Source organism: Peromyscus maniculatus, chromosome 13, assembly GCF_049852395.1.
Source record: "Peromyscus maniculatus bairdii isolate BWxNUB_F1_BW_parent chromosome 13, HU_Pman_BW_mat_3.1, whole genome shotgun sequence".
In the NCBI taxonomy this organism is placed as follows: Eukaryota; Metazoa; Chordata; class Mammalia; order Rodentia; family Cricetidae; genus Peromyscus; species Peromyscus maniculatus.
The window spans coordinates 65591889-65736067 of record NC_134864.1 but is presented as its reverse complement, the minus strand read 5'-3'; the positions used below and the strand labels follow the sequence as shown (position 1 = coordinate 65736067).

The window sequence follows — 144179 nt, the reverse complement described above, 5'->3', positions numbered from 1 at the left end:
GAGTTTCTTAATTCCTTATTTTTTTCCAGGTTAGCAATACTGCAAATAACAAGAATAATGCTTTCATTTCTACCAGGGAGGTATGTTCTGATGACCCAGGGAAGGCTGAGGCTGAGTTAGCATTCTGGAGATGGAACTTAATGCAACCTTTTTCTTTTTGAAGGAGATTTTTCCTGTTTAAAGTACCCTTCTACAGTGTTGTTTTATATTATTCACATTTGTTTGTTTGTTTGTTTGTTTGTTTTGAGACAGGGTTTCTCTGTGTAGTTTTGGTGCCTGTCCTGGATATGGCTCTGTAGACCAGGCTGGCCTCAAACTCACAAAGATCTGCCTGGCTCTGCCTCCTGAGTGCTGGGATAAAGGCGTGCACCACCACCACCACCACCACCGCCTGGCCTCATTCATGTTTTTTTAAAGAAATGTTTATAAGGAATTAGCATACCCCCTCCAAATTTCAAGATCTTTATTTTTGATATTTACATAATTTATTGATTCACATATAAACTACCACTGAAAGCCAAAGTTACAATTTTGTTTTTTTGTTTTTTTTTTTCCGAGACAGGGTTTCTCTGTGTAGCTTTGCACCTTTCCTGGAACTCACTTGGTAGCCCAGGCTGGCCTCGAACTCACAGAGATCCGCCTGCCTCTGCCTCCCGAGTGCTGGGATCAAAGGCGTGCGCCACCACCGCCTGGCCAAAGTTACAATTTTAATGAGGGATAGTAACTCAAGACTCTCTAGAGCTCTTGAGAATTTCTTTTAAACCAGGGCGGAGCAAACCATTTCTGATGAAGATCACAGTTGACACTTAAGGCATTGTGGGTCATACAATATATGTCACGGTGTCCTAGTGTTTCTGTTGCTATGAAGAGACACCATGACCATGGCCACTCTTATAAAAGAAAACATTTTACTGGGGCTGGTTTAGAGTTCAGAGTTTTTAGTCCATTATCATCATGGCAGGACAAGGCAGACATGGTGCTGGAGAAGGAGCTGAGAATTCTACTTCTTGATCCACAGGCGGCAGAAACAAATGTGTCACTGGGTGTATCTTGGGCATAGGAGACCTCAAAGTCCAACCCCACAGTGACACACTTCCTCCAACAAGGCCACACCTCCTAATAATGCCACTGCCTATGTGGGCCATCTTTTTTCAAACCACCACACATGGCCAGTTCCAGCAGTCATAGATAACAAGTACAGCTATCTGCAGCACGGTTCTATAAACACTGGTGTCTGAACTTCAGCTAACTGTTGTATCATGAAACATCATAAACACTGGTGTTTAAACTTCAGGTAACCACTGTATAAAATGTTATGTCTTTTAATTTCTTTTCCAACAATTTAAAAGTGAGGAAAGCATTTCCAGCTTGCAGGCTGGATGAAAATGGGCAAGATGCCAGACCTAGCTCTGTGCTGTTTGCTGGCCCTCGCTCCAAAATAAACCTGAGGGGTCTGGTCACCTCAGAATTTCAAATCCCTGCTTCCCAGAGATTTAAAATAGCTATTCAGATCTTCATCAGTAACTTCCTGTAACTTGGCTGGTTTCCACTTTGGACTCTGGTCTTTGTCAATGAGAACTGTCAAAAGAAGGTAGAGACGTTAGCAGCACATCCTTTTCTGCTATGATCAGATTTAACTACTGAACTGATAACTGTGTCTTACCAGGCATATATTTTTATAACACATTTTTCTGCAAGGTTTATGCTTTTAATAAAACCCAGTGAACTAATCTGGCAGCTTAAACATTCCTCTTACATCCTCAGAATTACAAATGAAATTTCCATGTCACAGAGAGCTAAACCCAGCACTGGTGCAGATGGGAGGGGAGGGCCCAGGCTTCTAACCTGGCTCTGAGAGGAAGAATTAATTACTTGAGGTAAAGGAAAGGAGACTGTATACATGATTAAATGTAGATGTTGCCATTTTACCAAATCCTATATAGATAGCTTTGAATTAAAAAAAAAATCAGACCACCATCAGGTAATCACAAAATCTTCTACTTGTACTTCATTACAGACACCACTCAGGGTAGCCACATTATATTGCCATTGGCTTCTAAGTGTAAATGCTGAAGAAAATAAAAAGAGAATACCTATTTCCTGGGGTTAGTGCACTCAGTGACACACATGTCATTCAGGAGCCTGGATGGAGCGTACACAGGAGCTCCATATTGTTCCTCACAAATACATGTGAATTTACAATTGTAAACAGTTAAAAAAGCATGGTTATGGTAGCAAGTATCAGCCATGCCTAATGCATAAAATTTTAACAAAGAATGAAAATGTGTGTGTGTGTGTGTGTGTGTGTGTGTGTGTGTGTGTGAGAATGAGAGAGAGAGAGAGGAGATGGAGAAGAGAGAGAAGAAGGAGGAGGAGGAGAGGGGAGGGGAGGAGAGGGGAAGGAAGGGGAGGGGAGGAGAGGAGAGGGAAGGGGAGGAGAGGAGAGGGGAGGGAAGGGGAGGAGAGGAGAGAGAGAGGGGGGTTGTTTGTGAGAGAGAGAGTTTCCATGTTTGCTCTGCTGTTGTTGTTTGGTGCTGATAGTCCAGGAACTGAATCCCGGGCAAGCACTCGGTCATTAGCTTATATCTCCAGACTTAAATCTATAAGACACTCAGAAAAACCCAAATTAAGTACAGTTGAAGCAGCAATCTGGGAACCAAGGAAGAAGGATACCTTGTTGCATAATTAAAGCTTTATGCACAATTAAATGTAGATACTGGAGAAGTATCTGTGCTTAGTTTTGTTCTGAGATGGAAGTCTCAGGTAGCTGGGGCTATAGTTATGTGGCCAGCGTATACTGGAGGCATAAGTCTGTCTGCTGTGGGAGGCACATCAGAAATGGCTGTGATCCCTCCCAGTGAAAGCTTGTATCTCCTAGCCAGTGTCAACAAAAGCCTAGTCCGGGACATCCTTCCCACCGGTCTCTTTCCCTTTCAGTGTCTGGTGGGTACTCATCTACCTCCTCGGGATTCTACTGAAGGACACAGGAGTGAGCACTAATCAAATCTGTGCTGTGTCCTGCAAGACAGAAAGAGCTGCCTGCACAGGAAGCTGGGCCTGTAGGAGGGAGAGCGTCTAGTCCTTACTCTGCTGGCAGGGTTCGCTTTTATCTGCTGTGACCAGAAAGGACTTCATCCTAGATGTTAAGATTAAGGACGTTTAACAATCATCTCCCTAATTTGCTGACATATCGTTATAGTTGTAAATTGCAGCAAGAATACTGAACAGTATTTTTTTTATACTAGACACTAAACAGTGTTAGCCCAGCCGATGTTACTTTCTGAGTAAGTCCATGCTTAAACAGGAGGCAGTAAGGTTATCTCACTGTGAGTCAGGCCTGCTGGTGAGGTCGGTCGCTTCAGCACTCAGGAAGCTGAGGCAGCAAAATGACAGGATTCAGACCAGCCTGGCCTACACAGTAAAGCCCTGCCTCCTAATAAACGGCCTTTTTCAACTTTAGAAATGAAAGCATCGTGATAAGCAACTGCTTTGGGTATTTTGGTTATTATTGTTGGTGGTTTTTGTTTCTGTATTAGAGACAGGGTCTCTCTATTATGTGGCTCTGGCTGGCCTGGAACTCACTCTGTAGACCAGGCTGGCCTGGCACTCACAGAGATCCGCCTGCCTCTGCCTCTGTGCTGGGATTACAGGTGGGCTCACTACATCTGCCAAGCACTTCCTTTGTGATTCAACCCCCTAATGTTGACAAACTTCAACTCCTTTTCCATAAAGCAACTGAAAATATTTGCCTAAAATATCTAAAACTGTCTTGTATTTGCAAAAGGACCATTATACTATTTAACAAATAGTTTGGTGATAACCCCTGAGCAGTATAGGTCCCCGAGAGCAGAGACCATGATTGCGATCTGCTTGAGGAGATAACCCACAGGGAATTAATAGGAAAGATGCACACTTTGTTTTAACCATTCAGCCACCTGTGCAGACTCAACCTCATGTCTCTCTCAAAATGACCTGTGCCCTGTGCTTATTTATGATATGTCATACTACACATTAGGAGAATTCTACAACAGAAATTTACCAAATCTCAGGGTGTAGAAAATATAGCTTTTTACTCAGAGAAATATTTCTGGGGTTGGAGAATATAGGTCAGTGGTAGAGCAGTAGCCTACACACACACACACACACACACACACACACACACACACACACACACACACACACACACACAGTGTCTGTGGTCTACTAAAATGATAAATAAAAACAAAATTGGCCAGGTTTGGTATGTAGGAGGCAGAGGCAGGAAGAGACATGCAAAATTTATGCAGAAAAAACAACTCATTTTATATATGGAACAACAGCTCTTTATAAACGTAGAACTATACATACAAGGAACGGTTATAAGTCTGCTAGAGAAAACCACCTCAGCTTTTTCTGAATGTGCCGCCCTGAGATGAGCAGAAACGTAAACTAGAGTGCCTCTGTTCTCCCAGTGATGCTAACCGCCTAAACCTGAGGAGGAGGCAGTGGTGGTGCAGACACTACCCGGTCATGAGAGAACAGTACAAAGGAAGGGCGGGGTGGGGGGAACAGCTGAGGGCTTCTAGTCAAGAGCTGACGCACCTTACGAAAGCAGCAAGGCATGTCTACAAGTTCACAGGGCAGGTCCTGAGAGCAGAGGGGGCAGGTCTGACACACTCATCTGAGGGGGCAGGTCTGACACACTCATCAGAGGGGGCAGGTCTGACACACTCATCAGAGGGGGCAGGTCCTGAGAACAGAGGGGGCAGGTCTGACACACTCATCAGAGGGGGCAGGTCTGACACACTCATCTGAGGGGGCAGGTCTGACACACTCATCTGAGGGGGCAGGTCTGACACACTCATTTGAGGGGGCAGGTCCAACACTCAACAGAGAACGGTGCCAAGATGGGAATGTGAAGCATGTTAGTTTTGGAGACACCTCTCCACATGGTACACACACACACACACACACACACACACACACACACACACACACACACACACACAGCAGCCACTCTAAAAGTTGGATTCTCACTACAACAGCCACTGAGGTTAACTGAGAACGCTCAGATCCTCTTCCGGGCACTCAAGAAGGAAGGACAGATATCTGTCACTTACCGGCTCTAACGCCTTCGTGAAAGTCATGGCCTTCCTGAAAGAAAGCCAGGAGTGAATGGAGGAACTCTGGCACCTTATTCCTGTGCTCTCCCCCTGCCCCCACCCCCCTCAGCCCTTCACTCCTGTGACTACAGCCTTGACCATGGCACCCAGAGCCTGGACCCCTCCAGGTAGCTCCCTTCAGACCGCCTCCCAACGTCACCGGCTCAGGCCAGCCCACTGAGGCACATCTTTGCTGCTGCTCAGGTGGTGCAGCCTACAACAACTCCTGTGGATCCTGCACATCCTTCTTTCCCCAGACAGGCTCCTGAAGCCACTGATGCGGCTACTTGCTCTGGAAAGTAACCTCCGCCTGCAAACCTCTATACCGTTCCAACAAAACCCTACACTAGCTGCATCCCCACTGAAAAAAAAAAAAAATCACAGGAATGTGAGTAATTTCAGTTAAAATTCATGACTTATAAGTCTCAAACAGGCACAGAAAACTGCCCATGAACCATGACGTCTCCTCGTTCTCAAGGTAATGTTTTAAAGGCTTTTGTCTCCTTTTCAAGACTAGAGGGAGGGGCAGGGTCTCCCTTTCGGGGGCCAGTCATACATGTATTCCAGTTCACACTCCACATCTCCTCCACCCCCAGGGGTTTTTCTTGAGAAGGGGTTCCACAGCTCTCTCCTGGCATCACTGCTGGAGGCCACAGGACCATGCAGCTCAAATGCCTGTCAGTACCACACAGTGACTGGGTTGCCTTGGAATGTAGTTTCCTTCATGAAGTGGCTACATCGGTTCATCATGGGACTGTTTTAACCCATGTCCTAGCACGGGGCACCTAAGGGTTCAGTCCACGCAATGCCCTGCAGTCCCGTTTCTCTTTAGATAATTCCGTCCTTCATGACTGTGTTCTAGAATCTTCCACCTTACAAATAAACCTCGTGTCCTAGATTCTGTTTCAAGAAGAAAAGGCCGTATAGCTGTATTATTTTCCTTTCTTCACAGCCCATCTGTTGCATTTCACCTCCAGTTTACGGTGCTCTAACTTCTTCCTCTGCCACTCTGAAACGGCTCACCAAAACTCACTCATTGACTATATAAACTTCCCTCTTACTCTTGCCTCGTTCCTCATAGATTTGGTTGTGTTGTGTCTTCATTCTCACTCAATTTTAGTAATTTATTTCCTTGGCGATCCGTTTTTTATTCAGTGGTGTGCAGTTTAACCCTTAAGACCTTGTATATTTTCTATCACTATTGATATTTAGCTTTATTCCATTGTAGTCAGAAAAAATGTGAGGAGTTACTTCCATTTTCTTGTATTTGTTGAGGCTTGCTTTGTATCATAATACGTGGCCTATTTTTGAGAAAATCCCATAGGCTATGGAGCAGACTGTACTCTCTAGTGTGTGGTTCAATACTCTGGTAACAGTCCCATTTCATGTTGCGTCCCACTGTTTTCCAGTTTGTTTTTAGATGATGTGTCCTTTGGTGAGAGTGGGGGCACTCAAGTCACTCACTGTTAATGTACTGGGGTAATCACTGGCTTTTTGTCTAGTAGCATTTGCTTTAGGAAGTTAGATGTGCCCAGTTTGCTGCATATGTGTTCAGGCTACAACGCCCTCTCAAAGGATTGCCCCGGATCAGTGTGATGTGACTGTAGCTTATTAGTGTTAATTCAAGGTCTCTTTTGTCAGTTATTAGGACAGCAATTGCTGTCTCCTCACTCTCTCCTTGGAATGGGCACCTGTGGCCATTCTCTCACCCTGACCTTGTCTCTCTCTTTGGTGGTGACGTGTTTCCTGGAAGAAGCAAAATGCTGAGTCCTGTTTTAAGTCCAACCTGTTAACCTGTGTCCTTGACTAGGGAGCTGAAGTCACTGAGACTCGGCTACTATGATAGGTGTCTTCTGGCTGTCAGATGTGTCAGACTGTTGGTTCTGCGGTGTTTGTTTTCCTAGTCCCCCTGTGTAACCACTGAGCTGACATGAATTTTCCTCCCTGTCACCTCTTGCTAAGCTTATCTTTCTCTTCAGTCTGAGGTAGTCTTTCCACTCTCCACCCCAGTGGCTTGGTGGTCACAAACTACTTTCTTCTGCTTTTACTGCGAAACCTTTTCTTAAGTCTTCAGTTAGGCAAGACAGACTTGCGGGTCAGACGGTCTGGGTTGGCATCTGTGGTCTCTCACTGTCGGGGCGGCCTCTCTTACTTCTAAGGTCTACACTGCAAAGCCAGCTGTTACTCTGATAACCCACCTTTCTGTGAGACTTGGCCCTTCTCTCTTGCAGTGTTTATGGTCCTTTCTGTGCTCTGAGCCTTTAGCGTTTTGATGGCATATGATGTGGGGATCTGCTTTGGCCATATTTGTGCTCTGTATGCCTAATTCACCTGGATGGGAGATTTGGAAATTTTTCTCCCATGATTTTATTGAAAATATTTTCTATGCCTTTGATCTGCTTTCTTCTTCGATACCTATAATTCATAAATTTGGCCCATAGATCCACATACTCCCCATGATTTTTGTAAAAGACTGATCATTTTCTTGGACTATGACCCAATTTCTCTACCTTTCCTTCAAGCCTTGATAATCTGTCTGCCACTTGCTTATTCTGTTCTGAATTTCACATGTTCTACAATGAATTTCCAAACCGGGAACTAACAATACTCAGTATAAAATTCTTACCATACATGCTTGAGTTAGCCGATATTCCATGGTGAGTACCTCTTGCAAGGTCTTTGAAGAGCCCTCCATGAGCTGCCTCAGTGTGATCTTTAGGGATGTCGGAGACATTTTATTAATTACCTTTGGGGGAAAAAACATTCCTTGTTACCCGACTGCTCGTCTGCTGAATGTAATAAGCTAGCTAAATTTCTACGTAAGCCAGATTAACACCTGTGCCTCGGAACTTCTTATGCCGTAGCTGAGCCCTGCCAGAGCAGGAAATAGAAACATTCTAGCCCACCACAACAGTAACAGGTCACTCCACAAATGGAGTAACTTAAAGCCTAATCAAATGAACCTTGTTTGAGTTTGCCTGGCATAAGCTAAGTAGATTTAAGCACACAGAAGCAGAATGCACATCATCTCAGGAATATCCCTTGACATATCAAGGCAGGAGAGGAGAGCTGAGCAACCGAGAAGGGAAGGAAGGAGTTACTGACTGCTCTGTCCCCAGCTCTCAGGAAAATGCTTAAAGAAAATAAGAAAAGGAAGGGTAGAGAGGTAGCAGCTGTGATCTGGACACGTCTTAACTGAAATGGGCTCTTCACCACTGAAGAAAACCTCGTACTGTGGGATAATGCTTTTGTACACTGGTTTAATGAAACACTGATTGGTCCATAGCCAGGCAGGAAGTATAGGCAGGGTAAGCAAATGAGGAGAAGTCTGGGAAGAGGAAAGCTGAGTCAGGAGACGCCATGCCCGCTATCCAGGGGGCAGCATGTAATGGGCTGCAGGTAAAGCCATGGCAAAACATAGATTAATAGAAATGGGTTAATTTAAGATATAAGAGCTAGCTAGCAAGAAGCCTGCCATGGCCATAGGTTAAAAATAATATAAGCCTCTGTGTGTGTATTTGGGTCTGAGCAGCCATGGGACTGGGCAGGATGCAGGGAAACTTCCAACTACAACCTCGACTTAACCTGGACACAGAAAACAGCTCACGACTAAGTCTTCTTTAATATTAATTAAAAAATAAGAATGCCATATCTGATCCTTCAGCTACAATGCCACGCGCCTTGTTCTGACTTTAAGATCCTATTACTAGTGTTCCAAGTCCACATATGACTGCGACCACCTGGCTGATACAAGAGGCCATCCATCACATACATGCAATCTCCTTTATAATTGCACACACAGTTTTCAGGCTGATTCTTGATTGAATGGCTCAAAGGTTTAAACTGGGTTCAAAGAATTCTCATTTCAAATTCCGTATTTTTTATTTTTAAATTTTCTTTTTTAGTTTTGCATATGTGTATTACCTGATTACCTGAATACTGGGTATCTTCTTGTGCCCCTCCCCCACTGAACACTCTTCTTTCCACCAAGCAACAACCCCTTGCCCCACTCACGTCTTTTTTATGTATGTGGCCGACTGCATTTAGTTAGGGCTGCCTGCATGCAGAGCATGGCAAGGGGTGGGGTGTACTTGAACAAGGTAATTTGCCAGTGGTTACAGCACTGAGGAATACAACTGCCCTTCCTCAGCAACTATGGACTACCAATTGCCCTTCAAGGGGTGGTGAGGCAGCAGGGGCTCCTCCCCAACTCATGACAGAACGGTGATGGGCCCAGCCTGGTACTTTGTTCAGTGTTCTTTTTAACATCCTCAAGCCTTTCCCCACACACTCAAGGAACAGAGGGACAGAGGACAGAGGATGGTATCTCACTTGGCACCTGCTGAAGCTTAGCGCTTGACCACCACACAGGAGAAGTTCAGGAGAGTCAGCAGCCTACCCACAAACCGAGGGCTGGTGAAGAGAGAACAATGATAGAGGGCCTTTACGAGCTGCACCCTTGAGGGGGCTCGTTCTTCTGGGCTTGTGCCTTCAGGATACCATCCCATGTTCTGGTCCTAACAGCGGTTCTGCTCCAGGGACACTTGGAGATGCAATACTGCCACTAAAGTCCTTCTCTGTCACACTCAAAGGACATAAAACCAGCTCCCCTTGGTCCCCAAAAGCTGGCAGGTAGGCGTGACGTGTTGGGTACAGTCACGTTTAGGAGGAATGTCTCAGAGGCTTAGGAGGACACCATCATGGAACACTGACAGCCCTCAGACAGGCTTCCCTGTCCCAAGATGACCATACTCAGTTGGGATACAAAGGACTCATGCATTACCTTCAATTGTTCTAGAGCAAAAGGTGAACCATCCTGCCGTAAGTTTTCAATAATCTGTTCCACAGTATTGGCTGAAAAACAACTATAAAAAAAGAAACACAATTTCACCAGTGCACAAGTAATTCCCTATTTTCAAGACACCAGTGAGCCTGAGCACTGGCTTCCCCCAAGTCCCATTTCAATATGAAGACTTTTCAATGTGCTTTTCAAGGGAGGGAATGCACAGCACTACCTGGGTAAGGGCACTAGGCATCTACCGCTGCTAGTGGGAAACAAAGTCTACTCTTGGCTTCTCGTTTGCTTTCCTGCATGACTGGTACTCGTATTTAAATACACGTCTAAACTACAAGAAGAGAGGTGACAGCCTCCCAGTCCTCTTCCTCCTGTTCTTTTCTTGGGCCAGTCATCTAGGTTCTCAGATCACAGCGCGAGGGACCTGGCTTAATATCTTCTGGGAAGATGACATTGTGAGAATAAAAGGTAAGGTAATTCGATTATGCTCTAGCTTTTCTTCCCAGCTTTAGAAAGAGGTATTTTAAATTAAAACAGCATGGGAGAGGATGGCAATGGCTGTTTCCTCTTGGAAGAGTAGGTGAGATGTTCCCCTCAAAGGTAAATGAAAATGAAAATGGGATCCTACCCATCTCAAACTGTGGAGCACCATAACGACAATGGGAGCAGACCTGACTTAATTTGCCTTCCAAAGGACTGCATGATCGGTATCTTGTGCTAAGTACCTGTTTATTTTGTCCATGTGTTCCTCAAATAGGATAGATTTGTCTTGATCCATCTTGGACTGTTCAAAAAGAAGCAATTTGAAGTGACTCAAATCTTTTTTAAAATCTTTTAAAAGTTCATCACGTTTAATGATACACTTTGTGACAGATTATCACTTTCATTCAAATTACATTTAACACTCTCATAAATAACTGCCACCATATGTTCAAAATTCAGACAATCTGCAGAACTCCAGATAAGCTCTTGAAAGTGCCAAAGGCAAAAAAAAAAAAAAGTCTTTTATTTATATTTTTATCATCTAAATGTTTCTGTGACTCTAAGGATAAGAGTCTAGGACCCAAGACTTGAGAACACGTGTCAAATCTCCATCAGGGCTATAAATTCCCACTGCATGGCTGGCATCCCTGCAGCTCTACCTTCAGGGGGCGGGGCGGAGAAAACCACCTCAGGAAGTCAACCACGAGGGCCAGCCAACTACTGAACTCAGTATTCAGCCTTTACCGCTGGCCTACCTCTCAACCCGAGCTCTCTCCTGTTTACATTTCTAGTTAATCTCTCTTACTAACCCATGTCTCACATGACACAATCCAGGCATCATCTTATAAAGAAATGCCAGCTTATCCAGGCCATTCTCACAGTGCAGGACACCCACTTTACTGGAAGGGGAGACTGGACTGCAGCAATGGGAACTGGGCCTGAGTCTTGGGGGCAGTGTTTTTACAGACAGCTCCGTACAGGCAGTCCTGTCACACAGCTTTTTACACTGAACTCCAGTCAAGCTGTTCCTTTAAAGCCTGCGTGCCATGGGCTTCTCCATTCCGACACTTAAGGATCCAACACTCTGGACGGCCCTGTTTATCTTTAAGAGGACAGCAGACCCTGGTTCTGCAAGCTTGCAGCTCAAAGGGGCCGCAGACCATCCCACTTAGCACGCCCTCTCTTCTGTAAAGCTCCCACCCATCCCCGCCCCTTGGCTAGGCTTTCTAGTGGAGGTGTGACCGCACTGACTAAATCTTGTAAGCCACTTTTGATTGGTTTCCTACTCCACACCAGTATCCTGTCCTGCCTCCGCCCTGTCTCTAGGTCTCTCTAACTGACTATCACCCCTTCCTTTCCTCAGTTCTTCCTCTCTCCTACTCTTTTCCTTTTTTTGCAGTGCTGAAGAAACAGCCTTGCACACGCTGAGCAAACACTCCACCACTGTGCTCTGCCTCTGCCCACTGCGCAGGGCTTCAGAGGCTCACGGTTCCTTAAAGGGCTCTCCCCAGGATTCAGCTTGCTCCAGCTGGCTTCCTACACTGAAGGATGATGTCACAATCTCACTTCTTCTTTGAAGCTGTCATTCTATTGATATCTCACTTCTACCTTGGTTCCTTTAATTTTATTTGACTTCATCAATTTCAGTGAAAGTTTAGAAGATTCATGTATTCAACTGTGATTTTAAGGATTATCAACTTTGTGTGTGTGTGTGTGTGTGCGCACACACACGCGCGAAAATGTATAGTATGGGTGGGTATTTGTGGAGACCAGGCGTCAGCCTTAGACGCCATTCCTCTTTAAATGCTATCTTATTAGCACCTGAGCTCACCATTTAACCTAGGCCGGCCGGCCAACAAGGGGGCTCTGCTTGTCTCCACCTTTCCAGAGCTGGGGTTACCAATGCACCACAGCTAGCTTTATAAAAAGCTCCCACAGGTGGGTGCTGGGGATCAAGTTTAAGTCCCAATATGGTTGTGCAGCAAGCACTTCACTGACTGGGTCACGACCTCCCCAGTTTCTATTTTTGGCCTTTATAAGAAAACTTTGGTAACATAAGTAAGAAATTAAACATTGCAGCATATTTTATTATTAGCATTTCACTTTAGCAGCTCCACAAATAGTCTGAACATTGAACCTCTTGTCACAGAAATGCCAGAGAGAATGGCAAAAGCTTTTTGAAAAGCTCCTTCCGAGGCTAAGCACTTAAGTTCAAAGACAAGCTGTGCAGTTGCGTGGGAGGAGGGTGGGCATCAGACGGCCAGCCCAACACTGAAGCTCTGGCCCTCCCACCAAGCGGAAAGTAAATGATCCTCAGTGCGCTTTCTAGAGCCACAAGCCAAAGCTTACCATCTGCTCACTGTGTGAGCACTGTCCTTTCCTGTGGCTGGAGGCCGACTTACCTCGGCCTGGTAGCTTTCTAAGACACCTGCAACATCTTCTGCTGAAGGCGACTTCAAGGCCAACAGCTCTTCCTCTAACTTGTGTAACTAAAGGAAAGAAAACAAGATGTGAAACTTTGCAGAGGCGCAAAGCTTTCAACCCCCTAGGATCCTTATCTTAAAATCTATGCTCCCTTCTCATCAGCCCTGAAAGAAACGTAGACTGCAGCTACGTGCACATACACAGCAAACGCTACCTCTGAAGGATGGACAGGACCGGAAAGAAGGAGCCCTTGTGATGTGGGACAGCATGGAGGAAGAAAGGGAAGGTGAAGGAAAGGATGGGGTGGGCTGAGGTACACAGCTAAAAGCAATAAATTCCGTATTCACACTCATACCTACCAAAGATCTGTGACCTCAACCACTCTAGCAAACACCCAAACAATTACCTTCTCAGAATCGACAAAGTGTGTGGCGATTCCTGCTCGGTGCACATCTCTTCCTTTCAGTCGGAATCCTGTCAGTGCAAGAAAGTAACCCAGCCTTCCTTCAAGTCTTGGCAAGAAATAACCTCCGCCCACATCAGGAAACAGCCCTGTAATTAAGTACAGCAAAAAGAGTAATTCAAACAGAAGGTGGAGTTAGTCTCTTACATCACGCAATAACTTCTATACAGACTGTGGATCTGTACTACAAATATGTTTTATACAACAAACTCAAATCACAAAAAGTGTTATAAATTGTTAACTTGTTCTGAACAATTTCCAAATTCTTTGTATCTCATTGCTATAGCAGTAAGGAAAGTACTTGACTATACAATATTTTGTATATTAGGAATATGCAGTATTGGGGGATAGATGGTCAGTGAGGACCTGAGTTTGACCCCTAGAACTGAGGTTCAAAAGTCCAAGTGTGTCAGCATCCGATTGCAATCCTAGAGCTGGACAAGCAAAAGCCAGAGAAGCACTAGGGTCACATGACTAGCTTAACCAAGCTCCAGGACAGTGAGGAGACCTTGTCTCAAAGACAAAAGGTGGACGGTACCTAGAGAGTGACAGCCAGTGCAACTAACAAACATCTGCTTTCCAAACAGAAAGCACAGAACTTCTTTCCTGTTAACTTGAGAGAGAGCCTGGAGGAGTAGCCCAGAGTGGCCTTGAACTTGTGATCTTTCCTCAGCCTGCAGCCTCCCCAGCACTGGGAATACAGTATGGGTTACCATGCCCAGAAAGTGTGGTATTTTAAACATAAATTCTGCCCAGAGTCTTACTTCACATTTCTTAAAATTTTCAGTGGCTGTGTTTTCTCTCAGACTCGAACAACCCCCCCCCCCCGACCGAGTCGTAAATGTCCACCCGTGTGTTCAGTTGCACCTCTTATCATCACGCTCTGACCCAGCCACTCCTGCGTCTTCTCATTCGCTCTGCACCCACCTCCTGACGAGAGCCTCAGCGGCCTTCTGAGCACAGGAGACCCTTAAGTCCTGAAACATGCCCTTGTCCCACCAGATGTGGCCTGGCCTCTGACACACCAGTGTGTCTTTTCATCTCACCGTCTCTACACCTTGATCTCTGATTGCTGCAGAGGCTACGCTTGCTGTTAGGACGCCCACCTGTGGTTAGTCCCCTTGACTCCTGTGGCTTTTAGTAACACCCAAATGCTCGGATTATTCTCGGTTAGTAACAAAATTGTGCCCCAAATCTGTAGGTTGAAGCCTCAGCCCACAATGTAACTGTATTATTTATCGACAGAACTTCGGGTGTTGTGGATTAATCCTTTTGTACACTGTAAAGACGTATGTTTGCCAAGGCACCCTCTTACTGCTTTAATAAAAAGCTAAAGGGTCTTTAGCTAGGCAGGAAGTATAGGTGGGACAGCCAGACGCAGAGGACTCTGGGAAGAAGAAAGGTGGGGTCACCAGGAGATGCAGAGGAAAAAAGACATGCTGGAGGACAGGTAAAGCCACAAGCCACATGGCAATACATAGATTAATAGAAATGGGCTAATTTAAGTTGTAAGAGCTAGTTAGTAGCAAGCCTAAGCTATGGCTGAGCTTTTGTAATTAGTAATAAGTCTCCATGTTATTACTGGGGAGCCTGAAGTCCTGACGAAAAGGTCCGACTACATTTAGGTATGACAGATTGCAAGGAGGAATGCCGTAATCCATCAGAACTATCCTCATGAAAGAGACACACACAGAGGAAAGGCCACAGGAAGACATGGCAAAGAGGCGGCCATCTGAGAGCCGAAGGAGGTGGCTCAGAAGGAACCAAGCTTACTGATACCTGACCTTGGCTCTCAGCCCTCAGAGATGTGAGAACCAATATGTTGTTTTAAGCCCATCAGTCCACGGGTTTATTGAATAGGCTGGAGTTGATGAACACTCTCAAATCTAGATCTTGCCTCTGCAGTGGGAAATAATCAACGGCAGCTAACAGCGTCATTCCCATCCTACACAAAAACAAAGCACCAAACCCTAAATGCCTAACGAGAGCGAAGTGTTTCCAAGAAACTTTCATTCATCCTAGAAGAAAGTGCAAGAACACTTGGAAGAACTCAAATGTCAAAAGAAGTACAGGCTGGCAGATCTGTGTCAATTCAAGGCCAGTCAGGACCAGTCAGGGCTACATACTGTCACAGAGAGAGGGGCAGGGAGTAGGGAGAGGGGAGTAGAGAAGGGGGAAGGGAGGAAAAACAGAACAAAATAACCTTCAAACGTATCCAGCACCCAACAAAAGAAAAGTTGCACTTAGAATCTAATAAAAAATGACTAGCTGTCTTAGTCAGGGTTATTATTACTGCAAACAAGCTGGGGAGGAAAGGGTTTATTTGGCTTACACTTCCACATCATCTCCCACCACTGAAGAAAATTAGGACAGGAACTCAAAACAGGGCAGGATCCTGGAGGCAGGGGCTGATGTAGAGGCCATGAAGGTTGCTGCTTACTGGCTAGCTCGTCATGGCTTACTCAGCCTGTTTTCTTATAGAACCCAGGACCACTAGCCCAGGGATGGCCCCACCCACAAGGGGCTGGGCCCTCCCCCATCAATCGCTAATTAGGAAAATACTTTATAGGCTTGCCTACAGTCCTATCTTATGCAAGAATAATTGAGGTCCCCTCCTCTCAGATGACTTCAGCTTATATCATGTTGACATAAAACTATCCAACACACTGGCCACCTAGTGGCAAACCTTTAGTCCCAGCACTTGAGAGGCAGAGGTAGGTGGATCTCTGAGTTCAAGGCCAGTCTAGCCTACATAGACCCTATCTCAACGAGAAAAAAAATTTAGACAACTAATATGGCATGATAAATATAATGAGATTGAATTAATTGAAACTGACATCAATGTAAGAATTCGCTCATATGTTCAAAATATTTAGAGACAGAGAAGTCATATATTTAGCAAGTCAAATCCTATTTCCATAGATGAAAAGGGAGATGAATGCACAGACTGAAAGCTATTTACAAATGCAAAGGGCAGATGAGACTTTGCAGGGGCAGAAGTTTAAAATATAGAAATAGAAACTAAATGAAAAAAAAAAAACCACTCTAAGTTGAAATGCACTTAACACACCCCACTGAGCGTCATCACTTAGCCACACAGCACACTACCCAGAGCATCAGCTGTGCATTCTTATGATCACATGGCTGACCAGGAGCTGCAGCCCAGGAACACAGGAGAGTGTCTCGCTACACAGTACTAGCCAATCTGGAGTACAGCTTCTACTAAATGTGTACATAAAAGTGATTTTTTAAAAAGCCAATTAACCTGCTTTTATCTGACAAGACTAGAAAAATAGAGCAGCAAATGAAAACTAAAGTAGCTGAAAATAAGTAATGAATGTCTCAGCAAAAACCAGTTAAATGAAAACCAAATTCTGATTTAAGATCAATATAATTGATAAACTTCAAATCAGAATGAGCTGAAGAAAAAAGGAGTAGACATAAAGTTAATCAAGATTGAGAGGGACAGAGAACACTATAGAGTCTACACATATTAGAAAATCATGGGCTGCATTATACTAATTGTAAAAATTCCTTCAAAGATTCAACCTACCAACGCTTGTGCAAGAAGATAGCTTGACTGGCCAAGCATGTACCAGAGGCTTTGAATCTATGATTACAAACTTTCTCAAAAAGAAAATTACCAGCCCAGATGGCTTTACTCATGTATTCTACATTTAGACAATACCAATTCTACACAAAGGAAAAAAGAAAAACAAACAGCATTACCAATACTCATCCAAAGAAAAGTCATTACAAATCACACTGCAAACTCCCATAATCAGAACTACAAAAATTACACATAAAGTTTCAGCAAATCAAACCAAATAACATATTAAACAGTTTACAAATATCAGGGGAAGATGTATTACAGGGAAATTTGCACATAAAAACCATTCAAAATAATTTACTATTAACAAACTAAAGAAAAAAGAAAAAGCCAGTGATCATCTCAATAGATGCAGAAAAAAATAGCTGACAAAATCTCATATTAGTAACTTAACAAGACACCTAAAACCTCTAAAGCAACAAGAAGAAATAATAACCCACAAGTAGATGGGAGGAAATAAACTCAGGGCTGAAATCAATGAAATAAAAAACAATAACAACCAAATGATGGTGCTGTACTTCTATTTAATCCCAGCACTTGTGAAGCAGAGGCAGGTGGATCTCTGAGTTTGAGGCCATCCTGGTCTACAGAGTGAGTTCCAGGACAGCCAGGGCTACACAGAGAAACCCTATCTTTAAAAAACAAAAACAAATAAACAAAGAGCAACTACAAAATCAATACAAATAATCAATGAAAGAGAGTTGGTTCTTTGAGAATAATCAACAAGACTGACAAACCCATACCCAAATCAACTAAAAGACAGAAGATACAACTAAATAAAATTAGAGATGAAAAGGGAGACATAACAACAGACACCAAGGAAATTCAGAGAATCATAAGGACAATTTAAAAAAAAAAATCTGCATTCCACCCAACTGGAGACTCTAAAAGAAATAGATTAATTTCTTGATATAAATGACCTACCAAAACTAAGTCAAGATAAAATAAGCAATTTATAATGACCTATATAACCCCTAGTGAAATAAAAGCAATAATTAAATCTCCCAACAAAACAAAACCAAGTGCCAGATGGATTCAGCACAGAATTATACTAGTCCCTCAAAGAAGAATTAGCACCAATATTCTTCAAATTATTCCACAAAATAGAAACCGAAGGTTCACTTTCTAGCTTTTTTTATGAAGCCACCAATATCCTAATACCTAAATGACACAAAGACCTAAAAAAAGTATATAGACCATTACCCTTATGAATATAAATGCAAAATTTCTTAGTAAAATACTCCCAAACCAAATCCAAGCAAACATCTGTCATGATCAACTTGTCTTTATCCCAGAGATGCAGGATTGAGAGACTAGTGATACATGGGCCACACCTACTAATAAAGGTCACTGACAGCAAGCCCACAGCCAACATCAACTCACATGGGGGCATTTCCATTAGAATGAAGAGTGAGACAAGTTGTCCTCTCTCTCTTTCAATGAAGAACTGGAAGTCTTGGCTAGAGCAACAAAACAACTCGGATCAAGGGGACACAATTTGGAAAAGAAGACATCAAGGTATCTTTATTTGCAGGTGATAAGATTGGATACATAATGATGCTAAAAACTCCATCAGGAAAAATTCTATAGGTGATTAAACAGATTAAACAGTTTTAGCAAAATAGCAGGACACAAAATTAACACACACAAATGAGTAGACTTCCCATATACAAACAACAAACACACTGAGAAAGAAGAAATGAAGGAAAGAGTACCTTTACAATGGTCTCAAAACAAAAAATATCTCGGGATAATGCTAACCAAGCAAGTGAAACACTTGTACAATAAAAACTTTAGCACTGAAGAGCATATCAGAAGATAGAAAGAGCACCTAACGCTCATGGATCAGCAGGATTAACATAGTAAATATGGCCATCCTACCAAAAACAATCTACAAATTTAATGCAATCCCCATCAAATTCCACCAATTCTTTATAAATTTTTTTAAAAAAAATCTTAACTTCATATGGAAACACACACACACACACACACACACACACACACACACACACACACAAACAGGATTAGTGAAAACAATCCTGAATAATAAAAGAACTGCTGGATGTATCACTACCCCAGATTTCAAGTTGTATCACAGATACAGCATAGTATTGGCATAAAAACAGACATGTTGATCAATGGAACTGAATTGAAAACTTAAGTCCACATAACTATAGACACCTGATTTTTAACAAAGAAGTAAAAAATACACATCGGAGAAAAGGCAGCATCTTCAGCAAATGATGCTGGTCGAACTGGATGGCTGCATGTAAAAAAATGAAAATTGATTGCTATCACTGCAGAAAACTAAAATCCAAACAGATCCAGGACCTCAACATAAGACCAGATACCCTGAATCTGATACAAGAGAAAGTGGAGAATAGCTTTGAACTCATTGGCACCAGAAATGATTTTCTGAACAGGACACGGATAGCAGATGCACTAAGATCAACAATTAATAAATAGGACCTCATGAAATTCAAAAGCTTCTGTATGGCAAAGGACACCATCATTCAGGTAAAGTATCAGCCTAGAGAATGGGGAAAAAACTTTATCTATTATATATCTGAGAGAGGGTTAGTATCTAGAATATATAAAGAACTAAAAACAAAAAACAAAGCAAAAAATCTGAACATCAATAAAACAAACAACCCAATTAAAATAATAAGGTGCCGAACTAAGCATAGAGTTCTCGCAAGGTGGAACACAAATGGCTGAGAAACACTTAGAGAAATGTTCCAATGTTCAACATCCTTAGCCACTAGTAAAATGCAAATTAAAACTGCTTTGAGATTCCATCTTTCACCGGTCAGATTGGCCAAAATCAATAAAACAAATGACAGTTCATGCTGGCAAGGATATGGGGTAAGGAGAGCACTTACTCATTGCTGGTGGGAGTACAACCTTGTACAATCACTATGAAAATCAGTGTGGGTTCCTTAGGAAGATGGGAATCAATCTAACTCAAGATCCAGTTATACAATAATAAACCCAAAGGACTCTCTGTTATACCACAAGGACACTTGTTCAACCATGGTCATTACTGCTCTATTCATAATAGCCAGAACCTGTAAATACCTTAATGTCCATCAACCAATGAACAGATCGTGACACTGTGGTACATTTACACAATGGAGCTAGAAAAAAAAATCATTCTGTGTGAAGTAACCCAGAGCCAAAAAGACAAACACTATGCTTTCTGTTATATGTAGATGTTAGCTTTTAAGCTTTCTACATCTGGACTACAATCTGAATGGCCACAGAGGTTAGGTACCTAGTAAAGGACTAGAGAGGAGGAGAGGACCTCCCAAGGAAGAGGACAGTGTGACGCACGAGAGAGTCTGGGGAGCGTTCAGTCCTGAATGGGATGTCTTTATCAGACCCCTCTCCCTCAAGGCTCAGGGATCTGTAAGGAAGAGGAGGCAGAAAGACAGGCAAGGGCCAGAGGTGGTGGGTGACTCCAAGGAAAGACTGTCTTGCAGACACAACAGGACAGATGCACATGTGGACTCAGAGAGGCTATGGCAACATGCACAAGACTGGCACAGGATCGAGCTACATGGGGTCTCTGCACTGAGAGAGGCATGTGAGCACAACCCTAACCACAAGCCATCTGCAACTGCAGCTAGAGTTTTCCTGCCTGGCCCACAGTCAGGACAAATCTCTGTCACCCGCCAGTCCCACAGCCGCTCAGACCCAACCAAGTAAACACAGAGACTTATATTGCTTACAAACTGTATGGCCCTGGCAGGCTTCTTGCTAACTGTTCTTATAGCTTAAATGAATCCATTTCCACAAATCTACACCTTGCCACGTGGCTCGTGGCTTACCGGCGTCTTCATGTGCTGCTTGTCATGGCAGCGGCTGGCAGTGACTCCTTCCGCCTTCCTGTTCTTTCTTTTCTCTTCTCTGTTACTCCTGCCTATATTTCCTGCCTGGCCACTGGCCAATCAGTGTTTTATTTACTGACCAATCAGAGCATTTGGCACACAGACACCAGCTTTCTCCAAAGGAGTGTCACTAGAAATGTCAACCACACCCCAGGGCAGCCCGCTGCCCTCACAGAACGAACTCAGCGGCAATTCTGTGTTGTACTTTCCTCTGGTTTAGCATCTTTCTTCTTACTGGTCTGTCACCTGTTTGTTTTGATTGGGGGTTTTGGGTTTTTGTGTGGATGGATTGCTGCTTGTTTTTTGTTTGTTTGTTTTGTTTTCATTTTTGTTTCTTTTTTTTTCTCTTTTGAAGGGAAGAAAGAGAACATAAAAATTAGGAGGTATGGATGCTGGGAGGAGCTGGGGTAGGGAAAAAACATGATCAAAATATATTGTCGGAAAATGTTTTCAACCAAAAATGAAAAACATTATCTACAATGCAATAGGAAATGGACACAATTCTGGTAAAATATGTGTAAGACCTACACACTGAGAACTATAAAACTTGGGAAAATTAAAACTGAAAAACTGACTTGTTCTAAAGACACCATCTTACTAAGACGTCAGTTCTTGGGCAGAGGAGATGATTTAGTCACTGAAGTGTCTGCCACGTAAGCATGAAGACCAGAGACGCCCTGGAAAGAGCTGGTGTGGTGGCACATGCCTGCGTCCCAGTGCTGAGAAGGCACACACGGGGATCCGCGAGGCTTGTGCCAGTCTAGTTACACGCACCAGCTTCAGATTCAGTGAGTGACCCTGTCTCAAAAAATAAGGTGGAGAGCAACAGAGAAAGACACCCCTGGCCTCCACATGCACAGACCAGACACCGTTGCACACACAAACACGTACAGCACAACCATGAAAGAAGTCAATATTGCCTAAACTGATAAGATGGTAGACTTGCCAAACACAATAACAGAAGGCATTTTTGTTGCAATTTACAAACTAAATTTTATACAGAAGTACAAATGGTCTTTATAACCAGAACCACTTGGGGGTGGGGTAAAGCTGGGTGGTTACTGCTACTTGATTTCCAGAGTGCCGTAAGGCAACGGCAATCAAGGAGGTGAGAGACCAGCCGGCAGCACAGACGTCTTCCAGACACAATGGTGAAGATGGCAGCCCTTTCCACACCCGCGGGAGTGACTCTCTCAGCACCACAGGAATGCTGACCTATGAGGCTCTCAGAGTTTGGAAACGTGAGGACAGTTTTCCTGAAGTAAGGTTAACTCCGGGGTACTAAGATCTTCAGATAATGTAATGACTGAGCTAACAGAGAGCCCCTGGTCATTTTACGTTCTTTCGTTGTTGTATCTCACAGGGAGTCCTTTGGCTCCACATGTATAGGTATAAAATATCTGAAATGTAGTAAAGGAATGTGATTCAAAAGTAATTACAAAAACTTTTTGGTGTTTTTACCTATTCCTGTTTCTGGCATGGCAAAGAGGGACCTTTCCGTAGCCACTCGGAATCGTCCATGAACTGAAAGACCAACTCCCTAGGGAAATAAGGGGGGAAAGTGCCTTAATATGTGGTAGAAATTGAAAGATTAACACACAAATATTACAAAACAAGAAGTGTGCACTGTCTTTATATTCCACAGCTGTTTGTCTCAGCGCCAAACCTCACAAGTCCCGATGAATTTGCTGGACACAAAGGCACAGGCATCTCTGACAGGTGAGGCTGGCCTGCTTATCTAAGCGGGCAGTTTCCCTCAGCAACCTGAACTGTGCTCTCAGCCTTCCCGGCATTACAGGACACCTACTCTCCACGGAAGCCGAGTACTGTTTATTATTGGCACTAATAACCATAAAAGCACAATCAAGTTATTATGGAAAATTTCAATAATTTTGAAAAGAGTATTTAACACATTTCTTTACTTAACCTATTTCGTCGAATAAAATTAGCCACATCGTTATCTTCCCATGCAGCGTCTAACGGGACCCATAAAATGTGTCCGGATCGGCTACTAAAAAGTTTGGTTGAAGGTTCGTCTCATTTGGAGAATGGCACTGAAAAGAGCGAGCACTGAGCACAGCGAACGCTGGGACAGAAGCGTATGTGAAGACCCGCCACCACCGTGTGCGCCGACAGCCATCACTGTACCTCCGCTCTGTGCGCTCCGCTCCATCCACGTTATTCACAATTTCACATTGTTCCCATTTTAACCAGTGAGATGCGTAACTCAGAACAATGGCAGCCTCTGTGAGCTGTGTGTTAGCTAAATAGCGTTCCCTATCTGATGCTCTTAATTTTCACTATGATTTTCTAAGTTCCTTCGTATGTTTTGCCTCTTAGTTCAGTCATTGGTAAATTATTAACCCTTTAAGGGTCCCACTAAGAAAACACTTGAACATACAAGTCTTTTCTTATACTGTACATTAAGCTTAAAATTTAATGAGCATGTCGATCAATGGCGTCCCTGAGTCAGAACCTATGTCCTCTATGGTCAACGCCTGTAAGTTATATTCGGTTTGCTCTGTGCAGGCAAATGTGTTTGTTCTGGACACCGTGCTGGGACACGGTCAACTGACAACATTGTCCAAGTCAGCACATCTTATACTTCAAGACTACAGTGAAATCTCATGATTCTGATAAAAATAAGACATCTTATATTGATAATTCTCACGTCTATTTGATTCTCTACTTTTGGTTGTCATATTGTAACTGAGAACTCAGAATTGTTCAGGAATGTGCTACTATGAATTTAAAAGAAATGTCAGGCAATTAGTAGCTAATTAGCACAGAGTTCGTAAGCCCAGGGCACAGATGTCTCCAGTTCTCAACTCATAGACCCTTCCTCAGCTCTCATCTATCTAATTATTGCCCTCCTCTTTTACCTATTAAAATTCCACAAAAGGCACATAATTATGGCCATTATTATTTACATATCAAGCTAAATTCTGAGCACAATTTTCTACCTAAGTCCTATCATTCTCTTCCAAAAGACACAGTGATTGTCAAAACCTTCAAGTTTCCTCATGTTTCACACATGAGATATAAACACATATATGACATACAGCAGTATATATTTTTTAATCCCCATCCCATGGCCTGCAAGGAGCTAGGCACTGCAGCCGAGCTACCCAGTGTGCGTTCCCTCCTTCTCGTCTTCCTGTCCTCATCCATCAGCCACAGCTTCAGACCATCCCTCTAAAGGTTTAGCCTTCTATGCCTTCAATTGATCGTGTAATTTTAAAAAGCTAGCTTGCATTACTAAATAATAGGTTTCATTATGGCATTTCATACAAAGATCATTTCATTATCTCAATGATATTTACTTCATTATACCTCTGTGCTGGCTAGTCTTATAACTTGACACATGAACTAGAGTTATCCCGAAAGGAGGGAAACTCAATTGAGAAAATGCCTCCATAAGATCCTGCTGTAAGGCATTTTCTTAATCAGTGATGGTGGGGAAGGGCCCAGCCCATGGTGGGTGGGGCCATCCCTGGGCTGGTGGTCCTGGGTTCTGTAAGAAAGCAAGCTGAACAAGCCATGAGGAGCAAGCATCACCCCTCCATGGCCTCTGCATCAGCTCCTGCCTCCAGGTTCCGGCCCTGTTTTTTGAGTTCCTGTTCTGCTTCAGTGATGGACTACAATGTGGAAGTGTGAGCCAAAGAAACCCTTTCCTCCCCAGCTTGCTTTTTGGTCCTGGTGTTTCGTCACAGCAAGAGAAACCCTCAGATACCTCCATCCACCACCCCCTTTGTTGGTCCCCTTTCTTCTCCCTAATAATCCCCCTTCCTTCAGCTTTCCTGTCACACAGTGAAGTGTGTGCATGTGTGTGTATGTATATGCACACACATACACACACACACACACACACATTCAAGTAGACATGTAATTTTGAAATGAGGATGAGCTAGAAGAAAAGGCTTCGCCTAAGGACTTTCCTCCCTTGCCAGCAGTGGCTGAACAGTGGCCCCGGGAACAATCCACCTAACCAACCTGAGGAGCAAAGGGGGTAAGGGATCAGACAAAGTTAGTATTGAGGTATTTAAACTAAAACACAGTGGTCAGCTGTGGGGTGGTGACAGGCAAGTAAGTTTAAAGGTCATCTGAAATTTGAGTTGAAGATCACATGGCAGCTAAGTAAAGACTGAAATTAGGGGTAGAGAGCAGAACCTGAGAAGGTCACGGCCAGTACATCCCAGAACAAAGCAGACACTTGGAAAGAAGCAGGCGATAGAAGGGTCAAAAAGTCGGTAGGAGCCAGGGGACCAGGGAGTTTGTGGTGAGATTGTCTCCTAGCAACATCAGAAGCTACACACCTAAAGCCTCAGCCACATGACTGCCCAAATGTGCCCTGAATAAGGACAGCATCAGTGGACATGCCAAAGTGGACATAGAAAAACCCAAGAGACTCAACCCTACACAAATAACTACAGGCAACTTTGGAATGCTAAAAGTGGGAGAAACAGTCTTCCACGGGGAAGAGCACACCAATTGGTTACCCAGCACCAAATGGTCAGCCTTGGAAACATGCATAAAAATGACACAAACTGAGAGGGTTAGATTTAGGTGTGTGTGTGTGTGTGTGTGTGTGTGTGTGTGTGTGTGTGTGTGCGCGCGCGCGGGCGTGGGCAATAAAAAAAGGCCATGACTTTGAGGAGAACAGGGAGGGGTTATGAGGGAGGAGTATGGGGGAGGCATGCACAAAGCCCTGGGTTCAGTCTTAAGCACTGCACAAAACCAAGTACAGTGGCACAAACTTGTAATCTTAGTACCTGGGAGGCAAAGGCAGGAGGCTCAGAATTCAAGGTCATCCTCAGCTCCATAGAGCTTGAGACCTGACTGGAATACTAAGACCCTGACTTGTAAACAAAACTTCTAAAGCTTAATGTTGTATTATATTTAACCATTAATTTTAATGGTTAAAGGAGGTGCTTCTCTTCTATACAAGAAAGGTCTTAAAGCCTTCCATTTTTACTGCATTAACTAATCTTTTTTTGGGGGGTGGGGGTTGAGAAAGGGTTTCTCTGTGTAACAGTCCTAGCTGTCCTGTAGACCAGGCTAGCCTTGAACTCACAGAGATCCACCTACCTCTGCCTCCCAAGTGCTGGGATTAAAGGCATGCACCACTACTGCCCAGATCAACTAATCAATTTTTAATCCCCTGTATCTACCCTGCACCCTGCCAAGAGTTGCCAACCTCTGTTCATCTGAGTGGAACTTTCCATGCATGAGACAGAGGACTCCCTCTGCTCCCTGGGACACCACTATATCTTCTGAGGTTTTTCCTCTCTCTTCTCTTTACACCATAGTGTTGTTCTAAGGCCATCCCTCTATTCCATTCATCTACAGTTGGTCTATACTCATTCCCTAGGCAATCTGTAGCCCCTGCTCTCCATTAATTACCTGTACCTCCTCATATCATTTCACCTGAATCCCTAAAATAGCTCCCTAAATAATCTCTTTGCCTTCAACCCTACTCCCCGCTGGTCTGTTCTTTTCCTAAGAGCCCTCCCTCTCTCTAAAATGTAAATATGTTCTAGTCAAGCCCCTGCTGAGCACTTATGCGGCTCTTCAGATTGACACCAGGATAAATTATTCAGCACGTCTTTGTGTAGAAGGATGATCTGGCTGCGCACCTCTCTGGCTTCGGTATTTAACTCCTACCCGCTGCACATTCCAGATGCAGGCCCACTGAACTTCCTGTGGGACTCTCCCTCTCTGGCCTTTTCACATTTGTCATTTTCTCCTCACTCACACACTGTCCCTCAGTATTTTGGCAAAGACTGATATGACTGCCCTACACATTGCATTCTTCTCTCCTGACTGGCTCTTCTCAGGCAAACTCTTCACTTCTGAATCTTGGATATAAAATGACTTCCTCCACATGCATCTCCACTGCATCCCATCACTAAACTACCTGCACATGCGCACCGCTGAGGTGGTACTCTCATGGATTATCAGATACTCTGCACTTGCCTGACTCAACAGAGAACTCTGTAAGGAAAGAATACATGTCTGACGTGTTCACTATTTTATCCTCAGTATCTAACCAGTCTCTAGCACTAATAGACATAAATATATTTGGCTGCTTGGGAAGTAGTTGAGAGCCATCTTGAATACAGCTAAGGTCATACTGAGGCTCTAGTTAGTTTCAAACTTCCCACGATCACATATCCTTTGAAGGAGTTTACTTTGTAGACAAAAGGAACTACCTCCCCCACTCCAGTCTGTGATGGTTCTATGATTCTAAAACAAAGAACTATCTAAATCACAAATCACCAAACCAACGTGGTGGGTGGGAATAGAGCAAGGAAGACATAGCCTAGGAGGACAGGAGGCTCCCACTCGGCCTTGAACCCAGAGTGCTTTTACAATGACAAACAGAATGAAACCAACATCTAACCAGTGCAACCGTAGGAGACAGCCAAGGGAAAAGGAAAGTAACTTACAGAGCAGGGAGTCTGCAAGTGTCTGACAGCGTCCAGAATGCTCGTACTCAAAGAGAGCCTTGAACTAAAGTGGACGAGGAGGGAAGCAGGAAAGCCATGTTCTTGGCAAGGAAATGGACATCCTTGGGATGGGGTAGAGAAAGGCAAAGGACAAAGGGCTCTAACAAGACAGACAGACAAGCTTGGACGACTACCTAAGGTGAGACACATGTGAAAAGATGCCTGACATCTTGAAAATTAACATGAATATATGTAATATATGTGAAAGAACATGCCTGACATCTTGAAAATTAACATGGATACATGTAATATATGTGAAAGAACATGCATGACATCTTGAAAATTAACTTGTGGATACATGTAATATATGTGAAAAATATGCATTACATCCTGAAAACTGACTCATGCTTACTTACAAACAATGAGGGCTGAGGGCACAGCTCAGGAGACTACTCCAACAGCATGCACCAGGCTGAGTCTGATCCCCACAAATGCATGGGGGCAGGGGTGGGGGCAGAAAGCTAATGACCTGAAAACTTTCTAGAAGAACCTTGCAACTAAGGACAATCTTAACTCTTAGAGGAAATCTTAAATAGATAAGATTCCCAAAGTGGGAAACTTGATCAAGGAAAAGAAGTTATTCATCCACACGTGGATATACGATCCAGTCATGAGCATGAATAAAAATTAATGCAAATAAGTATAGTGTGCACACTTAGAAATCAAGAGTTTTCCTGTTCCTGCAGTTACTATTCCAGTAATCAAACACACATACATGAATACTTCCATATGTAGATAATTTTCCATGTATAAAGAAAAGGACCTCATGGCTCAAAGAGTGGCATGTCCAAGACTGAAGAGCCTCGGCTGGTCCTTCTTGCTGGGTCATCACATGGCAGAGAACATCACAGTGAGCCAGTGCACACAAGATTAAGATTTCAGTCTTAAAGAGGGCTTGGTTCTTTTCTTGAAGTTTTAAAATGATTGGAAAGAAAAAAAACTGGTGACTTAAAAATTCAGAGAGTGGGAAGAATTGTAGCAAATGAGGCAGAATTTAAAAGTTTCTCAAAAAAACCCTTCAATTTAGTTAAGAAAATCATTTCATTTTTTTCATGTTCCATTAAATCCTCAGTTTCTACTAAATGATGTTAAGAAAAATTCAGCTCTTTATTATAATACAAAAGGGATTCTAACATGTCACTTTCTCTACTGTCAGTAACAGCAAAAACAGAATACTTGTTAAAACTGAAAAAGGTGGCTATTACAGCTAACAGATGAGGTGGTATTGTGTTCCCCAAAATATTGTGCACCCTAATAAACTTATCTGGGGTCAGAGACAGAACAGCCACTAGATACAAAGGCTAGAAAATGGTGGCACTCACACCTTTAATCCTAGCATTCCAGAGGTAGAAATCCTCTGGATCTCTGTGAGTTCAAGGCCACATTGGAAACAGCCAGGCATGTGACATGTGACACACGCCTTTAATCCCAAGAAGTGAGCCTTTAATCCCAAGAAGTGAGCCTTTAATCCCAGGGAGTGATGGTAGAAAGGAAAGATATATAAAACGTGAAGACCAGAAACTAGAAGCATTTGGCCTGGTTAAGCATTTGGCTGGTTAAGCTTTTAGGCTTTTGAGCAGCACAGTTCAGCTGAGATTCATTCTGGATGAGGACTCAGAAGCTTCCAGTCTGAGGAAACAGGATCAGCTGAGAAATTGGCGAGGTGAGGAAGCTGTGGCTTATTCTGTTTCTCTGACCTTCCAGTGTTCACCCCAATAACTGGCCCAAAGTTTGATTTTATTAATAAGTACCTTTAAGATTCATGCTACAAACAGACCTTTGTAACATATGGATGGAACTTTAGGACTGTTCATTCTCTTCATAGAACAGGACATGTCTCACGTGACCTCAGTAGCTTAGCCTTAACTGAGCAGAATCAAGACTCCCCGTGGGTGACCTGGGTCCTGTTCTAACATGTCCTAACGTCATGCTCAGTGTTTCCACTGCAGTTCCCATGGCTCAGTTAATCAGAACACACCAAAAAATAACTCAGTCACTGGCCTAGCTAAAGCAATTCTGCCTACTCCAGCTCTATTCTACCTTTTTTCTCCTATGACAGAGTTTCTCTGTGTTTCCCTGGCTGTCCTAGAACTCACTCAGTAAACCAGGCTGGCCTCAAACTCACTCACAGAGATCCGCCTGCTTCTGCCTCCCAGTGCCGGGATTGAAGGTGTGTGCCACCACCCAGTGCTTCTTCTTCCAGAGTTACTCTCTCCCAGCTGACTGGATTCCAAGGACAGCACAGACTGACACAAGGGACCAGGACTCTGACAAATGCAGCACTAAGCCAGGCAGAGCAGACATCCCACAACGAGGTGGACTCCAAGTGGCGGCAGTTACACCACGATGGAAACCGAGGCTGCACCCAAGAACAATGATCAATGGAAGCCAGAGCCATAGTAACTTACCCAGAACTCCCTGGAGGACCAGAACTGAGTTCGTGATCAACCAGACTTCTGGCCCCACCAAGATGCCTGCTCTGTCAGATATGCGGAACCCAACCACATCACCTCCAGCCTCTGTCTTTGATGCCCTCTCCTGTCCAATGTCAGCCCCTGGAAGGTGGCTCTGGGGTCACTGACCAGCTCTGATCCTCCTGGTGTGCCACATGATGAAAGCTCCCTTCCCTTGCTCTTCACACACACACTGGCCCATACTTTTATCCTAAAACTCAGTAATAAAACCTTCCAAAATAGGTTTGGAAACTTAACTTTTCATTTTTGATTATACAGTAACCCTTCTAAGTTCTCAGTTGGCATCTCTATAACAAAAGACAGACAGGAGAAAAATGTGTGCACATGAGAAAAAGGACTGAATCATTTACTAAAATTATGCAAGGCTGGAAAGAAGCTTTCACTGAATTTTTTACACAGATTAACATCAGCTGTAAATAGAATGATATCTGATCCAGACACTAGACAAATACTAATTGAATCTTTGGCTTTTGAAAATGCTAATGCAGAATGTAAAAGGGTGATTAGGCCCTTAAAGGCAAGATTAGCACCCACAGAAGAATGAATCAGAAATACAGTTGATATTGGCCCCAAGAAAGAGTTAGGAATAGGAATCATTCCATATATATAACACATATCAGATTCCATACAGGTCTGCCAAGCCCTCTAGCAAAAAGTTACTATGAAATTGATCAGTTATTAGTAGAAAATGTGCTGGACACCTCAGAGTTTCAAAAAAAAAAAAACCCATGTCAATAGCAAGAGTTTAAAAAAGGATTTTTCTATCACTTGGCAACAAGCCAAAGAAATTATAAGGAAATGTTTTATTTGTTCCTTATATAACCAAACTCCACTACCTGCAGGAAGTAACCCAAAAAGGTACTCAAAGAAATGAAATTTGGTAAATGGGTGTTTCATTTTGCAGAATTTGGAAAATTAAAATACATACACCACACCATAGATACATATTCAGGATTTCAATGGGCTACTGCTTTGAGTTCTGAAAAGGCTGATTCTGTAAGCATACTATAAGAAGTCATGGCCATTATGGGAATACCTGTATAAATTAAGACTGACAATGCTCCAGCATATGTCTTTAGTAAAATGAAACAATTTTTTTTGCATATTACAACATAAAGCATATTACAGGTATACCACACAATCCCATAAGACAAGCAGTTATAGAAAGGTCAAATCTAACTTTAAAAGAAATAATTAATAAACAGAAGGGAGTAACCAAGCTTCCCAGAGATAGATTGCATAACACTTTATTAACTTTAAATTTTCTAAATGCTAATGAGAAAGGAATGACAGCTGCAGAGAGACACTGGACAATAGAAAAAAAAAACTACAGAATTAAATCAGCCTGTGTCCTTTAAAGGTGTTGACCTCAGAATGGAAACCAGGATATGTGCTACATTGGGGAAGGGGTTTTGCTTTTGTTTCCACAGAATGAGAAAAGCTATGGATACCATCAAAATTCATAAAATTCAATTCGAACAGGAGACCTATTGATCAGAAGTGATAGTCCATCAACTGAGGAGGCAATTTAACATGTCAAAAGGAAAAACTCACCAAATTAGACTTCAAGGACTTTTGGACAGATAGACATCTAAAGAAGAAGGGAGAACTGTCCAGAAAATATTACCAAGAAAAAAACCAATCTAGTATAATGGCATAATTCCTTTCTACAGGGTATAATCTCTTTATCTCTCAAAATATTTGATGTCCCAACTCAATTACAAACCAAAGCTGCCTCTGGAGTTGGAGTGTGGCTCTCTCCTTCTTTAAACCCAAGCATGTTGTTAAAAGAAAATTCAGAGTCTCTGTCTCATATCAGAAGAGCCACCTGGTGTAGGACAGAAGAAAGCCAAAATCCAGGGACTACTGTTGTCACAAATTTCTTTCCCCTAAAATTTATTTTGACTCTTTAAAACTTTTCTTTAGGTATATTATTATCTTAATTTTTAAACTTTCCATTTTGATATTAATAATGTTTAAGTTTTCCACAATGAGCAATAAATTTTCTTAACAGTGATAACTTAAGTCTCCAAAAGGAAGATGGGGCTCCAAAACAACAATTCTACCTGATTATTGATCACAATAATGCCATTAGCCAACATTTCAGTTTTTTCAGGGTATCATCGCCCCTAGACAACAGGAAGTAATTTTGGGGACAACACCCACATTCCTAAGAGGTGGGGAGAATGGTATTTGGTGGGTTATGGACACTTGTCATCATTTATGGGGGTTGTTTATTAATTGTTACTGGTATTGACAAGGAAGGAAATTATGCAAATGATATTATATTCAGGGATCTGTTTGAAAAAAAAGAAAAGTGGAAAAAGAAAAGAAAGGGGGGATATAGGAATTATAGGATGGAAGGGTAGACTGTTGAATCTACTTTAATAGGGTAGATTATTGAATCTATTATAAACTAAGGGACAACTATTAAGCTCAAATATTTTATATTTGTAAGGATTGATACAAATTTAAGGTAATTTTTGTTGCAGCACACTATATATATTTATATTTCTATTTTTAAAAGATTTTTATATATTGATATAAATTTAAAGTTATTTTTATTACACTGTATATATGTTTCTACTCTTGTTTAAAGGGGTTTTTATATATTGATACCAATTTAAGGTTGTTTTGTTATCGCATATTGTATATGTGTTTCTACTCTTGTTTAGAGTATTGTACCTATGTAGTTTATTTAGAAATGTATGGTAAAGTTCTAGTTTTTGAAAGGTATTATTATAAATTATACAGGACAATCAAGAAATATAGGTCAGTAGTTAGTCATTTATAATAATCAAATCTGTAGATATGTTAGGTATGTTTTCTAGGTTGATAGCTATATTTTAAATAGATGGTCTTCAAATACTTCAAAGACCTATAAAATATGTTATTTAAAATGTTTTGTTAATTTAGAGTTTTTCATGATAATGAGATACATCTGCTCCTGGCAGCACCAATTTACTTCAGAGAAGATGGTGGGCATTGAAAAAACTCATTATGGAGTTTGCTTTCATTGTGGCAAGGTTAGCCATTGGACAAAGAAACTGTTCTTGCCTTTGACTGCTGACAATGTGCTACGCAGACTGGACATGCAGGACACACAGGAAAAAACTGTTCCTGCTTCACAGAAGAGTCTTGTCAGTTATTCGGCAGGACACAGAGAAAAGCAACTGATGACCTTTTCGAAAACAAGGCAGGACAGTCCTTCAAATTTCCTGCTTCACTGAGAAGTCTGCCAGATACTATGGGCCTGTAGGCTGAAGATGGATGACCCAAGGTTGCAGAAGGAACTTTGGGTGACTGTCCAGGCAGTCAGATGATTCTGTCATTTCTAGAGTTTGCAATGCATTTTTATTTACTCAAATAATACCCTTCTGGGGTCTTTGATGGAGTTGAAGACTAGATAGTTATAGTTGCAGTTTTGCTTAGGTATGATAGAAAGTAAATTAGATATATAACTTTAGATTCATAGGATAAATAATGAAATATTTTCTTTTAATTTGCCAGACAGAAATGAACTGGAATTCATTAACACTGTGAATGTAATCTTTACTTGATAATTGTTCTTACTGTGTACAATCTTACTATGTTAAAGTTAAAACCTCTCATTTTTTTGTTTAGATGAAAAGGGGGAAATGTTGTAGAATATTATTTCAAAGTGTGTTACTTTTGTTTATGCTCTGGAACATTTGTTTAATGATGCAAAGATGTGTTTGATTAAATAAAATTCACCTGAGGTCAGGAGCCTGAGTCAGCAACTGACAGGAAGTGGTAGGGAGGAGCCAGGTGGAGAAGGGATTTTAAGGAGGGTGAGGAGAAGCATGAGGGCTTTTTGGAGGATGTAAGCTAGGAGGGAAGTGTTGCACGAATCTAAAAGGTCTTATTTATAAAAAACAAACCTGGAGCCGGGTATTGGGGTGAACGCTGGCAGATCAGAGAAGCAGAATAAGCCACAGCCACCTCACCTTGCCAATTCCTCAGCTGATCCTGTTTCCTCAGACTGGAAATTCCTGTGCCCTTGTCCAAATCGATCTCAGCTGAACTGCTGCTCAAAAGCCTAAAAGCTTAACCAGCTCTAGTTTCTGGTCTTCACGCCTTATATACCTTTCTGCTTTCTACCACCACTCCCTGGGATTAAAGGCGTGAGTCACCATGCTTGGCTATATCCTTGAACACACAGAGATCCAGGTAGATCTCTGCTTCTGGAATGCTAGGATTAAAAGCGTGTGCTACCACTTCCTATCCTCTGTGTTTAATATTGTGGCTGTTCTGTTCTCTGACCCCAGATAAGTTTATTAGTGTGCACAATATTTCGGGGAGCACAATACCACTACAGGGAAGGTGAGCTACTTGCTATTTAGCCTCTCTGAGGAGCAGAATTCCACTTTAATCTTTTGAATCTTGAGTTCTTTAGAGGAACAGAGATTTAGTTAAGTTCTCTTCACAGCTTTGAAAGAGTCACTGCCTGAGAGAACAGAATTCCCTCCAGCTGTGGCTCTTGTGGTCTAACCACTCTAGTAGAGTTGCTGATTCTAACAGCCGTGGATTAAAAGGCAGCAACAATTTTAAAAAGGATAACAGGTACCTTTTAGAACTCAGACTTAAGGATTTCCTTCTTTTCATATTTGTTTGAATTTTAATTCCTAAGCAAATTGCCTTCCTGTTACATACTACTTGAGAAAAATGTGATGTCAGAAGTTGAAAGAGCAAAACAAAGATTTTAAATGTTTTCAGAAAAAGAATGAACTTTTATTTCAGGCATCTATTCATAAATGTTTCTTTTCATGAATACCAGAAAAACAACACCTTTATACATTATTTGGCCAACTGTATGAAGAACATTTTAGTAACACTTAATTTTACTTTATTGCACACTAAAATAGTAAATGATAGAATTTCAGAAATCTGAAACATAATAGAATTTAGCCAATAGGCTGTACTATTCTTCATGGTGGATAACAACACAGTGAAATTGTCATTTTCCATACTGGGAAAAAATACTTCCTACAGCAAAGAGTGAGAAGAGAGAGAGAGAGGGAGAGAGAGAGAGAGGGGGGGGGGAGGGGAGGAGAGGAGAGGAGAGGAGAGGAGAGGAGAGGAGAGGAGAGGAGAGGAGAGGAGAGGAGAGGAGAGGAGAGGAGAGGAGAGGAGAGGAGAGGAGAGGAGAGGAGTGTGTGTGTGTGTGTGTGTGTGTGTGTGTGTGTGTGTGTGTGTGTGTGTGTGTAGGAGGGAAGAGATCAAGCTATACAGCTCAAATTCTTAACAAACTGAAGTTTATTGGAGGGGTGCTGGATTCCTGGAATTTCCCTCTAAATATTTCCCATGAGATGTTGCAGCAAAGCAAAATTTTGAAAATTTCAGAAAGAATTGGGTCAAGAAATTCTTAGAACTATTCACTGAACTAGCAGAAGATAAAGAGAACTACAAAAAACTTTATAAGCAGTTCTCAAAAATATAAAGCTTGAAATTCATGAAGACTCCAAATCGGAAGAAGCTTCCAGAGCTGTTGTGATGCTGCACATCTTCTGGGATGAGGTGGTTTCTCTCAGGACTGCTGCTCCAGAATGAAGGAAAACCAGAAGCACATGCATTTTATGACAGCTGAGACCAGGGACCAAGTTGCTAACTCAGCCTTAGTGGAGCATGTCTGACAGTGTGCTTACAAGTGACCTGTATCATGGAGCCCAGTGATGAGTACAGTGAGCCACAGCTGAAGGAATCGGAGGGCGAGACCCTAGTGTCAGCTACCCAAGGAGGACTGAAACTTCCAGAAGGTGAAGAGGAGAAACAGGAAGAGAGAAGGACAGAGTTTAAAAACCTCTGCAAAACTATGAAAGACATCTTGGGGAAGAAAGGTTGAAAAGGTGGGTGTGTCAAACTGATTGGGGACATTGCCGTACTGTATCGTGACAAGTTCAGATGGGCGGACAGCAAACACGAACAGAAGCAAGAGAGCTCAGCCTCAGAGACAATCGACGATGGGTTACAAGGCCCAGAGACACCTGGCCACAAACCCTGACCACTCCACTATCAAAACCTTAGGGAAAAGGTGGGGGCCGACAAGAATGAGAGGTCTGCCTTCCGGCTTCAGTCTGGAAGATCCACAGACACACGCGAACAGATCTACAGGATGATCACACTTGGTCTAGGTGTATAAGATGACCCCAGTGTGGATGACGCCAGTGCTCCGTAACTGAAGACAAGCCACCCGGGGGGAGGTGACGACATGACCTGCATGGCAGTTGACTATGCTCCACCAGAAGGACCACGTGTTCGATGCTTATCTTTCTTCACTCCGATAAAATATTTTTCAGGATTTTTTTTGTTTATTTTTGTGGCATGAAAACTAGGGAAGACAAAATTTCTTTCTACTTCTGGTACTGGGATACTATAGGCTTGGTTCAACAGGATGGAAGAACATTTGCTGTAAGTAACAACTTTGCATTTTGAAGTATGTAGCTGTCAAGCTGGAATGTTTAGTAATTGAAGTGTTCTCATATGTATCTTTTTTTTTTTTTTTTTTTATGGTTTTTCGAGACAGGGTTTCTCTGTGTAGTTTTGGTGCCTGTCCTGGATCTTGCTCTGTAGACCAGGCTGGGCTCGAACTCAGAGAGATCCGCCTGGCACTGCCTCCTGAGTGCTGGGATTAAAGGCGTGTGCCACCGAGCCCGGCATATATCTTTACTTTTATAAGGAAAAAGAATTGTTAAGATGGCTTGAGTTTCATATTCTAGAATCCACTTTTTAAAACTTTTATCCCCTGCAGTTAACTCTGCATGTACTAGTCTTTGAAGTAAGAACACAAGCTGAAACAACTTGACAGAAATTCCCCACGTTTCCAAAGTAAGGTACCAAGGATAAAACCCTAAGCTTCGCTGTGTCTTGTGACACATCGAGGCATGTGACTGGAGATACAGTGCCCAGTCATGGTATCTGTATTTAAAAGGTAAATACAGATATTTTTAAAAAAAGAACGAAAAAAACTATTGACCAAAATCAAAACAAAGAAACAATTAATAACCATACACATTTTTTAAGTCTTAATTGCCAAAAATTCTTCCCAGTTTTAGGCTGGGTTGGTAAAATTAAATAAGCAAGGTCACTGGCCTGAGACTGTCACTGTCCTCTGAGTTCCTACGTAACAGACTAACAAAACACAACCTTAGCACTAAATCTAAATCTAACTTAGGAAAATGTTTCTGGGGTCGACAGGAAGACCTCCATCCTCAGCATCACCAATATCTAAAGGCATTTCCTAGGGCCACATCCCAGACTGGCTAACCTAGAAAGGGCAAAGGCTGGACTGGATATGACCAGCCCCCCAAGTGACTCTGATACAAGCAAAGGTGTGGGAACCACTGCCTGAGGAATTCAGAAAGAGACCCACAGGTGACACAGCACCATGTACTAACTTAGGCGGTTCTTAACTTGACTTTCACACTGAAATTACCAAGAAAGGGATTTAGAAATGCACAGGTCTATGCGGGCATGGTGACACACTCCTGTGATTCTAGTTCTCCAAAGGCAGAGGCAGGAGGATCACAGCCTGTTGAAGTTGGCCAGGTCTGCACAGTCAGTTCCAGGTGGTCAGGGATACATAGTCAAGTCCTTGTCTCACAAAGGAGAGGAGGGGGACTGGAGAGGTGTCTCAGTGATAAGAGCAGTGGCTGCTCCTCCAGAGGACCTGGGTTCCATACTCAGTACCCATATGGTGGCTGGCAAGCAACCGCAACTCCATCTCCAGGGATCTGATGCCCCCTTCTGGCCTCCATGGGCACTAGGCATGCACGGGACATACAAACAGACAAAAACACCTATACATAGAAAGTTATTTTTAAGAATTTAAAGCTTTACTGATTTTTTGTTTTGTTTTTCAAGACAGGGTTTCTCTGTGTAGCCTTGGCTGTCCTGAACTCACTCTGTAGACAAGGATAGCTTTAAACGCACAGGGATCCACCTACCTTTGCCTCCCAGGGGCTGAGATTAAAGGTGTGTACCACCCCAGCTGCTTCACTGCCTTTTTAAAGAGATTTTAACAGTGTAGCCAACACTGGCTCACACATGGAACCCCAATGTTCACAGGCAGCCTGGGTAGCACAGCGAACTGAAAGCCAGCCAGGGCTGTGTAGTGAAAACCTATGGAAGTTCTGCTCAGGACAGCACCAGCGAGGAGTTCACCAAGCCTTTCACTTCACAATTAGTCTGCACGGTTTCCTTGCTATCCACTGACACTGACTCGGGGCCCTAACTGCACAGCACAGACTGCACCCGACACCCCAGCCCCACGGACTGACCGGGGCCCTGCAAACCATAGACTGCACCCGACACCCTAGCCCCCGCCGACTGACTGGGGCCCTAACTGCACAGCACAGACTGTACCCGACACCCACTGACTGGGGCCCTGCACAGCACAGACTGCACCAGACACCCCAGCCCCATGGACTGACCAGGGCCCTGCACAGCACAGACTGCACCCGACACCCCAGCCCCGCCGACTGACCGGGGCCCTAACTGCACAGCACAGACTGCACCCGACACCCCAGCCCCGCCGACTGACTGGGGCCCTGCAAACCACAGACTGCACCCGGCACCCCAGCCCCACGGACTGACTGGGGCCCTGCAAACCACAGACTGCACCCGACACCCCAGCCCCACGGACTGACTGGGGCCCTGCAAAGCACAGACTGCACCCGGCACCCCAGCCCCGCCGACTGACCGGGGCCCTGCACAGCACAGACTGCACCCGACACCCCAGCCGCATTCTCATGATCCAACCCTTTTGTGTTTAATGTCTTTAACCATGGCTGCGAGCTTCTCAGATTTGACTCCGCACCTTCATCAGCCTGTGTATGCGTTTGTGTACATGGATGTGGACACACGCGTGTCATGGCCTGCGTGTGAGGTCAGAGGCCAACTTCGGGTGCTGGTCCTACCTTCCACCTTGTCTGAGGCAGTCTCTCTGCTGTCTGCCACTGCAGACTCCAGGCTCCTTGGCCTTGAAGTCCTGGGGCTGCTGTTTCAGAGCACCGGGATGACAGACGACAACTACGTTGTTGGCTGTACACGGGTTTTGAACTCGGGTTCCCAGGCTTGTACAGCAAGCACCTTTACCCAGGAGTCCTCTCCCCAGACCAACACTCAATGCGTACTGCTTCAGCATGGAACGTCAGTTCTACTGCAGTATGCTTGAGTTCCTGGTCATCCTTCCTTACCTTCCCTCTGAGCCCGCCCGCCTGCTGCCCGCCTGCCTGGGTCCTGACGGGTTTCCTTCCTGCATGCTTTGGGCATGCCCGCTGCTTTAGGCTCTGCTTTTCCTCAGTTCTTCACATCACAGAGCAGTTCTGACACTTCAGACAAGTGTTAGGGTTTTCTCTCCCTTTACTCTTTTCTTTTCTTTTTTTTTTTTTTTAATAACAGGATCACACTATATAGCCCAGTCCCAATCTGGCCTTCTATTCACTATCCCTCTGCCTCAGTCTCCTGGGTGCTAGCTAGAGTTACAGGCCTGTGTGACCAGTATTAACAAGGCTTCAAAGTTCCCAAGTTGGTACTGCCTCGACAGAGTACAATCAAACATGATAAGATGCTAACATCTGCCAACAAGGAGCAAAGAATAGACTGCATTTCTAAAAATTTCCTTTTTAGATTTATTTTATGTGTGTTTGTCTGCATGCCTATCTGTATGTACACCACGTATGTGCCTGGTACCTGTGTCAGTCAGAAGGGGTCAGATCCCCTGGGGCTGGAGTTGTAGATGCTTCTGAGCCACATATGGGTTGGGGGACCTGAACCTGGGTCCTCTGGAAGAGCAACAAGTGCTCTTAGCTGCTGCACATCTCTCCAGCCAATAGGCTGCCTTTGGATGCTACTTGTAACTACAGAGCTATTAGTGGAATCCCTTCCCAAGTGACGTGAAGAACTAAGCAATTTCTGGTACATAAGATGTTTCATTTATAGAGATTCTAAAGAATAAGAGGGAATGGCATCTTGTTTTCCAAATTACTAAATCTTTCAAGTACTGAACGCATGCAGTTTTTTAAATGTTAGGGTCCTCCTATTCCTGTTTATTCTTGGGATTCACAACCAGGTTTCTGCTGGGTCATATTTGGAGGTCACTCTCTAACTTTCCCTCGTGTGTTGGTTTGAATGAAAATGGCCCCCACAGGCCCCCCACTCCATAGGGAGTGGCATTATTAGGAGATGTGGTCTTGTTGGAGGAAGTGTGTCCCTGAGGGTGGACTTTGAGGTCTCAGATGCTCAAGCCAGGCTCAGTGTGTGTCTTTTCCTGCTGCCTGCTGATCCAGATGTAGAACTCTCAGCTCCTCTCCAGCACCATGTCTGTCTGCAGGCTGCCATGCTTCCTGCCATGGCAATGGACTAAACTTCTGAACTGGAAGCCAGCCCCCAGTTAAATGTTTCCTTATTAGAGTTGCTATGGCCGGGCATGGTGGCGCATGCCTTTAATCCCAGCACTGGGGAGGCAGAGAGGGGCTGCCTGGAGAAGTCAGTGAACCGGGCTGACCTGGACAGGCAGTGTGCGTGAGGGAGGGCAACCTGAAAAACCCGTCTTTTCGTGTGTGGGGAGAGGAGTGAGGGTGTGCCGTGGTGAGCCTGGGAGGTCAGAGGACAGTGAGTGGGGATCCGTTCTCTCCTTCCGCTACGTGGGTCCTCCAGCTTCGCAGCAAGTTGTTCAAAGCACATCTTAGTCATCTTCTTAATAGCAGAGACACCAAGCACACATTTGTCAACTGAACGGAACACGGTTTTAAAGAAACGCCAAACCGGGTCTGGTGGCATACACCTGCCATCTGGCACTAAGCTGCAGGACAAGACCATGTCTCAAAGGAGAAAAAAATGACAGCACTTCCACAAATGTGAAATGTTACAGGGCAGAAACGATTGAGTGACCCATCTCCCCGCGGCTGGAGGCTTTTCTCCCGACACTACTGGAAGCATTCTGTTGATGGATAAGTAGGAAGGAGGCTATAGAGGAATGATGGTGTGTGCCTGTAATCCCAGCCAGCGCTTGGCATGCAGAGGCAGGAGCACCTTGAACTCAAGGCTATCCTAGGCCACATGACAAGTGCGTAGCTGGCCTGGGCTATAAAGAAAGCCCTGCCTCAAAAAACAAGGGCTGAGGACGAAGTTTAGTGATAGAACATTTGCTTAGTGTGCAAACAGCCCCGAGTTCACTGCAAAAGAGGAAAAAACGTTTCATGTGTAAATAAAACGGTGCAACCAGAGCTGGGAAGAGGGCTCAGTGGGTACAGCACTTGACATACAGGCATGAGACTCTGTGTATGAATCCCCAGGCGTCTACAACCCAGGGCTCCTAGGAGGGGATGGGAGCAAAACCAGGAGAATCTCTGAAGTCTGCAGACCAAGCAGCCTGACACACACAGCAGAAAAATAACTAGAAGCCTGGATCAAAGACTGTAGAAGGTGAAGGCTGACAAACAAGACCGTCCTCTGCCCTCCAGCAATGAACTATGTATGGTACATGCATGCCTGCATATTCTCATATTTTACACCCTATACTACACACACACACACACACACACACACACACACACACACACACACACACACACAAGTTTTTTAAGGTACAATCAGTTTCTGTGTCTTAAGAGAGTTTGATAATTGCAAAGTTTAAAATAGATTACAGAATAATTAAGAACATGAAATATTCTTTTGGCTCCAATATATTTTATATCCTAAATCTTCCAGGATCTGAAACTGAAATAAATATATGTTCCAATGAGCTGTATTGTACTACATTCATTGTCTCATTTTTTATGAAATAATCATTACTTTATTTTAATACAACTCATTCATACAATGAAAATAACAAAAAGTCCACTTACCCCGCCCATTGTGATCCCATCAATTAGGGCAACATATGGCTTCTGACAGGAAGCTAAAAGAGAGAGAGCTTTAGTTAGACTATCTAAAACATATCCTCTTTCCAAAAAGTCACATTATGTGTACTCTAGTTTCCCTAGAAAATGTTTAAAGAAATATCAAGGAAGACTATTACATGGTTTATAATGTATATTTAAATGTCAATTCACTCGCAATCATGGTAAAATAACATTACTGCTTAACAACTCAGTCTTAAATCAGAAACAAATGGAAGTTTTGCATTATTTGGCAACTAAGAAATATAATTAACACCTACATTACAAACCATGTACCCAGCTGTGCTTTAAGAACATATTTGCTTTCTGTACAGTGATAGCATCCGGTACATCAGAGAAGTACACTGCACAAGAACAGTCACAGAGTGGGGTGACAAGACCCAGATCCAGACTCAGCTTCTTTATTAACTGAACAGGTACTTAGTGATAGACACGAGTTATATATGACACACATCAGATAATGGTGTTTCATATGCATCATCCATAAATAAGTGTCATCATCTGTAAAATAAGACTTAACACATGTCCTCTAATGTCCCTCCCTGTTTGAAAATTCCATTGATTACATAAACTTTTACTGTCTCTATTTCCCTTTTTAGGTTTTCTTCTCAGATTTGGCATAACATAATAACACAAATTACGGCCTTTTGTCACAGCTTACTGTCAACACCACCCTGATGAAGGCCAAGATAAACCTGCACTCTGATGCATCCGGAAACTCCTCAAGTTTTCACAAAGTACCACTCAGACTTGACACTCACAGGGTCTGTATGTGCGGTTCCTTAGAAGCTATAGAAGTTATTGATGTGGTGGGGATCCATACCAACCCCACACCAACCACTATAGAAGTGCATATTTCAAATAAAAACTACCAGGCAGTAACTAATGCAGGGCATGAAGCCAGAATCTGCCAAATCTCTTATTGGCTAGATTATCACTACATACAGAAAATTTACCTTATGACTTTCTCTCTATACTATCAACATTTTACCAAACACTACCTTCACACTGCCTAAACACTATTCCCTTTTTATTTTTCATGAAGAAAAATAGCCGTCATTGTCCACATGGAATCATTTGTATTGAAATTATTAACGACATTTAAAATTCAGTTTCCTGATGACATTAGCCATACTCACATGTCCAGTGGCTGTCGAAATGGACAGCACACATGTAGCTGAACACCTTGTTAATTTTCTAAAACCATAGAATGCTTGTGGCATTACACTGTAAACTCCACAAAGATTCATGGGAAGAAAACCCCATCAAGAACCCAGTGCTGCCCAAATTAGGGCGGAACAAGTCACTGTCCTCCTAGTCCAGGTTTCCACAGCTGCTAACTTGCCTTCTCATAATCACTCATTCTCGTATATCCCATCCTCTCCTTCCCTACGTCTGTCTCCGTCTGTCTGCCTGTTGTCTCAAGGCTAGGGAATGAACCTCAGGCCTCTGGGTTACATATTCCCAGACTTCTATAAAAAAAAAAATTATAACTAGACAAAACAATTATTAAGTTAAAATAGAAGATTCAAAATCCAAGAGTAGTCAAAAAAAAAAAAAGATGTGTACAAAAAGTCTTCTATATCTGGGAAATTTTGGAAACAATGTGAAGCTATGTAGCTATTCATTCTGCGTACTATTTAAAGATAAACTTTAGCAGTCGGTCACTGGAGTAGCGTATGAACCAGCTCTCTCCTAAGAACTAGAAGTCACCTCCTATGCATAAGTGTGGAATAGCATCAGGGGCACTGACAACACTGGGCAGTACGGAAGCACAAGGGTCAGCAACAGCACAGAGCAGTGAACGGTGAGGCCAAGCCTGGCTTCTACAGGCTGGGCACATCCAATGTCTCCCAGTGTTTTCAACTTAATTACAGCTTACTTGGACATACTCCCATCATAAGTCAGGGCACGTCTGGATACTGTATACTACTCTGTAAGCTGGTGTTAACCACAAAGTGCTGTTAGTCTTCTAGAATCCACTGAACACTTATGGTGTTACACCGTAAATCCTAACTCCACAGATTCGTGGAGGAAAGACTCGTATCAAAGAGATCAGTTCTCTCCAAGTTAGTGCAGAACAAGCCGTGTGCTGTTAAATCAATGTAAATGCGGTCTAAGAGATGACACCACAGGTGAATGGAGGCGAGGCTCCTGACAAGGGCTAAGGTCCTTCTGGTTAAAGGAAGGAAAACCACAGGGGGCTGGACTGCAACTGTAAAATGCATTGTTCTTGTAACATCATGCAGAATCAGAGTATTGCTACTATGTCTAGACTTTGGATACAAATGCTGTATTAGTTTTTTCAAAACATGTTTGAGTAAAGCAAATGCCACTTCACCTCCCCAGAAACCTAGAACCCTGATTCTAAAGGAAATTTCCACTTCAGAGTTCCTAGAGAGACAGATAATGGGACTTTATTTAGAAACCTTGAATGCAAGTTCTCTTGTCTTCTGAGAAAGCTAGCTAAATGATCAAGAATCAATATTTTCACATTGATTTTAGACAAATACAGAATAATTACATCAGTATGTTTCCATAACATAAAGTTTCCATAAAGAGTACCTATTTGGCTGGGTGGCAGTGGCACACACCTTTAATCCCAGCACTAGACTTGGGAAGCAGAACCAGGCGGATCTCTGTGAGTTCGAGGCCAGCCTGGTCTACAGAGCAAGATCCAGGATGGGCACCAAAGCTACACAGAGAAACCCTGTCTCAAAAGAAAGAAAAAAAAAAAAAAGAGTACCTATTGGCTGCATTCTAACAAATTACAGTATCATCCCAGCTCTTGATTTCATGTTCAAAGTTCAAAGTGGATCACACACATACCAATGGCATTGTTCAGTGTATATTCTTCTCTGAAGAAAACTTGAGTCATACTCTGCCCTGTTTTCTTAGCTTCTGAGATTGCTAAAGAAGGAAGGAAAAAAATGAAGGAGAGAACAATTAGAAATCATAAAGATGGCTTCCGGTCAATACAGTCAAAGATATTAAAAGTCCTGTAATTACTAAGTGCTGGAGAGAGAACTTTCAGATGGTTTTAATGTGTGAAGTCACCCACACTGATAACACATTACCCTTTGTCAGAGACCCACCGTCAAACATCAAAGCTTCCAAGCAAACATTCTTCTTTTACTTATTGTGCTGTTAACATATACACATGCACACAAGCCTCCATGCATGCACATCTCTCTCTCTCTCTCTCTCTCTCTCTCTCTCTCTCTCTCTCTCTCTCACACACACACACACACACACACACACACACACACACACACACACACACACACACAGATTTTCACTCACAGTTCCTGGCTCCTTAAGTCCCTCTTCAAGGTAGGTCACATACACAAGAACTTCTCTACCTAAAGCAGGCCACAGTATCTATTCTTTTTCCTCCCACTACTTGAAGCTAGTCAGACATATTCCGACCAGGATCACAAGAACCTCACTTGAAGAGTCCTGTTCCAGACCTCAGAGGAAGGAATGGGCAGAGAAAGCAACAAGGATTTGGACACATGGGCCTTGCTCGGTTTCCCCACTTGGTCTGTTTGTATTGGCTTAGACCAATCACACTTCTGCATGTTCCTCCACACTAAACTGCATGCTTCTATAATAGAGTCTTCAGCAAAGTCCAAAGGCTGCAGAACAGTTACAGATAACAGACTGAGAAGAATATGTCCTCAACAATGCCACTGATGTATGATGTGTGTGCTCTGCTCTGAGCTTTGAAATTTAACAAGATTACTGGTGGATCACCATGAGGGGGTTCCTTCCACACAGGCAAAGAGGACATGGACATTCCATAGCCATTTCCCACACCGTGCCCCATCCCTGTATCCTTTAGGAGGAAACGGGACATGTGAGATGACTGAGGCACACCGCCCTATGCACTGCAAGTCACCTCTAGGTGACCTATAACATCTGATGTAAACTGTGGCCACAGGGTGTTGAGGAAATAATGAGGGAAAAAAGTACCTTTTCTGGTACAAATATAATGTTTTCCCAAATATTTCCCATCTACAGTGAGTTGAATCCATGGGGCAGAAACATCAGACACCAAGGGCCAACTATACTTTCCTAAAAAAGACCTGCTTTAACTGTGCCATTACAATGCAAAAGAGGGATAGTTTTCTGAAGGAAAAAACAAAGTCAAAAAAAACCCTCATCTGCCCCTCCTTTATTGAGCTATAGCCTCCCTTACCAATTCTAAGAGTAACTTTCCATAAAGCCTTTTTGGAGTTCCTAATTTAAGCTAATTTTATTTAAATCAACTAGTTATATATTGTGGTGGTTTGAATGAAAATGGCCCCCATAGGCTCACAGGGAGTGGCATTATTAGGAGGAGATGTGGCCTTGTTGGAGTAGGTGCGCCGTTGATGGAGGAAGTGTGTCACTGGGGGCAGGCTTTGAGGTTTCAGAAGCTCAAGCCAGGCCCAGTCTCACTCTCTTCCTGCTGCAGGCAGATTCAGATGTAGAACACACAGGCATGCACACATACAGTCACAGAAGCACACACACTATATGCAGTCATAGGCATATTGGCACTCAATATACAGTCATAGGCACATAGGCTCACACACATGGTTAACACATCACTTTAAGCATTGAATTAAGATTTCTATTATATAGCAATTTTAAATTTCTATATAATAATAGTAGTAAGCATCTGAACTTGGTCCTGATCGAGATTTTTTTTTCTTCTTTCCTATTCATAGTGCAATGGTTTACACAAACCTGCAAATCTGGTTTGGTGAACAAATCAACCCAACAGTTGTTGTCTTTTAATAATAAAACAAACTGTAAAATTAGAACACCGGGAAAAAAATCCCTGAACCATACCGCTTCCATACGAAACAACATACAACTGTAAAAACCCTTTTCAGCAGGGACAGTCAGCAGTGATAGCAATGATTCCACAACTCTCATCACAAGAACCAATATTAGCTTTAATAGCTAAATACATACAGGCTAATTGAACAATAATACAAAGTAAATTTTTATGTCTGTGTCTTTAAGCCCTAACTGCGCTCACAGAAGAACTTGCTCTGGGTTGTGAGCAGTGGGGAGTGATAGATGTGAGCATGCCTCAGGTTTGGGCAGGAAGTCCTCACATGGCAACGATGTTGGTGATGTCGGGGAGCACATGCCATGAGAGGAAAACAAAATATCTAAATTTCAGCACTGTATATGAGTAGCAAAATAAAATCTCCATTTGAATAGTAACAAATTTTCTTATTTTTTTTTTAACTTTTAAAGAATTGTTAACATATAGCAAACAATTCTAAAGAGTAAATCAAATAAAAACTACCTCACACATCTTCCAATGCTCCCTAGTCCCTGCTCACAGTGGGCCCTTACCTTTGATGTCCCCTCCAGCACAGAAGGCCTTTCCTCCAGCTCCCTTGATGATGATCAGGTATGTCTCGGGGTCTTGTTCCCATGTCTACACAAACATTAAAGATGATGGTGGCTTTTGAGGCAACAGTAACTACAAGCTCATTTAAGACACATTTGCATACAGTGTGTGCACACACATTGCCTTTCCTGAAACATGTCCAGTGGAATGGATCCCACCCACTTCATTCTCCTTCTAAGTACAATCTGTGTTCCAGAAATATCTGTCAAAGCTTTTAAGATTAAGACGAATAAATAGTTGCCTAGTGGCATGTATTTATGAGTCTAGTAAACAAATCCACCCAAAGATTGCTGGCATGTGGTGTAGCAATGACCTTCCACCATGGCAAGAGAGGGCTGTTATACCAAAACAATGCATTACACAGTCAAGGTTTGGTGAGGTCAGGCGATAAAATGAGCGTGATGAGTGTGAGGTGAAGATCAGTGGCAGAGTGCTCCCTTTATGACCACACTATGAAAGATCATCATTCTCATTTCTTCACGGCTGAGGAAAGTAGGGTACAGAGACTAATATATCTAGCCTACAGATTTAATATTCAGAAATCCAAGTTTCAGATGCATGCCTGACCTCCAGTTATATACTTTCTAGTATCTCGTACACGTCACTTTAAAGCCTATGACTTTCTCTACAGATGGCTAAGAAATACAAAGGACAAGAGGCTGGGTGTAGCTCAGTAGAACACTTGATTAGCAGCTCAGGGAGGGAGGGGAAAAAGGGGGGTCAAGCAGCAAGAGGCAGGAGGAGATAGCTAAGCCATTTCAACGGCTGTCTCACAGGCACAGAGGTGCATACCTCCAGTCCTAGCAAGGAAGAAGGATAGGTGGGAAGATTATTAAGTTTGAGGCCAGCCTGGGCTACCTAGCTAGACTCTGTTTCAAAAATTGAATGACAAAGTATCTTCAATCCAAAAGGTGAGGTGGAAGCAGATTAGATTGGTACATTTAGGTCTCAAACCCAGGACAAATGGCTAACTGAGGTGCCTATTTAACATATCAAAGTGGACCTGCCACCTGGTTCTTCTAGCATCCCTCAGTCCCCAAGTGTTACATTGTGTGGCTGGTATACCCCACCCCATACCCTTGACTTCTGCAGCCCAGAAGTTGGGCTGCCCTTGCCCAGCTTCCCTATATAATCCAGCCATTTTGGTTTCCTGGCCCTTTGTGGTCTACTCTTTACTCTCCTGGTCTCCTGGCTCTTTGCCCACGTAGTGAGGCCCCAGAAGTTATAACAGAGAGATGCCACACAGTGGGCAGGCCGGAGGGCAGAGCAGGAAAATGCCCATGTAGTGTAGCATACTCCAGGAGCCGGAGAGGTACCCCTACCCTCTCTCCTCACATGGCCCAATGCAGGGCCCTGTCCACTCAGGACTCTCCCAGACGTCCCTGTCTCTGCCTGTGCTCTCCCTTCCATCTACAATAAACCTTCTCCATCATGCCAAGGAGCAGTCATGTCCTTCCTTTTTACTTCTTTTCATTCATCTGGTGCCAAACCCTGGGACTGGCATATATGAGTTCCCTTCCACGGAACGCAGTCTCTCCAAACCAAGCCGATTTGACTCCCCTGTGGTGTGCACGGATCATCTGTTTCTGCTGGCTTCTGCCACCTGCCATATTAGGTTCCAAATCCTAGAGTTCAAATTTTCAGCCGCTTTTCACTCCACTTACTCTACCCACCCATCTCTGGCCTACTCAGCGAGTGTCCTCTCTCTAGCTCCTAGAGCCTGCAACACCCTCTGGGGCCCCACCACACGGGCAACTCTCTGCCCACCAAGACACGCACTCCTCTCCCTCTATTGGAACCCTCCCGTTTCCCAAGAGCCTCTGGTCCACCTCTTCGGCTGTGTTCTCTACCTGCTCTAACCACTCACCTCTCCTCCCTACTAGGTAAGCGTCACATGGAGCTGCCCGCTCTGTCTGCTTTATCACAGGAGCCACACCAGTGTGCCAGGATGCTCCTCTCACCCTATTGGGCCCCTGCTATGTGGAAAGGGACGCCTGTCCTCTGTGACTTGGGACATTTCCCTCTGACAAGTCTCTCGGTCCGTTTGGGGACGCCCTAGATTAACATTCTTGTCTGTCACCAGGACACTTAAGGCCTCTGCTCCCTCATGACTCCTCTCAGCTCCTTCCTGGAACTTCCTCACCTCCCCCAGCACTGCCTGCTAAGTTCCCCGGCTTCTCTGTGCTCTCCTCCAACTGCGGCCTTTCCTTCCTCTTCCCCGACGGAGCGTCCAGCTCTGTCTCCCCTTGCGCCCTCCCAGGCCTGTATGCTGTGAGTTTCCTTGTCTCCCCCTAGGAATTGTCTGCTAAGTCCCACAGCTTTCCTAAGCCCTTCTGGGTTCTGCAACTGCGGGGGTCTGAAAGAAAATGGGCCCCACAGGTTCATTAGAGAATGGCCCAATTAGGAAGTGTGGCCGTGTTGGATGAAGCACACGGGGGTCGGGCTTTGAGGTCGCAAACGCTCAAGCCAGGTCTACCGTGACTCTGACTTCCTGCTGCCTGAGGATCTAGTAGAATTCCCAGCTCTCCCTCCAGCACCACGCCTGCTTGCATGCCACCATGCTTCCCACCACGGCAATAATGGACTAATAAGCCTCTGACCTGCAGGCCAGCCCTAATGAAAAGCTTTCCTTTGTAAGAGTTGCCGGGGCCATGTGTCTCTCTTCACAGCAATAGAACCACAACAAAGATGGCGTCCTTGCCCCGCCTGTCCCTCCTGGAGGTCCTGCAGCTTCTCTGCCCTCATGGCCTGGCAGCATTGGGACCCTCCCTCATTCCTGCCGAACTCCCTGTCCCTCACAGCTTCTCTGCTCTCTGTCTCTCACTCCCTCCTGGAGGTCCTGAAGCTTCTCTCTGCCCTCATGGCCTCGGCAGCATTGGGACCCTCCCTCATTCCTGCCGGTCCCTCCTTGTCCCTCACAGCTTCTCTGCTCTCTGTCTCTCACTCCCTCCTGGAGGTCCTGCAGCTTCTCTCTGCCCTCATGGTCTCTGCAGCATTGGGACACCCCCCCCCCCCTCATTCCTGCCGGTCCCTCCCTGTCCCTCACAGCTTCTCTGCTCTCTGTCTCTCACTCCCTCCTGGAGCTGACCGAGCCCTCCGGATGTCAGAACTCCATTTGCAACTGTTCCTCCTTCTCGTCTCAGACGCGGAAGGTCTATTACAACCTCACTGTCTTAGGCAAATGGCTCGGCCACAGCGCAGCTCCATGGCTAAATACGGCCGGCACACTTGAGTTCCAGATTCTCACAGACTAACGACTTCTGCCAGCACAAGCAAAGGATCCCAGAGTATCCCATCTCTAAGGTTTGAAACCTTCCGCTCTCAGATCTTTCATCTCTACAATTTCTCTGTGCTCTGCTCTCAAGAAACCTTTTAAGACTATTGTGAAAATAGCCTTTATCTCAGGATTTGTAACTTCAATGGGTGTGGTTAAAGAATCTGTAAAATGTGTATCAAAAATTAGCTTGAAGCTTGTAACAAAACATAGATAGTTAAAAAAAACCCTATACATAGGAAATCTTAATTTGCTAAGACATATTATATGTGATTCAACTCTTGCTTAGAAAAAGAGATTTAAATAGCAACCACGTGGCTCTCCTCCATCTTAGATAATGACCTCATCAAGATTCAAAGCAACCACGTGACTGGCAGCCATCTTTGATAAGGTTAAAAAGTGCATGACGTGTAGCTTCACACCTTAAGATGACCACATGGCATAAATCAGCAATTATAAAACTTCTTGCTCCTAGTGAGCTCTGTGTTGATCATTATATCTCCTTTTTAGACTAAAGAGACAATAGCAGGCTTCCAAAATATATTTTGCAGTGGTATGAATTTTTGTATGATGATAAAATTTTAAAGTTAGAAAGGTCTACTCAAATTAACAAAAGTTGACTTAGAGATTTACACATAACTACTTATGCGTTTGCTAACTGTTCAACACGAAGCTTCTAGAAAATTTAGGTAGCAATATATGTTGATAAATAAGGTATATTTGATAATCAAGGTTTATAAATTCTTAAATGTCTACTTAGGTTCACAGTAATATCTGTCTAGCTTCCTTGTTTTGTTCACTTTGTTAAGCTTTAGCTATCTGGATAAACTAAATTATACAAAAAACTGTGATAGTCTATAACGTGCACTATAAAAGGATCAGAGAGTCCCCAGTGTCCCTGTGGACTGCATTTATGGTTCCTAGTTTTATTTTGATGCTAAAGGATCTTCTCTTAAATCTAGAACTCTAATTTGTAAAGTTCAAACTTAACAGGATAAAGCTATAAAATCCTAGTGTTATAAAAGCTACCAATTTAAACTGCTAAAGATAATTACAACATACAAGTTAATGTATTTTCAAAGTAAAGCCTAAACTCAGGTATATTTAATAGATAGATGGTCTTCAAACTCTTCAGGGATCTGTTGAATATGACATTTAAAATGTTTAATGAAAAAGCTTCCCATCATAGACAAAAATGCTCCTAGTAGGAACCCTAAGATCTCCAAAGAATACAGATGAGGTACAACAACCCCACCTAAATTATGGTAACAATAACTACTGGGCAAAACTGCCCCGTGCCTCGACTGCTGCCAGGGCTCTGGCCAAGCTGCAGATACTGTTGGCTGGTTGCCCTGCTCTGACTGGTCAGCATAAGGCCAGTCCCCCAAGTTCCTCCACAGGAACACCTCAGACCCGGGCCTGGCAGCCCAAGGCCCATGCTGCTCTGTGTGGCATCTGAAGATTAAACACTGTCCTGTATGACAGCCCAAGACCTACGACCACTGCCCCCAGTGAAGCCATCGAGACCACGGGAGCCCAGGGCAACTGCCTAGGTAGTGAATCTGTCATTTTAATTGATACATAGGCAACTTGGGTTACACCTCCTGCTATAATTTATCCTTTTCAGATCTCTGATATTGACTGACTGTTGCTTTGACAGCAACAATCCCTCAGCTCTCCCCACAAGGCTTCAGCTGCCTTCTCAGTTCTGTTCATGTTAACAGGAAGGGAGGGAGGGAGGGAGGGAAAAGGAAAGGAATCAAGCATGAGGCTTCACTTTCCTAGAGCTACTCGGTCTCCAGCTGAGAAAGACAGTTCACCTTGCTATCAGACTCCGAAGAAATAAACTCACAAAGCAGGTTTCAAAGTAATTTTTTACTAGTCCTTTACTTAAAAGAACTTGCTTTTACAATGACTGCTCTCAGAATCGAGAGCACTTGCATCTCATGGTAAATGATTGGATAGAAAAAAGTTTAAATTCTATGTAAGTTCTGAGAGTCTAAGGAAGTGTTCTAAGGTATATAAATATGAGTTGTAAAGAATTAAGAATAAGCAAACTTAAAGTAAGTTGTGAGGATCTAAAAAAGTGTTTTAAGATGCGTAAATGCAAGTTATAAAGGTTTAAGAAAGTATTTAAAGGTATGTAAAAGCAAGTTGTAAAGGTTCAAAAAATTATTTAAGGTATATGAAAAATAAAAACATTTCATATTTCTTTTCTCCTCACTATGCTATTGTTAGCACTAAAGTTTCTAAAGTTCAAATTTTAACATTGATGGAGTTCTGGCACACTGGTAAAGCACTGAGTACTATTATCAGTTACAAGCTCAAGATCTTATATCTCCTTTGGTTGTCTTCTAAGAACAGACTTAAAGTGCTTCTTATGGTGCTAAAAACACCTCTGTCCAATCTATACATCCAGCCCTCTGGAAAGAGTGTTAGGGCTTTTAACCCAGAATCATTTTTGGGTCCCAAGCTTTTACTATGACTCAAAGGCACGAGTCTACTGCCTTTTCTAAAATGTGGATTTCGATACAGGTTATGAACAGTTGTAACCCTAAATTATCTAAAACTTATCTCTTTTTGTAAACTTAAAAAATTCTTGTAAGCTTCGGGAGTCAACTTGGATCTCCCAGGTCAAAGGGACTGCAGATAAGTACTTCCAGTTTTCCCTACCTGCCTGTTCTTGAGGGTGGGGTCTCTCCCCCTTTCCTGGGTCTTGGGACTCCCCTCCTGCAACTATGAGGACCATGGGCCTGGAAGCTCCAAATATATAAACTGGATTTAAAAAAGAAACTCCCCTAAACTCCTTAACTTTACTTCCTGTCCCTGGCCTATCTATCCCAGCAGATTTCAAATCAACGGCAGACTGCTCCAGCAACCCCCAGCCCCAGGTGCTTCCTTGGAATCTGCACCCTAGCCTGCTTCCCCCAAAGCTGCTAGCTCAGGTGGTCCAGCCTCACAAACTGCTCCAATGCAGCCTGCACCTCCCTGGCTCCATAAGGTCCAACAGAGCCTGGACAGCATCTGAGATGGTCTTCACTCCCCTCTCTCTCTCTGTCTCTCGCCGGCCTCGGCCAATATTCCACCTTTCTTGAGTCCCCAACCATGATGCCCGGTATCAGCAGGAAGCAGCCATAAAAAAGATGACATCGCCCCTTACCGTTTATTATCAACAAAAGGGCTGGGATGTTAGGTCTCACACCCAGGACAAATGGCTAACTGACTATTTAACCTATCAGAGTGGACCTGCCACCAGGTTCTCCCCTCAGTCCCTACCTGTTACAGGGCCTGGCTGGCATACCCCACCCTCTACTCTAAACTTCTCCAGCCCAGAAGCTGGGCTGCCCTTGTCCCAGCTTCCCTACATAGACCAGCCACTTTGGTTCCTGGCCTTTTTCTTCTACCTTTCACTTGCCTGGTCTCCTGCCTCTCCCCTCCCCACTCCCCTCACATGGCTCAACTCAGGGTCCCGTTCGCTCTGGACACTCCTCGATGCCCCGACTCTGGCGACGCTATCTCTTTTATTTACAATAACCACTCTCCCCCATCACGCCTACTTCCTTTCTCATGCTCTTTTTTCACTCGGTGCGCTAACGGTCTGAGCAGTCGGCATCACTGTTTAGAAGGTCAGTGACATGAAGCGTGTCAGAGCGCAGAAAGAAACATGAGAAGTGAGAGCTACATGGAGCAGCTCTCCTAAGGCGGGGAGTGCGGTGGGCAAGGTTCCACGGGAAGGCATCAGTGGTACAGACGCAACGGTCCTGGGATAAAACACCGGGCGTGTTCTCCCACCATGCACTTCAGAGGGATCTCCACGGGGCTTTCAGCTACTACAGACCTTCAGCTGTGGATAGATCTGCCGGATCATGTCCAGAGACAGGGCGTTGAGGAACTTGGGTCTGTTCAGCGTTATGACTCCCGCACAGCCTCTCCTCTCCAGCAGCACGTCCGCAGCGTCCGTGTGCACGGACATTCTCTGAACAACAAAGAGTAACTTCAGAAAGTTTTACCGAACGCCCACAGCAAAACACACACCCAAAGGAGTGGCTACCTAGGGACAGCTAACATTCTCAGGCTACACAGATGGAGCAGTCCCAAAGCAAACCACGCACATCTCCTGAATTTTCAGTATTTTATTTCTAAGTGGACTGAATCAACTAATCTAAAATACAGCCCAGAGCACCCTGGACCATGAAGTGCTCTTAAGTCTTGTACTTTGTGACTGCATTTCAAATTCTACGTTAGGTGCTTAGAAAACGGGGAGAGTAAATAATTCTTACTGTGGTAGCTGTAAACAACTTGGAAAAGGTAGCATGTGGGCAGGCTGTGATGGGCATTAGAAAAACGGAGGTGAGAATTCCAGGTGAGCAACGGCGTGTGCTGGCCATGAACAATGAGCATCTGGAAATGCTAAGATGAAAACATGAGCACAACAAAGTCTGGACAAGAACATGAGCATGGGAGTTTAGACAGAACAAGCAGCAGGGCCAGATCACAGCTCAGACCTGCAAGTCTACACTGGAGAGAGGCCGTGTACGCACTGGCAGGGTCTCACCCAGGACGACGTCGTCACCGCTCATGTAACAACAGTACCGACACAGTCTCCAGTCCAAAGACGGTCATGCCAAGTCAGATTAGACTGGTCCACTGATTCTCTAAGAGCAGTCAGCATCGCTTTTAAAAAGGTCAGGGAGACTCAACGTGGCAGGGTACAAAAAGAAACGTGAAGGAAAGGAAGGGACATGACTGCTCTCAGGTATGGTGGAGGAGAAGGTTCATTGTACACGTGTGGGCGAGCGGAGTTGGAGGCAGTGACATCTGGGAGAGTCTAGAGAGGACATGACCAGGTTCACTCTGCCAAACTGAGCGGCAACACACGGGAACAGTGTATGGTATGGAACTGGAAGTCAGTGGGGCTGGAGAGATGGCTCGGTGGTCGAGTGTGTACTGCTCTCGCACAAGACCTTAGTTCAGTTCCCAGCACCCACAACAGGCTGCTCATAACTGCCTATTAACTCCAACTCCAGGGGAATCTGCTGCCCCTGGCATCCATGGGCACCCGAACTCACACACACATACCAGCACACAGACACTCACGCACAGACACAAAGATAGTAAAAATGAAACTTAAACATACAGTAAAATTAGCTGTTGGTGAAGATTTTAAAGTTTAGCTCAGTGGTGGAGTGCCTGCCTCGCATGTGCAAATTCCTCAACTCAATCCTCGGGATCACAAGATTTTAGAAACAAATGAATTTAAATTTTTACCTGGAATATGCCAATTAAAACCATTCAGGATGCATATAACTAATACCTGATGAAATCCAAACAACTACATTTTCACAGCATTAAACATGTTTTCATTTTCCCTTGTAAAATCATGTTGTGTATTTAATTCTTAAGACAGTTCATTACCAGATAGTAATCAAAAATGATATGCACTTAGAAGAGCTTTAAGAAAGCCTATTGAACCTGGGCAGTGATGGTGCAAATTGCCTTTAATCCCAGCACTCGGGAGGCAGAGGCAAGAGGATCTCTGAGTTTGAGGCCAGCCTGGCTGGTCTACAAAGCAAGTTCCAGGACAGCCAGGGCTATTCAGAGAAACCCTGTCTTGAAACCCGCCCCCCCAAAAAAAAGAAAGAAAGAAAGCCTACTTGAACAATAGGAAATAATGCATCCTTTTAATTTGAATTTCTCAACAGAAAAGTCCAGTTAACAAAATTATTCCTGTAATAAGATATCTTTCTTAAGCAACTTGAGACAGATGAGAAATTCTGATCTTTTTATGTCCAGTGTATGAATAAACACATAGTGTAGAAGCATTAACTATTGCAGAGCCAAAGAAAACAATCAGAAACTTTTTTAGACAGGTTCTCAGCATGCTGCCCTCTGGCTGAGCCAAGACAAAAGGAACTGCATCTATGTTCAGATCAGACAGAGTCACAAAGTGCATTTACCACAAATTAACACAAAAGCTCTCATTGAAGAGGCTATGAGAATTAACTGAGCTAATACGTGTATGCAGTCCTGAGTGTAGCCCCTGCATATACAGTGCTACAGCGGACGCCCATTCATACTAAGGTATTCATCAGACTCTACAAGAGACACAAAACTGAACAAAAACTATTTTCCTGTAATCTGATAAACAATGAATGTTTAGATTTGCAAGGTACAATCAGCATAATTGCTAAGGTATTAGCATTCATTATTAGCAATCATTGCTGAAGTATGAAGTTATCATTTATACATTCTATACTGTATCAGTGTTAAGATTTTTACATTTTATTTTGTGTGTATGAGTGCTCTGTTGGCATGTACGTCTATGCACCGAATGCTTACAGTGCCTACAGTGCCAGAGGAGGACATGGATCCCTGGAACTGGAGTTACATACTGCTGAGAGCCCCCATGTGGGTGCCTGGACTGAACCCCAGTCCTCTGCAAGAGCAGTCGGTCTCTGAAGCATCGCTGAGCCATTACTCCAGCCCACATGCTAAATTTTTAAAATTCAATCTCTTTAACATTTTGAATCACTGTAAACACTATCCTCACTTTATATATATATAAAGGGAAGCTACAATAAACAAAGCATTTGTCCAAGGTTAAGTTGTAGACTCAATATTTAAAACTGCGACACTTGTTAAAGTAGCCTTACAACACACAGTGTGTAGGAGGTGGCAAGTCTTACCACGGGAGTATGAGGGCAGTGGTTAGGAAGTCAAGGAAACCTGCCATCCCAGGAATGTCTACTTCCCTAACAGTGACACTCTGAAGTTGTATCATAAACAGCAAAACAAAGTCCAAACTTACCAGATGCTGCAGAACAACATTGGCTCTTCTGAGTGAGCTGAACCTGAAACAGATGTGGTCTGTGATGAGTGTGGTCACACGGGCAATCGCGTATGGTTACAGGCACTGAGAAGCCTCTTCTAAATGTTACTGGGACAAAACCCTGAGGGCAGATTTCACAGCAATGAAATGCCACCTCAGAGGACATCGGCAGCCCCCTTCCCACGAGTTTTGGGAACTTTCTTGGGGATGGAAAAAACCCGTCAACCCCTACTTATAGGACACCAGAGGTGAACCGAGGTAACTCCACCAAAGCGCAAGCTGGGGAACCAAGCACGTTCCTGGGGTCACTGACAGGGCACGTATCAGGAGGGAAGGGGGTGACCATAGGCAGCTGCACCACAGAGTATCTTGTCCCAACATGGATGTCAGCTATCTCACAGACGCAGAGCTGGAGATAACCGCTTCTGTTAACCTCCACGATCTACACCCTCTGGCACCTTCCAAGACCACAAGGCCATGTGCAAATAGGACAGATTACATACAACGGGCTGGGAGGTGTAGGAAGGGAAGGCTGGAATCTCTCTGAGGGCCTAGTAAGCCTCCCAGACTATGGAAGACGCCAACCATCAACAAGCCTGGGCTCAGCGTGTGTGTGTGTGTGTGTGTGTGTGTGTGTGTGTGTGTGTGTGTGTGTGTATGTGGGGAGGGGGTGTATGTGGTATGTGTGTGTATGTGGTGTATGTGTGTATGTGGTGTGTGTGTGTGTATGTGGTGTGTGTGTGGTGTGTGAGGTATGTGTGGGGTGTGTGTGTGGTGTGTGTGTGTGTATATGGTATGTGTGTGTATGTGGTGTGTGTGTGTGTATGTGGTATGTGTGTATGTGGTGTGTGAGGTATGTGTGGGGTGTGTGTGTGGTGTGTGTGTGTGTATGTGGTGTGTGTGTGTATGTGTGTGGGTGTGTGTGTATATGTATGTGGTGTGTGTGTGTGTATGTGGTATGTGTGTGTGTGGTGTGTGAGGTATGTGTGTGGTGTGTGTGTGTGTGGTGTGTGCACATGTGTGACTTTTGCAAGCAGTCAGAGCTGTTGTGATGAAGATGTTGCTAGGCTTGAGGACCACTCTCTACACCACCATGCAATCTAGCAATCCCACTCTTTCTTTGAGTTTGACTAAATGAGCCATAAGTTTCCATCCACAAGAAAACCTGCAAACCTGCACATTTTTATTTAATATATAAAATATATGAAAATGCATTTTATATTAGCTGCATTTATAGATGCAAAAGTCAGGCATAATCAAGATGTCCTTAAGTAAATTCATGCGGGAATATAAGCCATAAAAGAAATGAGCTACCAACTCAAACATCCCACACACAGAAGAATGAAACTTAAATAATGTGGACTCCTAAGAAATAAATCTGACAAAAAAAATACTATGAGATTTCAAGTGCAGGATATTTTGAAAATGACAGAGTTCTAGAATGCATAGAAAAATAAAAGCTGTCAGAGATTTAGGAGGGAAGAGAAATGAATAGTGGAGACACATTTAAACTAATCTGTAAAACACTGTATATGCCATTAGCTATTAAAATTTTTGACAAAATCTCAGTTTAATTTTCTGTAAATCTAAAAAAAATCCACTAATTAAAGTCTGTAAATTTTTAATTACATTTTGTTTATTTATTTGTGTAAAGGATGTGGAATGTGTAATTTTTTTTAATTTGGTAAGGATGAAATACAACACACTCTCTGAGACAACCCTGGGAGAGGCCTAAGTTACTCTGACCTCCTCAAGGCAATCTGGATATACAGACCTACAACTACAGCTCAGTTTAGGAAGATAAAGGTTATTTGGCTTACAGGTTACACTCCATCATGGGATAAGCCAGCGCAGGGCCTTAGGCAGAGGTCATGGAGGAACTCATTACTAGTTGGTTCCTCCTGGCTTGCTCAGTTTGCTTTCTTATATACCCCAGAACCACATGCAGGGTGGCGCTGCCCACATAGGCTGGGCCCTCCTACACCAAACAAGAAGATGCCCCATAGGCTTGCCTAGAGGTCAGTCTAACAGGTGGTATGGGAGGGAGCATCCCACTCCCACTTTTCCCCAGGGTACTCTTGAGCAAGAGCAGCAGGAAATAGTAGATAGAAATATGGCTAGAGAGAGACAGACAGAAACACAGAATAGCCTCAGGAGGGCCCAGACTGTCTCTACCAAAGGGCTTTTAAATGAATGCCAAGGGGTGAAACAAAAGACCTCCCCACAGCACAGCCAAGTGCAGACCATCTCAGACACCTGGTGACCATGCACGTGGTCCAGCCATCCCCTAATGCAGTGCTGCTGTGTAAATCAAGCTCAGATCTCACTAGGAGACCTTTGTGGGCTCCCACACTAATAGAGGCATTTTCTCAGTTGAGGTTCCCTCTCCTCAGATGACTGTAGATTAGCAGTAGAGTATGGTGGCACGTACACACAGTTGAGGAAGATGAGGCAGGAGGTCACTTGAGCCCAGGAATTAGTCAGACAGGTCAACATAGTGAGACCCTCCCACAAAAGAAAACAAACAAACCTAACTGTCCTTTCACTGTCCAGCTGGTCACTCCTCAGGCAATTGCAAAGTATGGTTCACTAAACCATTCACACTTTTCTGCAGGAAGGGAAAACTGAAAACTGAGAGTGTAATGTTTTCAAAACTGTCACTGCTGCATAATTATTACACAACCACTAAGCACACTTGAAGGTATGCAAGTAATATGACATGTAAAAAGTTATGACACAATTTAAAAAGCCACCTATAAATAATAGACACAATGTACTTACAGTGTTGTTGTCTCGAAAGTGTCAGGCTAGGAAAACAGCTAATGCACAGCGTGGCAAAAGTGACCAACAGCCAAGTGCTGGAGAAGCCGCGAGGGGCAGGAGCAAGCGGGTACACAGCAGGCGTGGTGGGGCACAGCTGTGGCCCCAGAACTTTGAGGGGAGGCAGAATGGTGAGGCCCACTTGAGCAATACAACAGCCACCCCAAAAAATTGTATCCAGATGATGGCTCAAGGATAGTGTATAAATTTCACTAAGCTATAAAGCTCAGAAGAGTACATTTGTACCTTATTTCATTTAGCAAGAGTCTTAGTTAAGGTTTCTATTGCTCTGAAGAGACACCATACCCAAAGCAACTCTTATAAAGGAAAACATTTAATTGGGGCTCGCTTACAGTTCTGAGGTTCAGTCCATTATCATCATGGTGGGACGTGGTGGTGTGCAGGCAGACACGGTGCCGGAGAAGTAGCTGAGAATACGATATCTTCAGACAACAGGACACCAGAAGTAGCTTGAGTATAGGAGAATTCAACACAAACCTCCACAACGACACACGTCCTCCAACAAGACCCACCTCCTAACAATGCCACTCCCTTTGGGGGCCATTTTCTTTCAAATGACCACCACAGCAAGAAAATGAGAAACTCATTTTAGATTTTAGATTAGAGGAGGTAGTGGCTGGAAAGCACATAAGGAGGGCTTCCAAAGTGAAGGTATTCCTGTCCCTTGATCCATCTGACACTAACAGGAATGCTTAGTTTGTGAACATTACTCAAATTGCATCTTTATGCTTTGGACTTTTTTCAAAGAGTTCCCCAAAGACAGCATCTCTTGCTCTTGGGAAACTCACAAGGCAGTGACTGAACAGGAGAAAATGCCACTGATAGAATACAATGGGATGTATGCAGAAGACATCAAACTTAAGATACAGAGAAAAACCAAAGCAGGAATCAGTAGGCACAGCCTTAATGAGAACCATGCCATCCACAGATACGCACACTATCTGATGGAACTAATAAAATGCCAAGTGTTAATGTTTTTCAGTAATGCTGGCAACATATAAAATGAATAACTGAGAAAAAATAAAGAAAACCTAATAATATCACTATTACCACTTATACATATGTTAAAGGGTTGAATAAACAATTGAAATCCAAATGACTTTCCAAAAGTTATATTTTCCTTTTAAATTATCCTCAAATCAACAATACAACCAAAAGAAAGAATCATACATTTGTTTAAATAAGTCACAATTTACATTTCTGACCTAGCATATTTTGAAGCCTTCTGCCCCCAGTCCAGGATTCTGCCATGTATCTGTACATTAGAGTCTTATGAAGACTCTTGTCCTATTCCAAAACTCTGGTCACAACTGCCCAGTTAAACAGCAGCTGTGGAGGTGAGGCACAGGCGTGGGTTCTTTGTTTGACAAAATGACTACTCCAAAGCACAATTACACTGTTTCCATGTAGTGACATCCATACTAAACTATTATTTAAAACCTGGTACTGGGTCTGAGGATGCAGCTCGTGGTACAGCATTTAGTACAATCTCTAGTACTACAAAAACATAAAATATGGTGTTTGAGAATTCAGTCTCCAAATTTATTCCAAACTTATCTCTTTCTTTCCTATTGCCTCCAAGACTGCCATCTGGTGGACAGGAGGGGTACACACCTCTCACTAGTGTTGAAATCCTTCTTTAGTTATCAAGATAATTAATCCTTGCAGGTGATATGAAATACTGGGAACCTGGCTTGAAAGGTAAATCACTTGCTACATCAGAGACTACAGAAGAAACTGAAGGGCACAGAAACCCTCCTGGTGATTACAATACATACAAAGGTGTAAAAACAACTATGGTAGCTGGGCATGGTAGCCCAAGCCTTTAGTCCCAGCACTGGGGAGGCAGAGCAGGTGGATCTCAGAGAGTTCCGGATAAGCCTGGTCTACAGCGTTACAGACCAGCCATGGATACACAGTGAGACTCTGTCTTAAAAAACAAATAAACAACGGCAACAAAATACCACCCTCTTAGAAGGATAAAGGTTTCAGAAAACTTTGTTGCAATTATCCAATAAAGCAAATACAAGCTTACAAAATCACACAACTCTACTTGGATCTGTTCAAGATACTGGGAGGAAAGAAGGGCCAAGAGACTGCACTGGCCGCTGCCAGGGTAGTCAAGCGAGTAACCCAGGGGTGAACTGACAGAAAACAATGACATGGTGTACTGAGGGGCGGAGAGTCAGGGAGTAACCCAGGGGTGAACCGACAGAAAACAATGGCATGGTGTACTGAGTTGTGAAGTGAAAACTCTGGAAATGAGGAGGGCTTCAAGCAAGAAGAGGAAGGAAAGTACAAGTCCTGAGACACTAGCTGCTAAAAGGATGAAATATGAATTAAAAGGACACTAGCTGCTCACAGGACGAAATATGAATTTGATTGTTAGGCTGTATTTGCTGTGACATCAAGCAGAAACAGTCAACAACAAATGAAGAAAAGACCCTGGAGCCTAAGAGCAAAGTTAGGACTGGAGACATCAGGGAGTGACCGTGGAGGCACTAGAACCCCTACCTTTCCATAAAGAATAAACGCAAACAGTGCAGTGCACCGGGAATGCTAAGAAGACCTCTCCACCTGCTCTGCAAGTGTGATTTGTCACTATTTTGTTCCTGTTTAGTCAACAGTTATTTTAAAACCACAGACATTTTTTAAATCAAGAGATACTGCCTAAGGGGCAGTTTTCCAGCTTTTCCAGAAAATAAAACCAAATTTTTAAAAGCCACGCTGCTGGTTGTGGGAATAGTGGATCTACATTCTATTGAGCTGCCGCTGGACTGAATAGCCTTCTCCCTCGCCCGACAGTCCCCACTGGTCCCCCACTGGTCCCCACTGGTCCCCCAATGGTCCCCCAATGGTCCCCTGCTGTCATGTAGTGACCATCACCGAATGCTTATGCTTGGTCTCTGTTTGGGTCTGTGTATCCTGGCACAGAGAAAAAAAAGTATAATAGAGCCTCAAAGATGACACCTTTATCTAAGTAGAAGTGAAGGGTGGAGGCAGTAACCAAATCATGTAGTCAGGCAGAGGAAAACAGGCGTGTTGCTTAACAGCCATCTTTTTACAGAGGTAACCTCCTCTATCGAAAGATGGCTTTACCCTATCTATACTTGAGAACACTTACCAAGGTCAGCAAATAAATATATCTTTGTCTCAAGTATTTACCTAAGGATTGGTAAGAATGCCTGGTCCACACTGACCACAGGATAACCAGTGCCCAGAACAACGCCTCTGAGCAGCTACCACAGATAATTTCAGTCAGAAAGTAAACTGAGATCCAAATCCTTGAGATCCAGGCTGGTAAAGTTTTTTTTTTTTTTTTAATTCCACGACCAGGAAGGTACTCATGAGAGCTAAGCAGATGAAAGGCAGGCACGGAGGTCAGATTCAGGAAGGTTTATGTAGCAGTTGCACACAGAACTTACTCGAGCTGGAAGAAGTAGAGCCAGCCCATCAAGTCTCCGCAAAATGAACAAGTACTAAACCGAGGGTGCTGTGAGTTGCAAGAAGAAATAAGGTTTGGGGGTGTGGGGGAATTAAGGTAACACTAGGAAAGGACTCTAAGTCCTCCAAAGAGATGCCTGTCTATTCATTTTTACTGCAACACCATTCACAACAGCAACACAATGGAAGTGGCCTAGATAGCCATCAACAGCTCAGATAAAGGAAACTGTGACATGGACACAATAGAATTTTATAGCATGAAAGAAAACCTAAGCCATGACATTTGCAGGAAAACGGGAACTGGAAGTTACTATGTGTCTTAGGGTTTCTACTGCTGCAGTGAAACACCATAACTAAAAGCAACTAAAAAGAAGGTTTATTTGGCTTGCACTTCCATATCACTGTTCACCACTGAAGGAAGTCAGGGTAGGAACTCACACTGGGCAGGAACCTGGAGGCAGGAGCTGATGCAGGGGCATGGAGGGGGACTGTCTACTGGTTTGTAACACCCAGGACCACCAGGCCAGGGACACCAGCCCAGGAGTGGCGATACCCACAATGAGCCAGGACCTCCTACATAAATCACTAATTAAGAAAATGCCCTACATGATTACCTACAGTCCCATCTTATGGAGGCATTTGCTCAACTGAGATTCCCCCTCCTCTGAGATGATGACAGCTAGTATCAAGTTCACATAAAAACTAGCCAGCACACTGTGTTCAGACTCAGACACATAGAGCATGTTTTCTCTCATATGTGGAATACACACACACACACACACACACACACACACACACACACACACGTCGGGTAAGAGTAGGTCGTAAAACTAAAAACAGGACCATGAGAGCAGAAAAGGGTCTCAAGAGGAGGCTGCAAGAGGTAGGGAGGGGGTGAAAGAACAAAGTGGCATGAAAGCAGAAGAGATGGAGGGAGATGGAGGGAGTGGAAGAAGAGGACTTATGGGCAGGAGGGGAACAGGAGGCCAGGGGAGGAGAGTGGGGAGAGATCAACAAACAAATACAGTATTACAGAATGCCCATAATGAAACTCACTACTTAGTGTGCTGATAAAAAAAAAAAAAAACTAGTGACAAAGACCACTTAGAAACCTAGTGTACGTATATCTGAAGTGCAATGGAGGCATTCAGCACAGGGCTCAGAATAAACCAGGTTATACAACACATTTGAGAGTTGTCTTCAAAGAAGTGATGTGGGGACAAGGAAAACCACCCGAGAGCCAAACTGGCACTGCAGAGGAAAAATGGTGGTAGGAACAACCAACAGCACCAGAGGAGCAAAGTGGGGCAGCGTTCAAGGGGATTGCCCAATCACGGCAACCAGGCACACAAGCCCTTTCCTTCCAGAAACTCTCAGAGGCCCTCCTCACGACAGCACGGCGTGGCTGCAATCCCTTTTGCTAGGGTAATACCCATTCCAGCACTGGATCTAGAAAAGGGACCTGCAATCAATACTGCGCAGTTTGGTCCTGGACTGATCTCCTCAGTTCACGTTTGGACATGAGGAACGAAACAGGGCAAGCTGAACTGGGTAATGAGAGAATCTTTCAAGATGAGGTCAACTTTGTTAATATACATGTCCTTGCAAAACGGGATTTACTGTCATCAGAAAAGCAACAACAATGAATATGTGCGCAGATTTAACACAAAAGAGGAAAAAGAGAAGCAAAGCAAGGCAACTCTCTGGTGCGTAACAGACATTTGAGAAGCAAATCACTGGATATAATGTTAGGTGTTTCCCCCCAAAACAGCACTGTTCTTAAGATTTATTTTTAATTATGTGTATATGTGTGTGTGTGCCCATGTGCGTACTGGTGACCTGTGAGTTCAGAAGAGACTGTCAAGATTCCTTGGAGCTGGAGTTACAGGTAGTTACGAGCCACACAGAGAACAGAACCCCAGTCCTCTGAGCCGGTCCTTCAAGAGCTGTACAGGCTCTTAAACCGTGGAGCTGTCTCTCAAGCTTCAACAGTAACTATTCATTTAGACCAAAGAAATCCCCATCCCTTTGCAGGAACCTTCCACAACAAACGGTGCGGCATAGGAACTTGCAGCGGAACAAGCGTGAGTTCCACTGCTGAGATGCTCCCAGACCGCACGGATGTTTAACTGTAAACATCTCAGCACCCAAAGAGGACTTCCAGGAAGCATTTCAGAGGGACAACTAAAGTGTTTGTGTACGGAACCAGGGACAAGGCACTGCACAAGCCAAAGCTCCTAGAGTGAGTGCTACCACATTCCCTCTGCAGAGGTGGGGATGCAGTGAGAGGCACCTTTAAAAAGTTAGCATCTGGGGGCCCGGAGGCGGTGGCGCAAGCCAGGCGGATCTCTGTGAGTTGGAGGCCAGCCTGGTCTACAGAGCGAGTTGCAGGACAGGCTCCAAAACTACTCGGATAAACCCTGTCTCGAAAAAACAAACAAACAAAAAGTTAATATTTGGACTTGTGCTCCCTCCAAGCACGTTAAATGGCCACAACACTGTCCTGTGAATTCCAAACACGCGCGCTGCTGCAGCAGAAAAGCTAACGAGTTCCTCTACCCGGAGCCCTGGCACACACCTGTGTGACCCGGCAAACTATCCCACGCGGTACTTCAGGTGGCACGGTCCCCAAAATGCACCCCGCTTCCAAGAAAGAAAGTAAATCGGCGTCAAAGGGGAAGAAAAGCCGTGCGAGGTCAAGCCTGAATGCAAGACGGAGAGCGGGAAATGAAGATGTTTTTGCAAAGACGGTGCCGGAGAGCGAAGTCGGAGGACGCCCGCGGCTGCGGACGGCGCTGCCCAGCGGGGTCACTCGCGAGCCTTCTCCCCGTGCGAGAGCGCAGGGCGAGCCGGCCCTCAGCCGCTGGCTCGCTCGCTCGCAGACTCACCTCGACAGGAGCCGCCACACGTCCTGCTGCCCCATGGCCTGAAACCCAGAGCTAAAGCAGAGCCGAGCGACCCGACAGACGGCACGACAGACAGACCCGCCCCCCGCCGACCGGAGCCGAGGAGAGCCGAGGGCAGTGACGAGTCCTCCCGGGGGCCAGAGCGGCCACAGCCTGCACTTCCGCTGCGCTACGCTGACGGGCGGGGCAGCCCAAGAGCTTGAGGAAATGAGTCAGAGCGAAGGGCGGGCCCTGGGCGGGGCCGGGGCGGGGCCAGGAACCGGGCGAGGGTGGAGCTGGGGCGGGGTAAGGGGCGGGACGGGGCGGGTCCTGGATGAGGGGCGGAGTCTGGATGGGGGCGGGGCTAAGGCGGGGTTCGGGGAGGAGCCAAAGCGAAGGCGGAGAGAGCGGAGGTAGGTAGCCAAGGCTCAGAGAAAAGCACAGAACGGAAACGACTTTGCTCCCTAGAGGCCGTCTTGGGAAACGCCCGGTCGGTCGTCTAGGTTTGGCTTTCGAGTTTGGCCAGCAGAGACTGATTGATCTGAAGGAGTTTTGTGGAATTTCAATAACTTTTAAAATGAAAAGGTAAATTTAAACCGGACCCGATCGCGCACTCCTGTAACCCCAGCACTCAGAAAACGGAGGCAGGAGAACGCTCACCAGTGGCAGGCCACCCTGGACTGTATAGCAAGACCCTACCTCAGAAAAAATAAGTAAATTTAGCGTTCTTTGAGAGTCGAACAGATGAACTGCATTTGATGTCAAGGAGAGCTCGGTGTCTTTTAGTACCCGCTCTGCATGGCTGAACTTGCTTTGAAGCATTTCTGATTGTCTTGGGAAAAGTTGCAGATCCCTGTCTTCCTCCGACAGACGAAAATATCTGATTAAGACACTGTTCACCAACTGAACTGGAAATCGCTTTTATCAGAGAAAGCATATCTACACCAGAAAGCAGCTTATTAAATAAAACCTATATTTAACTGCCCACTACTGATGAGTTGCCTCTGGATCCACCCAGATGTCTAGCTGTAAGCATTTCATCACCAAGTATTGAGATATTAATAAGAACTGAGGAATTCGGAGAAGAGTTTCAGAGAGCGGGGTGTTAAAGTAAGTGTGTGTGTGTGTGTGTGTGTGTGTGTGTGTGTGTGTGTGTGTGTGTGTGTGTTGGGGATGGACACCAAGCCAAGCACTCTTCCTTAAAGAGGTCATTGTTAGTCTTTGGCATTTAGGAGACATACTATATGATATTTGATCAGAAATTATCTTTCTGGCCTGGGTCACATATAATAATACCCAGAGAACAGAGGAAGCCATACAAGCAGAAGACACCAGACAGAAGGAATTACTGACCTGAGATTAGTCGTCAAAGGTATGAGCAGTCACCATTTGACTTGACATCAAAGGGCATCATGCCCCTTTCATTTGGGTAAAGAATGACTGTTAGCCTGCCCAGCATGCACCACTGGAAAGACAAGCTTTCCTACTCTGCCCAGAGCCGAGTCATCCTTTTCCTGGCTCCATGTGAATGGGGCCTGCGTTTCACAGTCTCCATGTTTAGAGGACCCTATTTTGATGTACTGCTCTGCTATTTAAAATGTTTATTTCATTTATGAATGAATTTGTTTGTTGTGTGTACCTATACCCATTTAGGTTTAATGGTTCAAGTTCAATACAGAGGTCAGAGGACAACTTGCAGAAATTGGTTTTCTCCTTCCACTATGTGGGTCCTGGGGATGGAACTCAGGTTTTCAGGCTTGGAAGCAAGTGCCGTTAGCCAGTGGTCCATCTTGATAGTCCCTATTAATAAGTTTTGAACAAATGACCCTACATTTTCACTTTGTACATTAAGAAATCAGTCCTACCCTCACTATCCATCTTATATTTTTATAATTCTATAAGGAGACTCTATCTATACCAACTTGCTTTCTATTGTAATAGACCATGACCAAAAGGGACATGGGGAGGAAAGAGTTTATTTCAGCTGACAATTTGTATATAGTTCCTTCCCTGACTTCAAGGGAAGCAGAAGCCATAGAGGAAGTCTGCTTGATGGCACATGTGCCTACCTTGGGCACGTAGAGTATAGCCAGGAATAAGTGGGCCTTCGCAGTGAGCTTCTCCACCCCTCCCCCAGGAGTATTTCCCAAGGTTCCTTCACACTGTAGCAAGCATGAACACTTCTCCTCTTTTCTTATTGAATAATACTTTCACTTTGGTGGAATTGCATGTGAGGGGGAGGACAGAGAATGAGAGAGAGAGGGGGGTGTTTAGAACTTGCTGGGTAGTTTAAGATAACCTTGAACTCCTGATCTTCATGTTTCACTTTCCCAGTTCAGGAGATTAGAAGTATGCACCACCATGCCTGGGTTAAGTGATCTTGGGAATTCAACCAAGGGTGTCATGAATGCCAAGCAGACACTCTACCAACTAAGCCACATCCATGTTCTGGATAGAAAGCTTTTATGTTTTGTTTTGTTTTTAATTCTTCATCAGTTGATGGGTGTTTTGTTGTCTCCACTTTGGGATTCTGAGAACGGTGATGCCGTGGACTTTCATATATTGTTTTATGTGGTCTGTGTTCATTTATCTTGGGCATACATGTAAGACTGGAATTGTTGGGCCATGGGGTAATTGTTTAATCACATAGGAAAGTGGCTGGAGGCTGAAAAGAAAATGATCTGGTTGTTCCAGATCCTTGTCAAAATCTTGTGTTCTTACTCTTAGTTTTGGTCATGCTGGGGTGAGCGGTGTTATCTCACTGTGGCTTAAATTTTTATTTTCATGGTCTTTAATATGTTGAACACTTTTTCGTTATCTTGTTACTATTTTTATAAAGTATTTACTTAATTGTCTTGCCCATTCTTAAACAGGATCATCTTCTATTATCCATTTATATTATAATTATCTTTTGTTGTTCCAAATCACCTCACAAATTAAGCAGCTTAAGGCAGCAACTTTCTCTTTCCCAGAGGCACAAGAATCAGAGATTAGCCAGGTGATTCGAGGTCAAAGGCTCATGAGGTTGCAAAGTTCTGGCTAGGATTGAAATCTCACCAATCCCCATCCTCCCCCCAAGAGGAACCACTTCCAAGCTTCAAGTCCTCACTCTGTGGACCAATCCAGAGGGCTGCCCACATGCAGAAGCTGCCTCCTACCGGAGCAAGGGGTCCTAGAGAGATAACACCAACACAGAGGCCAGGGTGTTCTTATAACCTAATCTCGGGAGCGATTTACCTCCGTTTATTCTATTGGTCACACAAGGCAGCCCCAAGTTCATACAGAAGGTTTGGGTACTAGGTGGCAGAGAGCCTTAAGGACTGTTTGGAATCTGGTTATTACATTTGCTTCTTTTTTTCTCTTCTGGTTGCCAATCAATCATTAAGACATCTCAAATCATCCCTGTATTCATTCCAAATCCCACCCCCCACCCCCACTTCAGGCACCGCTCAGTATGCATTTTACATACAAACTATTAATATGTCAAGTTTTGTTTATTATTCAGACTTGTTTTATTATTCAGTCATGTGTACCTCTGTTGCTAAACCTAACACATGGAGGTATTGAGCCATTGACATGCAGCTAATCTCTCTGAGGAAACAATACTCTTAAATTTTGAATTCAAGCAGTATGAAGAATATGTTTAGTGCATGTTAAGTTAACAATATTTCAGATATACTGAGTTAAGAAAAATATTATGAAAATTAACTTTCCATGTCTCTTTTCATTTTTAAGAAACATTTTAAATTTTACATGTGATTAAATTCTATCTGTATTAACCAACAGTGGCCTATCACATTCAATTCCAGCTGACTGATTTGGGCCCAAAAGAATGTAGGCTCCACCTTATGATTATCTGCCCTTGTTTCCCACTTACTCTTCTTACTTTTACCACACATGTCCCTCCTGGAGGTCCCTGCTCACCTGGTGACTTTCTGTCCCCCTGCTTTAGCTCACATGTGCCTTATATCACAAAAGCTGTTCTGCTGTTATCCTTTCTCAAGACTATCCTGACATCTAAACCTGACTTTCTGAACTGTCTTTACCCTAGCTTGCATTGAGCTTCCCTTTTCTGAATCTGAATTACACTTCTAATATATAGACGAATTGCTAAACAGTCTTATTAAATAAAAAACAAGGAGCCAGAATTTGGGATTAAAGCTTGAGAGATCAGAGGAGTAGGAAAAGCCATAGCTATCCTCACCTCACCAACTCTGCAGCTTCCAAGGAGACCTACTTCCTGTCTACCCATACCTATATGCCTTGCTATTCTGCCATCTGATTTGCTCTCTCTGTCCAGCTACATCACTTCCTTTTCCTGCCCAGCTCTGTCACTTCCTGTCTGTCTGTACAGACCTCCAGACCTCCATGGTTAACTAGTGTTGGAATTTAAGGCGTGTGCCACCGCGCCTGGCTCTGTTCCCAGTGTGGCCTTGAATTCACATAGATCCAGACAGATCCCTGCCTTCTGAATGCTAGGATTAAAGGTGTGTGCTACCATTGCCTGACCTCTATGTTTAATATAGTGGCTGGCTTTTTCCTCTGATCTCCAGGCAAGCTTTATTTATTAGAGCACAAATAAAATATCACCACACTAATAAGTATAGCTCACTGCTGCTTCTTGATTATTTGTTGGATGCTAATTTTGTGTGTGCACATGTGTGTGTGTTCATGCATGTGCAGGTGTGTGTGCATTGATATAAGTGCCTATGGAGGTCACAGGTAAACTATTAAGTGTCACTCCTCAGCATCTGTCCATTTTGTTTTCTAAGATGAGCCCACTAGGACCTGGAACTCACTTTCTGGGATAGGCTGGTGAACCTACCAGCCCCAGAATCTATCTGTCCCTGACTCCCCTGCTCTGGATTATAAGCCTGCTGTATTCCCTATTATTTTACATGAGTATTGGAGAACACACTCAGGTCTGCAGATTTGCGTGGCAAACACTTTACCAACCAGGCTCTCTCTCCCAAGTCCCACTAATTCTCTTTCCCAAACTGCAAAATTGAAGTGTCACTATCATGCAAGAGGTTTTGTGTATGAATAACTCTTACATTTTGATTGGGGTAAACTTGATTGTGTGGAAAAACATGAGTATAAAATTTGTCAAAATGCAAGTGATCCTTAAGTTAAGTACCTATGTCAAAGATGATCCTGAAGCCAACATCAGGATGTAACTTATCCAGTGAGTGTGGTAGTCTTAGTGTACCCCTAAGACTTAGACCAACTGTAGAAGGATATGAGACCCCCTGCTTACAGATAGCAATAGAGAAACAAGAATTATTAAACACTCAGGCTTATATCTTCAGCAGAAAGGGTGTGCGTACCTAATTTCCATCCAGAAGGCTGGGAGTGGTTGCATTACTAACCTGATGATCTTTGCTATTGTGGAGAGCCAGACTTGACCCTAATCCCCTGATCCTAAGCATTGTTTCTCTATCAATAGAACCGATTCTTGTGGAAGAGGTCACAGGTACCTTGCAAATGAGTTTAATGTAGCCATGCCTTTTTGTTGTGGTGATTGTCACAAGGAAATTTTTCCCCAAAGTTGTTATTATGTTTAAATATGTCAAAAAACAAACTGCTTGGAGTTAGACTCCAGAAGTTTGAACAAGCCCAGTTAAGTAATTCATACTGAACTGGGTTTCCTTCTTGCCTCTCATAGTTCACTTTTCTGCCAGCTCTAGAGCCTGCAGGGACCCCCACAGCCAACCGCAAGGTGCACAGACTGTGGACTACCTGCATGAAGTCCAAGGGAATGGGATAGCAGAGCTGGAGGCTTGCAGTTCTCCTTGTCTAGCACAGATATGTTAAAAACTTGATTCAGTGGCTACCAGTGTTGACACTGAGCTCAATCTATTTTTCCCCCAAAGACATGCATATCATTCTTTATGTCATAAGATGAGAGATGTTGTAATATGACTCAACAGCACTTCTCTTCAGAGGGTTGCCATTTTCTTATTCTACGTGTGTAGAGGAGCAGACTGATGAAGCCCAAGGTTTTAGAGGTGCGTGAGGCTGAGTAATGACATCTTCTGGTTCTTTCTCCTTCTTGCTTAATGCCTACAAGTAAACTAAATGAGCCCTTCTACAATCGAAATATGTTAATATGTTGAAACACTTTTTTATTGAAAATATATTTTATGGGGCTGGAGAGATGGCTCAGAGGTTAAGAGCACTGACTGCTCTTCCAGAGGTCCTGAATTCAATTCTCAGCAACCACATGGTGGCTCACAACCATCTGTAATGAGATCTCGTGCCCTCTTCTGGCCTGCAGTCATACATGCTGTATACATAATAAATAAATAAATCTTAAAAAAAAAGAAAGAAAATATACTTTACGTTTCCCCTCCACTAACTTTCCCCAGAGCGTCTCCACCTCCCTACCCACCCAACTCCATGTCTTCTTTCTCTCTCTCTTTAGAAAACAAACAGCAAACAAACAAACAAACAAACAAAACCAAATCAGAATAAAGAAAAAAAATAAGCACACACACAAGCAAAACTCATTAAAACACAAAATCAAAACCCATAGTATATAAGCAAAAGACTAATGAGACAAGAATTTCCCAAACAAAGCAATATGAGACAAGAAGTCTATAAAACACCATTGAAAAGTTTGTTTTTTGTGTTGGCCGTCTACTGCTGAGGATGGCGCCTGCCCTTATTATGTTTATATATTCAGTGAGACTTCATTGGAGAAAAGTATTTTTTCATTTACAAGTGGATATCAATTGGAGATAGCTTCTCCGTTAGGGATGTGAGTTCATGTCCACTTCCCACTCAGCACTGGGACCCTGTCTGGTCTGAACCTGTGCCTGCTGCCAGTCTGTGAGTCCATATGTGCATCAGTCCTGCTGTGTTTGGAAGACACTGTTTCCTTTATGGCATCCAACCACTTGGGCTCTTGCAATCTTTCTACCTCCTCCTCTGCATTGCTTCCTGAGCCCTGAGGGGAAGGGTTTGGTGAAGACATCCCATCTAGGCTTGAGTGTACCAAACCCTTGCACTTTCTGCACATTGTCTAGCTGTGGGTCTCTGCGTTAGTTCCCATCTACTTCAAGACAAGCCTTCTGTAATGACGACTGAGTGCGGCACTCGTCTGTGGGTACAAAGAGTGCCATTGGGAGTCATTTTATAGCTATGTTCCTCTAGCAGAACAATAGTATTTGGTTTTCCCCTAGGCCCATGGTCTATCTAGTCTCGAGTTCTTGGCTGCCCAAATTGTGTCAGCCATGGGTTTCATCTCATGGAGAGGGCCTTAAATCCAGTCAGAGAGTGGCTGGTTAGTCCCACATATGTATCACTCTTACACCAGAATTACCATGCAGGAGTTTCCTCATTGTAGATCACAGGGTTCATAGCTGGGCTGGCAGTTTCTTTTCTCCTCTGGTAGTGTACAGAGTGCCTTCCAATACCATGAAAACTAGTCAGTAGAGGCAGAGGCTCTATTTAGACACCAGCTCAACTTCTCTGTGTTCAGTGAGATAGGAAAGTAATTTATTTTATTTTGTTTTGCTTTCAGCAATAGAGCCTTGCCATCAATTTGTAGAGAGCAACCAGTAGCCTTGACAATACCCTAAGTTACTTGGGAGTTTCCATGGGGCCCCTTTGGCCACCAACTCAACCAGATGTAACCCACTCCTGGCAGTAGATGCTTCACTTGGTGGCAAGAGATGTCTATTTGGGGCATTATTTCCCCCACTCTTTGATGACTTTAGATGTCTTTAATATATGTATGCATTTTAAGAAGCTTCTACAGTAGTGGATCTCCATATAGTCCTTCAAATGGCCTTTAGTGTTTCTTGTTCCTCCCCACACTCTCCTTCTTACCTTTCCTTTCCCTCCGCTTCCCTCTCCTTCCTTTCCTCCCCTCCCCCTTCCATTCCCTCCTCTCCCCTTTCCTCCCCTCCCCCTTCCCTCCCTTTCCCTACCTTCCTCCCCTTCCCTTCTCCCCCTTCCCTCCTTTTCCTCCCCTCCCCTCCCCTTCCCTTCCTTCTCCCATTTCCCTCCCCTCCCCCTTTCCTCCCCTCCCCTCCCCTTCCCTTCCCTTCTCCCACTTCCCTCCCCTCCCTCCCCTGCCCTCCCCTTCCCCATTTAACCTACTCTCCTCCTGTCTCTCTGTAACTGTGTATTCTATTTCCCCTTCTCAGATTTCCAAAGGCCTGACAGGCCACCTTACAGGTATCTAAGTGGAACTATGACACAGTCAGACTTGAACCAATCAGCCTCACTCTGAAACACATCCAGTGTATCAGAGGAAATGCATCTGGCTTCTCACATTCTTCCCTGTATCTTTTTACCTTCATTCCATCTTGACTTGAAAGAGATTTTTCCTTCCCTGGTTGGACCAATATCAACTATACTTCATAGCATCATCCCATAAAAGTATTTTAACATAGTTATCCCTTACTGTTTTTCCTTGTTGTGCTAACTGGCCAAGTTAGCTCTCATTGTCTGAACTCAAGTAGTTCAATATGATAGAGTCTACTGTTGTTGTGTCTTTTCAGATTGAGTTTTTATGAGCCTGAGTGTTTGCCTGCACCTATGTCTGTGCGCCCCATGGTGACCTGGTCCCTCTAAAGGACATCAGATCCTCAAGAACTGAAATTGCAGACAGTTGTGGGCTACTGTGTGGGTGCTGGGAACTGAATGAGAGTCCTCTGTAAGGACAGCCAGTCTACTGGACTGCAGAGGCATTTCTACAGTGCCAGAGCTTGTTTTGAACTATGAATGGGCCACTGTGTCCATGAGGTTTAATCACCTGTTTGACCCCTGGGGCTGTTCATAGGTTCCAAAGTAAAGGCATCTGTCAAGCAAGGATGATTTAGTTTTCAGGTCATCGACCAATTCTCATGCTCACAGAATCACTTTCAACAGCAGCCAATATAATAGGAACATTAATAAAGTAGGGGAAACTTTTAAATGGTTTCTGTTAAATAAAAGAAATATGTATATGTCCAAGAACATTCAAGAGAAGTGAGACCCAAAATATCAACAGTGTAAAGCTGTGGAAATACATGGCACGCTTCTTACTCACACTTATGTGCCTTAAGAATGTGCAGTTAGCAAAAGCAAACACAGATTTAGATTTTATTTATTTATGTACTTATTTTTATGAATATAGGTTGTCTGCATATATGTCCATAAATGTCAGTGCCCACAGAGGGCATCAGATCCCCTGGGACTGGAGTTATAGACTGTTGTGAGCTGCCATGTGGGTCTTCCATCCAAAATCCTAAGTCAACAAAAGAAAAAAGTGACTCATCCCACAATATCAGTGGCAAAACTGATTTAAATGTGTGTGATCTCTGTTTATATTTAGAGACAAAACATCAGTGGAAGGCACTTCAGCAACATTGTATTTTTTAAGGCAGCAACATTGTAAGTTTGCGGTGGGTGAAAGACTTAGGAAATTGGTGTCATCAAGGATCTGTTTTCCCAAGTTTTGACTTTGATATCACCAGTGATACAGATGAGAGACAGAGGCTGTGGTGCAGGACCTGTTCTTACACTGGATAGCACGCTGGGGTCTTCACACATCTTTGTGAGAACAGACTGTGTAAAAGATTGGAGAACAGAAAATCAGAGATGGGAGATCCTAGCAGGGCTGAGAACTCATTTCCTTCTCATCTTGATGTCAAGCAGTGGTTTACAACCTTCTTTTTTATTTTTTATTTGTTTTTTTCGAGACAGGGTTTCTCTGTGTAGTTTTGAACCTTTCCTGGATCTCGTTCTGTAGACCAGGCTGGCCTCAAACTCAGAGAGATCCGCCTGGCTCTGCCTCCTGAGTGCTGGGATTAAAGACCTGCTCCACCACCGCCCAGCCTACGAGCCTCTTTGAATTTATTGGACCTGTAGAAACAACTGTATTTGTTATTTTCAAAATAAAATTTAACTGTATAAGTCAATTAGATAATTAACTATTCTAAACAATCATTTGGAGAATAGAAAAAAGTAAAACAAAGAATAGGAAGTAGGTAAAATGACTATGAAGAAAAAAAACTATGTGAAGTTAGTTTTTTGTTTTTGTTTTTGTTTTTTTTTTTTAAACTGACCAGTGAGGGGGTTCCTGTAGGTGTCATACAGGAAACTGAACCCCCGTGAAGAGAAAAGACTGAAAACCTCCTGCAGGTTGACTTTGTCAGCCCGGATCAGACTTTAGGGGGTCTAATGAGAGGAGGTTTATTCCCAATGTATTTAAGTCCAGTACAATTTAAAAAAAAAAAATGTTTCCTGGTATAATACGATCCCCACTGCACGAGGAAGCATAATTACATTGAAACTCAACTCAGGGTACATGGCATTTCTTCCAAGAAGATGAGTTCTAGAGATAGGCTACCTGGACTAGCTTAAGGGCCTAAAGGTCTGCTCTGGTCTCAGTCATACAGATATGTAGAGGTCACTTGGGCTATTAGCCACCTCTGTTCCTGGTTGTGGGAGCTTGATATGGCCTGGCCCAACCGATAACACAGATTACCAGGCAGTTAATCATTTCCAATTTTCAGCTTTCTTGATGAAAGAACAGGTTTTACATCTTTCCCATTGGAAAGACAATCCTGTGTGCTTAACATTCCTGGTTTCTCTGAAGATCTGTGGACACAGGAACCTTAGTGTTGTGCTCCCAACAGACCAGAATGAATTGTATGCTCCTCCTGATTTCCCAGTATTTTCCCCACTTACAGGAGTTGGAGGAAACACTAGATTAATCATACCTAAGCAAACATTTTTCTACCAGTACATTTGACAAAAGACTGTGAAAAAGCATACAAGATCAAATATTTTATACAAATAATCATCCTGAAAAGTAACATTACTTTAAGCTCTGGGGGATCAGGGTCATGATGGTGCCCAAACATACTTACTGTGGACTCGGCAGCAATAACCAGGCACTTAAAACCCAACGTCTTAAACTGTGGGTCACAGCCGTGTATGGGGGGTCACAAAAGAAACTGGCAACAAAAAAAACTTTTTGAGCCGGGCGGTGGTGGCGTACGCCTTTAATCCCAGCACTCGGGAGGCAGAGGCAGGCGAATCTCTGTGAGTTCGAGGCCAGCCTGGGCTACCAAGTGAGTTCCAGGAAAAGGCGCAAAGCTACACAGAGAAACCCTGTCTTGAAAAACCAAAAAAAAAAAAAAAAAAACTTTTTGAATGCACAAAAGCCAAAAAGTGATTCAAAATACAATCCACGATGAATCCAAGGTGTTCCTGACAGTGCTCCCCTGTATGAAAGCTCATGATGTCACCTAACTTCAGCTCAGACTTGCAAATATTGTATGTTATAAATAATAGTGTTCTCACTGGACCTACAAATGTTTCTGTTCTTACAGAAACAATAGTTTAATTACAGGAAAAAAAACCCACCTTGACTATTTTATCTACCATTATTTATCAACAGATAAGTAAACAATTCAGTACATCTGTGGATTGCTTGGAATGTTTGATTTTTTTTTTTTAAGTCACTGTTTGAGTTGCTGACTTGAGTTTCATAAAACAATTAAACAAATTTGACCTGTGATTATAACAGGATTTCCAGCAATTCTGAAATGGTCCCAAACCTGCTTCTGTCATTTTATTTTTTATATATGCAAAACCCCCAGCATTCTCAGCTTTGCTGATTATAAAATCAGAATATTGATCAATTCTGAAAAATATTCAAGATGGATGCTGTGTCCTGTGGAATCAAAAATTCAGCCAAGATTTAATTCTTATATAGAAATAAACAACTACATTAATCTCATTGGTATGCAAATTTGCATTATTTGGTTAAAATGGTTTATGCGCCTAGTTTATATATCTTATATGTACCCAAAGTCACTTTAAATATTCCTCTCAGGCAAAAAGGTTTGAAAGTAGAAAAAACTTAAGAAACTGCTTTGGATCACAAAAGAAAGAGTTTTGGTAAATTTCAAAGTCAAAAGAACCAGCATAGGAGAGAACACCCCCCCACCCCACCCCCCACCCCCCACCCTCCCACCCCCGTTCTTCTCTTGCCCTTCCAGAATGATCTGGTGACATGCGGTCTAGAGACACCACAGGTATGGTTTAGGAAAGGAATTTGATTCAGTGTACAGATATTTAAAAGAATATTTTATTTTTAATACTTAAGAAATAAATGCATTATTTTCTATGAAATTAATTTATGTTGATACCACAAAATATCAAAACATATTGTATACAGTTCTGGAAACAAAACTAAGGAAACTCATTTTGAAGCAAAATACATAAAAAGAATAATTAGGGCATGAACATTCAAGATAACATGCTATGCACTGAAATAGTTTTACAAACTAATGAGCACAGAGGAAACCCCACATAAGCTCCTGTTAGAGTCCTCTGTGGAAAGCTAAAATAAACAAGAAAATGTCCAGGAAGTTTAAGAAAGGAAGGAAATGACTCATTGATAATCTTCTTACTGCAGAGGAAACCCTCTGTGCCAGACAGCAGGGAAGGTGGCCCCTCCTCCTCGAAAGCTGGGTCAGACTTTCCAAAGGGGGCAGGCAGATGGCCCAAGGGGAAAGGCATCCCAACACTCCTTCCCTGAATTTTCGCTCTTAAATTCCGGCCTGCAATTTCCTCGAGACACGGAAGAGCTGAAATCCCAGGATCCATGTACTTCAAAGCTTTACTGTGCGGTTGTGAGGGAACTCAGTGAGCATCCCTGCTGTGGATGGGGAAGTGGAACACTGTAATTCCCATGTTACCAGGTCCACATATGTGGTGGGAATTCCAAGGCCTGGTGAGACCTGGAAAAGAGAAAACATATTTCCAAGTATAAGGATGTCACTCTAAATATATCTGTCATGACTTGCTCATCCTCTGCTTTTGACCTTTTAACTCTTAGCTGAAATACCTCATTGGATCCCCTCTCATTTATACAGTTTAATAACTCTGCCCTTTTAAAACTCCAGTTTTAAATAGTCTATCTACCACAAATGTCAAGGAGTCCTCCCTAAAAGTTTTCTTTATTAGTAGCTCACATGAATCTGAGTTTCATGAAATTCAATCTTTTCTACGACTAAGGATTGATTTATGTTCATTAACAATTTAAAGGTGGCATCAAAGTAACATAGTACAACGTACGTAGTGCACGGACTCACGACGATACCAATTCAAACAGTCCATGCTGGGAGCATCATGCAATTATTCATTACCAAGCCTCCTGTGATAGAGTTATATTGGAGTTACATCCGCCTAACAGCAGACCTACAGGTGATAAATGCTGTAGCACTCACCTGGTGAACGAACCACAGCCAGTCACTTCCAGCTGTCCCACAGTTCATCTTGAGTTACTCGGTACAGACAGTGACCAGCACACTATGCTGGTCTGTGTGATGACTGGTCAGTTTGATGTAAGTTTGAAGTGACAGATACAATTTTTTCAAAATATTTGCATATATCGGGGGGGTGCACATGAGTGTCTGTGCTGTGGAGGTCAGGGGACATCAGAGCCCTTGGAGCTGGAGTTACAGGCAGTGGCAAACTACCATGTGAGTGTGGTGAACAGAACTCAAGACCCTTCCTTGAGAGAGCAGCATAAGCTCTTAACTGCAGGGCCAACTCTGAGCCCATTAGATACACTTCTATATAAAGAATATGACAGAGTCAAGAAAGCCTGAGAAGACCTGGACTGTGGCCATTGACCCTTAAATAATACGCCATTGAAAACTCTTTCAGAAATGGAGAAAATGCTCTTATATAATGGTTAAAGGGCACTATATAAAACATTCTACGGTGATTTTTTTCATCCATATATGCACAAAGACTTAAACACACACACACACACACACACACACACACACACACACACACACACACATCCAAAATGCCAACAGCTATAGTTTACAGGGTAAGTTGTACTTCCTTTCCTAACAGTTGGCCCAAGAAAGACCACATGTGCCGTGGGCAACAGAGCTATAGGGAAGGGTTAGCCAAGTCCATGGGATCCCAGCTGGTGCCGCCAAACACAAGGCTGCAGGGGTTGGCATAGAGAGGTTTGGCTTTGCTTTGGCTCAGTCCTTCCTTGTTATGGTTTGTTGCCCCTTTCTGGACAGGAACTTTCACTCTGTGTCATTGTATATTGAAAGTCGGTGACTTGTTTGTTTGTTTGTTTTTAGGCATCAATAGTTAAGGCAGACTATGGACTTTCAGTTTTGAACAGTGTTGAAGCTATAAGACAATGTTTTTGCCGTTGAACAGAATCCATTTTTTTCACTATGAAGTGGCAATAAGCCTAGAGGGTGTGGGAATGAAATACCATGGTTCAAAGATAAAATGTCCCCCCTTGTGTTTGAACAGGCGATCCCTAGCTGTGGCAGCCTCCGAGTACCAACATGGCTGAACCTAATTAAACAGCTCCCTAGCTGGTCCAGTTGGAGTAGGTGGCCTAGGAGCTGTGTGTGTGTGTGTGTGTGTGTGTGTGTGTGTGTGTGTGTGTGTGTGTGTGTGTGTGTGGTGGTGGGGGGATCTTGTACTGAAGGAACCGTTCCTACTGCAGTGGAGAGCAGGAAATTCCTCTGTAGGCTCTGCTGTTCCCTCCCTCTAACAGTCAGCAGCGTTTCCAGCAGTGACTTTGTCCACAACTGAAATCTACTCCTCCTTTCCTGGCCCAAACACATATTTTCCACACTGTTCTCCTTCACTTTCTGTTCAGAGTTCTCACTGCAAATCTGGATACAAGCAGCAAGAACAAACTCCATGCTGCTTTAAATTTCCTGCACAAAACCAATTATTCCTCACGTTCGAACCCAGCGTTGCTTGCACTTTGCAGGGAATGTGGCCAGGCTTTGTGAGAATCTAACACAAATGTCCTCCAGGCCAGTTCCTTCGCCTAGAGCCCCCTTCCCCTTGGAAACCTCTTGAGAAGTTTCTTTCTGGTCCATCTTTCTATTGGCATTCTGCTCTTCTACAGAAGGGCCTGTTAAGCTCTGCGTACAATGTTCTAAGGCTTCTGTTGTCCACAACTCCAAGTTCTCCCACCTTCCTTCCTTCCTTCCTTCCTTCCTTCCTTCCTTCCTTCCTTCCTTCCTTCCTCCCTCCCTCCCTCCCTCCCTCCCTCCCTCCCTCCCTCCCTCCCTTCCTTTCTTCCTTCCTTCCAGAGAGAGAGAAGAACAAAAACCAAACCAAACAAATAAAACAAACAACAACAAACCCCCCAAAAGACACAGAGATTGGTTACTGGCCTGGCTCACTCCCCAGTGCTCGCTCACTCCCCACCACTCACTTCTTCCAGTGAGACCTCCCGCCCAATGGTTCTATAACTCTCCAAAAGAGGACCCCAAACTAGGGACAAGATGTCCAAACGTGTGAGCTTGTGGGTAACACTTCACAGTTAAGCCATAACAGTCTGACAAAGATATTAAAATGATGAATGGGTAATACCATGTGAGTACTGGAGCCAAACTTCCAGGTTCACACAGCCTCACCAAATACTACATAGTTGAGCAAATTAACCCCTTTGCATCTTAATTGTCATATAAATATTTCTTTATTATATTATAAAATTGTTTGTAATATAATAATAAATACACATGTCTTTATAAAATAAAAATAACTGTAATAACTACCGTGAGACTGGGGTAAGAATTAAAATTTTTTATGTTTATTATTGTGTGTGCATGTGAGCACACACATGGACCGTGGCGTATGAGCAGAGGTCAGAGGACAAGTTTTGGGAACCGGTTCTCTCCTTTCACCATGTGGGTTCCAGAAAGCAAACTGAGGTCATCAGGCTTGGTGGCATCTTTTTTACCTGCTCTGTCCTCTCACCAGCCGTGATAGAGGTGAGACTTGCCAGTCTGTCACACGGCTGTCACAACAGTCTTAGAGCCACAGGAGACTGTTCATGGCTGTCGCGATGGCTTCCACAAACATGGAGTTATGTTTATGGCTTGACCTCTAGGCCAGGTTTGGTAAATGTGAGTGGCAAAGATGACAGATAAGAGGGGACAATGGGCCTTGGTCACCAGGAGATTGCTGTAGTATTACCAGGGAGCAGGAGCTAAGGAAGCCTTCTAAGCAAGCAAGAGACTCACTGCGATATATGTTGTAGGGTGGCTAGATTCATAGCCCCGACTACACTCCCTCTCCAGTTCTGCTCCTGAACAAAATTCTCCACCTTCCATCTACTTCTCCTGAATATCAAGTTTATATTTTTCTATATTGCTGTCATAGATCTGATTTCATATCTAGTAACAGCAATAACAGCAAGGAGGAACTTAAGAGAATGGATTTAAAGGACAACCTGAGAATCTAGGCCTGGTGGCATACATCGGTACTCCCAGCACCCAGAAGGCAGAGGCAGGGTGGGGAGGACCGTGAATTTGAGGCCAGCAGGGGTTATAAAGAGAGACTCTGTACGAGAAAACAAGATAAAATAAGAAGATGATCTGAGAAAAAAGGCTGCATCCACTGAGCCTGCGAGGGAACGAGAGCTGGAAATGGGTGCGACCTGCAGGAGCCAGCTGAGTTACTACAGGCTGTTTTCCTGCCCCAGGCTCCTGTCCCAGTGGCTCCTTGTTGCTCAGGGAGTCGCCATCACAGTGATGCAGATAAATGGCTGTGTGGGAGAAGGTAGATGAGAGAACCTGCTAGTGGAAGAGCGTTCCAGTTCCAGCCACCTCCTGCAAGGGCAAACCTCTTCTGCAGGCTTCTTTGGGGCTTTGCAGGGTTGTCCTGTATAAAGTAAAAAGGGCTGTGTGTAAAGCGCTGCTTTAGAAGGCGCCGTGCACTCACAGAGACCCTGAGCCCGTTCTATCCCAAAGTTTTCTGTCGCCCTTTTGAAATTCCCACCCTTGCTGCCCATCCTCCATCACCATTCATTCCTATTTCCACCTACCATTCCCAACTATCCTTAAGGCACACCGAGCACTGCTTGCAAGGGATGCAGCGAGAAGAGCACCCAAGAAGCGCTTCCTGCCTGGCTGGCCCTTGGCCCACATGTAAGGCATATATGTCCTTTGGCTAAAGGAACGTGCAGCCACCTAGACACTTCTATTAGAACAGGGAGACTCCAATGTGGCTAGCAGGAAGTCCAGCTTCACAGCTTCCAACCCATCTGTCAAACCCACAGCACCCGGAGTCCTAATGAATGGAGGGGGAATATTCTCAGAGTTTGTGGGCGGTTCGGGAGAAATCGGCACGCCATGAACTGTGGATGGGGCGACCGACCCCCAGCTTCCTGGCCCTCCCATGCAATTCACCCTGCTTCACTTGTGACGTCGCGGGCGCCAGACTCCGGCAGGCGTGGGATACCCTCGCCCGCCCCAGAAGCCAGAGGCGTCACCGCGCCTTTCCACGCCACCAGCCCCGGGGGAAGAGAGGGGGCGGGGACCTGGCAGAAACTGGGCTGCACCACTGGGAGCCAGGAGAGGCAGGGCGCCTCCCCGCCTTCGCTGCGGTGACCTCCGCGGTCCTGCCGGCCGCTGCGCCCGCCCCAGGACGCCGGCGCCGGGTCCCCGCGCGACCACCTCCTGGCGTTGGCACTCCCCTCCTCCTCGCCCGGCCCTCCTCCTCCTCCTCTTCCGTTTCTCAGGGAAAGGCTGTAGCCTCCTTCTGGGCTCCGCATCCCCGCTTAGGTAATCCTCTTTCCTGCTTACGCCACCCCTTCCCCGGTGTCCCCGCGCCAGCGTCCCCTCCTCCTTCTCCTCCTCCTCCGCGGCGCATCTGGGTCCCCGCGAGCGAGCGGCGCGCGCTCCATCGCCTCCGCGGAGGGCAGGTGAGTTGGTCTCCGGCCGAAGGCTGCTCGCCTCTGCCGCGGGGCCTGCGAGGTCCCCGGCCGCTGCAGCTAGGCCGTCCCGGCCTGGCCGTGCCTACCGGGACAGGGCCCCGGAGTCTCCAGCCGGGAGGCTCCCGCGCGCGCGCGCGGTCCCCTTTGGCTCTGCAGGAGCCGCCGCCAAGAGATCCGCGCGGGAAGACAGAGTAGCAAGCAACTCTCTTCCCCGGCTTGGTTCCTCTCGGTCCTCCCACTAGCCTGTAGGTTGAATGAGCTCATCTGAGAAAGCTGAGGCCCAGGTGCCACGGTAGGTGGCGTAGCTGGGAAGTCGGGGAGCGGTTTGAGAGATGCTACTCAGCGTGGGTGGAGGTGGAGGGCCGCTAGAGACCCACTCGGTGAGTGTAAAGTAAACAGACCGGGGCTATATTTAGATACATCTTCACCCCTTCGCTTGTAATGCTTTGTACATTTTGAAGCGTGGTCGTGTGAGACGTGCCTAGGCAGCGGAGGTGGACAGCATGGGCGGCTGTCACCTAACCCGGTAATACCTGGCTTTGGTGAAATCACATGGACTGTCAGACGTGGGCGTGAGAGAAAAATCCAGGGAAAACACGCAAGCAAGCGCGGGTGTGTACTCTGGAGATTCCATCCTTAAAACGAGGGCCGAGCACGTGGACGTTTGCCCACTGTGTGAGGGTGTTCACTCCAAAAGGACAGTGTGGCTTGAGGCTGTGCGGAGTGGAACGTTTTTTTTTTTTTTTTTTTTTTTTTGGCTCCTTGCCCTTAATTCCCAGTTTCGATAAGTTGATAAGGCTTAGGTCCGCTCTACCTGGTAAGAATCTAAGGCAGAAAACAGTCCCCTGAACTACCGGTTGCCTGGTGACCTAACTACTGAGTGACCTCAGCCAGGCCTCTGAAAGTGCAGACCATTAGGGAAAACGCAGGCAAAGGCAAAGCCCGTTTTAACTCCTGCTCGCACCTGTTTGCGGTCTTACTCACTTACTTTATATTTTTTAGGGACTTCTATGCTACTTTTGAAGCTAATTCTTAGTCATGATGTAAGCCACACGTTTTGAATAGAATGAATACCTCTTCTTTGCAAGCTTCTGAACTAAGCCCACCGCCTGTTTGGTAACTGCATCTGTAGTGTGAAATTCATTATTGCTGATTTAAATTATAACTATTATACTTGGAAAGAAAATGCTAATTTCTTTTTAGACACAGAAGGCCAATAAAATACAGGCAATAAAGGTAAATCGTCATATAGGCATTTCTTTTATTTCGACCTTGAGTGATAATTAGAAAAAAAAATGCCTTATTCTATTTCAAGTTGTACCAAAAGTGCTTGAAAGTTAAACACGTAATCAATTAAAAACAAACACCTTCAATTCTGAAGTCAAGAATGGCACATGTGAGAACTTTTGCCCGGTGGGCGTCCTTGTAAATGTCCTTGTTAAAAAAAACTTCCTGTGTCCTAATGAGGTCAGCGGGACTCAATGTTCATGCGTGTGCCTGGGGTAGTTTGGAAATAAAAGTTTTGTTTCCTGTTTCTCACAACTAGTGTGGAATCACATTTCCTACACGTGTCTGTTTATTAGCATGACCTGAGCTAAGGGCAGGTAAGGGAATGGACGATCATAGTAGAAGACTGGGGTGGGGTGGGGGGATGGCTCACTGCATAAAGTGCTTCCGGTCCCCAGAGCCATACAAAAGGGGGGCAGGCATAGTGTGCCCCGGTACTCCCCCCATACGGGGCGGAGGTGGATTCTCAGGACAGACTGGCTAGCTAGAGTGGCTGGATGAGTTTCAGGTTCTGTGAGAGCCACTACAGTAAACTGGAGAGTGACCTAAGGAGCCATCCAGCTTCAACTCTGGGCTTCCACGGACACACAGCTGCATCTGCAAACAGTGGGCCCTGTGTACACGCACACACACCACATGCACAAAATGATACTCGGTTGCAACTTGGTAATTTCATTCTAGTATTTAGTTAGTAAGTTAGACAGGGTCTCGTGTGTCCCAAGCTGGCTCAAACCCCGCCTTGGTCTTCCTGTTTCCATCTCTGTCTTGCTAGTATCACAACACTAGTAGGTTTCTCCGCTGACTCAGTAAGCCAGATCAAGCCGGATTAAAAAGTAAAAGACCAGGTATACTTGGGCAAAGCACTCCTGGGTGAGTCCTCCATCCGAAGTGGCAAGAGAGAAATCACATGGCCGCTCTGAGAGAAGGGGCTTAAATACCCTGTAGACAGGGGGTGGCGGGTGGGGAGAGCGATGATGCATCCTCCCCAAGCTGGGCCCCATCATGGTAGGTGGGGTCTTGAGCAGCTAGCAGGCAGGGGGAGGAGCCGCCGCCATTGTTGAGAATGTAGAACTGGGCTTTTTTGGTGGGTCTCTGAGAGGGCGGGGTTTGGAGAGAGAGGACTGGGGCCCAGCTGGAGATTCCAGCCGAACATCCTGACCTTGGATATATGGACACTGGTTCAAGTCTGGCTACTTCCTGCTGGCATGGGACGGTGTGGGGAGAGAGAGTTGGGAGTCTGCGACTCATGCTCAGCAGGAGGTATGGGTGAAAAGTCATTCAGTTAACTGCTTGAGGAAGTGGAGACGTCAAGTTGCTAGAAGAAAAAAAATAGATTTTTTTTAGTTATCATGAATGACTAATTATTAATCTGTATTTCTTAATTATCCATCACAATTTAAATGAGTTACATAAACATAATACCTTAAGCAAGAGTAGAAATATACTAACAAAATTAACTTTAAATTTGTATCAATAAACTCAAGTCCATAGAAATGTAAAACATTTTAAACAAGGTGTTGCTCTTTTTTCCCCTTTATTTATTTATTTTTTTTATTAAGAGTTTTTTTTATTCACTTTACATACCAACCACAGATTCCCCTCTCTTCCCTCCTCCTACCCCCCAACCCATCCCCCATTCCCGCCTCCTCCAAGGCAAGCTCTCCCATGGAGAGTCAGCAGAGCCTGGTACATTCAGTTGAGGCAGGTCCAGTCCCCTCCTCCCTGCACCAAGACTGCGCAAAGTGTCTCACCATAAGTACTAGGCTCCAAAAAGCCAGCTCATGCACTAAGGACAGGTCCCCATTCCGCCGCCTGGGAGCCCCCCAAATAGATTATTAACACCAGTCCTATGAGCAGGGCTAGCCACAGGGAGAGTAAAGACTGCCAGGAAGAAGGGAATGGAGATGTGCCCTGGTTGTATTGGTGAAGTTCTTCAGACAGTTTGTGGAGAGACTCCATATGAGTTTCCACCAGGCCAGATTCGTTGACCCAGGAGCAGCACTCTTTCTCCCAGACACATGCAGGTGTCTGTAAAACAGCCGGGACAGAGTTACGCCTTGTTGTCATAGCAAAGGCTATGGCTCTGGGTTAAGAGGCAATAACATTTTCCCCTATGTCTAGAGAGCCTGTTTTTAGCCTAATGAAACACACCTCGTTAGGTCTGTACTTAGAAGACAACCAGAAGAAATTTAAAATCTTGAGCTTGTGGCTGGATAGTAAATAGTCAGTGCTCTGTTTATCAGGACTTCATGTATCAATGTTCAAACTTTGAACTTCTGAAATTCCAGTGTAATAACAGCATAGAAAGGGGACGGAAGTCCAAAACATCTTTACATACCTTAGTGGAAAGTCACATCTAAAACCTGTTTATCCTTTACTATGAAACCTGTGAACAAGACAAACTTGTCTGTATTTTTTTTTTATTTTTTTATTCATTTTTTAATATTCATGATATTCATTACTTACACTCATGATATTAATCACATTTGTGGTATTCATAGATTACATTTGTAGTATTCATTCAAATATATATAAATTTTAAATGTCGAATGTCATTTCTTGAAGGGGGTAGGAGATCTTAAATACAGGCTTACAGCACAATGGGAGGACCCCAGAGGGCAGAAGTTCACTATTGATGTTTTACAATCTTGCATCTAAGCTGTTAATGCCCATTATTCAGGATACACAGACAAGGAACTTCCCTTAAGCATTCAGGAGAGTGGAACCTGGCAGGGAATTAGCATAGGGAAGATATCAAGGTCAAGGTCCGCAAGCAAGGCAACAGTTACCCAAAACGGGGGCCAGGGTCCTGCAGGTCCCCCTTTTATTAAAAAATGAGCTTCTGACTTGGGTTGCGTGGGACGTCAGCAGGTCACCTTACCCATCATGGAGACACCTTACCCGTCATGGAGACGCCTGCCCAGGCCACACAGGTACTCTGTCTTAGGTTGGTGAGTGCCCCCCAGGCATTACCCATCTCTGAATATTCATTATCATACAGGCTCAATCGTGTGTGAGCTGCATAGTTAATTGCTGCCAAAGATCTCAAAGTGGCACTGGGCTTGCAATCTGTGTGTTCGTTACAGAAAAGACCAACAGAGGTCCTATCTCACCCTTAGCCAGTAGGCTAAAGGCAACTGAGCCATTCCCTTCCTTAACGAGCCTTACTGTACATTGGAGTCCTTGTAAAATAGTATCCCAAAAGCAACTGGAACTTGAGTTTATAAATTTATAATTTTCAAAGCCAATTGAGATGTATATAACTACTGAATTAAATTTATCATGCCTAATAGAATGAAAGATTAACTAACTGTAGTAGCTACTTTTGTTGCCAGGGTATCCACTGTGCTAGCTGTAGTAAGCAATGATGAAATGGTAATCCCAGAAACAGTAGCAGTGGTGTGCGCTATTGTTATAACAGCAACAGCGGCAGCAGCAATGTCAAATTCTCTTCTGGATTGTGTGGACATCCACTAGCATGGATACAACTCCAGTAACATGAACCACCAAGGCCATTTTTCTTGATCCCAGCATGACTTCAGCTGGCAGCTCTTCTGGAGAATCCAATCTCATGGCTACAGTTCCTAGGCTTACATTAATGCTTGCCAAAGCTGGCCATATTGGGCTCTCAATCTCCATTGGCATCAAAAGGGGTAGATTTTTTCATGAAGATCCATTAGGTCTCTGTCATGTTGGGCTTCAGCAGCAGCCACAGGGCATGTTCAGTGCTCAGGAGTCCAAAGAGGAACCTCATTGTCCTGAGGAAAGACATAAACCAAACACCGGGGCCACACCAACACTAGATCGGGTCTCCTCCACGTGCTAGTAGAAAGATCCTTCCATCGCTCCAGAGGGTGATTTACAACAGGAGCCCTCCAGTGTTTTTTTTTTTTTTTTAACAAGAAACTTAACTAATGAACTAATGAACTACCACGGTGGTTGTAGCCTTGGGGGGCGGGGAGAGGCTGTTGAACTGGCGAATCTGTCAGTAGCCTAGTCATCAAACACCATCAGATCTGAGAAGGATAAATTTCACCTGAGTAAGCAGAAGTGAAACAAATATTAAAAAAGACAGACTTGCTGGCTCCCTAGACAGCTACCCCGAGTTCCTCCATGGTCACTGTGGGCAGGGGTCTCAGGGCAGCGTCAGTCCTCAGCTGCCAGGTCCAGAAGGTCTGACAGACTTTCCTGTGGAGTAGGAATTTAGGGAGACTGGCCTACCTTGTCTTGGCAAAGTGGGGAAATCAATTCCCCAGTGTCCTGTCTGTCCATAATCTGGACAGGGTCTTGGTAGCAGTTGAGGTGAAAGGCAGTTTTTTTTTTTTTTTTCCCTGCTCCATAACTGTATTTGCTACATTTAAAGCAAGCTCCAGGTGGAGGTTCTTCTGTGCCCATCCATCTTCTTTGGAGGAGACAGGGGTGCTGCCAGGAGCTGGCATGTCTCTATCATGAAAAGCTTTTCTATTAAACATTTTAAATGCTGTATTCTCATATCTCTGAAGCGTTTGAGGATCAGAATATCATTTTCTGTTAATTATCTCTAAACTAGACAAATGTTTGTTTTTAGTTTCTTGTTGCAGGTTTAACTTTGAAAATATTTGAGAAGCTAAGTCTGAAAATATCAAAGAAGTTGATCCTTTATGGGGTGACTGATTGTTAATTTGTATGTCTTATAAGATTAGAATTTTATATCTTTATCTCTGATAAGTTTAGCCTTGAGAAATAACAATTTCTGAATTGAAGCTTTTTTAATACACAGTCTACAAAGAGGCTGAGTTCTTTCCTGATCCTTTTATAGTACACCATTTAGAACACAGCCGTTTTCTGTATGACTTAGTTTACCAAACTAGCTACAATTTAATAATGTTAGTAAAAGCAAGGAAGTTAGACATACATTCCTAAATCAGTCTCTGTTAGCCTGAGTAGACCTTAGGTGGAGAGTCTTGCTATGTCATAGGAAGGAATACCTCAGTCTCTGGTGCTCAGCTGTGGTCCTAAATTTTTATTTCAAGAATGAAGGCATAGAACACAACAATAATTTGTAGAAAACAAAACCAAGTTTCAACAATGATAATTTAGTATCTCTATAAGGCAAAACCAAGTTTTAACAGTATAAACAATTTAGTGTCTCTAAAATCAATACCAAGTGGATTACTCTTACATTACAAAATCTGGCTGCCAGGAAGATACATCCCTGTATATGAATGCATGCAGGTGCAACTTTAGTAACTCATTGAATCAACAATGTTTTAAATCCTAACTTTCATAAACTTTGTTTTTTAGGACAGGACAAGAATTATCATATAGAAATCTATCCTAGCCCAAAATATCTTGGAGACCTGTTGTCTCCTTGGTAGGCCCATCCCATGTGATCACTTTTAATCAAGATGGCAGTGAAGTCACATGACCTCCCTCTTCTCCAGCCTTAGTCAAATGGTGACGGCCTACGTGGCTGTACTTAATTAAAATGGTGGCACACCACATGTTGTTTCCCAGAACAGTTCCAATTTGGAGTTACACAGTTTAAGTTAACTTTTTGTTACAGATTTTTAATCATATCCAATTCCTTAGCTGTTTCTTCTTAAGGTAGAACAGCATAAAATAACTTTAATATTATTTATACCCAAATGACCTATGTGTTAATATCCTGACTCCACCCCTTAGCGCCACCCTATATCCTGACGTAAAAGTCTATTTTTAAGAATAAACTCTGGGGCCGGGCGTGGTGGTGCACGCCTTTAATCCCAGCACTCGGGAGGCAGAGCCAGGCGGATCTCTGTGAGTTCGAGGCCAGCCTGGGCTACCAAGTGAGCTCCAGGAAAGGCGCAAAGCTACACAGAGAAACCCTGTCTCGAAAAAACCAAAAAAAAAAAAAAAAAGAATAAACTCTGCCCATTGCTCCTTCTTCTCTCTTCTGCTTTCCTCCCACGAGGTGAGCACCCAAACCCCTAGCCTCCATCTCTTCCCCCCACCAAATAAAACTCCTCACTGAGCACTGTCTGCATGGCATCTCTGTCTCTCACCCGCCGTGGGGCACCTTGACTCTACCCACCCCAGCCCTCAGACCAGGAATCTCTATTTTTGCATCAGATGCAGTGGCTGGAAATCCCACGGGCAAATTCTGAGCCCAGGCAGTTAGTTGCAATAGTGACAGCTGAGCTATCACCAAGACTTACGGAACACGTAAACTCCGGCATCCAAGACCAGTCCAAAACAAGCATGACGTGGCCCCATACAGGTATACACCCAACTAGCCTGAGGTAATTCTGTGTAGCTCCCATGTCAACAAGAATATATACAGGCACAAATTCATCCATCCACACAAAGTAGACAGAACTTTTCTAACAGACAAACAAACCTTTCTGTGGGAAACAGACTTTGTTATAAATCATTATAGATTTTAAACTCTGCCAGATGAGCAACTTGCAAATCCTTCAATAAGAGTTTACAGTATAGTACAGCATGCAAGAAACCATAGGAATAAAAGATTTTTAGGAGTGAGGAAGTAGAGCCTTAGAGGTAAGAGATTTTGGAATGTGGGTCTGCAGGCCAAAAGAGCCAAAGCCACAAGGAGAATACAGAGGGCTAGAGCTTAAGCTGTGGGTCTCCCAGGGTGTTGGGGGAGGGGAGCGAGCAGGAGAAATGTCCATGTGGATGCAGTAGACTGCTGGAGCCAGACAAGCACAAATGAACCCCTGCGGAAACTAACGTAGGAAGAATCGGACTCTTAAACTTTGGAATTAGATTCAGACACAGACAATGATCTGTACATACCCTACTGAGGGCCAGATCGGCAGACGCTGTAGGGGAGAACAGACCTGTGCTGGGCACGAAGCAGCTGGCCTCTCCAGCTGTGACTCCCGCATTGTAACAAACGCAAGCACGGGACATTTACACAGTTTAGGGTGGGAGAGGACATAGGGACAAATGAAGAGAACAGATCTGTTGCGGGTAGAATCCCAGCATGACCAGAGGAAACGTCAGGAGAGCCCAGTGAATAAGAAGGCAAAGTGGGTACCTTTCAGTGGGCCCGGCCAAGGTGTGCCACTAAGAGAACACCAGAACAACGGAGTGAGTGCAGGAGGTTTATTGGGGGGGGGGGGAGTGAAAGAGCGAGAGGCTGTCTCAAGTGGAGACATGAAAATCAGGTAGACAGACAGAACAGGGGAGCGGGAGGGTGGGAGTGCAGGGCTCAAAAACCCTGGATGAGGGAGCGCAAACCATTTGTCATATGGTGTGAGACAGTCCTAACTAATTTGGCTAAATTTTGTAGTAGACACCCCAGGGGTGACTGAAGATCCAATTTAGATCTGCAGTTGCCCGTTTCCAAGTCTGTGACGGAGACCAAAGTCTATAGCAACACTGCTCTAGCCTGGGTTGGGGGTGGGGGACGTGTGGGAGCTGCCTTTGTGTAGGACATCTCCTCTACAAAGGACCCCACCGAGCAAAGACTGTGCTCCAACACTGGATCCAGGCTGCGCTGAGCAGCTGCGGCTTGGCGGAAAACCCGAAAGTCTTTGACTCAGATGGGGTCTTGACTTGGAAGAGGTCTCAGACCTCCATAGGCAGTGGCTTGGAAATGGGTGACTTACCTGAGCCCCAAAGTCAACCCCGTTTGGTGGAGAGGGAGATTAAAAAGAGGAGTGGCCTCTCCACGTGGCTGGGGCCCCAGGTCATCCTAGAGTGGGAGGCTCAACTTCTCCTGGGTTTCAGCACCAAGATGATAAGTTTTCTACACCCCGTGGTAGGTTTCTCCACCAATGCAGTAAGCCAGATCAAGCCAGATTAAAAAATAAAAGACTGTGCTGGGCGGTGGTGGTGCACGCCTTTAATCCCAGCACTCTGGAAGGCAAAGGCAGGCGGATCTCTGTGAGTTCCAGGCCAGCCTGGGAAAGGCGCAAAGCTACACAGAGAAACCCTGTCTTGAAAAAACCAAATAAATAAATGGTGCAAAGCTACACAGAGAAACCCTGTCTTGGAAAAATAAATAAATAAATAAATAAATAAATAAATAAATAAATAAATAAATGAATGAATAAATGAATGAATAAGTAAAATAAAATAAAAGACCAGGTATATGTGAGCAAAGCACTCCGGGGTGAGTTCTCAAGTCCCTGGAGATCGAGGCAGGGAAGGGGGCAGGAGAAAAATCACATGACTGCTCGGAAGGAGGGGGCGTAAATAAACCTGTGGGCGGGGTTGGGGGTGGGGGTGGGAGGGGCGATGACCTGTCCTTCACAAGCTGGGTTGGGGCCCCAGTATGGCAGGCGGGGTCTTGAGCAGCTAGTAGGCTCCAGGAGGAGCTGTTGCCATCGCTGAGAATGAGAACTGGTTTTTTTTTTTTTTTTTTTTTGGCAGTTCTCTGAGGGGGTGGGGTTTGGAGAGAGAGAGAGAACTGGGACCTAGCGGGAGATTTCAGCCGAATATTAAGGTTAATTATCAAAATGGAGACTGTATCAGAATTTATTTTCCTTTCCATGTCTTCTCTTTCCTTTCCCCTTTCTTTCAAAGAGAGATTAATTGCATGCTGGTTTTTACCTTAAACAACTAAATATTTTAGATCTCCTAAATTAATTATCTAAGCTTAAGTTAATTCAGGTAACTTTACCAGTGGATATTTAAATGTATGCTTTAAAAAATGTGACTATGGTAGGCTTCCCATTGGTGTAAATGAGAATCACACTAACACCAAACGAGGAAATAAAACGACCAAATTTTAATTTTGTTTAAGGAAAACATAACTTGGTAAAAAGTAATGCCCTAATTTTTCATTATTAGCAGCTTACATGTTTTTAAAAATTTGTGTGTGTGTATTTGTCTCCATGTATATATGTATACCAGTGCGTGCCCGGTACTCAGGGAGGACACAGGAGAATGTCAGAGCCCCTGGAGCCGGATTTACAGACATTTGTGAGTCACATGGGGCCTTCCAATCAAACCCAGATACTCTAAAAGAGCAGCCAGCCCTCTTAACCGCCGAGCCATCTCTCCAGACCATCTCGCCAACCCTGTTATCAACCTTTCCAACGAAGATTTGAACTACCGAATGTCAGAGCTCGCCCCTACTCAACTCCTCAGAATTTACAGGACTCGTGCACAACCCCAGTTTGTTCTGGGAATGATTAAAAGCCCGTTTTAGAAATATGAGTGATTATAAGCTTCATTAGTAGAAAAATGGGGAGATAAAATAAGGATGAGAACAGGAAGATAAACATTAATCAGCTTATGGTTAACGATCGCCAGAATGCAAGAGTACTCAGTTTGTTTAGATAGTTCTGTGGCTTTAATGAGCCACACATATTGTTTAGTGCTTTGAGCTTTTTAGATCAATCATACTGTAAATATTCTTTTATCAGTTCACTTTCCCTTAAGGGTAAATGTTACATTTGGAATTCTGTATCACTCTCTTCCATATCTTGAAACACCTGTTAAAACAAGCACCTGCTCTGGGAAGTGGACGAGCAAATAGAACCTCAGGGCTGGCAGCCCAGGCCTAGCAATGGTACCTGGGTGCCTAACTGAATTCATGATCTTCATCATCTGGGGAACTCTTTAAAGCACTTTTTCAGCTTATGGTCTAATAGTTCTAAGGTTTGGATAATGAATAATCCCTTCCAGATTCAGTTCTAGAAAATCCCTTCAAACATGTTTATCTCCAACAGAATGAAAGTTGGTCAATGCTGACAACTCCCACTGTGTGTCTGAGGGGGGGGGTATTTCCTGTTTGGAAGGCATTAACAGCCTTGGAGTGAGGACCATGGTGCCCCAGGAAGTGTGCTGGTAAGGAGCTTCCTGCCTCTTATTGTCCATTAACCCCTTCACTCACACCCAACAAGGGAATGTAACACGCAATCTGTTAAAAACCAGTGTAACTGAAAAATAAGCATCAAGACCTATAACAACACCAAAGATATATATATAATTTTTTTAAGGCAGGGTCTTATTGTGTCAATCAGGCCTGCCTTGAACTCACAGAGAGATCTGCCTACTTCCATCTCCTGAATGCTGAGATTAAATGTGTATACCACCATGCTCAGCCCCCAAATAATTTTTAAATCCTTATCCCAACCTCTTTTTTTAAAAAATTAAATCTAGCCGGGCGGTGGTGGCGCACGCCTTTAATCCCAGCACTCGGGAGGCAGAGCCAGGCGGATCTCTGTGAGTTCGAGGCCAGCCTGGGCTACCAAGTGAGTTCCAGGAAAGGCGCAAAGCTACACAGAGAAACCCTGTCTCGAAAAACCAAAAAAAAAAAAAAAAAAAAAAAAAAATTAAATCAACAAATACTTATTATGCCTTCTCAGGTAGATGACAAATGTCAAATGCATTCGAGATAGGCATACCTGTGGAGATGTGACTTTGTTCTGTAAAATATCTAATTTCAGCCATTTTCTTATATAAATTTCAGCATCAAGTACAGTCACAACATCGCGCACCGATCAGCACTGCCCATCCCCAGAAACAGAACCCATTCATAACAGAGCTCTGTTATCCTCCCTTCCCAGCCTGGTAACCATCATTTCCTTTGTCGCTGTGAGCACAACTATTATGGATTCCTCATATAAATGAAATATTTGTACTTTTAAGGTGGAGTTATCTAACTTAGCATAGTATCTTCAAGGTCCATCCACATGGCAGCATGTATTTGGATTTCATTCCTTTTTAAGGCTGAGTGATAGTCTCCGACCTCTTTTATACAGAAAACAGCTATAAAGATCAGGGGAGGTTTGAATTGAAACAGACTGTACCAGTTTTGAATTGAAACCATCTCTTCCAACCAGCTTCTTTGATATTTTCCTTTTTTTATGTTTCCAAAAATAAAGCCAACAAGTCGTCTACAACCTAAACCATATGGTCATGGGCATACAGTCAGCAGGCGAAGGGCAAAGCAGATTGGGTTAATGTAGCAGAGTGTCCCTTAGCATTCTCTTTCCCCTCCCTTTTGTGGAAGCAGGGCCCTCTCTAGGGAACCATGGTCCTCACTCCAGAGCCATAAATGCCTTCTAAACAGGACGCACATTCTGTATCTCCAAGACACATGCTAGGATTTGTAGGCATTGACTAGTCAGTCACTTTTTCTCCCACACCTTTGAGTGGTCCACATTGACAATAAGAACAAGTGCTGAGTGAGTTGGTACTTCCAGGCAGTGTTGGAAGAGCTCAGAAGGAAAGATAAGTTGACTTGAGAACCTCCCTTGGTGATCAAGAACGCCACACCCAGAAAGAGTAGACTTGAAGACCAGTAGGTGTCGGCTTCGTTGTCACCCCGACACTCCTGGGAAGAGGGAGCCACAGTGGAGGGGTTGCCATTATCGGATTTTCTTAGAGGCTTGTTTGTGGGGCATTTCATTAATTGTTAATTGATGTGGGAGGGCCCAGCCACAGTGGGCGGTACCATCCCTGGACAGCTGGGTCTGGGCCACGAAGGGAGGTGGCTGAACAAGCCAGAAACAGCGAGTCCGTGAACAGTGCTTCTCCACGGGCTAGGTTTTTAATTCCTGCGTCCAGGTTCCTGCTTTGAGCTCTTATCCTGGTTCTCCTCGATGACGGATTTAAATCTGAAGTAAATACTTCCCTCCTTCCCTCCTCAAGTTGCTTTTGGTCAACATTTTATCACAGCAAAAGAGAAGTGAGCCAGGATGGGAATCTAGATTTGATTAACAACAGTCCAAACTACAAGTTAAACCAGTCGCTTGTGCCTGTAATTCCAGCGCTTGGGAGGTTGTTGAAGTAGGAGGATCTCATGAGACCAGACTGAGCTATATAGTAAACCCCTGATGGTGGGAAAGGTAAGGGGGTGGGGGTGGTGATGGAGGCGGGAACAGAGGCTAATATAGTCTCTTAGCCTCTCCAGAGCTACCACAAATTAGACAAACCTGTTTATAAATGCTGTGTATAGTAACACCATTTGAAAGTTAGGAAGAAAGGGAAATGTTAAATACATTAATGTCTATAATCCCTTTTTGTTTACTTTGAGACAGGGTATCACTGCATAGTCCAGGCTAACCTTGACCTTGAGATCTCCTAGTGTTGGGATTAGAGGCATGCACCACCATGGTCAGTTAAATTTTTCTTATCTTTAATTAATTAGTTGATTAATCAATTAGTTTTGTGTTTCTGGAGATAAAACCTAGGGCTTCCCATGTGCTGAGTAAATGTTCTAATACTGAGATACATTCCCAGCCATTATATCCCATATTTATTGTCTTTTAAAACAAAAACAAGTGAACTTACTATTTTGGTGCTTTATTAATTAAAGTAATTTTTTCAAGCCTGGGTCACCCTTAAATGAGCAATATAACTACATATTCTGATTCAATGCTCAAAGAAATGTAGTCCAGTTGTTTGCCATCTGGTGAGCTCTCATTTGTTCTTATAATCAATAGGGATTGTGCCTAGACTTTCCCATAAACAATATGGACCATGTGCCTAACAGCTCCTGGGTAGTGCCGATAAAATCCAAGTATGCTAAACACCAAGACAAGGGTGGGCTCTGTGCTTATGAAGCTAAGGGGAAGCTGATCAGCCAGCATGCGCTGTGCACCTCTGAGTATGCCCTGAGAGGTATAAGAAATCAGGTATGTTTTAAGTTTCTTGCCAAACAGAGCACAGATAAGTAAACAAATGTATAGTGTGTTAGGGATCTAGGCTAGAGATATAGCTCTCCTCTTTCCTCCCTCAGCCCAGGAACCAGAGCTGAAGGACCCAGAAATGGCTCTGCTGGAGGCTCTTTTCTTTCCATATAAGCGTTAAAAACACACACGCACGCACGCACGCACGCACGCACGCACGCACACATGCACGGAAGTTGGAGTGAATTAAATGCACATGCAGCTTTCCAGAGTTCGCCTTCTTTAGTGACAGTGTTTTGTGAGTTTCCTCTGTGCTGCTTTCTGCTGCAGTCCTTCCTCCCCGGTGAGTTGCCGCAGCTTCATTTTATTACCGGTGCTTTCTTGAGTTCTTGCCAGTGTGTTAGCTCATTGGAAGAATGGTATTTGTGAATACTCTTGAAGACATATTTTTTTTAATGTTTCTTTATTTATTATGTATACACACACCAGAAGAGGGCACCAGATCTCATTACAGATGGTGGTGAGCCACCATGTGGTTGCTGGGAATTGAACTCAGAACCTCTGGAAGAGCAGCCAGTGCTCTTAACCGATGAGCCATCTCTCCAGCCCCCTTGAAGACATCTTTTTTTTTTTGTTTGTTTGTTTGTTTTTCAAGACAGGGTTTCTCTGTGTAGCTTTGCGCCTTTCCTGGAACTCACTTGGTAACCCAGGCTGGCCTCGAACTCACAGAGATCTGCCTGCCTCTGCCTCCCGAGTGCTGGGATTAAAGGCGTGCACCACCACCGCCCGGCAGACATCTTTTAATGTATATGTGCATACATTATTTGGTATATGTGAACAAGGACTTTTCAGGCAGTTGTGCCGCTTCATTCATGCTACCACTGTGCAAGAGATTCTTGCTCCAGTCTCCATCCAGATGCAGACATTTCAGTCTTCTTAATGTAAGCGGTCCCGCTGGACATGTGGTGGTATCCTTTTGAGATTTTAAGTTGTATTTCCCCAACTACCTTGAAGGTAAACTTTCTCACCTGTTTATCGACCATTTCTAGTCAGGGATTTGGATATCTTTTATGAGGTGCTTATTCAAGTTTATTACCCTTGGGAAAAAATTCTAAGAGTGGCAGAAACTTAAAGGGGGCAGAGAAAGGAAGCGTGGGAGCCAGGATGACCAGCATATGAAAATGTGTAGTGTTCCCAGAGCACAGAGACAGTGGACGAGAAGCCGGCAATCAGTGGTTGAAAGGTTAGACAGTGATATCACCCAGGTCACAGTAGAGGCAGTCTCGTTCTGTGATGCTGGCTCCTGAGAAGTCTCTGATGACTAAATGTCAGAAAGTTCAACCAGGAAGACATTTAGTTTCCAGTAAACTGAAAGTCAGGATTGCAAGTCTCTGGTAAAGCTGCTTGTTCAGTTTCCTCTGGGGCAGGTGACCAGGTGGATATCTCTGGGGGCATCAGTGCAGTTAATATTAGCAAGCTGTACACGGGATTGAACCCTGCCCTAAATTCCTGGGAACTGGATTCTGTTTCCTGCCCCCCCCTTTTTTTAGTTTTTTTTTTTTTTTTTTTAATACTTATTTTGCGTGTATCTGTGTTTTGACTGCATGTGTGTATGGGCACCATGTGCATGCCTGGTGCCTGGGGAGGTCAGAGGGGTGTGTCAGTTATGGATGTTTGGTTGTAAGCCATGCTTGTGGGTGCTGGGAACTGTGGAGCTATTTCCCTGGCGCCTCCCTTCTCCTTTGCCTCCAATCACTAAGCCTCAAAGACAGCGGAAGGAGAGGCCGACAGAGTCAACTCCCACAGTATCTGCATAGTAGTGAGCTGCATAGAGCCTTGGCATTCACCACCTTAGGGGGACTCCTGGACGGTTGCAGGTCTTGAGAGAGATTCCAGCAAACACCTTCTTCTAAAGCACCCACGTACTCTACGGGTGCCTTTCCTCCTTTGGCCATAGCTGGCTGTGAAGCAGGGCCACCATACGCCGGGGTCAGGAGGTGGTTTCAATGACTGACTAGGATGTGAGGGGGTAGGTGGGAGGCAGTCAGTGTGTAAGGGGCGTGGACATGGCCTCGGCAGACTTGGGTTATCTGCCAGGAGGGGATGGCAACCAAAGCCCTGAGCTACTCAGCTGTTTGTGAGAGAGCCTACTGTTTTGTTGAGGGCCCCATCTCTGCCTTGTGCTCTATCACTGTGGACAACAGAAGGGCAGGCCGGGTCTTCTCACAAGACAGACCCGGACCCCAGAATCCTATTGTTGTTGTTTTGGCTCTTTTGGGGGGCTCGCCACCCAGCTCCCAAATAAATCACACACAGAGGCTTATTCTTAATTATGAATGTGCGGCCTTTACTTGGTTTAGTTTCTAGCCATCTTTCCTTATCTTAAATTATCCTGTCTAAGCTTTGGCCTCTGGGTTTTTCCCATTCTCTTACTTCTGTAAATCTTACTCTTTTCCCGTGGCTTATTGTGTGGCTGGGTGGCTGGGTGGCTTACTGATGTCCTCCTCCTTCTCTGGTTGCTAGCTCTTAGATCTCTCCTCCCACATTTCTCCCGCTATATTACACTCTCTGCCTGCCAGCCCCACCTATCCTTTCTCCTCCCATGCTATTGACCGTTCAGCTCTTTATTAGACCATCAGGTGTTTTACACAGGCACAGTAACACAGCTTCACAGAGGTAAGCAAATGCAACATAAACAAAAGTAACACACCTTAAAATATTCTGCTACAGACTCTGGAGTCTCCTGACAAAATACCCCCTTCATAGGAAAGTGTCTCTCCCAGGCCACCCTCAGTTGGTCTGACATAAGGCCAGACTCACCACACAGCCTCCAGGAGCCAGAGTTCCCACCCATACGCCCAGAAACTGAAGCAGCGATCAGATCTGGCCTACATAAAGGGACTTTATTCTGGGTTGCTCACAGCATTACAAATAGTTCCCAGGCTTTGGGATTTAATGAACTAGTAAATTTTAAACGAAGGTTTCAGTGACCCACATAACTTGCCAGCCTCATACTTTCTCAAGGAAGGACATATGACTGTGGTGTTTGTGAGGTCGTATTTAAGAGTCAGAGCTGCTATTTGTTGTCTGCTGTGTGCAGGCTCAGTGCTAGTGCCTTTCCAGACACCTCATTTGGTCTTCAGACATCGCTGCAAGGTAAGTTTTATCTTCCAAATGTAGATGAGGAGAGGCTCCGAGAGGCTGAATGATTTCCTGATGCCGCACAGCAGAACTAGGTTTAGAATCCCCTGTGCCTTTCATATTGTATTGCTCATTGCCTCTTAAATACCTGTAAACTATTCTGATTATATTATTTTTCTTTTCACACTGGGGATCAAACTCAGAGCTCACACATTTGAGGAGGCAAGTGCTCTATTGCTGAGTTATGTCCCTAGCCCCAGATCTGATTTTAAACTTCTGCTTTGGTTTTCTTTTGAGACAGGGTTTCATGCAGTCCAGGTTGGCCTTGAACTCACCTTGAACACTGCCCCCCCACACTCCCAATTGGTCTATTCCCACCTCCTGAGTGCTGGGATCTCAGGCAAGTCTGCTGCCAGGTCTGGCTTACCTCCAGTGTAGACAGAGAATAGGTAGAGATTTAATGAGTCATGTTGTTGTAGTGAGGTTTTTGCTTCGGATTTTTTTTTTGGGGGGGGTGCATTTATATGTGCATTCGTGTGTGTGTGCGCGCGCGGAAATCAAAGGTCAACTTTGGGTGTCTTCAGCTGTTCTCTTCCTTACTCTTGGAGACAGGGTCTCTCACTGAATCTTGAGCTCTCTGGTTCAGGTGTCTGGCTGACCAGTGAGTTCAAGAATTTGCTTATCACTGCTGCATTCCTCTGCGCCCCCCACCCCTACCCCCAAGCTGGGGTTACAGGCGTGCACCACCATGCTCAGCCTTCTGAGTGCTGAGGATTAAAACTCGGGTCCTTGTGGCTGTGTGACAAGCAGGTTGCAGACAGCCATCACTCCCCGACTCCCCAAGTCCCATCCCCTGTCTGGTTTTGTGTTTGTTTGTCGGGTTATTTTTTTTTGACTGCCCTACTTCATTTTCCCCCCAATATTTTCCAATTAAACTTGCAAATCTTCCCAGAGCCAGAGATCCTAGTTCTGACACTGTGACACAGTTTTATGTCCGAATACGTTTATAGATATTGATGTACGTATTACCTATGTGTGGTTTAGTCTGAGATGATGAGGAATGAAGCTTGTTTTGCCGAAAGTGGCTGGGGGGGGGGGTCATTTCAAACCAAGGGTCTGCGGAAGCTGCTTCAACCTTCGCTGTGTTGCTAGCGGGCTGGCTGCCAGAGTGATGGCTAGCTGGAAAATCCGTCTCACAGAAGTAAACTTCTTGACCACACAAACAAAGAAGACAATCTATCCCATTTTTACTATTTGGCGAGAAGACTGGGGACAGAGGGGTGGGTTGTGTTGGCCTCTCTCTGGAGAAGTGTTAAGGGCTGGGCTGCATTCCTCCAGCATGGCGGTATTGAAGCCGTGAACCCAGAACTTCAGAATGTGACTGTGCGGTCTAATACCTTTATCCACTCCTTTCTGGATTCAATCAGACATAAGTGGGAAATACTTGACAAAATGTGTGTATGGGTTGATCACACACAGATGTTTCCCTATCATGTCCACCTATTTATATAGCATCTACAGTGATCTGGATATTACTGGTAAATTAGAAGAACACCTATTTATACAGCATTTACAGTGAGCTGGATATTATTGGTAAATTAGAAGAACACCTATTTATACAGCATCTACAGTGAGCTGGATACTGTTACTAGTCTAGAGATTACTTAAAGCATCAAGGGGTATGTATGGGTTACATGCACATATTGAGCCATTTTTACACGAAAAATTGAGCACACACCTATATTGGTGTCTGTGGAAAGCCTGGAGCCAAGTCCCTAAGAATGCTGAGAAATGACTGGAAGAAGGTCCTCCTGGGTGGCATGAGGTCACATGGGTGGGTCCTAATCTAGTCTGACTGAGTCCTTGTAAGAAGAGGGAGACATGCCTGAGTTACATGCCCACCGAGGCGAGGCTGGGTGAGGACACAGACAGACGGGCTGCCAGCCTCCAGGGTGGAGGCCACCCAGTCTTAAACAGCAAATGACTACAAGAAGAATTAGTTATCTGTCATGATCACAGCCCCGTCTGCCCTCATCACCAATGTTGTGCAGTTGGTTAAGAGGGACGTCACTGGACCATGAACGAGAACCTCGAAAAGCACTTTACAGTGAGTAAGAGCAATAGCTTTCCTCACTAGCTTATGAGAAAGGGGCTTTTCTGAGAGTAAAAGGGAAAATGACATGTGACTCAAACTGAGTTTAAGGCTAAGCTGACTCAAGATCCAAGGGCCAGGGATGTAGCTTAGTGTTAAAATACTTACCTGGCCTGCCCAGGGCTTTACTTTCTAATAATGCATGCTTGCATGCACGCACCTCTAAAAATCAAAACAACCACTACCTACGACAGACTTCACCTAACCCTATCCATGAATCATCTTCCTATAAGGTTCCACTAAGATTCCCACCGTCAGGTGCCAACCGGCCCAAAAGAGGGCCATATTAAGTGAGTAAGTCAAATAATGGCTGTGTAAATTCAATTAGCTTTTTTAAGTAATTTGAAAGATAATTTCCATTGAAAACTGAAGAAATTGTGTGCTGGGGTTACCCCTGATTCTTTCCATATACAACTTGTCTCAAGTATTCCAGGTCAGGGTGAAGTGCCCTAGGTAATTCTCTTACCTGCATGAAGGAGCTCAAGATGAAAAGGCAGAGATAAGGGGGGAGCTTACAGAGGCCAACAACAGTGAGTCTGGGAGAAGAAATGAGATTTCCCACCAGAAAGTAGGAGGTCTGCCAGCTAATTATAAAGTTGTTCATCGAGACAAAGGGCTTTCTATGTTGTCCCAGATGGCCTCAAACCCCTGGGCTTAACTGCCTCTGTCTCCCAAAAACAAGGACTACAAGCTTGCCGCACTGCAGGAGATTTAGGAAGTTTTGTATGCATGCTGTAGGAGGTGGCTTTCTGGATTCCTGGGACCGCAGAGAAAGGGAATGAGCTGAGAAGTGTCAGACTGGCTGGAGAAAGTCTCAACTGAAACTGGGCAAGAAACCCAGAATCATCTGGAGCCTGACAAAATGGGACAAGTGGTGTCTTGGGCCAGAAGAAAGGAGATTACGGTTGCTGTAGGGTGACTCAGGACCTGGAAACCCAGATGCCGTACTGTGAATTTCTCGAGCTCATACCCCTGTGCGTCACAGCCCACTATTCACAGCTGAACGCTCTCTCCTCTTGGCCAAGTTCCTGCACTTGCTGAGTAACATTTGTTTAGTAATGGGACAATGACCATTACTAGAATAAGCCAGGACTAGGAGGGAGGAACCCAGGGATCCCAGAGGTAACGGTGCAGAAGCTTACCCAACAGGGTAACAGATATAGTGTTTTCTTTTCAGATTAAAAAAAAAAATGGGAGGGAAATAAACATTGATTTTAAAGCCATTTAAACAATTGATGTGTATCTTGCTCAAGTTCAAAGTGAACTTTACATCTCCATGCTGCTTCTAAATAAGAAGGACCTTAGATACTGTTGGTTCATTGACTCTTTGCTCTTACAATAATGTAGAACAAGTTGCTAATAAAAGTTGTGGTCCCTGAATTTATAGTTCTGTGACTCATGAGTTATAGTGAGGATATATGCATCTCTCTATATGTATTGTTTTATAAAATCATTTGTGGCTAGTGTTTATATATTAGATGCCATGAATTATTCGAGTTCAAGTGAGTTTGCTATACGAATGCTGCTTTTATTGGTGTATACATCCACATCAAAGTAAAGTGAGCCTTCTAATAGGATTGAGTCTGGAAATAAAGTTATCTAAGAAGCGGTGGTTACTTGGGTTCTAACTGTATTATCCTGTTGATCTGCAAAGTTTGTTATTACCATAGGCACATTTTGCTTGGACCATTCCATCAAGGAGCCCAAGAATTCTTAGATTCATTTTTAGTTTTTTTTTTTTTTTAATGCCATTCATTAGCTGGGCTTGTAATCCCAGATGCTTGGGAGTCTGAGGTGAGAAGGTCAGAAGTTCAAGGTCAGCATGGATTCCATATCCAAGGCCAGCATGGGCAGGTTAGTAAGACCTGTCTCAAGTATCAAAGGGCTAGCAAGATAGCTCAGTGTAAAACATTGGCTAGAAAGTGCAAGACCCAAAGTTCAGTCCCCAGTCACATACCCCTAACACACAAAATACTAAATAATGTCATTTCTTATAGAATGATAATGTATAAAATAAATTGTATGTACTACATATTTACTGTAGAATATCTGATTATGGAAAAGTCTAAGTCATCCATCATTACACTATAAATTGACTACCTTGAAAACATCACCTATTAGTCCCCCCTATACAAACTGATAGCATAATGATATATATATGTATATATATGTATATATATACACACACACACATATATATATATATATATATATATAAAGATATGGTCATAGGTCATTCTGTACTTAATATTATAGCATTCATGTTTTTCTTTATTAATCATTCCTCAAAAACAGTATTTACAGGCCACACAGGATTCTTACATTTTACCAATGTTTAAGGTTTTGGGGGTAGGGATGTTGAGATGGCTCAGTCAATACAGTGTTCATAAGCATGAAGACTTGAGCTTGCTCCCAGCCCTCATGTAAAACACAGTACCACATGCCTCCTGATCCCAGCACCTGGAAGCAGAAACAGGCAGATCGATCCCTGGGGCTTGCTGGCCAGCCAGCCAGTCTAATCAATCTGTAGATTTCAGGTTAAATGAGATACCCTGTCTCAAAGTGACAAAGTATAAAGTGGGAAAGTATTTAAGAAAGACACTAGATATCAACCCCTGATCTACACATGCATGCACACCCATGTGTACATGAACTTACACACACATGCACCTTCGTGCACACCCACGTACACAGGAAACCTCCCCAACATACATAAACTCATATACAAGATTATCTTTAGGCCAGATGCGGTGGCCCTGGTTAATTTTTATTGTCAATCTGACATACCTAGGATGAGGGAACCTCAACTGAAGAAAAATTGCCTACATCTGACTGGACTGTGGGCATGTCTGTGGTGCATTTTCTTATTGCTAACTGATAAAGGGCCCAACCCATTGTGGATGACACTGTCTTCACTCAGGTTGTCCTAGCTAGCTGAGCAGAAGCCAGGGAGCAGGCTGTCATCTATAGTTCCTGCTTCAGTTACTGCCCTGAATTTCCTCAGGGATGGATTATGACTAGGAAGTGAAATCCAAATAAACCCTTTTCTCTCTAAGTTTTTTTAGTCGTGACAATAGAAACTAGGCTAGAAACTGGTACATATCTGCAACATCCTAGTCTCAAAGCGGAGGCTGGAGTCTCAAGCACTCCGGGTCATCCTCAGGTACACAGCAAGCGTGAGACCGCCCGGACAACGTGAGAACCTGCCTCAAAAAAAAATGTTAAAGTCTTTCCTACTTTAAATAATTTCAGCCTACCTTCTATGAAAATATTTGAATTCTTATTTTCTTTACAGATTAAGCTAAGACTTGGAGCTGCTACTGTGACTGATGAGAGAGGGCCATGGGTCGGGGTTTGTTATGGTCATGTCAGCAGCTCCTTGGAAACCTGTGTATTTCCAGGTCCATTGTCAGAGTCGGCATCTGTCCTACTGCTGACCTCCAGAGATGACTGCTGAGGGTAAAGGAGTAGACTAGTGAGAAGGGATGTCTCATTGTTTTACCCACCTTCCCTTCACTTCTGTTGAGGAAGTGTTTCCTCGGGCAATAGACCATAATTTTTTTTTTTTTTTTTTTTTTTTTTTTTTTTAGCAAACTTAAGACAAACTAGTTATAACAGCTTGCCACACCCCTGCACCAGCGTCTTCATGGCTGAGTGAGTTCTCAGCCTCAAGCTTCTTTTAATAGAGGAAACTGTTGTGACAATAAAGAGCCCTAGTGTTGTGTGTGAGCAATTCTGAGCCCCACCTTCTAGCCTTGTGCAACCCTTTAGAAGTTACTCAACCCCCTAAGCTTCATTCCGGAACTAACACAGGGCAGATCATTCTCACAGTAGGTTCTCTCTGAACGGGAGCAGAATGATCCACACTTTGGACAGGAGTGCCATCACTAAGTGGAAGCATTTCAGGGCTTCCAGTAGAAAGACATCAGCAACTAGGTGTGGCAGTGCACGCCTTTAATCCAGGCACGTGGGAAGCAGAGGCAGGTGGATCTCTAAGTTCAAGGCTAACCTTTGTCTACAGAGGGAGTTTCAGGACAGCCAGGGCTACACAGAAAGAAAGAGAAAGAGAGATAGGGAGAGAGGGAGGAAGGAAGGAAGAAAGGAGAGAGAGAGAGAGAGAGAGAGAGAGAGAGAGAGAGAGAGAGAGAGAGAGAGAGAGAGAGAGAGAGAAATGTATGCGTATACATAGTTCTTAGAGTTCAGAACTTCTCAAGTCCTGGCAGGGTTCAAGTTTCCCCTCACATTGCTGTGTAGGCTGCTACTTGGTGGAGGCTGGCACTCGTCACTGGAATGCTCTTAGTGGAGTTGCCTGTGAGATGCTTTATGCCGCTAGCCAAAGAGTGGCCTCAGAATCATGCAGGACACAATGCTTGCTGCTCTGCCATTTAGGACGTGGAGGTGGCAGTGTGAATGTCACCCCTCACCCTTCTCACAGAGAGAGTGCTGTGCTAATCCTCACCATAAGGCTGTGCTATGATTGAGGACATTGCAAGAATCTGGCTTTCATTTGACATTGTGGTACTTCTGTCTGGTAGGGCTCTGGATATAGATTCTTAGTCAAAGATTTTTTTTTCTTTCTTTCACTGAAAGTTCAGGTGTTTGGATAATGGGTTTTTTTGAGAGTGTAATTGTTTTATGAGATTTGAGAAATAATTTTCGATATTTAGATTGTAACTCCAGTCTTACACGCTGAAAACGTGGTCTTCACTAGCTGGTCAGCCATGCTGACAACTTGCTGCCTGCTGGGTGTGAGTGGGAGCGGCACCCTGGCTCCACTCTGAACTGCTTTCTCTTTCGCATTCTGGTGCTTTTCCAGCTGAGAGCCCGAGGGTGGGTGAGGTTTCAGAGATGTCAGACATCCTGCGGGAGCTGCTCCGCGTCTCTGAGAAGGCTGCTAACATCGCCCGGGCCTGCCGGCAGCAGGAGGCCCTCTTCCAGCTGCTCATCCAGGAGAAGAAAGACTCAGAGAAGAACAAGAAGTTCGCTGCAGATTTCAAGACCCTGGCGGATGTGCTGGTGCAGGAAGTTATAAAACAGAACATGGAGAACAAGGTAAGAGGTCAGGGCCAAGGTGGCTGTGAGACGCTTGCCTCCCCAGCTCTGTTCCCCTCAGAATAAACAGCAGGCCTTGTACTGGTTCTCAGGATATCTTGGATTCAAACAAACATCTTTTGGTCCTCCCTTATTTTTATTACAGTATTAAGGAAATGGTCTTTGCAGGAAATCAATGAAGTATAGAAAAACAAACAAAATAAGAGCACTCAGAATTCTAACAGGAGTACCTAGAATTGGCCCCTTTATTTATTGATGCGTTTCTTGTTAATAAATAATCCATGTTCTCAGAGACAGCTCATTGAAGGTCCCTCCCATGCCCAATGTTGAAGGGAATCTACACGCTGCTGAGGAATGTTGCAGTCTCCTTGTGTGTTCGTGGCCTGTCTCACTTGCTTTAAGTCATTAATCCCAGCTTATCAACTTAACCATTTATCTAATGTTTGCCTTGGTTATGGGCTCAGAATTGAGTAAAATCTCCCTTCATTCTACTATAAAAATATGACACGCAGTGACTGTGATTCTCAGTGTGGAGATGATGAGTTAAAGCTAATATTCTGAACCGGGAACAGTAATACCAGCAGATACATGTAAATGCTTACTGTGTACCCGGCTTTATGAATTCTAGCTTGTTAACCCTGTAACAATTTTTGCTCAGTAAGAGCTATTATTCCCCTGTGACTCAGGTGTCACAGCTTGAGTAAGTTGCCTGAAATTGCACAGCACAGCATGACAGCTCAAGTTCTTGAATATAGGAAATGGTTCTCGAGTTGGTGTCGTTAGGGATTCTGTTGCCTTTTATATATGACCACCCCTTTTTTAAATTTGGGAGGATGGAGGTTTATGTCAGAAAATTTAAAAAAATACTTGAATATTTTCAATGCATTTTTTTTTTTTGTTTTTGTTTTTCAAGACAGGGTTTCTCTGTGTATTTCAATGCATTTTTTAAATTTGAGGACCACTTTAGAATCAAGTAAAATCTTGACCACTGGCATGAGAAGAGAATAAATAAATGACATGAAATCTCCACAGACTGTTTTCTTCATGCCCTTTTACTACCTGGCTTTGGCAAACTAAATGAAGGAAGCTTGTTTTCTGTTGTTATGGAGACAGTTGGATACAAGGGCTGGTTGAGCAACTGGATTGGATATGGATCAACATTAGTTTTATGGGTTAATATGTGCACCACCACCACCTTCCCCCCAGCACTGGAACAAGCCCAGGCAATTATTCATGAAGTAATGCCAGAATTTATGAAACAAATACTTTCCGTTGGAGCTACTTTATTTTTATTTCAGGCCCCCTCTGTCTGCATTCCTCTGAACAGCTCTGTAAACAGGTGTGGGGCCGGCGAGTGGGCAGATTGCCACCCATGGTAGGTCTGTTTCACAAAAGAGGAAAAGAGCAGCAGGTGGTATGGCCTTGATGGTGGTTTGAGCATCTGGGAATGCGCATGTTCAAGTATGTGAAGCAGTTCCTTCCCTGAGAACAACAGGAGTCTCTGAGGGTCAGGAGTCAAATGTGTTTATCTGAACACGGATATGGAGATTCGAGAAAAGTCTACATGATTCCCTGTTCACTCTGTATCAATGCTTAAGTCATAGGTCACTACAGTATTTCTTTTCTTTCTCCCTCCCCCTTTTTTTGACACACCTCATAGATGCAGAGATGTACCTGAAAATGAAAATAAAATCTAAGACTGCCTTCTAGGTTCTTTTTCCACCTTTAGAGAATTATTTTAGAGACCGTAGAGATGGCTCAGTGATTAAGAGATGCTGTTCTTCAGAGGACATGAGTTGGATTTCAAGCACCCATATGGTAGCTCACAACCATCTAGGATGGATCTGATGCCCTCTTCTGGTGTGCAGACATATATATAGACAAAGCACCCATAAACATAGAATACAAAAATAAATAAATTTTCTTTAAATGAAATTATTTTAGGGACGTAGACAATAACAAGAGCTTTTACAGGCTGGTGTTTAGGAGCAGGATTAACATATGTCCCCAGTCCTGTGGCTCTCCAGCAGAAAGCTGGCAGGACATAAGGAAGTCAGACTTCAGCTATGGAGTAGGCTTTCTAGACTGGCAAAAGAATAGGAAAATAAGAGACAGCTAAGCACAGAACCAAGCTGACTTCATTTTCCATGCTCAGACTGACTCCTACTATGAAAGTTTTTGAGTTTTGAATCTAACACTCACTGAACTCTCTTGGAACTGATTGTGGGGCTGTGTGTTGTTCTTCCTTCCTTTCTTTGTTTTTCAAACTCGGACTCTTTCAGTTTCCAGGTTTGGGAAAGAAAATTTTTGGAGAAGAATCCAATGAGTTCACAAATGATTTGGGTAAGTATAAGAATCTTACTGTGTTTTGTAACTTAATCATCCTATTATTCTAATTTCTAACTCACCTAATAATAAATGAATGCTAGGAAGCTTTTAGGTATAAACAGCATAACATGCTTAAATGTGAAACTTCATTTAGGCTCTACCTCAGAATATGATGACATTTAAGCTAGAGAGAGGTGAAGTGGTTTCTTGGAATAATTTAGCAGTCCATGCATCTTTCTAAATTTAAATCTCTAGCATTTTAGTAATTGTTACATAGCCTGTGGAAAAATTCTATAGCCTTTTGGCAATCTAAAATGGTCACTGATGCACCAGAAAGATGTTTGTCTACACAGCTGAGCAAACAGTGTCTGGGTAGGGATTTAAACCTGTCTGTGGATACCCTGGACCCTAAGAGTGTATCAGATACCTCAGTCCTGAAATAACGCATGATGTTGCTCCAGTACCCTCTGCATTCCATCACAAAACCTCTGTGGAGGTAGCTGGATTGGCTAGAAGTTTCCATTTTGTACAAAGTTATTTATTTATTTATTTATTTATTTATTTATTTGTTTGTTTGTTTATTTATTTATTTTCTGTGTGAGGTGGGGCCTTGCTGAGCTGCACAGGCTGGTCTCAAACCCTTGGCTCAAATCCTCTTCTCACCTCAACTCTCAGAGTAGCTGAGACTACAGGCATGGACCATTCATTCCCCCTGGCTTTTTATCTGCATTTCTATGTATATAAAAGTTTTTATACATCCCTATGACTCCCAGAAAGAAGACATAAATCTTATTTAAACTTCCAAAAGTTGAAAATAACTATTATGATTAACTCACAATACACAATACACTCTAATTTACAGTCCTATATTTGACCGTTTCATAAACAGTTAATTTGACGCTTCGTTTGTCTAGAACTGAAGAGGCAAAAGGACAGAGAACCCGGGAGTGAGGCTGCTGTACTTACTGGGACTCGTGGGGCTGGGTCATAGCAGGAGCTTGGGCTTCCCACTAAGTATGACGGAGACAACTGGCCGAGCTTAAGCACAGGAACCATATGATTTATTCATTTGAATGGTCCTTGGTTTTTAGTAAGCTGGAAGTAGAATGCATATTCAGTGACTGCTACTTGGTGGCCCAGAGTCACTGCTGTGGGCTGCAGATGCAGCTCTATGGTAAAAATACCTGCTCAGCATTCCCAGAGACCCTGGGCCGAATCCCCAGCACCAAAAGCAACAAGTGAAAATTCAGAGCTATGATAGATTCCCACTGGGCCATGAGCTGTGCTCATCATATCATGACCTCAGGCTTTTCTGAAAATTCAGTACATCCAGGTGGTGCTTGAAGTGTTGTTTCCAGCAAGCTGCCACTGGTTGGAACTGCTAGAGTAGGGAGGCGCATGGATCTGTATACCTACTTTTTTCTTTGAAAAGGTCTCACTAGGTAGCCCAGGCTGGCCTTGAACTCAAGCCTTCCTCCTGAGTGTTGGGATTATAGGCATGTCTCACCATATTCATCTTAGGGGTCACTCTGTGTTGATCTGGGGTGCCTTTTGCTGTTGTGGAGACAGGGGTTTATGTGGCCCGCTCTGCCCTTCCACTTGATGCATAGCCCAGGCTGGACTTGAAGCCCTAATTTTCCAGCATCCACCTCCCAAGTGCTGGGTTTTAGGTATGTGCCCCCGTGTCCAGCTAACTCTACCTCCTTCCTGCCCTTTTCTCTTCCCTTGGAGGCTGGCTGCCGGACCAACGGCCTAAGATGTATGTTTCAAGAGATGGGAATCCAGCTGCCTCTTCACTCTGCTTCTGCTGGAGAGCTGGCTTGTTCACATCTGGCTTCCAACAGCTTTCACAGAGGAGAGTTTTTGTCTGTCATTTTTGAGCTGCTAAGTTTTTTTGCACTCAAAGATTACTGTGTTTCATCTGACACTACTGAGCATAAACACTATTTTTGTTAAAAAGCAGTATTACAGAAGGAAGTAGAAGCATTTCCGCATGTGGGTAGAACCTACGTCTTTTTCGGTAACATGCCAACACGGACAGAGCAAACTATGCACATGAAAAGGCAAAAGGCCAAACTAAGGAGCAGAATAATCACTGAAGGCTGAAGGGTTTCAGCTTCGGTGGAGCTCCTTGAATGCACAACTTTGCCCTTGCAGACATTTTTCTGGGGAGCAGGCTGAGTCCCGGAACCTAACCTCCCCACTGAGAGGAAGAGCATGGAACCACCAGGAGCCCCTAGCATCCACTGCTTTGTGAAGTGCTGCAGGCGATCCTGGGGGTCAGCTGGGTCTCAGAACCGCTGCTGCGGACATACTGCCCCTCCCTGACCTAAGAGCTCAGCTCAGCTGCCCATTCCCCTCCCTGCCCCTCTGCCTCCTGTTGTCTGCTCTCCCCTGAACTCTCAGCAGCAGGGGCTCCAACGTGTCTTTATTCTAGGGGAAAAGATCACTGTGGAACTACGGACCACGGAGGCGGAGACAGCAGAGCTTCTCAGCCGAGTCCTTGATGGCAACATGCCGGCGTCTGAAGCGTTGGCTAAGGTGGTGCATCAGGATGTGGACTTAACTGACCCCACTCTGGAGTCCCTGGAGATCCAGGTCCCGCAGGACATTCTGGGAATTTGGGTGGATCCCATCGGTGAGTGTGGGACTGATGCTCCATATGTGACTTCTGCTTTGTTCTTACTCACGTGTTCTTGAGGGGTCGGGGCAGCTCCAAGAAATAGAAGCCATTAGAACTGTAGTCTAGATCTCCTGGAACGTTTATTATTATTATTGTTGTTATTATTATTTGAGAATTTCATACATGTGTACAATGAAATATGATCATACCACCAATTTCTCCCAGACCTCCCCAATGGGTTACTCTCATAATTTCATGGTTTTTGTTTGTTTCTTTTTAAACTCACAAAGTCCAGTTAGTGTCCAATTAGAGCATGGGAGCCTACACCCACACCCAAAGACCTGCACCCCTCCTTCAGCAGCTCCTCATGAGTGAGCCCCAGTCTGTGCTGGAAGTCCGGCTACCTTGATTTCATGCAGGTCTTATACAGGAGCCACTGCCGCTGTGACTTTATGGGTGTAACAGTCATATGGTGTCCAGAGAAGTTACTGTCTTTAATGATTTTCCCTTACTTTTATTTTATGTGTATGGGTGCACACATACCCGTACACAATGTGTGTGCAGTGCTTGTGGAGGCCGGAGAGGTCATCAGATACACTGGGACTGGAGGGACAGATGGCTGTGAGGCGTGTGCGTGTGTGTGCTTACACACATACACACACACACACACACACACACACGAACTAACCGATCTTTAAGTGACTTCTGACTGGTAAATCAGTGGGAATGTGAGAAGGCAATAACGTACACCACTTAGAGCTCAGGCCTAACAGGTTCATGCAAACCTGTGTTTTAAGGGAGAGTTGCTAACTTTGAATCATTGACTACTCATTCAGTGAGGCAACAGTCAAAACCACGGTCAAGCAAGGCACCTGAACGTGTCTTGGGCCACTCGCAAGCTGACATAAAGCTTACCAAGTTTTTGTCCTTTTTGGGTAGAATTGTAACTATAGTACATGTTTTTAAAATGCAGCCCCTTCCCTCACAGCCCTGTCGATACAAAGTCCTCAGATGAAAGTCTCCCCACTTTCCCATCCCCCTGGTAAGTTCTGCTTAACTCAGCAGGTGGCAAACATTATACTGAGCCAGACAACTTTCTCACAACCCCAGTCTACAGCACATAGCATGTGCACAGTGTTTTTCCTTACATCAGACAGCTACGTAACATTCAGCCAGTGTGTTGTATGTGAACACTAAGAATTTCCCCCCAGATCTCTGGTCATGTCAGGGTAAATTGACATATGTTACAGTTCCGAGGGATGGTGATCTCCTGTCTTAGTTCCACCCTGAAGAGATGTTTATCTGACTCTCTGGGTTGTTGGCCAGACACGTCCTTCACTGTGTGCTAACTCACGGGACTGGGCCGTGCAATAGCGGCTGCCGCATACTGTTGTGGCCAGCAGCTCAGTCTACAGTGCTGGAAGCCTCAGCAGTCCCAGTGGACACTGAAGGCCTGGGGAATCCCTGGAAACCATTGGTCTTCGGTCCGTATGGGAAGTCCAGAGACACTAAGGTGCTTATGTCAGTGAAGGATGCTCGCAGCAGCTGAAGAGCAGATGTTTGCACCAGCAAGGAGGAAAGCAGGAAGGCAAAATCAGCACTGCTTTTCCTCAGACCTCTTTACAGCTGGGCTCCTGGAAGGTACTGCCCACTCTGAGGGAGGATTGTGCCCCCTCGGGTAATGCTTCCAGATAATACTTCACAGACACGCCCTGACTCATTCCTCTTAGTTGATCCCAGATCCCATCAAGCTGACAACCAAGACCAACCCTCACAAGCACTGTGAACCTCTTCCCATTATGTCAGCTTCATTGTCTCCTTCTTGCAGCTTGGGTAGACAAATGATAACAACAATTAGGCCATTTCACATCTGGCGGATTCCTAGAAGGAGACTTTTCCATCTCAGATTGTTCCGGTCCTCTGATTAGTAACAGTTCTAAAGAAACATCCCACTAGTTACCAGGAGTTGTTGGCCATTTAACTGCGTTTTTAAGGGGTGTGTGTATGTGCTGCTGGTCACGTGGCACACTGGGGCCAGAGTCGTATGTAGTGTGCCTTTCTCATTCCTTTTCCACCTAACCTGAAGTTCACCGATTCTGTTAGACGGGCTGTCCAGCGGCCCCAGGGATCCTCGTCTCTGCCTCCTCTGCACTGGGATTTTTAAGTGTGGTCCACTTTGCCCGACAACTTCCATGGGCCCTAGGAATCCATACTCAAGTCCTCATGCCTTTGAGGCAAGTACTTTCCCCGATGACGCATCTCCCCAGCCCTAGCTGCCTTGGAGGCCTTATCATCTGCAAGGTGCTGTGCCAGACTCCACAGGACTGCGACTGTGTCCTTCCCTTTCAAGGACAGAGGCAGGAGGATCTCCAGTTAGAGACCTGTCTCAAGACAACACACTTCTTAAAAGTTCTCATACACTGAGTGATGTAGAAACATGATGTAGGAGAGCTCAAATGATTCATTGCAGGCAACGCCCAAAGGTGAAATTGATTGGTTACCAGATTAGAAGGAGAACTTACAAAGGACAAAAAATCCTAAATAGATTCACCGTTATCTTCTAAACAATCTGTACCTGTACATTTGCTTCATTTTTTCAGATTCAACCTATCAGTACATTAAAGGTTCTGCCGACGTGAAGTCCAACCAAGGAGTTTTCCCCAGTGGACTTCAGTGTGTGACCATTTTAATTGGCGTCTATGACATCCAGACAGGCATGCCCCTGATGGGAGTCATCAACCAACCTTTCGCGTCTCAAAACCTGACGACACTAAGGTAAAAGATAGGCATTTTCCATCTCGATCGTCCAGCCTCAGCCTTGCCTGTTAGGATTGTCACTACCTGGCATGCCCACATCTGGATTCCGTGGGGCATTCCCACCGCGAGTCCACAGGGCTGAATTAAAACGCTTTCTCTCTTTGGCCCTGGATTTGGCAGAGTTTTGTTTGGGTTTAAGTGCACAGTGATACTTTAAAAAAAAATTAACACAGTCATGGAGAAATTATGGCTTTGCAATCCTATTCCTGTTTCTAAAATCCACTCAAAAACCACACATACAGATTAATGCTCAGCGCTGTCTTCTGATTCATTGGAACGGGATGGATGCCACCACTGTGTTGCCAGATGTATAATGGTAGAAGAAATACAGAGCCAAATGTGCAGTGTTCAGTGGAATGATTGACAGATGTGGCCAGGGTTGACTCTAACTCCCTCCGAATACTGCCAGTACTGGTGCCCTTCCTGCCCACCACCCCACACCCCTCCACCCCCGCCTTTCCACTGACCCCTGATGACAGGCTGGAGAGTGGCCAGGGGCCTCTGGGCTGGGGGAGCTGACTCCTGGGCATAGTAGAAAATAACTGCAATGAACCCCTGTTCATTGAAAATAACTTGCCGCTTCCATTGCATAGGACGGCCTGTGTTCTTTAATCTTCGGGTTACTTCAGATAAGAATCCTTTGACCTTCTAAGAGTTAACAGTTTAAGCCTCTGGAATTTTCCTCTAGTCCACTTTTCTTCAAACCAAATATGTTTTGGTAATGATTTTAAAGGTCATTAAAACATTAATGACCTGTAAGCCCAGCACACCAGAGATATAAGAGGAGTCTGAGGCCAACTTTGGGGGGTAGGGGTGAGGATGGGGAAGTGGTGGGGGATGAGTACAGATTCAGGGGTGAATTTCTGGCTTTGGATGCGGGTTCCACCACGTAAGGATCCAGGCCACCTTAGCAAGTCACTTGCTTTCCCTAAGCCTAGCCTCTCGTCTGTAAATAGAGTGCCTTACAGGAGGGTAAGTGGATAAACGCAGTTGTTATTACTGCTGTTGCCAAAAATAACAACCCAAGCCCATCTTCTTGGTGTGAGAAGCCCGAGCAGGTCCGCGAGAGGAGGCCTGTGAGGGATTTGCAAGTCGATTTTCCCTCCGAGACTCTGAATGACAGAAGTAGGATTGAGCTTTGGCGTTGTTTTCAGAGGTTAGAAATCCCACCAGTACTCCAGTGTTACCCCAGCTGGGTGTGACAGTGAGATAAACCGGCGGTCCTTCTCTCACAGGAACGCAGGCAGTCACTTAGAACTCATTAGTAGCTCGATGTTCATTTATAGGCTCGGGAGCGTTAAAACTCGTTTTGTTCCGGGGCATTTTTCCTTTCCTTCTGTTTGAAAGCGGTGTGCAATAAACCAAACACGCTTCTCACCAACGAAAACTGTTTCCGGCAGGTGGAAAGGACAGTACTACTGGGGCCTTTCTTACATGGGGACCAACATCCATTCCCTGCAGCTCGCCACCTCGAAAGGGAACGACGGTGAAACCCAGACTGAACACGCAGACGTGGAGCTCGCCCGCCCCTGTTCTGCGGTCATCAGCACCAGCGAAAACCAGACCATCAAAGCCGCGCTGTCGCGCGTGTGCGGGGGCGGCGTCTTCCCCGCGGCTGGGGCGGGCTACAAGAGCCTCTGTGTAGTCCAAGGCCTGGTGGACATTTACATCTTCTCAGAGGACACCACGTACAAGTGGGACTCCTGCGCAGCTCACGCCATTCTGCGGGCCATGGGTGGGGGCATTGCAGACATGAAGGAGTGCTTGGCGAGAAGCCCCCAAACGGGGCTGGACTGGCCACAGCTGCTGTATCACATGGAAAACAGAGGCGCTTCCGGGGTGGACCTCTGGGCCAACAAGGGAGGACTGATAGCGTACAGGTCCAGGCATCGGCTGGACTCCTTCCTGAGCTGCCTCATCCAAAACCTCGGGCCTTTGAAGACACAGACGTAGGACTCTGACCTCAACTCGCCCTTGAACCGAACTGAACCTCTTCTTGTTAATCTCCATCTGTCAAATATAGTTTCGTCCTATTGATGGTTAATGTTCACCGTCCTCCTTTGAGGAACATTTCCCCCATTATGTGTTCATAATGTTAATTTCAGTAAATTAATGACATTCATGTCACAACTAAGTTGGTATATAATATTCTTATAGTGAACGTTGTGCTGTTAATGCTGCTTGGAAACCATCAATAAAGTACCAAGGGAGGAGCAAAAATGTCCAGTTGGAGTGATGGCTAAATACCCAGCTGCTAGGGGAGCCAGACTTGAGCTGGGATTTATTTCTTGTCCTGAAAAAGAAATCTGCGGTTCTAGCCTGAGGCAGAAGATTTAGAATTGCAAATTTGAATAATGTAGCCAAGTGCATATACTTTTAATTGTTTGTATTTCTTACTAAAAAAGAAGAAGAAGAAAGGCTGGGCACTGGGGCAGGGAGGGAATTAGAAATCAGGAAACAAAAAGGAGAGACACACAGAGACTGGAGAAAGAGAAAGCATGCAATAAGTGTGTGTGTGTGTGTGTGTGTGTGTGTGTGTGTGTATCCTTTAGTGATGGAGTAGATTGTTGAGACATCTACTCCGTGGTCAATGACTACAGTCCTGCAAGTTGTATATTTGTTACTAATTTTAAAGGTTATTTGAAGATAAGTTCATTCTTCACAAATGCATCAGAAACGAAACCAGGAACCTTGCTCCTATATGCACTAGTGTGAAGACATGAATATGTCTTTTAAAAAGCAAGTGTGTTAGTGTGAACATCTTAAGAGTATGTAGTCAATAACACACAGTGAAAACAGCCACCTTCAAAGAGATTTGAATGGACAGTTTCTCAGTTACTAAAGGAGAAAAGATCCAAAGAGAAAAGAGAGACAAACACTTTTGGAAACATCTATTATATACAACTGACCTTTCATCTGTGGCTTTTATAGCCACACGTTCAAGCAATGTCGGATGGAAAACATTTTTTTTTTTAGTTTAAATTGTACTGAATAAGGATTTTTCATGTCAATATTTTCCAAACAATGTGATATAATGTCTATTATAGCCAAGCAATGGTTGCACATGCCTTTAAACCCAGCACTCAGGAGGCAGAGGCAGGTGGATCTCTGTCAGTTTGAGACCAGTCTATAGAGCCAGTTCTAGGACAAGTTCTAAGGCTGCATAGAGAAACCCTGTCTTAAAACACACACACACACACACACACACACACACACACACACACACACACACATCTATTATATATACGTACATATATAATTTGCATTGGATTTAGAAATTAGAAGTGATCTGGATACTGAAACACACAGGACAAAGTTGAATAGGTCAAATACAAATACTCTTGTCATTTTACGCAAGAAATTTGAGCCTGGGTGAACTTGAGTCTGGGGGGCGTTGCTTTCGAAATTCATTTGCAGGCAGAAGTTTAAAACATTTGCAGGAAGCCTGAGGCACAATTGTTAAATATTTTTGTCATTTTATTCTTTTTCTACAACTGTTTTATATACAACAGTATTTTTTTAAGAGTCACCATTATCAGTACCTACAGAAGAAGACTTTGATTCTTTGTTCTCAAACTAATGTTCCATTATTTTACATTATATTCAATCCATGAACTCTATGTGTGTGTATCTGTCTGTGCGTTCTGTATATTTTTTGTGTATGGTGAATGCATATGAGTGTGCAGGTATGTGTGCCCCCCCCACACACAGAGGTCAGGACACTGGGTGTCTTCATCTACCGCCCTCCTCTTACTGCTTTAAGACAGTCTGGTGCTGAATCAGAAAGTCACCGTTTTAGCCAGAGTGGCTGGCTAGGGAGTTGTTCTCATGATCTGCCTGTCTCATCCCCACAACTGAAGTTAGAGACAGGTGCAGGAGGCCTGAGTTCAGGTTTTCAAATCTGGGTCCTCATGCTTGTGTTTTTACCTCCTGAGCTGTCTCCAGAGCCTTTCGGCTTAATTATTAAAAGGGAAAACAGAACACAGCTTTTAGAAGAAGTCTTGGTACTCTTGGTTCCAGATAATACATTTGATGAGAACAGGAGTTGGCGTATCACAATGAAGGAGCACTGTAGAGTGGCTTCTCTCGGCCACATAGGTCAGATGGCTTATGCATTGGTCAATGTATCTTACAGGAAAATGGGTACATTAATCTGCTAAGTCACTTATATAGACCGTGCCAAAGGCTCTTGCGTTGTACCCCAGAGTCCCCTCTGGAGGCTCAGGTCAAAGTCAGTTCTCTTGCTCTCATGGCCTGTACTCAGTCCCTCAGTAACTGTCTTGGCAGCACTTTACATTTTATTGAGAATCCCTGTTCTTTATCACTCCCCCACCCCACCCTGCCCTCTGCCCTCTTTATGTCTGGATCATTGAAATAAACTCTTCACTTGCTTCTGTACCCTAACTTCTTTCTCAGTGGGGCTCACCCAAGTTATCCTGTCTGACCAGATCTGCTCTGTTCAAACTCTTCTGCCTGGCTCCTCTGTCACCCTCCACCTGGCTCCTCTGTCACCCTCTGCCTGGTGTAGCTCAAATTCTAATTGGTCCTAATAATAAAAACCCAGAGTCAGATATAGGGGTAAATGCTGAAAAATCAGAGAAGTAGAGGGGCAGCCACTAGAGAGACTTCCTACCTCTAGGAATCCTCTGACTGAAAAAGGGCTGCGCTCCTGTCTCCTCACTCCTTATATGTCTCTCTCTGTCCAACCATATCACTTCCTGTCTCCACCTCCCTAGAGCTGGGATTAAAGGCATGAGATGCCAAGTGCTGGGATTAAAGGTGTGTGCCACCACTGCCTGGCCTCTATGGTTAACTAGTGGCTAGCTCTACACTCTGATCCAGGCAAGCTTTATTTGTTAGAGCACAAGCAAGGTATCACCACAGCCTGGCTCTTCCGTCAGCCATACCTGGGCTGTCAAGACAGCTCAGTGAGTAAATGTGCTCAACAGGCAAGCCTGACAACTTGAGTTTAATCCCAGTGACCTGACATCAATGCCCGGAACATACTTAAAGGTAGAAGGAAAGAACAGACTCCACAGAGTTGTCCTCTGATCTCCATGTACGTGTGCACTCAAATCATATACACACTCTCATACAACAATAAAGTTAAAGTTTAAAGCCAAACCCTTTATAGTCCATAAACCCTGAACTCCATTCGTTCTTCCTACATTCCCATTGTTTGTGAAGTTGTTCCCTCCAGATTAGACATGAGCTGTGATCACACACAAGTCCCATAAACTATCTGGCCTGTTGATACTTCCTCATGTGAGGAGCAGAGAAGTCCATGAGACCTCGAGGGGATTTTATAAGGTTCCTCATACAGGTTATGCAAAAAGTAAACGATGGGCTATGGCAGAAGAGCATTCTTCTGTCTCATAGCTGCTCTTAGCTGCCCAGGGGATTATTCAGGGGTTTTGTTTAAACTCCATCATAGCTATCTGTCCCCTCCCATTCCATTCCCTGTCTCTATGAACGGGGCTACCTCAGATCACCTCAGCTAAATGGAAGCAAACCTTTGTGTGTATTTTGTGAGTCGCTAACATCACTCAGCACATTAGCTTCGGATTCCATCCATGTTACAGCGTGTGTTAGCATTTCCTCCCTTGTTAAGGCTGAGTGTTATTCCTTGGCTTGTGTTCTGCCGTTTTGTTTATCTTTTCATTGTGTCTTTTATGTCTGTCTTTGGTGGTTATAAGTAAAGCTGCTATGAACAATGAATTCACAAATAGTGGATGATGGTTTTAATGTGCAGTAATGTAGAAACCAATGAAGACATGTAGAATTATATAATCCTTGATCACAGAAGCAAAAACTAAAATGCTATTCTGAGCTTGGAGAAACAAATATTTTTTTTTCTGAAACACAAAGTTCATGATCACTGAATATTTTATGAGCATTTCTGATAATTTATGTACATATATTCCTAGAATTATATTTTTATAGGTATCAAATAATCACCACTATCAAAAATTATTCTGAATGTGTACTCAAAGTAGTCTAGTAAGGGCTGGGTGGGTGATGGCCCAGGGGGTAAAGTACTAAGTATGAAAACCTGAACTTGGGTCCCCAGCACTACAGAGAATTCCAGATGCAGTCAAGTTGACAACCAAGGTTAGTCATCAGGGGACAGTGGCAGAGGACACTCCGATGCTGGCCTCCAGTTTCCACACAAACAAGCACTTGCACATACGCAAATGTGTACACACATACATACAACCCCATACACACACAATCCTCTAATACATGTCATCTAGAGTACCTTTTTCTCGTACAAAATTTGGGAACCTCTCTGCCAGATCATAATCAAGTCCCTATGCCCAACCTGAGGAATTTGTTGCTCTTTGGCAAGTCCTCTGCAACGAACAGACATGGTTTATAGTTTTGTTTGGAGAACTCTACTATCTTAGACAATCAAACCTGCAACAGAGCATTTAAGAACTGAATCTAACAATGAGACATGTGCATTGCACTTGGTAAAGGTGGATGTTGTTTCATAAACTTTGGTTTGGTTAAAGCCCAGCCATGTGTTGAGTGTGTAGTGAATTAAAATGTGATGAGTAAGTGCCTTCCTTGAGATGAGTAAGTGCCTCATCCTTGCACAGTTTGGGTTCCTGAACCCTGACTACAGGCAATGCAGGAATGAAAAAAAGGTATATACAGAGAGGTGGGGGGCCTGGGGGAGTGAGGGGGGAGGATAAGGTGGGCTGAGCTCTTGAATGGAGAAACCACAGACCACTCCGCTCCTCCAGTTGAATGTGTTTATTACATGCAGCTGAACAGAGAAGTGGTGTTATTACATATAGACACATATGGAGGCAGGCTTATTACATAAAGCCGAACAAGGAAACAGGCTGAGTTAATCTCAGTAGGAGCCGACTCCGTAGGGGAGCAATCTTCAGGATGTAAACATGGTGGGGGTAAGAAAGCTATCAGGGACATTTTCTGCCTACGCTGTCAACATTCTCACCTGGACCCAAACAAAGAAGGCTTTACCATTCTGATGGGGCTGAAGCATTGGGGTCCTTACCGTGGCTGTGCCCAAGTCAACAAAATACTTTCACTCAGGACTTTATTTGCTCCCAACAAGTAAGTATTCTCCAAAAAAAAAAAAAAAAGAACTCAGTGAGCTACTTTGGATGCCTCTGACCATCTGCAAACATCCTTCCTGACATCAGGGTTAAGCTAACCGAGTGCAAAGCCATAGACTGCGAAGAAGATCCCAGAACAAATGAGGAAGGAAACAAGCATGGAAGAGGCCGTCTCCTAGCAACCTGGCGGCACTCAGCCAATCAGCTGCTTCCTCTCAGCATTGTTTGTCCGTTGTTAGTCATCTCCATACCTCAGTTTCTGTAATGAAATAATTGTTTTTCATTTTAAAATAAGGTTGTCTTGACTGTAATGCTGACTGCTGAAACGGAAGCACTTCATTTACTAATAAACACAATTAGCACTCAGGAACAACAGAGCATTGCTGTTTTGTTTATCGTATTTCCCACGTTACAGCCACCAATTTATTCCTCTTAACCATGCAATGATACCCAATTACATAGTCACTAACTGATTTAAAATCTCATAGAAACATCTACGGCATAACTCTTTGTGCTATTGTGATTCAATAAGCCAACGTGAACCCCAAATAAGACTTGACAAACTCTATTCCTCTGTGTACCTTGGTACCAGAGAAATAGTAATCAGCACGAATCGCAGCATTTGCCACCACGCAAGGTGGTCTTCTTAGGTACTGTGGTGGTTTGAAAGAAAATGTCTCCCAAAGGGAGTGGCACTATTGGAAGTGCAGCCTTGTTGGAGGAAGTGTGTCACCGTGAAGGCGGACTTTGAGGTCTCCTTTGCTCAAGATACTGCCCGGTATTAGAGACCACTTCCTGCTGCCCGCAATTCAACATGTAGGACTCTTAGGTTACTCCAGTGAAATGCTTTTCCTTTATAAGACTTTCTTTGGTCATGGTGTCTCTTCACAGCAATAGAAACCCCAGCTAAGACAGATACTAGGCTATATACAACTTCTTTGAATCCCAGTCTCTTCATCCACTAAGAAGATCAGTGCCATCAGTCAGAAAACACCCACACACAATGTGCATGCACACATATATGCACACGTGTGCACTTCTAATGCAATAAAATTGGGGGCTGGAGACACTGTTCAGTGGTTAAGAGCACAGGTTGCTCTTCCAGAGGGTCTGGGTTCAATTCCTAACAACCACACAGCAGCTCAAAACCATCTGTAACTTTAGTTCCAGGAGATCTGCTGTCAGATCATTTTCTGACATGATGCACAAACATTCTTTTAGGCAATACCCACACACATAAATTAAAAAAAAATACAGGCATTTGTACTTTTAGTTCATGTTTAAGGTACCCAGCTGAAAAATCATTGAATGAGGCTTATTTGGGTAGCAGTTCTAGACAAATAATTAATAGACATAATTATTTTATTGTGTCATATAATATTAACAGCTAACTTTTACTTAGCTATGGCTTCACATGGCCCAGGCAGGCTTGAAACATGAGATTTCTTCTTTCATCTTCCAAGTGCCAGAAATACAGGTCGAGTCACAACACTCAACTTTAGCAGCTAACACATTGAGCACCAAATTCCCAAAGCTGGTAACATTTACATATGTTATTTAAAATCACAGACAAAAATTGCATAACCCTGGCCGCTGTGGTTCATCTCTGCTCTTGTTTTAAAAGCCTGGCTAAACTTTTGTTTAACAAATTAATTAACTTTTCAATGTTCTTTTTTCCCCCCTTAACTGAAGCAGTCTTTAATGAAAGTTGTGTATGATGCCTCCCCACCTGCATCTGCTCTGTTGTTTCTCCTTTCCTACATGTGGAGACTTGGCTTCCCTTTCCGGGATCTTTTTGTGGTCTTTGTCCAGCTTCGTCTGGTGATAGCCACCTTGCTGGGGTGGATGCCCGCATGGACAGTTGTGCCGTTGGCCTTTTCTCCCTGTATTTGTTCACCGTAGATGACGTATTTCCTCCTGTACACTTGGACCACTCAGCCAATCTGCTGGCCTTGGCAGTGTCCACCGATAACCTGAATGTCATCGTCCTTTCACATGGGCATAGATCGAGCATTATACTTCTGTCTCCGCTCTGGAGGGGAAGGCATGATCTTCCGAATGTGAGAAGGTGTGCTGAAATGTGGTTTGCGTGCGGTTCTTGCTTCGGTTAGAAGTCACAAAGAGACAGTTTGAACTTCATTTTGGTGGTTGCAGTCCAGCGATGGCTCCAAAGGGGACGGACACACAACTTCCAGTTCTGTAAGTTGGTGAGAGATCAATATTTACTTTTTTGTTTTTAGCTTTTGGAGACAGGGTTCTTCTGTGTTACAGCTCTGGCTGTTTTGGAACTCGCTCTGTAGACCAGGCTGGCCTTGAACTCACAGAGATCTGCCTGCCTCTGCCTCCTGAGTGCTGGGATCAAAGGCGTGTGGCACCACTCTCCAGCAATATTCACTTATTAATACACCTTCTACCCAGTTCTTTCACTTGTCATTCTCTTTCCCAGTCACCAGCTTCCACTTATCACCACCTTTATCTCTCAGTCCAACTAGTAACGAATAGATCACATCCATCAGTAGAAGCCTGGTGATCACCAGCATTTCAGGTGTTGTGTGCTGTGTGTGCGTGTGTGCGTGTGCTTGTGCGTATGCGTGTGCTTGTGTGTGTGTGTGTGTGTGTGTGTGTGTGTGAGAGAGAGAGAGAGAGAGAGAGAGAGAGAGAGAGAGAGAGAGAGAGAGATCACTATGTAGCCCTGACTAGCCTGGAACTCACTCTGTACCCCAGTCTGGACTTCACCTTGCAGAGATCTGCCTACCTCAATCTCCTGAGTTCTGGGATTAAAGGCCTCTGCCACCACACCCAGGTTTACTATTATTTTTTTACTAATCATACAAACATCCTGACATTGTTACCCATAATCACTGTATTTTGCTCTCCTCCCTTGTTCCTGCTGTTCTTTCCTCCCTTTCACGTTACCCCTGCTTTCCTTTGTGTGTGTGTGTGTGTATGTATGTGAAAACATGTAAATGTATCAGATATCTATAATTGTACCTATTCAACATACATCTCTTAGATAATCAAGTCCTTGAGCAGAGCATAGGTTCACCTTAGCAGAAGAGTATTTAAAAATCAAACCCAAACCAGGCGGTGGTGGCGCACGCCTTTAATCCCAGCACTCAGAAGGCAGAGCCAGGCAGATCTCTGTGAGTTTGAGGCCAGCCTGGTCTACAGAGTAAGATCTAGGACAGGCTCCAAAACTACACAGAGAAACTCTGTCTTGAAAAACCAATCATCATCATCATCATCATCATCAAACCCAAAAGAATGAGAAGTTCCGGAATGTAATTCACTTGGTAAGTTAATGTTCTTTCATGAACGCTTTGCTTAAAATCATGACCATATATGTGTGTGTAGTGTTAAACATTCTCTGGTATCTGGTAAGCATTGCCTATCAAAAAAAGACTAATGAAGCTACTTTGGTAGCCCACGCACACTTGTAGGAATATATAATGCTATATATGTTCACCACCACAAATTAACCTGTTTTATACACAGAGTTAAATTTAGATTCCACACGAGAGAAAAAATGTAACAAACAGTTGGTCTTTCTTGTCCCTCATTTTTCCTCTTGTTCTCCGGACCTCTACCCACACCTTTAGACCTGTCGTTCTTCCCTTAGTCAAGTGTGTGTGTGTGTGTGTGTGTGTGTGTGTGTGTGTGTGTGTGTGTGTGGTACACGCTTGGGTATGTTGACATCAGCACTGGGTTAATTTCCCAGTCACTTCTCTAATTTTGGAAACAGGTTTCTCACTGAAACTAACGTCCACTCGTTCAGATAGACCGGCTGGCCTGCAAGCCTCCAAAATCTCTCTCTGAGCGCGATCTCTGTCTCCGGCACTGGGGTCACAGATGCGGACAGCCATGACAGCCTTTTTATGTGGGTTACGGGAATCGGAACGCAGGTCCTCATTCTTGCACAAGAACCTTCCTAACGGGGCCATTTCCTTAGTCGCCTTGTCCAGATTTTTAATATATTTGTGTATTGTCCGTCTTCTGTACTGACTTCAGACTCCGTGGTTACAGCTCATGCTTGCCCACAGACCACACCCCGTCTGCGAGAGATCGATCTGTAAATGCGAATGGAAGAGAATTCTGGAAAGCACTTTCAGCGCTGTGAGGGCTTCCACAGGTCTCTGAAGTGCTGGGAGGCTGGGAGGAGAAAAGCATCACTGCACCGAAGACTACCCGATGGGCCCCTGTCCCGAGGACTTCCTACCAGGATGCATCAGCTGTAATTGCAAGCGGCAGAAATGCCCAAACAATTTCTCACAGAGCAGAAAGGTGGCCCTGCCCCAGTGTCCCCGGGGACTCACGTCTCTCACCCCCCACCCCCGCACCAAGGTCCCTTTTCTCACACACAGTGCCTCTGGGTCTGCTTTTCCCACAGCCAGATAAAGGGAAAGACACAGCGGGGTGGCCTTTCATTGGCTGTAACCGAGTCACGTGACCACAGTCGACTACAAGGAAAGTCTCATTTCCGGGCAGCCAAAACCCAAGAATCTTGCCATCCTTAAGACTGGAAACAGATACAGGAGGGTGGTGTGCATCCTCTGCTCAGAAAGGCAGACAGGCTGCCATCAGTCTCTGATCAAGGGACCTTGCTGAGTCATCCCTTTGAAGGAGTCTGGCTGCTCGGACCCACTCACTGCAACTGGTCCGAGTCTGCATCCTGTACCCACAGGCCAGGGGAAGTTACTATAACCATCCTTAAACGGAGCCCCTGCCACCCCACCGCCTCCCCCAAAGCCCTGTACGGCAAGAAAGGCATAAACTCCAGACATATACATTTGCCACCAACAAACATTTCCGACGTTTTTTCTTGTCCCCAATTTTGTCTACATGTATTTTCTATGAGTTTTCAAAATAAGAAAGAAAAAAAAGAAAGAGAAAGGGAGGGAGGGAGGGAGGGAGGAAAGGAAAGGAAGGAAGGAAGGAAGGAAGGAAGGAAGGAAGGAAGGAAGGAAGGAAGGAAGGAAGGAAGGAAGGAAGGAAGGAAGGGAGAAATTGTAACCGTCCCCATCCATAGTTAATAGTACCACTTGAGTCTGGACTGATAGGGTAAAAAAAAAAACATACCATAAAGGTAACCTAAGCCACAGTAAGTGTTTTCCTAGGGGAACTTAAAGACTGACATGGAGCAAACAGCTTTGAAATAGTCTGGTGAAGGAGCTCTGTCTCTCTCTGTCTCTGTCTCTCTCTGTCTCTGTCTCTGTCTTTCTCTCTCTCCCTCTTTCTTCTTTTGTGTGTTCTTTCTTACCTTCTTTCTTTTTTCTTTTTAAAACGCCATCCCTTTGGTTGTGAGTGTGAGTAATGTGTGACACCGCCCTGGCTTCGCACAGTCAAGGTGTAGTCAAATAACAATGGCCGCAGGCTTTTGTGCACAGTCCAGGATCCGCCCCAGCCCCAGAGTTGGGTGAGTAGGGCTGGCTCTTCTGTATGGAGTTAGCCCAGGCAGATACACCCCACGATGATGATAAAATGGTGGTGTGGTCCCTCCCCACAGAAAGCATAGGGCTGCTAGGAAACAGTCCTTCAGAACCTTTGGCTCAGGCAGCCTAGGTCTTACAGCTCCATTTAAGTTAGTTACTAAAGGCAACTAATTAAAAATCAAGCAATAGCTTGGTCCTAAGGTAGATGAACCAAGATGTTCATAGTTTTGCCACACACACACACACACACACACACACACACACACACACACACAGGTGGGCACACATATGCACATGCACTCACACGATCATCAAGATCTTTTTGTTTTTTCTTTAGAGTGCAGGGTTTGTTAGCCTACTTTCAAATTTAGTTTTAAAACATTTTAAAACATGAGATAACATGCTGTTGGCGTGGCTGTGTGCCACCAGCACTCTAAAGATTTTGTTTGCTTGTTTTTCCTGCTCATACTCAAGCTGGCCAGAATTCTGGTTATACTAAAAGCCCTGTAATTCCAAATGATGCTTTTCTTCTTCTAGACCACATTTGCAATGCTCCATCCTAAATGCGCTAGGAGTTATCTGAGTTTGCACCGTCAAGAACTTTGCCCCTTTCCTTTTTCTTGTTTCAGTTTTTAATGAGATGCCAGTCTCTCCTGACCCTGTCTCTGGGACCCATGCAGCTTTCACGAGGTTCCTTACTCAGTCCACAAAGCTTGCTTACTGCCCTGTGGTTGCCATGTTGAAGTTCTCAGAAAGTTGACCTTCAGACACCTTTATGTTAGATTGACGAGGCCACAGGCATGGTGGAGGGTTAGGTAGTTTGCAGAGGATTCCAAATGCCCTGTGGTGACACATTCTGGTATGGTGAAAACACAGGGCACAGTCCTCCCCCGGTGAGAGTCTGACATTGCACCTCATCAAAGCAGAGAAGTTAGTGGTCTGGGCTCCCAAACACACTCAAACCCAATGACCGGGAGCTTGAGTTGTATAAGGACGCCTTAAGGCCTGCAAGCCACTCTCTGAAGCCAGCTGACAAATCACCGATTGCTGCCATCTAGTGACCTTGCGTAGTGTCAGAAACCTTTGCCCTACATCCAGAGATTGCCTGTGTTGCAACAGAGCAAGCAGACTTTGGTCACTGGATGCTAGACAGAACCAGAATTCACCGTGTGGCTCACGTACCTCCTCTCTCAAGTGGGATTTTTACTCATTGCTTTCCTGCCCTTTGAATGATGAACAAGAAAGTTTCCTTTGACTTAACTTAGGAAATTAATCGGATGTTCTCCTCTCTGTAGCCATAAAAAGCAGGAGAGCTGTGCGTGTCTGCGTCTGCCCGTTCTGTTCACAGTGTCACAGCATCCATGGTCACAGCACTCCAGGGACGCAAAGCAAGCATTTGCCTCAGGTCTCTTCATGACCCAGTGACACTGCCAGTCCTCGGGAACCAGAGCTTGCTTGGGACCTGGGATCTGTGAAGAAGGCAATGGTGTTCTAGGAAAGATGTGCAAGGAGGTTAGCTTACTTCAACTGGTATGATTTGTTTTATCTTCCTGAATCGGCTAATCACTGATCACCCCCTCTCCAGGTGGCATGGAAAGAGAGCGAGCGAGCGAGCGAGCAAGAGAGAGAGAGAGAGAGAGAGAGAGAGAGAGAGAGAGAGAGAGAGGATCCCTCGGTTCCTTTCCTCGTCGGTGATGGCTCCCTGGTACGAGGAGTGGATAGTAAGAAGTGAGGTAAAAACCACTGAGTTAGTGTCCTGCATTGTTCACAGTGTTCTAGCAACAACGGAGTCCATAGCATGAGCCATGAAAAATGAATTAAGGAGAGCCGGGCATGGTGGTGCCTATCTTTAATCCGAGCACCCGGGAGGCAGAAGTAGGTGGATCTCTGTGAGTTCAAAGGCCAGCTTGATTTACACAGAAAGACCCTGTCTCAAAAGAAAAAAATGAGGGACTTTTGATGGTTTCACATATGAGTCAAACACTCACCCCTGCATTGAAAACTGGTGTTAACGCAGTATAGAGAGAGTGGTTAATGATGACTCGTTCTTTACGCAGAATGAGGTTAAACAGAAAGACAAACAGCAGCAGCAGCAGACCGTGATGAACAACAAATGCACCGTGGAAGAGAAGGAAATAGTTTTACATTTGCGTTTCAGTGACACCTGTCCCTGCTTTTGTAGCTAACCCCGCCCCAGTTCACCTCGTGCTGCTCCCACGGAGGCATTTGTTTAGCTCTGAGAAGTCCATTTTCCACTTCTGATCTTACTAGATGTTGTAATTACCTTATACCTGCTAGTCTGGCCCAAACTCAACCCGCAGGGGGAGCCTAGGTTTACTTCAACTGAAAGCTCTTTTCAGTTATTTGAAAACTGAGACCCCGATGGTTTCTGCATTTGCTGTAAACCTCACACTGACCACCAGGGGGCACCAGCATCTTTGTGCAAGCAGACGCAGCTTAAAGACAGATCTTGGCGACTTTCTTGTCTCTGCGAACCTCTTCCGATTGGTTACTTGTTTAAACACTGCCCTGTGTTTAAATGAACCACCTTCCTTAAACAACTCACATCTCTTGCTGTGTTTTAAAATGGTCAGTAGATGCTCCTTTAAGAACTGGAAACTATGGGAAAGAGAAAAGGGCAGCTCCACCATGGAGATTTGGCTGCTGCTAAACACTGACGTTAACTTGTAGAGGGCTTTTTTTTTTTTATTTTTTAAATTCATTTTATTTTATTTTTTTCCTCCCCTGCATAAGGGAATACGAATTTAAGCCACAGAGGGGACATTTGCAGGATATATCTAGCTAAGGACAGACTGGCACGTAGAAGCAACAAAGACCTTCCACAATAAAATCACAAGAACAGTATAGAAGGCCAAGTGAAAAGGGGCCTCTAGGTCCTTGTAAAAGAGAATATTTAAACAACCAATCAGTACATGAAAAGACAACCAGCATCACTAGTTACCAGGAAAGTACATCAAACCTACATAGAGCTCACTCACCAGAGGGGCTAAAATCCAGTAAAAGCGAGAACTTATTAGAAAAACTAACATCCCCCTACAAGTCAGGCATGGTACCCTGCACCTCTGTCCACAGCACATAAGAGGCAGAGGAAAAAGAATTGCTGTGAATTCCAGGCTAGCCTGGGCTATAAAGTGAGTGCCAAGCTAGCCTGGCCACACAGTGAGAGCTTGTCTTACAGAACTATAAATAACTAAAACTAAATCTATTTATACTGATGACGGGAATATAGATTTGTGCAACTACTTTAGGGGTATGGGACTCAGTGTTTAATAAAGCAGAATATATGCATAGTCTATGATCGCTTTCTTAATATATAGCGGGTAAATGTACGTGTACATGAGAATATGCACCATGTCACTGTTCACACTAGCCAGCATCTGCAGCAGCGTGAGTAAATGCAAATGGTCGGGTGAGATGGGAGGAAGCAGCAGGAATGATTGACAGTCATATTATCAAACAAAAACAACACACACAGTACAAACCATTTTTATAAGGCTCAAAATTCAATAAAGCAGCAGCATCAATATTCCCGTCCATAACGCAGGTTTTTTTTTTTAATTGTTAGATTTTATTTTTACGTATATGAGTGTTGTCTGTATACCATGTACACGCAATATGTGAAGAGGCCAGAAGAGGTACCAGATCCCCTAGGACTACTGGAGTTATAGAAGGTTGTGAACTGCCGTGTCGGAGCTGGGAAATGAACACGATGCTCTGGAGGAGCAGCCAGTGCTCTTAGCTTCCGAGCATCTTTCCAGCCCCAGGAATGCGTGTGGTGATATGTTGTGTACGCCAAATGTCCCCTCTGTGACTTATTGTGAAAGATCAGAGAAGCAGAATAGCCAGCCACTAGCTTACTTCTACAAAATCCTGAGCCTCAAGAGAGCGAGTTCCTGTTTCCCCATGTCTTATACACCTTTCCGTGTCCTACCATGTCACGTCCTGGGATTAAAGGCGTGTGTCACCACTGCCTGGCTCTGTTTCTCTCATGTAGCCCAGTGTGGCCTTGAACTCACAGAGACCAGATGGATCTCTGCCCCCTGAGTGATAGGATTAAAGGTTTCTGGCACCACTGCCTGACCTCTATGTCTAATTTAGTGGATGGCTCTGTCCTCTGATCCCCAGGTTGCTGTGGGATGTCCTGTATGTTGTGAATAAATAAAACGCTGATTGGCCAGTAGCCAGGCAGGAAGTATAGGATAGGTGCAACTAGCAGAGAGGAGAATTGAGAGAACAGGAAGGCAGAGAGGAGGAAACACCATCCCGCCATCCAGGGAGCAGCTTGTAAAGGCAGCAGGTAAAGCCACAGAACACATGGAAACATATAGATGAACAGAAATAGGCTGAGTATAAGAGTAAGAGTTAGGCAATGGTAGGCCTGAGCTAATGGCTGAGCAGTGTAAATAGTATAAGCATCTGTATGTTTATTTTATAAGTGGGCTATGGGGCTGCGGGGGCTTGGCGGGACCTGAAGATAAAAACTCTAGCTACACCAGGTAAGCTTTATTGGGGTGCACATTGTCACCACAAACGCCGGTGTTCTTAGCTGAAGGAGACCCAAGCCTATCCTGGGACTAAGAATTACCATTCTCACTCCATTCTGGAGCTTCAGAGTTCTCCACAGAATCAGTTCAAGGTGTGGGATTCCACATTCCAGCCTACACGGTTGCTCAGTCAGGTTGCTCACACCCGCCTGCCTTCTCTCCTCACAGGTGCTGGTTCAGCTGCACAGTCGTCTTAGTCAATGCCCCAAGAGCCTCGTCTGCAAAGGAGACGGTGTTTGCAGCTTCTCCCCTCCACCTTGATGGCAAGTGTAAACTCTTCCTTTAATAAAAATGGATGCATGTATTTGAATTTCATGTGTTTTACATAAATCGTTTTATTTTAATGTAAGATCTCATAATAAAGCCAAGGTGGGTGGCACCGACCTGTCATCTCAGCTTCTTGGGAGGCAGGGTGCAGACGAAATGCAAGATCAAAGCCAGCCTGGGACACTGTCCTCAAATAACATGTTAAAAGAGTGGAGGGGCACTGAGGATATAACTCAGTTGATTATTAATCTATATTTTTTAATTATATATTACATTTTTAATTGAGCTGCATAAACATAATAATTTAATAATCTACCCTTTTGCCCCATCTTATTAATCTACCCTTTTTCCCATCTTTTCTATGTCAGATCCCCCTTTCTTCTTTAGAAAGATCAACTATGACCAATAACAATTTATAACTAACCCTCTAAACAAAGACAAATATCCATAATCTATTTGGGGGGAGGGATGTGGGTGTAGTTCTCTAGACTGGTAATCTTTTTGGAACCCTGAGAAAATTTAGGATAATTCTTAAGTCTTGGCTGTAGTATTCTGTGAGGTTTGTTCATCTCAGTCAGTAGCCTTGAAGCTGTTTTGAATGCTGGATCATCTGGGCCATCATTTTTATTGATGTCTGGTCCCCTTGTTCTGAAAATATATAAACTTTTCAAGGTAACATACATCTTTGTATTAATACAAATATAAACTGTGCATTGTACATAAGCCAATCAAGGATAGTCTTTTGTTTTATGTCTGAGCAGGTAAAACATACATTAAATGTCTTGTAGTTACTTTAGGTTTATTTTCCCATGTCTGTAGTCAGGATTTCAGGGATCTTCCTCCAACAAACTTTATTTTCTTTAACCCAGAAGGAATCCATAGTCTCTCATTTTTTGTAGAAACAAAAAACACAACCTCTCCCTCAAAAGTGGCATATCTTTTGACTAAAATTTTGGAGTCAAGATATTTTTTAAATATATAGGTTGGTTTAATCCAGCAGCTTTCATAATCAAATGTCTCATAGTAGTCAAAGATTTTAAAGACAATACAATAATACACATAATCCAGACTCTGCATTTTCCATCCTCACATGGCTCATTTTATTTATATTACTTTATTCCTCTTTTAAATGACTTTATTTTTATTATCTTATATCTATATTTTTAATCTAAGATTGTATATACTCTTTCTTTTTTTCCTCTCAAACCTACATGTATCTATTAAACACATTACAACCCATTTAGAGTTTTTCCCCCATCTGAATCTGTTCTTATTGTGTATCTTTAACCCTTTCTGTCTGTATAAGCAGAAACCCTAACCCACTGTGTGCTCTGAACCACGGCATGTGTGAGATCGTGGGAATCCGCCATGCTGTAGCTCAAGCTGCATGCTGCTCCAGCCAGGGGACAAGTCTCTATACCATGGCCCACACGAGAGACATGAACTGTGAAGCTGCTCTTGGCTCCACTTTTGTGTGTCTAGAATCCCTTTTGTAAAGCGTTCTCAGGGTTTATGTGGATGTACGTGCCCCACGTTGGGTGCGATTTGTAAACAGAGGCTTTTCTCTGTCCCACCCTGTCCTGCAGCCACTTCCAAATAATCAATCAGAGGCTTATATTAACTATAAATGTTTGGCCGATGGCTCAGGCTTATTTCTCACTAGTTCTTACATTTAAATTAACCCATTTCTATTCATCTATGCATCGCCACATGGCCTGTGGCTTACAGGTCCTTTGGCATCTTGCTCCTTGGGCATCTGGCTTGTGTCTGCCTGATCCACCCTCTTCAACCCAGTCCTCAGCTTAATTTTTCACTAACCTTATCCTGCCTGGCTATTGGCCAAAACAGCTTTATTATCAGCCAATGAGAGCAACACACATTTACAGCATACAGAAAGACCATCCCACAGCAGAGCAATCCAATTTAAATTGTTTTAAAACTGTCTTTAAAAGCATAATTATATCTATCATAGGAAATATACCAATGGTTAGGATTACAAAAGTGTCTTCATTTTTGTACCATGCCTGTATTTGTTCCCAGTAATCAAAGGTCACTCTTACAGGGGTTGAAGAAATGACTGGCAGTTAAGGGTATGTACTGCCCTCACAGAGTTTGGTTCCTAGCACCTACACGAGTGACTCATGACTACCTGTAACTCCACCTGCAGGGGATCTGATATCTCTTCTAGCCTCCACAGACAACTGTGCACACATTTGTGTCTTTGCGTGTGCGTGTGTGTATACATACAGAATTAAAAATAAAATACATTAAAAAAAAGGATTACTCTTATGGCTAGGGAAAAAGTAACATGAGAGTTGATAAAACATTTTGTAAAGGAGTAATGATATTTGGGCTACAAGTTATACATATTCTCTGGATATAAGTTAGATGAAAGCAGAGACTTTGTCTGTTTGATACACAGCTGTGTTTCTAGCACCCAGAACAGTGTGGTGGTCTGAATGAGAAGTGTTCCCCCAATAGGTGCAGGCATTTGAGTACTTGATACCCTCTGGTGGTACTGCTCGGAGAGGTTAAGGGAGGTGTAGCCTTGATAAAGGAAGTGCATCACTGGGGTGGGGGCGGGCTGTGGAGGAAGTGCATCACTGGGGGTGAGGGCGGGCTGTGGAGGAAGTGCATCACTGTTGGGGGCAGGCTTTGGGGGAAGTGCATCACTGGGGGCGGGGGCGGGCTGTGGAGGAAGTGCATCACTGGGGGGCAGGCTTTGGAGGAAGTACATCACTGGGGTTCAGGCTTTGGAGGAAGTATACCACAGGGGGCGGGCTATGGAGGAAGTGCATCACTGTCGGGGGCAGGCTTTGGAGGAAGTGCATCACAGGGGGCAGGCTTTGGCGGAAGTACATCACTGGGGGTTGGGCTTTAGGGGAAGTGCATCACTGGGGGGGGGTTTGGAGGAAGAAGTACATCACTAGCAGCAGACTTCGAGAGATCAAAGCTTCACTCCCACTTTCAGTTCCTTTGTGCTTCAGGTTAAGATGTGAGCTCTCAGCTTCCTGTTCCTGCTGCCATTCCCCGCTGCTCGCTGCCACACTTCCACACCACAGTGGACTCTGCTTCCTCTGAAACCGTAAGCCATAATAAATTCTTTCTTCCTTAAATTGCCTTGGTCGTGGTGTTTCATCACAGCAGCAGAGAAACAACTAATACAAACCGTGTAAGTTACGAAAATAGGTACTTGATAAATTCTGTATTGGTTGAAGGAGTGAATGAATGAATGAGTAAATGAATGGATGAATGATATCCCAAAGTATTTGACAGAAACCTTAAGACCTGAAGCTTGTTTCTGTATCTAATTATCTCCCAAGACTTATTACATGTGAAACTATGGGAGAATATTTTAGAGAGGACTGTTTGAATATACCCAACTACTTCTCTTCAAGCAGGTTTCGGGACTGCACTTTGGACAGTTGAGGGTACAAGCTCCTAACTACCACAACAGCCCACCATGGCCAGTTCCTTCAGTGCCCCATGCCACCATACTTTCAAAAAGGGATGTACCAGAACTCTCAGTACCAATAAGTATTACCTGAATAATTACTCAGTTATTGATATTTCATCATTTATTCACTGTCAATAATTAAGAAGATGGCTTGATATATAAGAGTGAAAATTTTGTTTCTATTTTATTTTGGGAACATTAAATTTAGTAGAGAGTTGATCTTCAGTCCTGCTGACTGAAGACAGAATAAAGATTCTTTTTTTCATATTCTCTATGGACAACTCCATAGAAGAATATTAGCATCCCAGTCAGGTTTCAACAATACTAACACAATAAGATAGGTTTACTGTTGAACTATAAATGTTCTTAACATTAGCTACAAGTCGTATGCTGGATCTGTGTTGAAAATCCTTTCTCCAACCTTGTGTTTTGTCTTTTTGTTTTTGTAACATTTTGTTTTGAAAAACCAAAACTTTTTTACTTTCTTAAGGGCCTGGTGTATTATTTTCTTCTATAGTTTGTAGTTTTACAATCTGTTTAAGAATATTTATCACACTGGGCATGGTGGTGCATGCTTTTGATCCCAGCACTTAAGAGGCAGAGGCAGGAGGCAGGTGGATCTCTGCACATTCTAGGCCAGCCTGGTCTACATAGTGAGTTCTAGGACATCCAGAGCTATGTAGAAAGACCCTGTCTCAACAAACAAACAAACCAAAAGAAAATCCATCAAATTAAAATGTTTTTAATGCAAGTTGTTGTAGACTTGTGACTAATTTGGAGTTAGTTGTAAATGATACAAGGTGGGATCTAAGTTCACCTTTAAATATGGCTGTCCATCACTCCAGCACTGAAAAGTTTCTCCTTTCTCTTCAGAACAGGTTTGTATATTAGGTGATTGGTTCTCAGTGTGTAAATGTTGGGGCTAGTGGGACCTTTAAGAGATGGGACCTAGTATGAGGTAATAGTCACTAAGGGCGTTTGTCTTCTGGAGGATGACAATTGCACTCATTGCGTGGAAACTACTTACTTCCCATGACTGCGGTTTGCAATAAAGGATTAAGACCGGTCCTCACCCTTTGTTTCACTTCCTGTCTTCCCATGTAAACTCTCCACACCCACTCTGTCCTGTGATATCTTCACCAGAACCATGCTGTTTACACTTCTAGCCCTAAAATGGTGAGTTTAGTTGACTTCTTTTACATAAGGTACCCAGCCTCAAGCATTTCATTTTAGCAACAGAAAATGGATAAAGAAATTAGCTTTACTGAAGAATCAGTGGGTGATGCAGGTGTGTGAGTGAGTGTATTTCTAGACCCCATTCTGGCCCATTGAGCTCCATGGCTGTCTCTCTCAAAGGCTGGTGGTCAGTGTTGAAATCAGTTAGTGTAAGTGCTCCAACACTGCCAAGTTACTTTGGATAGTCTAGACTCTCAGTGACTTCATGAATTTTAAAATCAGTTTATCAGTTACTACAAAAACCTTGCTGAGACTCCGGTCAGTATTGTGTTTAACTGAGGAGAGAAACGACATTTTAACAGCATGTTAGACTTTAATGTGCTGACATAATAGGTCACTTTTATTTATTTGGTTTTCAGTAAATTTCATTAAATCTATAGTTTTTCGTGTACATGCCCAAACCATAACTATTTCATGTTTTAATGCAGCACAAATGCTGCTTGTAAATTTGAATTTCCTAACATTCATTTGTCTATTATGTAGATAAAAGGAATTGTGTGTGTGTGTGTGTGCGTGTGCGTGTGCGTGTGCATGTGCGTGCGCGCGCGCGTGTGTGTGTGTGTGTGTGTGTATGACATGGATGTGGAGGCCAGTGGCCAATTCCTCAGTTACCTTATGTTTCTGAGAGACAGGGCCTCTCACCTGGCCTGGAGCCCATTGTCTGTGATAGGGTGGTTGGCCTTTGATCTTCCTGTCTCTGCCTCTCCAGCCCTAAAATCACGTGTGTGCCAGCACACCAGACTTTAAAATAAAAGATTTATTTTACTTTTTGGGAGTATGAATGTTCAACTGCACGTATGTATGTGCACCATGGGTGTGCCTGGTGCCCATGGAAGTAAGAAGAGAGCTTCGGATGCCCTGGAACTGGAATTATGGATAGTTGTGAACCACCCTGTGGGTGCTGAGAATCAAACCCCGGTCCTCTGCAAGAGCAACAAGTGCTCTTACCTGCTGAGCCTTCTCCAGCCTTGCTTTTTCACGAGTGTGCTGGGGTTTGAACTCAGATACTAATGTCGTAATGGCAATCACTTTACTGACTGAACCGCCTCTCCTGCCCTGCAGTTTATTCTTAAACTTATTTTTGAACCTTAAAATGAATCCTCTCATTTATTTCTTCCATTAAGCATAGCGTGTTTTATTATATTGCTTAAGATCTATGTAGACAAATGTCATTTGTGAAAAACGTGGTTTTTAGCCTTTCATTTAGATTACTAAACATTGCTTCTTCTTGTTTTACTTTGGTAGGTGGGTTCTCTGGTACAATGTTAAATAGTTACTGGTTTTTGCCAAATGTTTATTCTTCATCCACTGAGAAATATTGTGTATTTCTCTTTTTTAAAAAATTCTATTAATATAGTTAATCATATTGACTTTATCTTTTCTTTCTTTTCTCACCATATATTTTTTGTCTGGAATTCACTATATTGTTTAGGTTGTCCTCTGACTCACGGAGATCCATCTGCCTCTGTCTCCGGAGTGCTGGGATGAGGTGTGGGCTGCCATACCTCAACCAGGCCCTAACTCTTATAGTTCTCTTGTTTCTGCATCCCAAGTGCTCATATATACCTGTATTTATATACAGGTACATATACCACCATGCCCAGCTGTTGCCAGAAGTTTTCCCATGCCCCACCCGATCTGCAGCAGCTCAGATCCAAGTAAACACACAGAGGCTTATATTAATTAAAACTGCTCAGCCATTAGCTCAGGCCTACCACTGACTAGCTCTTACACTTAAACACAGCCCATTTCTATTAAGCTATATGTCGCACATGTTCCATGGCTTTACCTGTGTGCCATTACATGCTGCCCCCTGGATGGCAGGCTGGCGTCTTCTGACTCAGCCTTCCTCTTCCCAGAATTCTCCTTATCTGCTTATCCCACCTATACTTCCTGCCTGGCTACTGGCCAATCAGTGTTTTATTAAACCAGTGTACAAAAGCATTATCCCACAGCACCCAGCTGTTTTCATATTAAACCAAACTTGCCCTTGTGGCACAAACACAGTAGGTCATTAGGTGTTGTGCTTTTCAATGTATCAGTGAATTATATTTTCTTTCGATGTATCAGCGAATTATATCTTCTTTAAAAATGGTTTATAATTTGTACTTATGTTGTGTATGTTGGCTTATTTTCTTTACTTAGGATAGCTTTATTGGGTTTGGGAGTTGGGATAACGATGCTGGAAGCAAGATCTAAGTTTGGAAGTGTTCCCTCCTTTTCAAGTATCAGGAAGTGGTATTTATTATTTCATAGTTGAGTATTTGGTAGAACTTGCCAATGAGAGTACCTGGGCTCCGTCCGGGCCAGCAAAGGTTTCTGCAAACACAACTTCATCAAGACACACACCTGCTTTTGTGATGCTCTGTGTTGCTACAGTGGTTTACCCTCATGGTTTACATCTCTGAGAGAATGAGATCATTTCATCTAGTTTGGTAGATTTAGTTCCACAAAATTATTCATATACTTCTTAATGTACTTTTAAAAGGATCTGTGCACATATCCTTTGTTTTCATTGATGTCCTCTCTATTTCCTGTCTAATCTAAGGAGAAGTTTGCCGGTTTTATTAATCTTTTCAAGATATAGCCTCTAACTGCATTGACTTGGAAAGATTATGTGATATCAAAAGCATAATCCATGCATTTTTCAAAAGTTTGGATGGACTTTATAAAAATTAAACAACTTGGACTGAAGAGATGGCTCCACAGTTAAGAGCACTGGCTGCTCTTCCAGAGGACCCGCTGTTAGCATTCGGGCATCTGTGCTGGCCTGCCCTTAGGGTCCTGACAGGATGCGTCCTCAGCTGCAGCCACTAAGAGCACCCCGAGTGCATTTGCTACTTTCCATTCTAAAAGCGGGCCTGTCCCGTCTCCAGTCTCTTTCTCTTCCTTCGTTCTTACCCCTGAGACCAGACTCTGCCCCCTTCTATGCCCCCCCCCCAAAAAAAACCCTCCAACTTGAGCCTTGTTGTGTGATGCAACTGCTTCTTGTTGTTTTTAAATCACAACATTTGGTGCGGTAAAATTCGGCAGGCTCTCCTGGCACTTCCTCCTGCCCACTGGCAGTCTGAGGTATGCCAGGACCCTGGAACCAGTCTACCTCCGGCAGGCTCACATTCTAACTACCCAACCGCTGGGCCCTCCATCCAACATTGGCACAGTTGGTGAGTTTCCCTCCTCCACCTCTGGCTATTTCCCACGAGTGAGGAGTCATCTCTTGACCGTGGTTTCTTGCCTCTTGGCCCCAACAAGCCCGGTACCAAGCAAACCATGTGTCTCTCGGGCTCAGAGCCCTCCAAGCCCCTGTCCCGCATGGTGATGTAGGGGACAGCTTGTGCCTACTCAGAGCCCCTGTCCTTTGAGTGAGGACAACGCAGAGCAGCCTGTGTAATCTGATCCTCCCTGTGTTCCTGGGATGCTAGGACATTCAGGCCCCTGGATCTTGTTTCTCTACCTCACTCATGGGCACTGCACCTAGGAGCATAAGCCCAACTTCTCTAGGATATCTTTTAGAAAACTTCAAACTTCTAGACCCCAATATTTTATGGGACCTTTGCAACTTCTGCCAGCGATTGGATACTTGGAAGGAGGTACCCTATTTTCAAGCTTTTTCTTATCTTCGCTCCAGGCCCTCCCCCTGTTCTTCCTTCCTGTTCCCCCACTCATCTCCTGCTAGGTATGAAGTCTGTTAAGCTGCATTTCCTCTTTCATTAAGTGAACTCTCTCAAATAGATTTAAAAAGAAAAACAGGGGTCTTACACATCTAACTCTGCTTAAGGAACACCAACGCTGGTTTCTGTGGCGGCAGGGGCAGCAGTCTGCCTCTGCGCCAAAGCAGTTACATCATGACCTGTGGCCAGGTGCCTTCCTGTGGCATGCGCACCCTTTGAAAGTGCCCGCCAGGCAGAGCTCGCTCCCTTGGTCTCTTTTCGCCTCTGATTTCCTCTCTCGCCTCTTCTTTTCTCTCTCACTTCCCTTCCTCTTGTCTGGCTGCCTCTCTCAAGTCCTCTCACGCTCTCAATAAACCTCTTGCACTAACTCCGTTGCGTGTGGCAGGTTTGCTTACTGGCATACCTTGGCAGGGTCCACCAAAGGTACCCACTTCACGCTAGGACCCCGACCGCCTGCTCCACCCGCAGCAGATCTGCTTTCTTCTACCTGCCACAAATTCGCTTTCTCGTTCACCAGCAGCTTTGCCTGCCATTCCATACCAACAACTGGGTGTCTGGTGGGGCCACCCGCCTCTGACCATTCCCCTAGATGCGAGGCTTCATTTGTCCAGCACAGTCCTCTCCTCGCCTTCTGGCTTTTCTCAAAGTCCTGGTACCAGGCGACTGTCTCTCTCGGGCTCTTAGCCCTTGGCCCCTATTCTTTTGTGATGGTGCACTGAACAGCTTGTGCCCACCTAATCTGATCCTCCCTGGATCCCTGGGGAACTGTGTCATACACCTCCTTGCTCCCACTGGGACGCCTCTTGGAGACCCACTGACCATTCTTTGGACTAGGCAGTTGAGGAACAGAGAAAAAATTCTCCACTTTTTCCTTTTCTTTGCTCCAAGACCTGCTTGTGCCTGTCTGCGCTCTCTCTGTGTAAATGTTCTGTTCGCTGCAATGTGCAAATCAGAGATGGAGAAGCCGCTTCATCTTGCTCAGTACACACCAGTTCTCCCTTTCTATCTACTCAACTCCTGTTTAATTCTGAGTGTATGTGCATGTAACTATTAACAGCAACCACGTGACTCTCCTCCACCTTGGCTGGTGACCTCACATGATTTCTTCTGAGCTCCAGGGAGTCAACTTGGATCCAATCAGTGCCAGACGGTTCCCCAGAGCCTGGACACTGAAGTGAAACCACAGTCTGCTACCCTAGGATGTGGCCAGCAACCCAACTCTCTCAGGTCCCCTAAAGGTGACTGATGCCCCCCAGATCAGCAGGAAGCAGCCTTGAGAACTCAGCACCCTCATCTCTGCCTCACCTGCTACCCTTTTCTAACTTCTCACCTTTTTATAATAAACAAAAGGGAGGAATGTTAGCAGGCATCTGTACTGGCCTGCCCTCAGGGTCCTGACAGGAGATATCCTCAGCTGCAGCCACAAAGAGCACCCCTGTGTGCATTTGCTATGTTCCCTTATAAAAGGTGGGCCTTGACCACCCCCTGTCTCTCTTTCTCTTCCTTCTCCTCCTCAGGGACCAGTCTCCCGCCCCCTTCTCTGCCCATGTGAGCCCTGTTGTATGGCAGGACTCCTTCCCGCCATTTTTAAGTTACCACACTTGCATTCCATTCTGAACACCCACATGGCAGCTCACAACTGTCTGTGACTCTAGTCCCAGAGGACCTGACTCCCTCTTCTAGTCTTCTTGGGCACCAGGCCTGCATGTGGTGTATGTAGGCAAAACACCCACATACATAAAATAAAAACTTTAAAATTCAAACAACTTCTCTCTGTAAAAAGGCCCCTTTCAAGAGAATGAAAATGCCGGGTGTAATGTGGATCAGTACTCCCAGGTACCTGAATGGCTGAGGCAGGAGAATTGTGACTCTGAGGCCAAGCTGAACAACACAGGCTACATGGAAAGGATGGGGGCAAGCCATGAACTTGGAGTGCTAGTGAAATTATACGCCTCGTAGAGGAATCACACCTAGAATGTCCAAAGACCTCTCAAGCTCAACAACAAAAATACAAACAACCCCATAAAAATGAACAAATATCTCAAATGACATTTTACCAAAGAAACTTGTGTCAGATAACATGCATTACAGATGCTTGGCATTTTCGGTCCTTAGGGAAAAGCAGTTGAAGCCACAAGGACAAGCCACACTGTAGCAGGAATCTTCAAAGTTCTTATTAATAAAATCAAACCCGAGGCCAGTTATTGGGGTGAATACTGGAAGGTCAGAGAGACAGAACAAGCCACAGCTATCTCACCTCGCTGGATCCTCAGCTGGTCATGTCTCCTCAGACTGGAGGCCTCTGAGTCCTCATCTGGAATGGGTCTCAGCTGAATTACTGCTCAAAAGCCTGAATGCTTATCCAGCCAA

The 144179-nt window shown here is 44.2% G+C and overlaps 2 protein-coding genes and 1 long non-coding RNA gene across 10 annotated transcripts; 2 read left to right on the top strand and 1 right to left on the bottom strand.

The window, feature by feature from the left end:
- Positions 1-446: 446 nt before the first annotated feature.
- Hibch (3-hydroxyisobutyryl-CoA hydrolase) lies at positions 447-66622 on the bottom strand. 2 transcript variants are annotated; one of them, XM_006974854.4, is made up of 14 exons: positions 66403-66622; positions 57209-57251; positions 54239-54376; positions 47069-47153; positions 44540-44620; positions 41657-41709; positions 22268-22346; positions 13250-13395; positions 12822-12908; positions 10662-10720; positions 9925-10006; positions 7768-7887; positions 5100-5133; positions 447-1578 (listed from the first exon to the last, which is right to left on the bottom strand). In XM_006974854.4, the coding sequence occupies exons 1-14, from the start codon at positions 66435-66437 to the stop codon at positions 1463-1465; spliced, it is 1158 nt and encodes a 385-aa protein (XP_006974916.1). In that variant the 5' UTR covers positions 66438-66622; the 3' UTR covers positions 447-1462. The 2 variants fall into 2 exon arrangements, with proteins under 2 accessions (XP_006974916.1, XP_042116342.1); XM_042260408.2 differs by having other exon boundaries at positions 5100-5129; positions 66403-66582.
- Positions 66623-83712: 17090 nt separating this feature from the next.
- On the top strand, positions 83713-118320 carry Inpp1 (inositol polyphosphate-1-phosphatase). Of its 3 annotated transcripts, none has more exons than XM_006974855.4 (6): positions 83713-84115; positions 108093-108328; positions 110611-110671; positions 113094-113294; positions 115880-116054; positions 117497-118320. In XM_006974855.4, the coding sequence occupies exons 2-6, from the start codon at positions 108125-108127 to the stop codon at positions 118047-118049; spliced, it is 1194 nt and encodes a 397-aa protein (XP_006974917.1). In that variant the 5' UTR covers positions 83713-84115; positions 108093-108124; the 3' UTR covers positions 118050-118320. The 3 variants fall into 3 exon arrangements, with proteins under 3 accessions (XP_006974917.1, XP_042116340.1, XP_015849225.1); XM_042260406.2 differs by having other exon boundaries at positions 83831-83975; XM_015993739.3 differs by lacking the exon at positions 83713-84115 and adding an exon at positions 100270-101139.
- A 6538-nt stretch (positions 118321-124858) lies between these two features.
- On the top strand, positions 124859-133488 carry LOC121822121 (uncharacterized). 5 transcript variants are annotated; one of them, XR_013044185.1, is made up of 5 exons: positions 124859-125391; positions 127208-127465; positions 129909-130125; positions 130199-130346; positions 133347-133488. It is a non-coding gene; the product is annotated as an uncharacterized LOC121822121 (long non-coding RNA). The 5 variants fall into 5 exon arrangements; XR_006063155.2 differs by having other exon boundaries at positions 124864-125383; positions 127225-127465; XR_006063156.2 differs by having other exon boundaries at positions 124864-125383; positions 127208-127415.
- The last annotated feature ends 10691 nt before the right edge of the window (positions 133489-144179 follow it).

Coding starts and splice junctions, on each gene's coding strand:
- Inpp1 (XM_006974855.4), top strand. CDS start 108,125: ATGTCAGACATCCTGCGGGAGCTGCTCCGCGTCTCTGAGAAGGCTGCT. Junction 113,295..115,879: donor AATTTGGGTGGATCCCATCG/GTGAGTGTGGGA, acceptor TCATTTTTTCAG/ATTCAACCTATCAGTACATT. Junction 116,055..117,496: donor CAAAACCTGACGACACTAAG/GTAAAAGATAGG, acceptor TGTTTCCGGCAG/GTGGAAAGGACAGTACTACT.
- Hibch (XM_006974854.4), bottom strand. CDS start 66,437: ATGGGGCAGCAGGACGTGTGGCGGCTCCTGTCGAG. Junction 47,154..54,238: donor AGATCTATCCACAGCTGAAG/GTCTGTAGTAGC, acceptor ATGTTTGTGTAG/ACATGGGAACAAGACCCCGA. Junction 12,909..13,249: donor ACTTTGTCGATTCTGAGAAG/GTAATTGTTTGG, acceptor TCTTTCCTTTAG/TTACACAAGTTAGAGGAAGA.